This window comes from Musca autumnalis, unplaced genomic scaffold, assembly GCF_047663935.1.
Source record: "Musca autumnalis isolate F117 unplaced genomic scaffold, ASM4766393v1 scaffold_3, whole genome shotgun sequence".
In the NCBI taxonomy this organism is placed as follows: Eukaryota; Metazoa; Arthropoda; class Insecta; order Diptera; family Muscidae; genus Musca; species Musca autumnalis.
The window spans coordinates 174,741,159-174,875,724 of NW_027411866.1; the positions used below are offsets into that span (position 1 = coordinate 174,741,159).

At 35.0% G+C, this 134,566-nt stretch overlaps 25 non-coding genes across 25 annotated transcripts; 13 read left to right on the forward strand and 12 right to left on the reverse strand.

The window, feature by feature from the left end:
• Positions 1–25,507: 25,507 nt before the first annotated feature.
• TRNAA-AGC (transfer RNA alanine (anticodon AGC)) lies at positions 25,508–25,580 on the reverse strand. The gene has a single exon. It is a non-coding gene; the product is annotated as a tRNA-Ala (tRNA).
• A 1,441-nt stretch (positions 25,581–27,021) lies between these two features.
• On the reverse strand, positions 27,022–27,094 carry TRNAA-AGC (transfer RNA alanine (anticodon AGC)). Its single transcript has one exon. It is a non-coding gene; the product is annotated as a tRNA-Ala (tRNA).
• Positions 27,095–29,218: 2,124 nt separating this feature from the next.
• TRNAA-AGC (transfer RNA alanine (anticodon AGC)) lies at positions 29,219–29,291 on the forward strand. Its single transcript has one exon. It is a non-coding gene; the product is annotated as a tRNA-Ala (tRNA).
• A 6,643-nt stretch (positions 29,292–35,934) lies between these two features.
• Positions 35,935–36,007, reverse strand: TRNAA-AGC (transfer RNA alanine (anticodon AGC)). Its single transcript has one exon. It is a non-coding gene; the product is annotated as a tRNA-Ala (tRNA).
• A 29,756-nt stretch (positions 36,008–65,763) lies between these two features.
• Positions 65,764–65,836, forward strand: TRNAA-AGC (transfer RNA alanine (anticodon AGC)). Its single transcript has one exon. It is a non-coding gene; the product is annotated as a tRNA-Ala (tRNA).
• Positions 65,837–67,407: 1,571 nt separating this feature from the next.
• On the forward strand, positions 67,408–67,480 carry TRNAA-AGC (transfer RNA alanine (anticodon AGC)). The gene has a single exon. It is a non-coding gene; the product is annotated as a tRNA-Ala (tRNA).
• Positions 67,481–68,426: 946 nt separating this feature from the next.
• Positions 68,427–68,499, forward strand: TRNAA-AGC (transfer RNA alanine (anticodon AGC)). Its single transcript has one exon. It is a non-coding gene; the product is annotated as a tRNA-Ala (tRNA).
• Positions 68,500–69,440: 941 nt separating this feature from the next.
• On the forward strand, positions 69,441–69,513 carry TRNAV-AAC (transfer RNA valine (anticodon AAC)). The gene has a single exon. It is a non-coding gene; the product is annotated as a tRNA-Val (tRNA).
• A 262-nt stretch (positions 69,514–69,775) lies between these two features.
• TRNAA-AGC (transfer RNA alanine (anticodon AGC)) lies at positions 69,776–69,848 on the forward strand. The gene has a single exon. It is a non-coding gene; the product is annotated as a tRNA-Ala (tRNA).
• Positions 69,849–70,994: 1,146 nt separating this feature from the next.
• On the forward strand, positions 70,995–71,067 carry TRNAV-AAC (transfer RNA valine (anticodon AAC)). Its single transcript has one exon. It is a non-coding gene; the product is annotated as a tRNA-Val (tRNA).
• A 15,652-nt stretch (positions 71,068–86,719) lies between these two features.
• TRNAV-AAC (transfer RNA valine (anticodon AAC)) lies at positions 86,720–86,792 on the forward strand. Its single transcript has one exon. It is a non-coding gene; the product is annotated as a tRNA-Val (tRNA).
• A 2,250-nt stretch (positions 86,793–89,042) lies between these two features.
• On the forward strand, positions 89,043–89,115 carry TRNAV-AAC (transfer RNA valine (anticodon AAC)). The gene has a single exon. It is a non-coding gene; the product is annotated as a tRNA-Val (tRNA).
• A 245-nt stretch (positions 89,116–89,360) lies between these two features.
• Positions 89,361–89,433, reverse strand: TRNAV-AAC (transfer RNA valine (anticodon AAC)). Its single transcript has one exon. It is a non-coding gene; the product is annotated as a tRNA-Val (tRNA).
• Positions 89,434–90,127: 694 nt separating this feature from the next.
• On the forward strand, positions 90,128–90,200 carry TRNAV-AAC (transfer RNA valine (anticodon AAC)). The gene has a single exon. It is a non-coding gene; the product is annotated as a tRNA-Val (tRNA).
• Positions 90,201–92,805: 2,605 nt separating this feature from the next.
• TRNAV-AAC (transfer RNA valine (anticodon AAC)) lies at positions 92,806–92,878 on the reverse strand. The gene has a single exon. It is a non-coding gene; the product is annotated as a tRNA-Val (tRNA).
• A 967-nt stretch (positions 92,879–93,845) lies between these two features.
• TRNAV-AAC (transfer RNA valine (anticodon AAC)) lies at positions 93,846–93,918 on the reverse strand. Its single transcript has one exon. It is a non-coding gene; the product is annotated as a tRNA-Val (tRNA).
• A 471-nt stretch (positions 93,919–94,389) lies between these two features.
• TRNAA-AGC (transfer RNA alanine (anticodon AGC)) lies at positions 94,390–94,462 on the forward strand. The gene has a single exon. It is a non-coding gene; the product is annotated as a tRNA-Ala (tRNA).
• Positions 94,463–99,135: 4,673 nt separating this feature from the next.
• TRNAV-AAC (transfer RNA valine (anticodon AAC)) lies at positions 99,136–99,208 on the forward strand. Its single transcript has one exon. It is a non-coding gene; the product is annotated as a tRNA-Val (tRNA).
• Positions 99,209–99,390: 182 nt separating this feature from the next.
• Positions 99,391–99,463, reverse strand: TRNAA-AGC (transfer RNA alanine (anticodon AGC)). The gene has a single exon. It is a non-coding gene; the product is annotated as a tRNA-Ala (tRNA).
• Positions 99,464–99,734: 271 nt separating this feature from the next.
• On the reverse strand, positions 99,735–99,807 carry TRNAV-AAC (transfer RNA valine (anticodon AAC)). The gene has a single exon. It is a non-coding gene; the product is annotated as a tRNA-Val (tRNA).
• A 1,041-nt stretch (positions 99,808–100,848) lies between these two features.
• Positions 100,849–100,921, reverse strand: TRNAA-AGC (transfer RNA alanine (anticodon AGC)). The gene has a single exon. It is a non-coding gene; the product is annotated as a tRNA-Ala (tRNA).
• A 4,361-nt stretch (positions 100,922–105,282) lies between these two features.
• On the reverse strand, positions 105,283–105,355 carry TRNAA-AGC (transfer RNA alanine (anticodon AGC)). The gene has a single exon. It is a non-coding gene; the product is annotated as a tRNA-Ala (tRNA).
• A 350-nt stretch (positions 105,356–105,705) lies between these two features.
• On the reverse strand, positions 105,706–105,778 carry TRNAV-AAC (transfer RNA valine (anticodon AAC)). Its single transcript has one exon. It is a non-coding gene; the product is annotated as a tRNA-Val (tRNA).
• Positions 105,779–106,059: 281 nt separating this feature from the next.
• Positions 106,060–106,132, reverse strand: TRNAV-AAC (transfer RNA valine (anticodon AAC)). The gene has a single exon. It is a non-coding gene; the product is annotated as a tRNA-Val (tRNA).
• Positions 106,133–114,419: 8,287 nt separating this feature from the next.
• TRNAV-AAC (transfer RNA valine (anticodon AAC)) lies at positions 114,420–114,492 on the forward strand. The gene has a single exon. It is a non-coding gene; the product is annotated as a tRNA-Val (tRNA).
• The last annotated feature ends 20,074 nt before the right edge of the window (positions 114,493–134,566 follow it).

The following is a 134,566-nucleotide window of genomic DNA, read 5'->3' on the forward strand; positions in this document are numbered from 1 at the left end:
CCTGAAACTGACAGTAGCTCAGGGGAGAAACAAGACTTAGCAGTGTACAAATGCCTACAATAATGGGGTCTTACAAGCTTGAGCAGATGTTAAGTCCAGAGCTTCTGTACCTGCGTACAGATTTATAAGAAGTATTGTTGAGAAGGATTTTTGACTGCAAGTTTGGCAGCACATACGGACATCAAACAAACATATTCACGCGATTTCTATAAGAATAGTCTGCGATTGACAAATCCAAGTTCGATGTAGGCGAGAATGTTTTAAAACTACTTCCCAGCTGACTTCCCAAGAACAAGAGGTCGTAGAAGCACTTTGTGTTTTCATCTTTCGAGCCTGGTGTAACGCGCCCAGAACGTTTCTTATTTTGTTTATTTATTTTGTATCAAACGACAACAACTGAGTGTTATAAATTAGAGTGCGGGTTATTGATTTTACAAAACGTATAATTTACAAAACGTTATGTAGATATAATATTGGATGGATTGGGTAAAAATAATCAATAGGTTGAAAAGGATTAGAGACAATAGATTGAGTTTAATACAACAAATAGTGAAAACGAAATTCAGAAATATTTTTTAGGTCAAAAAAAAAAAAAAGACCTAAACCGCATTGAAGATTTATTGAAATACGAAACAAATATCAGATAAAGGAAATAACAAAATCATAAATCATCTGTGGTATCTTAGTCGTGAACTTGTTGGCCTGATCTGATAGTTCAAACCACCGTAAAGAGCCAAATGCGAGAAAAATCATAACAAAGCAAGCAAAAGAAGATGGAAAAAACCAAACTAATAGTACGGCTACACTAGAGTTTTTTTGCCGGGTTAACCCACTTCGATAGGATTTATTTGACGTTTGCGCTATGGAATTGACATTTGAAATCCAAACCCACTGGGTTAATCTGGCTAAGTGTAACCGGGGTATAACAAAAGAACAACTGCCGAAATTTCCAGAAAAAGTCTACCAGGCGTAATTACTTCTTGTTCAAGAGATTAAGCATTAACTCTGAATTTCTTGAAAAACTTGACCGCAGAACATCAATTACCAGGAAGGGTAAAGGATGTTAAACAATTTGAAAGTTGTAAACGACATAGCAGAGCAAGGAGTCGAGTTCATCACCAAGTAGTCATCTTTACCCAGATGTCTCCAAAATCACATTATGTCAGTCCCTTAAATAAAATTAAATATGAACAAAATGTAAAAGACATTTGTTTTCATTCCCAAAAATTGATAATATGGGAAGAAATAAAAAATAATTTAAAAAATTAAGTTACAATGTTTTATTTATAAAAGCACTTAAAACGAGAATATAATTTTTAATGATGGATTCTCTCAAATAAAACGCTGGTGGCCGTTTAATATTGGCCCAATTTTTAATTCAAATGCAAGCGTTTTATTTGAGAGATTTAATCATTAAAATTATTTTCTAGTTTTAAGTGTATTTGTAAATAAAACACTGTAACTTATTTTTTGACTATTTTTTATTTTTAACTTTTCAGCATTTATTTTTTTGATCACTGGGAAACTCGTAACAAAATTATAGCCAATTTAGGCCGAACAAACTTTAAAATACCTGAAATCGTGTTGTACCTTTATATAGAGGCTATACCAAAACCTTGACCTAAGTCCAACATTTTTAGTGAGGAAGTTTCTGTACCATTGGGAACCCCAAATGCCAAGTTATAGTCAATTCGGCCTAAAAATTTAAACAGAATCCTTAAAATACTTTAAATCGGGTGGTACCGCTATATGGGGGCTCTAAGAAAAAAAATGGACCCATATTGGTTTTGGTTTCATATTCATGTATTGTCATCCAAGTCTGAAAAGTGTGCAAAGTTTTAGTTCGATTGGTCAACTACAACTGTGTGGAAAATAAGTTACTAGATTTGATCTAAACAGACAAGTTAAATAAAACACTGTAAAAAGGGCTTTTTCACAATAGACTCCATTTTTACCCTAAGGCGTTTTCAGGACATTGACTTTATTATCTTGAATTCAGTACTACTTAGGTATTTTGTTGTTCGGCAAGAAATATCAAGAAAAGTATGGCATTTAATTTAATGCATAACACGAGCAAATAGCTTTAACCGTTTCATAGATATGGGTCTTTGACGTCGTCAAATAGCCAAAAAATCAAGATTTTCATAATTACGAGGCCCCAATGGCATGTCTTAACATATTCCAATGGTGCTTAAACTTTAACAATCTTAAAATCTAACCAAACTAACAACTTTAGGGGAGTGCCGCATAAAAAATTGGACATCGATGTTTTCCCTTTGTGTTAAAACCAGACTAATGCAACAAATTAAGACAAAGAAAATATTGAATTTTACATAAAATATTTGACAATTTAACAAATTTTATATTTTTGAATAGGTTAATAATAAAAAAATGGTATTACAATAGACATATAACCATATTTTTATATCCACACTGTGGTAAGGGGTCTCAATAGCACAATAATCTGCTAAAAAAGCGACGTTAAACATCCAACTATCCTAAGTTAGGGCACTTTGAAGTTGTTTTGATGATTTTTTCCAACTTTAATTGTCAATTTTACGACTTTTATGACGATTTTCGGCCAAAAACTGTTTGCATATTTTGCATATTTTTTGCATATTCTGCATATTTTTTGCATATTTTGCATATTTTTTGCATATTTTGCATATTTTTTGCATATTTTGCATATTTTTTGCATATTTTGCATATTTTTTGCATATTTTATGCATATTTTGTGCATATGCAAAATAAATACAAATTGAATTTAGATTTCTTTGAAACGAATTTTGGTCAAATCAGAATCTTCGTATTTTTATTAGTAAAAAATATGCAAATATGCAAAATCCGATGTCTACTTATCATCTTCGTTATTTGTTTATACGATACGATAAAAGTTGTTTATTTTTGATGCGTAAATTATATAATACATTATAATATCAGGTCCATTGTTGTAAGTTATTCTGTCAAGTTTCTTCGAGAAACAAAAATAATTATTTTTTTCGTAGTGCTACATTATCCTCTTCTGCCATAAGACTGAACGTATAATACTTAGATTAATTACTATAATCTGGTGTACAGCAATTTATCGGTGGAATTTCTACGTTAAGCAACTGTACACCTGACTCAAGTGAGATAGCTCCACATTGAACAGACTGTTGCAACGGGAAACTAGTACTATCATTCCGTAGTACTTTTTAATCATTTAACAACGCTGTAAGATTCAGATGTAGTTGGACTTGGTTTTCTGCACCTCAGCGGCCATCATATTCTTCCGAATCATGACTAGTAGCCTTACACATATCTAGACAGCGCAATTTTATGCAAACCCTATTTTTGTTCCGATTCATGTCAAATTTTGGGACTGGGCATATTTTTGTCTTCTGATTAAATTGCAATCGTAAAATATGACATATGCAAAATGCACATGCAAAAAATAATATGTGCATATGCAAAATTTATGCATTTTACATATTTTCTTATGCAACAAATATTTCAAAAATAGGTACAAACATGTTTGTGGGTACAATTTTTCTGTTTAAAATTCTCTTCAGACAAGTCAATAAAATAGAGAAATGCATAACCACAGCCTCAACCTTCAAAATACCGAAAATCGGGAAGTATCGTTCTATGGCGGCTATATGAAGGCCTGAACCTAAACCGAAAAATTGTAGGTGGAAAGTTGTTTACCCCCTAGGAAGACTTAATATCAAATTTCAGCCATTTTGGCGGGATATTGAGGCCACAACCTTCAAAATACCGGAAATCGGGAGGTACCGTACTATGGGGGCTATATGAAGACGTGTGCCTATACCGATAAATTTCAGGTGCAAAGTCTTATAACCCAAGGAAGAATAAATACCAAAATTCACCCATTTCGGAGAGATATTGAGGCCACAACCTTCCAAATACCAGAAATCCGGAGGTACCGTTCTATGGGGGCTATATGAAGACGTGTACCTATACCGATAAATTTCAGGTTGAAAGTTTTATACCCCCAAGGAAGACTTAATACCAAATTTCAGCCATGTCGGAGGGATATTGAGGCCACAACCTTCAAAATACCAGAAATCCAGAGGTACCGTTCTATGGGGGCTATATGAAGACATGAAACTATACCGAGAAATTTCAGGTGGAAAATTTTATACCCCTAACGAAGACTTAATACCACATTTCAGCTATTTCGGTGGGATTTTTAGACAACAAATCCTTCTATATATTTTCGCATATAGGTTTGCATATGCTCATTTTACGCAAATATGTAAAAATATGTCAAAATATGCAAAATATGCAAACATTTCTGGGTCTAATTCGTTTTATTTTGTGATAAAACGAGTTTTTGTCTAATCAGATCTCTACGACCATCCTAACCATATATGCATTTGCATAGGATTCCGCTGTCTACAGATCAGGTTCGAAAATGGACTTTATTTGTCCACTCCTTCGGGTACCTCCCACACAAAATCTAGGATAAATTCCCTTGAAGACCTGCTTTCAAATCACTTTAGTTTTTGTAGAAGCAACTTGCATTCGCTGCCTCAATTACGACAGTAAAATTTTTTTTCAGGGGCAAGTCCATACTTCTTGAGAAAACAGCCCGAAAGTTGTAAAAAACCCCTATGGCACCATATGTAGTGGCTGGAGAGTTCGAACCGAATACTGCGTTCATCCACACTTTGGATATTGTAATATTTCTTCGAATATTAGATGAAATTCGAAGGTTGTGCTTATAGGTCTACTCCTTCCGGTAACTCCCCCACAAAAGTTCGAAAATATTCGCTAAAATGGTACGCGTAATTTCTCATAGACGTAGCAACCGATTTGGTCCAAACTTTAGATCTCTAAATATTGTCGAAACTTAGTTTATGTTCAAAATTGGGCCCTATTCCCACCCACACAAATATTCAAAATTTTTGTTTGTCTGTTCTAGGATTCTTTGGACATTTTTTAGGTTTTCCTAGTGGCCCTGTTTTCAGCGATACAATGTTTTTCGTAGGCTAGTCGTCTATCCCGCAAATTTTTGAGCTTTAATCCTATCCATACTTTTGTCGGTTCATACGTCCAAAATTTTGAAAACCTCCCTAAATATTTTTTCTTTTTTTTTTTTGGGAAAAAAGTTTTTCAATCCACGCAGGCTGAGGGTATATCTCTGTCGGCAAAGCCGACTGATACTTTTTTACTTGTTTGATTACACTTGCCTTCATTCTCAATTTCCTTCATCTGCGTTTTCATTCAGTTCACATTATTAATTGGTGCCGCTAACAACTAAATGATGTTGTGAAGAAGCAATCGAGAGTTTTGGTTTATTTTGTAAATTTTAATCGCAAAATGTAATTGCATAGAAAAATATTAATATTTCACTCAAATTTTATTAATTAATGTGAACTAAACAAATTTCGGAAACACATTGATTCTATTTTAAATTAATTTCTTGTAATTTAGAAATGTGGTGTCTTTTTAAAAATAAAGTAAGAGTGCAAAAAAACCCAGGGGGAGAGCGGTTTTGTGAAGCGAGAGTCAAATGGGAGTGCTTCAATAATTATATACATATCTATGTTGTTAGTGTGAATTGTTTTGTTTACTTTCTCAGAGGGAATTGATTTGAGGTAAGTACAAAAGCAAAAAGAATTTTGTTTATTTATTATTTGCTCCAACTATGTGGTACTTTTCTAAATGGAATTTGGTCGGTATTGTAGGTTTTTATACCCTCTAAGGGAGGCTGTATTAGATTAGTCACTATATTGATATAATTTTTTTAAGACCCTATATGTATATAAACTTTCAAGTAACCCTTTTGATACGAAGCCAATTTAAAATTGCACAAATGTATGAAATACAATTAAACTTCCCTATAACGTGTGTAGAGTAAGGGATCGTAAGATCATTACGTTATAACAACCCTGCGGGGAAATAAATTAGTTTAAAATAGTTTATAAGTAGCTTAAAAATAACCACAAGTGGTTATTTTTCGATTATTTTCCATTACGCCAACTAACTACTTTAACATGGGGATGAGCTAGGCAGTGGACAATTGTCCATCTCTGCATTACTTTTAACTAGTTATAAACCAACTATTTTTAACTAATTTATATCTAACTAATTTTTGAATTTTTATAGCCAGTTTAAAAATGTTGTTTTTGACTTAAAGAGAGAGAAAAAAGTATTTTTTTTTTATTTATTATAGCTCTGTTCCTTTACGTGCAAAAATCTTCAAGTTTTACAACTTTTTACTCGAAAAGCGTTCCTTTACTTCAGACACCATACAATTCATATGGAAGCAGATTACAACTTTTGCTACTTTTGCCGGTTTTACCATTTTCAAAAGTAAAGGAACAGACCATATATTTTATTTATTTTTTATTTCTTTTAATTCTCTCTTTTGCTTTAATCTTTGATTTTTTATTTTGACACCAGTTGTTTCTCAGTTATGTTCCCTTGTTGTTCCTCTTTTGGTATGTCGAGTCTATCAAAACTAGCTTGTATAAATTGTATGTTGCATTTATATCGAAATAATTACGAAAGTGTATATGAGAATTATTTGCGTCGAAAACACACTATTGAACATTCAACGTTTTCACAACAACTGGTTAAGCTAAGTTTGAAGAGGAAATTTTTTAACTTTTGTGACGGAGGTATCGGTATATGCTGTTCGATTCGAGGTTGACATTCATTTGGAACAAATTTTAGGATGTACAAAGTTTCGGCCAAATCGGATGATACTCATTTCGTATCTTATCGTGCTCTTCAGTCATATGTGGAGCCTTCAACCATTATTTCGACGCGGCACATACATATTGATCATAACAAAGTTTATATACCCTTGTTAGACTATAGACTGAGGGTATAAAAAGGCATTAACTGGATTGCGGTGCACGAAGGAGAGATATAGCCTATGTTCGAACAAACATTACGATGGTCAAATTTTAGACCAAATCGGTTGATCCGTTCGTGCTCTCCAGTCTGCTAGACAAACGGACGGACATAGGTGATTGTCTGAAACGGATTTCTTCAAACATACTTGGGGTCTAACACAATTTTTTCGATAATCATATTTTAGTCTTATGAAAACGAATATCGTCGCCAAAAATGCCCGAAGACGTAACCCACTACACAAAAAGTTTACAGGAGCAGCAAAAAAACGTTATAAATTGAAGACTAGCCAGATAACCGGATCCGCAACCCATGAAAATTATACACTTCCGTAATCAGCGCATTAAATCGTTCCTCTGCGGCAAAAATCAAAGACTACATTGATCATTAATGCTGCTTAGTTTTCAAAAAACGTGTCAACGACGCAAGTCTTTTGTTTTTTATGGAAATTGAATAGGATAGATATTTTTTTAAACGTAGAATCTTGAAAATTTTCAAGATCATGGATTTTAGCTTATGTATCAGATTCCATCAAAAAACGAATTTCGATTTTCATATGGTTTACGTTTCCAGACATTTCTGGGGACGATATACCATCTTTAAACTAAAGAGGTTATGTAAAAAGTAACGGCTGTAGAGCTAATATTTCATTCAAATATCAAGTTCAATAATGGAATCTATCGATACATTACTTCGGATGCCTCATCCAAAGCTTTAACTATTCTGTGATCACCACCGTTAATAGAAGAAAACAATATCACCTTTACAATGGCAAAGTAGGTGGGCGTCAAAACGGATATGGTCAAAAACGAAGAGGTCGCAAATCCAATCCAAGTTTTAATTTTGGGGCTTTCAGTTGTTCTCTATATATATAAAAGAGCTTAGTGAGTGAGTGACTGACATATCATCGCTAGAGTTGTACAATATAGCTCATTTAGAAGATCTAGTTCAATAGTTCAGCTCTTTTAACTGAACTAGTTCAGTAATCTAGTTCATAGTTCAATATCCAGTTCAATCATTCGGATACACTACCTTGATCCAAAACATATGGCCTGTTCCCGTACTTTATATAGTGGTAAAAGTTATAAAAGTCGTAAACGATTTTCATATAAATTTTGTGTACGGGAACGCAAAATGTGTAAAAGTGGTAAAAATTGTAAAAACTTTTTAGTTCTGGAACAGAGCTATAAACAAACACATCACATTACGAGGGCATAACATAACACAGAAGACGGCGTCACTTTATGCATTTGTGAACGACATGTTGAACTAGATTGTGAATCGTTCGTTCGTTGATCGTTCTTCGTGGATCTTTCGGTTGGCGCTCAGTGAACTCTTGAACTATATTGACTGATCTAGTTCATACACTCTTTTCGATGAATCGTTCAATTGAACTAGTTCGTTCATGAACTATACAACTCAAATCATCGCCCAGACAAAACCGCTGAAGCTAGAAAGCTGAAATTTTGACTGTGGGTTGCTGTCGGTGTGTAGGGGTGAGATAAGGCTGGGTTTTAGGAAATTCGACCTAGAAGGGTACGAAAAGTACTAAAAGGTACTAAATACGGTACCCTTTGTATTAGGCAAACGGGAAGAGCTAGAATTCTGAAATTTGGAATGAGGGTAACTGGTGGAGAGTTAGAAAGATGTACCAAAGGGTTTTTGGAAATTCGACCAACAAGTGTACGAAAAGTACTAAAAGTTACTAAATTTTGCACCAATTGTATATTTTGAACGTTTATAGCTAGAATCTTGAAGTTTGGTATGGGAATCAAGTTTGGGAAGTGGTGTTATTAGAAGGAAATGGTTTTGGTAGTTCGTACTTATGTGTACGAGAAGTACTTACTTACTTACTTAGCTGGCCCATTACAGAACATTTGTTCTATAGGCCGAACTAAGAAGAGATCTCCATTCCTCTCTATTTGTTGCTTTGCACTCTGGAATACCGCGCCTTTTCATCTCAATATCCACTTGTTTGCGCCATCTATTCCTTGGCCTGCCAATTCTGCGTGCACCGCCATGTGGCATGTATTCATACGCCTTTTTAGCGGGTTCATCATCGCTCATTCTTATGATATGGCCTAGCCAACGCAATCGCTGCATCTCGATACGTTTAACAATATTGATGTCGTTGTATAGCAGATACAGCTCGTGGTTCATGCGACGTCGATATTCACCGTCAACGCAGATTGGTCCGTAGATCTTTCGAAGAATTTTTCTCTCAAACACACCAAGCACTGCCATGTCTGCTTGCGCAAGTACCCAGGCTTCGGAGCCATACATCAGCACGGGTAGTATCAGTGTTTTGTAGAGCGTTATTTTTGTTTGACGAGATGTGGCTTTGTTTTTAAACTGCTTACTTAATCCAAAGTAGCATCTGTTGGCCAATACGATTCTTCTTTTTATTTCACAACTGATGTCGTTTGTTGTGTTGACGGAGGTGCCGAGGTAGACGAAGTCTTTTACTACCTCAATATTATAGGAACCAACTTCCACAGTCGGTCCGAGCTCAATGGACGCATTGCGCGTCGACACCATCAACTTGGTCTTCTCACCGTTTACCGCCAGACCCACTTTAGCAGATTCTCCTTCGACCTTTATAAAGGTATCTGTTACTTCTTTTACTGATCGACCCATGATGTCTATATCATCAGCATATGCAAGTAACATGTGACTATTGGTGTAGATTGTGCCACTTCTTTTGACGTTTGCCTCTCGTATAACCTTTTCTAGCAGGATGTTGAAGAGGTCACACGAAAGGCTGTCTCCTTGTCTGAAACCTCTTTTGGTACCAAACTCTTCGGAGAGGTTCTTTCCTATTTTAACTGAGGACCTCGTGTCAGTTAAAGTCATTTTACAAAGCCGGATGAGCTTTGCGGGAATACCAAATTCAGACATGGCTTGGAATACCTTTGAGCGCAGCGGACTGTCGAAGGCTGCTTTATAATCGACAAAGAGGTGGTAGGTGTCGATCTGCATCTCTTGGGTCTTCTCCAGGATTTGCCGCAGGGTAAATATCTGGTCAATGGTGGACTTGCCAGGTCTAAAGCCGCATTGGTATGGTCCAATAATCTCGTTGACCATTGGCTTTAGTCGTTCGCACAATATCCCTGACACGATCTTGTAGGCAATAGGGAGTAGACTTATGCCCCTATAGTTAGAGCATACAGTCTTATCTCCCTTCTTGTGGACGGGGCACAGGATACTCAGGTTCCAATCGTCGGGTACTCGTTCTTCCTGCCAGATGGTGCTAACTAGCTGATGAATACACCTTATCAGCGTGTCGCCTCCGGTTTTGAACAGCTCGGCTGGTAAGCCATCGGCCCCTGCTGCCTTATTATTCTTCAGCCGATTTATTGCTGTCTTTACCTCATCTTGGCTGGGCAGTATACATTCAATACCATCTTCTGGGATTGGGACTGTGGTATCTTCGTCTTCTTCGCTGCTATTGGATACCAACAGATTTGAAAAATGTTCTTTCCATATCCTGAGTATACTATCTGTATCAGTTACCAAATTACCTTGCTGGTCTCTACAGGAGGATGTGCCTGTACCAAAGCCATCAGTTTGATGCTTGACTCTTTGGTAGAATTTTCGGACTTCATTCTGGCTCCTGTACATCTCGATTTTTTCACACTCCCGCTTTTCCATCTCTCTCTTTTTCCTGCGGAAAAGACGTTTCTCCTCTCTCCTTTTCTCCCTGTATCTCTCTCGTGCGCTACGCGTTGCTACGGATTGTAAAGTAGCCTTATATGCCGCATTTTTCTCTTCGGTGGCAGCACGACACTCCTCATCATACCATGGATTCCTTGGTGGAGGTCCCTGGTATCCAAGTATGGATTTTGCGGCTGTTTGCATGGAGTGGGCAATGCTTTGCCATTGCGCTGATATGTTATCGGGATGAGGAGGGCTTTGATTAAGCAATTGGGCTAGTTGAGTGGAATATGCTGTGGCTATCTGTTGTGATTGCAGCTTACCGATGTCTAACTTTCGTGTTGTGTCTGCTCGTACTTTGTTTGCTACGTTTAAGCGGGTGCGTACCTTTGCTGCAACAAGGTAGTGGTCCGAATCAATGTTTGCGCCTCGGAACGATCGTACATCCAACACGCTCGATGAATGTCTTCCATCTATCACAACATGATCAATTTGGTTTCTTGTTTTCTGATCTGGAGACAGCCAGGTGCCCTTATGAATATCGAGATGATTAAATCTGGTACTGCTAACTACCATGTTTTTTGCAGCTGCAAAGTCTATCAGTCTCATACCATTGTCAGATGTTTCACTGTGGAGACTGAATTTCCCGACTGTTGGGCCAAAGATATTCTCCTTTCCAATTTTGGCATTAAAATCGCCTAGAATGATTTTAATGTCATGGGCAGGGCAACGGTCATATGTTTCTTCTAAGCACTCGTAAAATATATCTTTGGTCTGTTCGTCCTTTTCTTCAGTGGGAGCATGAGCGCAAATAAAGCTGATGTTGAAGAATTTAGCTTTTATTCGAATTGCAGCAAGTCTTTCATTCACTGGAGTGAAGCTGGATACAAGATGTTTTAGTCTCCGACTAACTACGAATCCACAACCAAACTCATGCTTTACGTCATGGCAGCTATAATACAGTGCGTCACCTTTAGGTGTTGTTGTGACGCCTTTCCCAATCCATCGTATTTCCTGTATGGCAGTAATATCGGTCTTGTACTTTTCAAGTACGTCTGCCAATGCGAAGACTGCACCTTCTCTATAAAGAGTGCGAACATTCCAGGTGCAGATTCGCAGATCATGGTCCTTAAAACGTTTGCGGGGTTCGTCAACTTTAGAGGGGTTTGTTTTTCTTTTCTTTCGTTTTTTCATAGTAGGCTGTTTTTTCTAGGGGAGGGTTACTAACCCGACGCCCAAACCCAAGTTTTTAACGTTCTTATGGGTGAACGCGCGGCACATGTTAGCTCACTACCTTTAACGGGTGTTAAAGGCAGTTCCCCAGGTGACACCACGGGGAGGTCAGTGTCCACTTGGGATGAAAGAGGGACCAAGATAAATCCTGGGCTTTGCCATGTTAAAACCGGTCAGGACCGTTCCTTGGTATCTTCCATCCCCTACGTCACCCACGAGAAGTACTTAATGGTACTAAATTTGGATTTGGGTGAACGGATAGAGCTGAAAACCTGAAATTTGGAATTTAGATTACCGTTGAAGTGTAGGATTGAGATATGGGGGTAGTCTTGGAAATGCATACATATGTGTACGAAAAGTACTAAATTTGGTACAATTTGGATTTGGCTGAACGGATAGAGCTGGAATCCTGAAATTTGGAATTAAGATTACTAAGGAAGTGTAGGATTGAGGAAGTTTTGGAAATTCGTACTTATGGGTACGGAAAATGGTACTAAATTTGGTACCACTAAATTGTACTTAATTTGGTACAATTTGGATTTGGTTGAACAGATTCGTACTTATGGGTACGGAAAATGGTACTTAATTTGGTACTACTAAAAGGTACTTAATTTGGTTCAATTTGGATTTGGTTGAACAGATAGAACTGCAATCCTGAAATTTTGAATTAAGATTACTATTGGGGTGTAGGATTCAGGAAGTTTTGAAAATTCGTACGTAGAGGGTACGAAAAGTACTAAATGGTACTCAATTGGATTTGGGTGAACAGAAAGAGCTGGAATCCTGAAGTTTATAATTAAGATTACTTATCGAGTGTAGGATTGAGGTAGTTTTGGAAATACGTACATATGCCCTGTAGGAAGTGTGGGGTCATGTGTTGACATGTCGCCACTTTGTCTACTAATATGGTGACAAAGTCAACACTTTGTCACCAGGTTGTCAACTATTGATACCTTTACCTTAAAAAGAAGAAGCATTGTGTATATTGACAGATGATAGCCCAACGAAGCATCCTTTTTTTTAATTTTCTTAATTGTTTGGCGTAAAATGATTTTTGCGGTTGGTGAAAAAAGTGTTTTTGTAAAAATCAATAAAATATCGTGAAAACTTAAAGCATATAATTTAAATAACAAGTATGAGCAAAAGAAAATATAAAAGACCTGTGAAAAATAAACAATTCCATAGCAAAGTACGAATTCTGAGGCGACTAACAACATTTGTGGTGAAATTTCGACAATTAGACATTATGTGGAACCTTTAGAGAAGATTGTGGAGCCTGATGTATATATTGTCCCGTCTCGCTGGAAATGCTGAATGCAACTAAACATAATAATGCATTACAATGCTGAAGAATTAATTGGCAAAAAACGATTGTGAGATTTTTCCAATGTTATACAGCTGTAATAGGCAAGAAAATTTAAGGACATATTTTTTATTTAAGTTTATACATGTTTATTCTTTTCAATTCCTAGATGTTAAATCAACATTCAGCGAATCGCCTGATAAAACGTTAAGTGCAACAGAAGAAGAACTACTTTAAACAGACAAGTCATTGGTGCGACTTGGCCAAGAAAACAAAACGAAAACGTTTTTTATTATTTATATGTTAAAATGTTTAAGCAGCCTTGAAAACATTGTCTTTATTTACTAATTTTTACTTATGTGGAATCTTTGGCTTATACGGCGTTTATATTATAGTTTTTTGCAGGGTTAACCTTCTTTATGAGGATTTATTTGAAGTATACACAATGGAAATGACATTTGAAACCCAGACCCACTGGGTTAACCCGGTTATATGTAAACGGCCTATTAGCCATTTAAAAAGATAAAAATACTGTAATACGCAATTTGTACATTTTTAGCATTTTAAATATTATTTTATTCTTTAATAAAATATAGTATTTAAACAAATGTGTAGTTTCATCTTCTTATTAAACAGACTATATAGCTGTTTTATCTATGAAAAGTTCCAAATAAGCTAAAACGTTTAGTATTGAAAATCTGGTACTATTGACTCACTACCGCCAATGACTCACTACCTCCATTGTCTATACTGACTTACTACCTCCAATGTCTATACTGACTTACTACCACCAATGTCTATACTGACTCACTACCTCCAATGTCAACACATGGTTCCTCAGGAACTACTGACTTACTATTGACATACTAGTTCCATTGTCAGTACTGACTTTCGAATGACACGTTCATACAAAATGTCTATAGGAAATTACATTAGTTGTCTACAGTTTGTCAGTAGTACTGTTGACAATGTCAGTAGTAAGTCAGTATAGATTCACTATTGACATTTCCTACAGGGTGGGTACGGAAAGTACTAAATGGTACTAAATTTGGTACAATTTAGATTTGGGTGAACGGATAGAGCTGGAATCCTGAAATATCAAGTTAAGGTTACTGTTGGAGTGTAGGATTCAGGAAGTTTTGGAAATTCGTACTTATGGGTACGAAAAGTACTAAATTTGGTACAATGTGGAGTTGGTGAACGGGTAGCGCTGGAATCCTTACATTTGAAATTAAGATTGCTGTTGGAGTGTAGGTTTGAGGTTGGGTTTCGAAATTCGAATTTATGAGTACAAAAAGTACTAAATGGTACTAAATTTGGTTCAATTTGGATTTGGGAGAATGGATAGAGATTCCAGCTCCTGAAATTTGGAATTAAGGTTACTGTTGGAGTGTAGGACTGAAATAGTTTTGGATTTTCGTACTTATGGGTACGAAAAGTACTAAATGGTACACAATTTGGGTTTAGGTGAATGGATAGAGCTGGAATCCTGAAATTTGGAATTAGGATTACTGTTAGTCTGCAGGATTTAGTTAGTCTTGGAAATTCGTACTTATGGGTATGGAAAGTACTATATGGTACTAAATTTGGTACAATTTAAATTTAGGTGAATTAAGATTACTCATGGAGTGTAGGATTGAGTTACTTTGGAAGTTTGTACTTTTGGGTACAGCAAGAACTAAATGGTACTAAATTTGGTACAATCTAAATTTAGGTGAACGGATAGAGCTGGAATCCTGAAATTTGGAATTAAGATTACTTATGGAGTGTACGATTGAGGTAGTTTTGGAAATTCGTACTTATGGGTGCGGAAAGTATTAATGGTATTAAATTTGGTACAATTTAAATTTATGTGAACGGATAGAGCTGGATTCCTGAAATTTGGAATTAAGATTACTGTTGCACTGTAGGATTGAGTTAGTCTTAGAAAGTCGTACTTAAGGGTACGGAAAGTACTAAATGGTACTTATGGAGTGTACGATTGAGGTAGTTTTGGAAATTCGTACTTATGGGTGCGGAAATATTAATGGTATTAAATTTCATACAATTTTAATTTAGGTGAACGGAAGCTGGAATCTTGAAATTCGGAATTACTCTTGGAGATACTTATAGAAATTCGCACTTTTATACGAAAAGTATTAATGGTATTATAATTTATTAAATAAATATATGAATTGATGTGGAATTCGGAAATTTTGTATTATAGCCGCTATTGGATGTGGTTGTGGATATACGTATAAGTTATAAGTGTTTGAAAATTACTATATGACACAGAATTTGTTTCAAATCGTTATGGTGTAAAGGGGTAGGGCTGAAATTTTGAAATTCGGTATTAGTATTGGCGTTTTAGAGTGGATATAGAGAGGAAGTTTTGGAATTTCGTACTTATGTATGTATATGAAAAATACTAAACCGCGGTTGGGATATAGTTTTGGATATAAGGAAGTAATTACTGAAATTTATACATATTATAAGTACTAAATTTGGTACCAGTTTGGTGTTGCATGAAGGGATATAAGTGAAATTTTGAATTGTTGTATGAGGGCATGTGTTGGTGTTTAGATAAGGATTTTTTGAAATGCATACAAATTCTGAAATTAAGCTGAGGGCTGGCTGATTTATTAAGAAATACCAAATGTACTAAATGGTATTAAATTTGACGTTGGGTGTAGCAATGAATCTGGAATTGGGTGTACCAATGAAGCGGGAATTTGAAAAGAACAAAATTGCAATAAATTTGAGCTAAGGTCCTGGATTTTAAAAATTATATTGAATAATGTACTATTGTTTTTATGTTAACACGAATGCGGTTTCTAAATAATGCACTGAAATCAGAAGTAGTAAGTTAATTTGAAAAGGTAGATCTATGCGGTTAATGTTTTACAAGAAGGTTTTTACATCCTGAGAAAAAAGGCCTAAAATAAAATAACATCTTTTGAATAAAGGTTTCCTATATTTTGATATCACAAATTCCAAAATTCGATTGGAAAATGTTAATAAAATATTCAAAATACCCATACCCTTCTAATAAAACATGGACTGGAATTTAAAATGTAGGCCGCTGTTGAAGTGTAGGGGTCTTTTTTTGAAATTCGAACAAAACGTGTACGAACAGTACTTAAATGAAATTAAATATCAATTCAAATAGATATTGGTACATCAAAATTTTCAGTGGTCACCATATAAAATATTTTTATTTGTATATTATTACTTTTCCGCATACGAAGTATCGGGCATTTTGCTAGTGAAGAATATCACAGCTTTCCACAAGCAAAGCCTCACACCGTGCTCTTGAACCAACTTTAAATGAAAGGAGCTTACACCTGGAAAGTTTTTGCGGATTCTGAAACAACAATGTTCATAAATGAAAAAAATAAAAAAAGAATCGCCAGAGCGCTTTTTAAATAAATCGCTGTCAAAGTTCACATTTTTAGAGTTATTCAGGTTTTCACGATTTCGCTTGGAAACCGCAAGTACTATCGAAATGGTACTGAAGAAAATGTTGTAGCAGTGAAAATTATCTACAAGATTGGCATGCATGATGTTTAGGTATCTTTAACCATTTCTTTAGATCCATTTTGAAAGGGCTTGCGGTTTCCCAGCAAAATCGTGAAACCCTAGTAAAACCCAAAAAATGTGAACTTTGATCGCGATTTATTTAAAAAGCGCTCCGGTGATTTTTTTTTTTTTTTGATTTTTCTCATCTACCCAGCAAAAATTTGGTAAGCACATGTCATTACTTCTTGCATTACCGGGTAATGAGTGCTCATTACACTCCGCATTATCAGACAGTATATATATAACAGTTTACACATAACTAATTACTTCCTTACTTACTACTTACTTACTAAGTAATGAGTATGGTGGCACAGAGCTAGTGTGTCCGACTACAAATTCTAGAGTTGTGTGTTCAAAGCTCAGCGTCGGCATGGGTGTTTTTTGTTTACAAAATTACAAAAACATGTTGATGCACATGGATGAGTTAAGCCAATCCTTGTTGTTCGTGCGAGTGGCCTAGTGTGTAGTGTGTTTGGCTACAAATCAGAAGTTCGTGTGTTCAAAACTGGTAGGTATCGATTGAAAAGGAAAAAACAAAAAAATGTGTAGTGTTGAATTTGAATATAATTTCACCTCAATTTTTTCTAAAAATAGAACTATGCTTTTTAGCTTCTTTTCGACTACCGGTATGTGGTTAAGTATGTACTTAAAAAAACATATTTAAGGAAGTACTTCCTTCCTACGACATCCCCATGTAAAAATAATGACTTTTACGGTATATTTGTAAGTAGTTACTACTGCCAAATTTTACTGAATAAAGTCATTACTTAGTAATGACTTTTTTTGCTGGGTATGAACATTGTAGTTTTAGAATCCGCAAATCCAGGTGTAAGCTCCTTTCATTTTAACTTGGTTCAGGTTGGTTGGTAGGTTGGTTCTGTCTAGCTAAAATCCTCCAAATACCGAAGATCGGGAGGACCCGTTACGTGGGGGGCTATACTAAAACATGGACCTATGTTGATGGTTTTTGGTGGAGATGTTTTGTGATCACTGGGAAATATAAAATTGCAGGTAGTTCGGTCAAAAAATTTAGCTAACATCCCCAAAATACCGAAAATCGGGAGGTACCGTTATATGGGGGCTATACCAAAACGTGGTCCGGTACGAACTTGACCTGCCTATGGAAAAAAGGTACGCGGGCCCAAAAATATAGCACTTTAGCTCAATTATTGCGGACGCTAGAGTGATTACAACAGACGGTCGATTACAGGACGGACGGACGGAAATGGCTAGATCGTCTTAGAATTTTATCCTGATCAAGAATATGCATACTTTATAGGATCGCAAATAATTAGTTCGATGTGTTACAGACAGAAAAACAAAATTAAAATATACCCTCCATACTATGGTGGAGGGTATAAAGAAAGCGGATGGTCGTAGTCTTTTCCTATCATAGGCAATATTTTCGGTCGCAAAGACCTACTCATTCTTTTTTTCTGATATTTAATATAATTTGATATTTCTCCAATACACAAATACGTGTGTTGGTACAACATTCCACCTTATTAACATTATTTTCATTTTATATACAAATGTTAATATTGCTTTTCTCAAGTACATACATATATAATCTCATGTTGTAGTTTAAATCTTATTAAAAATAATCCCATCCATTTATAATACCATTTACACTGCACCGGCATACTTAGCAATACAATACGTAACGTTTGTTGTAGGAGTCACGACTTTGGTGAAAACTTTTATGAATGGGCATCAAATTTCATTGCACGCAATAACGCTTAAGTTATTAAGTGTTCTTCTCTTCTGTTACGAAATGAATTACAACTAAATTGTTGTTTTGTTGTGGTTGTTTGCAAGTTTTCTTCATTTGTTCATTCATTCTTCATTCTCATTCCACTTCTCACCCCCGCCACAAAACAGGTGAAAATGCTATCAAATGAAATGAATTGACTTGCAACGCATAGTGGAGTAGAGTAAACGTAGCCCAAGTACTTTTTGTTTACTTTGCTCATTGTTAAAAATAAAGAAGAAGAACCTCTAACAACCAACCCGGTCATGGGCTTTGACTCCATTTAAGGGTCTGAAAATTCCAATAATGTTGGTAAGACAATGAACGAGGTTTGTTTTCTAATTTGCACCTATCGTCGATAGAAACTTTTGTTACTGTTGTTGTTGCTTCTTCTACCACTCATTGGCAGCAAATGAAGTCATAAAACTTTTTAATGAAAGCCCAACACAAAAAAGTATACAACAATAACACGGAAATCACAGAATTTTTCAAACTATCAAAAACAATGCGGAACATAAAGTTTACAGACGCAATATAAAAGGTTGAGAGGCCGTGAGGAAGATGCGCTCACGTAATTGAAGGTGGAGGAGGGAGAGTGTTTGATAAGTGTGTTCCTTGGCCGTCTATGGCCAATAAGATCAATATTGCTTCAAACTTCTTTTTTATTTTTTGCAAGACTTAATTGTGATGTTGAATTTTTTAAAGGCGAGCATTTTGTAATGCATTTCAGTTCAATTCCATAAATGTTTGAAGCAAAATTTCGCCATAATGAAGCTAAGTCAAAGCGAAAAAAATCTACTTTGATTATAATATTGAAGTTTTGTGAAGGAGGTACGGGAAAGTGTTGTCTGATATAGTCCATCTTTGGGAGAGAAATTTTATGATGTGTAAATGTTCGACCAATGGCATTCGTTCCATTCGTTATCGTGTCCACTAGTCTTTTTATTTGGCCATCGTAGGATTAGTCAGGAAGCATGGACTTGTGCTTTTGAAACATTATATCGCTGTAAACAAGATCACAGAGAGTATCTTCGGTAAATATTAAAGTGGATTTAAGCGAGGAAGGTACCCGCAAGTTTTACCCGATATATATGTACCTTACTCGAACTTATTGTACATTTGGAAGAAATTTTGTGATATGTAAAGGTTCAGCCAAATCAGATACTCAATTCGTTTCTTTGTATTGTAGCAATAGAGCCCGCTAGGACAATTTGTTGTCATGACTCTAAACTGCACTTTTACGGAAAATCTTACAATTTTGTGGAGGAGTACACTGACATATTATCGTCGGTGTCATGCTTAAGTGTTCCATACGTCATTTTTGACTTTTTGAGATACAGGTGGTTTCTAGGGTTTTTCGGTATGCTCTTTCTGAATTTCTAGTCGGCTTTCTCCTATCTGCTCTAGTTTCCGAGATATCCATGCATCGACGCGAAAGCTTACACTTTTTTCAGTTATGAAATTAATATTTCGAAAATTTACATATTTAAAAACACAATTCAAAAATCAGAACTTGAATTTTCGCTTTAGAAGTATTTAATTTTTTGAGACAAAGATGGATAATTTTTTTGTCACTTTGTTCCATGTGATTTACAATATTTCACATTTGTGTCATAAGTGTGGATATGAAACAAATCGACAAAAATTCTTGTTTTTAAAAAATCTGTATAACTTTTATATTCCAATACATATTCCCCTATATTTTTGCAAATATGTTCTATATACTATTATTAATATTTCAAGCCAAAAATATAAATATTTTCTTTATTCAGCTCCACGCAGTTATTACGCAAAACATTAAAATGCGATTATCTCAAAACGGGCAAATGGCGTATGGAACACTTAAGCATGACACCGACGATATGTCTAGAAGATATATTATATATCTTACGGTATGCAAAGTTGGGAACACCTTCGGAAAATTTTGTTTTTTATGCACTGCGTGGAGGGTATTTTAAGTCAATTCTGGCCTTAAAAGTTTGTAATATATCGAAATATGTATATACGAACAGTATCGAGCAAACCTAAAGCACCCCCTCAGTACATTTTTTTAGAATGACATTTTTTTTAAGAATACAAAGTTGTAATTTTTATTTGTATTTTTGTTTTTATTTATTTCAAATAAGGAATTCAGAATGTAATAAACAAAAGTTAAAATTCAAAAAACATCTTAGGTTGCAAATATAAGCGGACAAATCTAAAGCACCCCCAAAGTTAGGTATAACAAAAAACAATTGAAATAAATATTTTGTTGCGTATCTTTTATTCTGGATGGCACAAGCATATCTATTAGCCATAGAGGATATTCAATTATTAATTATTGCATGCGATATTGCTTCCCAGGCTATTTTTGTGGTTTCAAATAAATCTTCTTTGGTTTTGCAAGTTTTTCGGTTGATTTTTTAGTTAACGATCTCCCAGAAGTCCCAATCGAGAGCTAAGATCAGGGAATTGGGTAAGCCAATAGAGAACTTCTGTCAATTGTTTTGAAATCACTCCTTAACCACTTCAGATACATGTTTAGGTTCGTTATCTTCCTGGAATGTTTATCTAAGTGGTATCTCTTCTTCGGCATAAGGCAACATCGCGCCTTTTAATGCGTTACAATACTTGAAACGATCCATAATTCCATTAATTTTATTTTTGAATTTGTCAAATCTCTTGATCCGAGAAAAAATTCCAGACCATTATGTTCCGCCTCAAGAACATTGTTTAGAGCATTCCTTTGTCTATATGTACATTTAATTTGTCTATGGCAAAGGGTTGCATATGAAGCAATGGCTTTAGGTAAAATAAGTTTTCTGAGGTATATTTGAAGATCTTCTACAACTTATTTAACGACAACGTCAAAATTGTGTGTGGAACCTGAAAATCAAAGTAGGAAATACAATATAAAATCTACCAAGACAAGACATTCTAGACGTAAATCTTATTTATAAAAACTTTATGGATTCATCTGAGGAAAAAAGCTGGAAAAACACCCTCCACTAATATCCGAAACTTAATAAAGATCAATGGGAAAAATACCAATAAAATATGACATTTCGAAATGTATTTTTTCATATCGTGTAAAGTACCCTTACCTATGCATATAACTTACATTTAAAATTAGTGTTCAGTGAAAAACAAATTTGTGTTTTGAATGATGGTTAATGAATGACTTTAATATATTTGATTTCTAAGACGATCCGAAAAAATAAAAAATAACTCATATATAAACAAAACGTAACTCAGTTGCAGTTTGAACACATTTGTATTCTTATCGTCTTAGCGAAACTGTTCATAAAAGGTGGCAATAGCAATATTAAGCATCACAAGTAGTGCAATTGCAAAACGATTGAAGACCAGACTATAAACCGAATTATGGCGGTCTTAAACTCGAGTTGTTTCCGTGCTGTATGAAGGGTTTGATTTTTATTTGTTTTGCAAGATGACCCACGGTGATATATAAAGCTGAGGAAGTCGGTGTTTTAATAAAAAAATGTGCTTTTTTTCTTTTGTGTTGTGGTGAATCTATGTTAACGTTATGTAATGGTGAAATTTCCAAAAATTTTGCACGTTTTTAGTAGTTAGTTATAGTAGTTAGTTCATTAGTAGTATCGATAATTGTCGGTAAAATTAAAATGCTTATAATTTCGATAATTAACGAATTTTTTCGGTAAGTTAACGAAGAATAAAAAGTAGTCGCCAGCCTCTAGCGACACAAACAGTGATGTTTTTAGTCATAATTCTGCTATTTAATTTTACCGGTTTTTGCCGGTAACAGCAAAAATGAGTTACAGAATCCCACTACAGGTTTGTGTACCCTCAAATTACTCGACTTCGAAAATAATTAATACAGTTTTCTAAAAAATGAATTTATATTTTGTATATGATTAAATTCTTAATAATAGTACACAAATATAAACAAAAATACATCATAAGACCTCTGCCCCCTTATTAACTATTTGACAATTTGTCTGTCCGTGTACTCGATAATTTTTAATAATTAGAACAAATGTTTCGAATTTTGATAGTTTCGAAACATTTGTAGTTTGATATGGAGGACATAGGTTACTAATTTTTACAGTAAAACACAAAATTTCCACTTATATTAGTTGGTAGTGCGAGGCTCAATATTTACCACATAGACACGCGGTTTCCTGTAGGGTTAAGCTGAAAACACATACAACGTTTGGGTAAAGTTTTGTGTCGTTTTGGCCGTTTTTACACTGTTGGGCATGATGCCGAAAAATTCAAATTCATTTGAAATATATGCCGGCAAACACATCAACGCCGGACTTTGATGTCGGCGTCGCCCTGTTGTTGTTTTTTTGTCAACGCCCAACGCGAAACTTTACTCAAACGTTGTATGTGCTTTCAGCTTTAATGTAGTGGTAGCGTCCATTTTTACGTTATAGACTCATTCAATCAATTTTGCTGCAAATTAAGTATAGTACACATTGACAAGCAAAACTGACAGTCATCGAGGTCTATTTCGTGAATATCAAAGCCTAACTGAAAAATTTATTTTGTAATATCTAAATAATACCGTATATATTGTATTTAAAAGGTTTTTCGCTAAATAAAAGTTGTTATTTGCAGGAAAAATGTCCTAAAAGTACGTTGGCTGCCATTTTTGATTGATAGTGTGTACTCCCCTTTAAGCGGGGTACACACGATCAGTTTTGACTGTCAGTTTTTTTTGCCTTCAAAAAATACAATACCATAAGATGCGAAGGGAAGGAGGGAGGGAGAGACATATTTGCTTTACGATTGTAGACATTAATTTTGGAGATAAGTCGATTTACGTCAAACTATATCGCGAACGATTCGATTTATGTAGTTCTTTTTGAAAACTAAATACTTGATTTTTAGAAAAAGATAAATAGTAACACTCTTAACTGTCGTAAGTAGGATTACTGGCTTTTATTTTGATAAAAAAAAGTTGTAAATGGGAAATGGAGACATTATATTCTGAATTTTGGTCAATTTATTTATTATCCTGCTTTATACCATGGGGGATTTTCCGCTAACGAAGTAGCGGGCATATGCTAGTATATATATATATATATATATATATATATTCCGTTTGTAACACATCGAAATATTCATCGGAGACCCTATAAAGTATATGTATTCTTGGTCAGGGTAAAATTCTAAGTCGATCTAACCATGTTCGTCTGTCCGTCCGTCTGTTGAAATCAAGATACAGCCCACAATTTTTAAAATAGAGCTTTGTAATTTGATATAGAAGTTTCTATTACTCTTAGGATGATTGGTATTGCAATTTGCAAATGGGCTATATCAGTCCACGCCTTCATATAGCCCCCATAGAACGGTACCACCCGATTTTCGGTATTTTGAAGGTTTTAGCTTCATTATCACACCAAAATGGCTGAAATTTGGTACTTAGTCTTCGTTGGGAGTATAAAACGTTCCCTCAGAATTTTGTCGGTATCGGTCTACGCCTTCATATATCCCCTATAAAACGGTACCTCCCGATTTTCGGTATTTTGAAGGTTGTGGCCTCAATTTTCCACCGAAATGGCTGAAATTTGGTGTATAACCGTTGTTGTGGGTATTCAATTTTCCCCTTTAAATTTGTCGGTATAGGCCCACGCCTTCATGTAGTTCCCATAGAACGGTACCTCCCGATTTTCGGTATTTTGAAGGTTGTGCCCTCAAATTTGGTATTTAGTCTTCCAAGGGCTTATAAAATATTCCAGAAGAGTATTATCGTCTTCCTATATCCCCAAAGAAGCGTACTTCTTAATTTTCGGTATTTTCTTAGTTTTAGCTACATTCTCTTACCGAAATATAGGAAATTTGGTAACTAGTCTTCTTTGAGTCTAAAAATTATCCGCCAGAAATTTGTCGGTATAAATCGACGTTTTGAAATAGCCCCCGTAGAACGGTGCCTCACATTGTTTTACCGAAATTGCTGAAATTTAGTATTAAGTCTTCTTCATACACGAAAGAAACTAATTATTCCATTTTACTTCAATACAACTCGTGGTGGAGGGTATAACAAGTTCGTCCCGAACTTAACGCCGTTCTTACTTGTTTGTATTTAAATTGCTTTGGTCAAAGTGACCAATACTAAAGAAGACCTTCTGAATTGAAACACAAGTGACGTGGAAAAAGATGCTCAGCTATGCCAATTTGTGGAATTTTGTTTACATGTCGGATATATCTGCTTCTGTCAGACGTATTCCAGGGAAAAACTAAGTGAGCTTTAAATCAATACCAAATGTGTTTGTGTTGAGGGACAAATATCGGAGTCATTGATATGCCAATTTTAATAGCTTGATTTTAATGACAAATATCACTATTTCTATGTGGTATGCTGGCTTAAATGTATATCCCAAGTATATATGACTCACCCACTTTTTGTACATTTGAAATCCACATGAAGTATTTTTTTTCTACTTTATTAACTTAATTATACCATTGAAATTGTAAACAAAAAAACAACTATTTAAAAAGAGAATGAAAAAAACTCATTTTGAAATTGTAGAGGTGAAAAATAAATGAACTCCTGTCTTATAGCAAATGTCAGTGTCATGAACATACTAACATCATCTACCATGCATGCAACAACATAACAATCAGTATCAGCAGCAGCAGTCAAACAACAACGTGACGTATTCCTACACCAAAATACATTGTTCTAATGTCAAGTACAAGGAGATACCCAATAGGAAAAAAGAATTCGCAATTATTGTACGAACTGGGTTCACTAAAAAATGATTAAAATATTTACTGATGTTTTAATCAAAATTTAAAATTAAGCTTTATAATGCACAAACTCAAAAACGAAAATGTTAGAAATACCTCAAGTTAGGAGGTGGTGAAGCTGTTGTAAGGTAATACTAAAACTAAGACCTCTGCGTTTATGTTTCAAAAGAAACCCATGCTTCTTACACTTGTGGTTGGAAAATTAACGCATACAGGATTCAGTTAGCAATAAACAACGATTAAATTCTCAGTATTCAAACAGAATTGATTCCTACTTCTATACGAAATCTCTTGTCAACCTATTTAAGCTATCTCGACAAGATTATACTTCAACTTCATCATTTGGTTCTCAGAAACAGGATGATAAATGTACATGTTGTAATATTCCATAGATGTACTGGGGTATGAAGTATAAAGGTAACTGGAGATGCGGGGCATCGATCCCCGTACCTCTCACATGCTAAGCGAGCGCTCTACCATCTGAGCTACATCCCCTGATGTTGAATAATTTTGATAAAGACGGCTTAATTTTGACAATTATTGACCAAATATTACAGTTATAATGTTCAATCTTGGCACGTATCTGCCCACTGCACGTACGGTCGGTCATACTATGCATTTCAATTAACCGCACTCAAACTCTCATTAGTCAATTAAGGTCACATTGCACGCATATCTCGTAAAAAACGTCAAGTGTTTTAAAATCAAATCGTGTTTTTCATTTTAACATCGCACATTTTGAACATTTTAATCTTACTTTTGTTGCATATAATTCACATGTGGGAATTTGTAATAACACTATGCAACACTGAAAATGCAAACCCTAGTAGGGTTTTGTCCTGTCAGATCCAGTTCGGATTTTATGGCCTCATCTAAACCGGGCTAAATCTACACTTTTTTGCATTTATCAGGCCTTTACCTCAGAAACGAATAGGAATTTGGCCTTGCTGTCTTTAGCCATATTGAAACCCTTAACTAGTAGAACTTATTTTTGAAAAAACTACATAAGAAAAACTTCATCTGGGGCATAGAAATCTATAAAATATAGACAAATTTACAAAATTGCTGAAATTCTGGTCGCCTAAACTATTGGAAGTTAAACCAAGTAACCTTTTGCAAAAATCTTCCAAATCAAGTTCTCAAAAATTCCTTAGAACATTCTGAAACTCTAAAATGCTTATTTCATGTTGTTTCAGCGGTATTTTGCATCATATCTTTAACACCACGTATTTCAAACACAGTTCACACCAACAGTTTATTCTCGCATTTCGGATTTCACTATATTATTGATATTTTTATTAAATCTTCGTAGAAAAATGTTCTGAAAACAACGGTATAGAGGCACCTTACAACAATGACATGTTTCGAAGAGTTGTGTATTACATTCCAGGGAATATTTTTCCAAAAGAAAATATTCAGAAAAAATTAACGGTTTTTGAGGCAATAAATGTAGTTATTTCTCCAAATATTTTATTCTTGGCCTTATCCAAAAATTTGCTTCAGAGGTCAGAAGAAGATTCGCATTGGTTTCAGAGATATATCTCTTATATATATATAACCCCGAATTTCTTTAAAAACTCAATATTTAACCATGTTTAGATGGGGCCATAAAATCCGAGCTGGATCTGACACAACAAAAGCCAACTAGATTTTCTTGTCGTTTAGGTCTGTACTTTCAAAAATCCTCAGTTCAAATTGTTTGCACAAGATCACCTTAAAAATGTTGCACAGAGTAATCAAAAAAAAGTAAAACGGATGGTTATAATACAAAATAGATGTTATAACAAAGTGATCGGGAGTAATCTTATTTTAGCTCTTAATATGCAATATTTTAGTTGTTCAGAAGTTTATTTAATAAAGCCTAGTGTGCTTATTGATTCGCCTAAGTTATGCAGGTCCATATAATGGGCGTACTTGTCTTAAGTAAAATGTAGATTGGAGATGCGGGGCATCGATCCCCGTACCTCTCACATGCTAAGCGAGCGCTCTACCATCTGAGCTACATCCCCAGATATTTATAGAAATTTCAGATCGGGGTTTTAGTCAATAGTGAACTCTTTAAATTTAATATAGTTCTTTAAATTTTGAAACTAGGAACGTGACCTTATTTCTTATACAGTGCAATGCATTTTAATTACGTTATCAAAACCAACGCATATACCAACAAATTTACGACCTACTTAAATTAAATATTCAAAGAGGCTTGAGAAACGTAAAGCTTTGTATAATTATTCCATTTTGAAGATTTTTTCTTGTTATACCTTGAGTTTCTTTGCTTATAATTCGCATATGTTAATTCACTTTATTTGAGAAAACTTGAGATAATTTTTTATTATAAACAAGTAAGAGAGGGCTATAGTCCGATGGGGCCGACCACGTGATTCCCTACAGCACATCCTCTGGGGACTGTTTTCCACGGAATATTTGTTATATAATTGCGATACGTTATGTTATTTAAACTATATTAAATTAGAAAAATTTCGATTTGAAATGTCTATAAACATCTGGGGAAGTATATCAGATGGTAGAGCGTTCGCTTAGCATGTGAAACTCAAGGTATATAATGAAAAAATCTTCAAAATGGAATAATTATACAAAACGTCACGTTTCTCAAGCCTCTTTGAATATTTAATCTAAGTAGATCGTAGATTTGTTGGTATATGCGTTGTACTTGATAACGTAATTAAAATGTATTGCACTGTATTAGAAATAAAGTCACGTTCCAAGTTTCAAAATTTAAACTATATTAAATTTAAAGATTTCACTACTGACTAAAACCCCGATTTGAAATTTCTACAAATATCGGGGATGTAGCTCAGATGGTAGAGCGCTCGCTTAGCATGTGAGAGGTACGGGGATCGATGCCCCGCATCTCCAATCAAAATTTTGTCTATAACATGTTGAATTTTAAACCCTCTATATATTGTCAGATTAATATACATAAATCCAGTTTGAACGATATCGAATAATATCAAGTTATGAATTGCTAAGAAACGTTACATAAACTACCAAGATTATATAATGCAATTTATGCTCTGTTCCAGAACCTGCAAAAAGCTACTAATTTTTACAACGATAACATTTTTTCCTTTACGTTATCGAAAATTAGTAGATTCTTGCAGTACAGGAACAGAGCATTATGCATGAATTTCGTAAGTATATTCTGTTGCAGATTCCGGTTCCAGATGTTGTGGGTAAATTGTCAAAAATCATTTTTAACATGGAAGAAGGGCTTCGCTGTATGTATCTGTTTATTAGAAAAAATTATCATTAAATTTTCTCAAATAAAATGAATAAATTAACATATGCGAATTATAAGCAACGAAACTCTACACCGTGAGAAAAACTCTTTATGATTAACCCATAAACATAGAATTGTACAAAAACGCATGTTTCTCAAGCCTCTTTGAATATGTTAGTAAGGTTTTTTTTGGGAACCGTAATTAAAATGCACTACACTGCAATACAAAAAATAAAGTCACGTGTACAATATAGTCAAAGTGTATAATATAAGGTTTAGGAAGTTATAATTGAATAATGCTCGTAGTGAAACTTTTTATTTATATGGGGATGTAGCTCAGATGGTAGAGCGCTCGCTTAGCATGTGAGAGGTACGGGGATCGATGCCCCGCATCTCCAATCTACGTTTTACTTAAGACAAATACACCCATTTTATGGACTTGCATAACTTACGCGAATCAATAAACACACTAGGCTTCATTAAATAAACTTCTGAACAACTAAAATATCGCATATTAAGAGCTAAAATAAGATCACTCCTGAATGAAATTCTTTGTAATAACATCTATTTTGTATAATAGCCATCCTTTGTGCTTTTTTGGATTATTACAAATTCGCATACGTGAATTATATGCAACAAAACTAATGTTCAAAACAAATGTTAACATAAATGAAAAACACGATTTGACTTTAATACACTTAACGATTTTTATAAGATATGCGTGCAATGTGACCTTTATTGACTAATGAGAGTTTGAATGGGGTTAATTGCATAGTATGACCGACCGTACGTGCAGCGGGCTAGTTACGTGCCAAGGTTGCACATTATAGCTGTAATATTTGGTCAATAATTGACAAACTTAAGCCGTCTTTATCAAAACTACTAAATATCAGGGGATGTAGCTCAGATGGTAGAGCGCTCGCTTAGCATGTGAGAGGTACGGGGATCGATGCCCCGCATCTCCAGTTATCGTTTTTAACTCTCATTAACCACCCACAAAAAGAAGTTTACTATAATAATTAATAATAATTAAATGCAAAAATGCGGAACTTTTGGAAAGGGATGGATCAACTCTATCCATTTTGGAACTAGATCAAAGTTTTGGATCCTTTCGATATTTATCACTTCTACCAGTCATATTGGTTGATTATCGTAGTATTTCTAGCGATTTCGTGCTATTATGCCAGGAAGTATTGACTTTCCTACGAAAATCGTTGTATCGTTGTAAACGGCACCGCCCAAAGTACCTCCCTCCAACAGCCTTAATAATGCTCTCATCTAAAATTTGTAACTGTTGCGAATGAGGTACTTGAAACAGTTGTCTGGTATAGATCTTCTTTAAACTTAATGTACATTTGGAAGAAATATTACGACTTGCATTATTTCATCCAAATAGGACACTACTTTTAGGTTATCGTGTTCATCAGTCAAGTTAGTTGGTGCCATCATTATCTCCGAAACAATGGACTTGGCCACAAAAATATAGCATGGTGAACCACAAGGACACTCAACCGGGTTTGTAGTAAGCAATATCCCTTAAATGTTGATAACGCCTGTTAACGTTTTAAGGATTATAGTCGGTGAATTCCACCCGGGAAAGTTCGAACTCCTTAACAAGAGCGTACACCATACAAGAAATCAAATGGATTGAGAAATTATCACAACAACACCTAAAGGTGACGCACTTCATTATAGCTGCCATAAGGCACAACTCGAGTTTGGCTGTGCATTTGTAGGAAAAACATTTGGTCTTCAGTTTTATAGCGGAGGATGAAACATTATTTACAATTCGGATTACGGCTAGATTCCTCATCATAAATCTAGATGATTTTAATTTGAAAATTGAAAAGGAGAAAATCTATGTTCCAACGCACTGTGGTCCCAGCCCGCGACAAAAATACAAAAATCGATGTCTATAAATTGTGATTATAACTATATAAATCTATCGTAGACACATCAAATTTTAGTATTCCGGCTTTCTTTTTACAATTTCTAACGGTACTTGCTAAAGCAGCATCACAGAAGTGAGCATTTCCATATGAAGACACTGAGACATTGATATTTCCATTAACGTAGTGACAAGTTACAAGTGATATCACAAAAAAGTGTTGTGTAAAATGACTATAGTAAGAAATAGAAAATAAAGTTAATGGTATTGTTATAGTTTTTAATTGATAACATCATAAACTTGTATCTTTATTTTGTAGTAAAATTTATCTCTTTTGAAATGTATTTTTGTGAGCGTTTTTTATTTAATATTGTGAAAAGAAATAGACTTTTAGTACCTTGGATCCTCGGGGATCCTCACGTTATTTTTATTTAAATGTTCGTGGAAGTGTCCAGAATTAGAAAAAAATTGTCTCGTCTGCCGAAAGTTGCCGAGCGGTATTCAGTTTTCATTATACTGGGTATACTCGGAGTTTTGTGAATGTTTAGTATAGGACTTTTGGGTGTTTTCTATCAATCGGTGTTGTTGTTTTACATTGTCTTTCGATCTTATTTTATAAAAAATGATGTTTTTAGGATTACAGTATGAATGTGTGTTTTCACATTTGTATGTTTTTGATATATGGTGTTCAAAGACTTTGTCAATGCCAGCATGGGACGGACGGTATTCGAAGAAATTATAGCAAACCTTCAGGTGGATGTTGCGGGATATGATTTTTCTAAGTTGTCAGATCGTATACACTGTCTCTGCAAAGGAATCTGGATACCGAACAACAAAACAAAAAAATTGAAAAACATCATGCAAATTGGCCTTCTTTTAAAGACATCATTATCTGCCGTTGAAAGTAAAAACGCGGAAGGCCTGCCGTAGATTTAGGCTCCAAACAGAACACACAAATTGGCTAGCTGGACCACCTGTGTGGTCTTGTTTACAGTTGATATATCCTGGTACATTTTTGGACGATTCGGGAACTCTCCTAATTGAGATATCCTGTAGCTAGTGTTTATTGTAAGAGATGCCAACCCATCCTCGCGAACTAAAAAGCTCATAAAACATCCTGTTCCCTGTTTGAGACCTATAAGACATTATTTACATCTAATATAATCTGGTACGCCCTTGGTCCATATGTTAACCCACCTAGTAAGAATATTCTGTGCCTAATATTGTTGATATTTGTTGTCAGTTAATAAATTATAAAATTCATAAAATGTCAAGATTTTTACAAAAGTTTTTGTAGAAAATTTAGGCCAAATATTTAAATATGCTAAATATCGGGAGTAAACATGATATAGGACTATACCAAAATGTGGGCATATATTGATGAATTTTGGCAAGAATGTTTGATACAGATTATAAACTCGAAATGTCAAATTGCAGCAAATTGCAGTTGAAAAATATGGCCAAAATCGTGATATTATAAAAAAAAAAAACGGGAGGTACGTCTATATGGGGGATATACCAAAACATGGACCTCTATCGGCCATCGACCTACGCAAGAGGTTTAATACCACCAAAGAACAAAAATGATCAAATTACAGCGAATTCACTTTGAAAATATAAACAAAATCTTGAAATTAATAAAAAACTGGAAGTCCGTTATGAGGAGTCTATAGCTAAAAATGGACCAATGCTGACGATTTTTGGGGAAAATTATCTTCTAGTCACTACGAGTTTACGGTAAAATTGTCAGATCGATATCTTGATTAGAAATATTTTTGTCGCTCTCCCCCATACACGCTAAACCACAGTGCAACGGTTGGAAAATCCAGCCTCTTCATCAACTTTCACGGTTACAGGCCTCCAAAGGTTTGAGGCTTTGATGTAAAAAGGGCCATTTAGTCAGGACCATATCTACCAAACCGTTAGAAAATTTCAGTTTATCTCAGAGGCAAAGTTGTAGCTCTTGTCTTAAAGAACAAAAATTGCGAACACATACATATAATCCATCAAACTTCATCTCAAAGGTCAAAATCGACATGATTAAATTTCTTTTAAAATTGTTCTCAAGTTTTGTTATACAGCTATCAAACCGATCAAATATGAAGCAAAGAAGCAACAACAAAAATGTACCTCAGATCTCAATAAATATCTTTCTAGAACATACGAACTATGTATAGACGATTCTTAAAGGTCAAAATAGCAAAGCAAATGGGATTTTTATCCTGTTTTCTCTGGTTCTGGTCCACAGATACTAAACCGTTCAATATTCAAGGAAACAGCCAACAACAATAATGTAGCAAAGGCATCGGTAAAAAACTTTCTGGAACATGCGAAATGTCTATGAATGGTTCTTAATGGTAAAAATAGCAAAACACTTCTGAAAATATTAAATTTTTAAACTTTTTCTCCGATTCTGGTCCACAGATACCGAATCGCCCAAAAATTAAGGATACCGTCAACCACAAAAATGAACCTAAGATTTCAATAAACAACTTTTTAGAACATATGAAGATTCAGGAATGATTCTTAGGGCTGAAATTCAGGAACAATTAAATTATTTTTAACATTCCCCCTGCTCAGGTTTGGAAATAACAAACTGTTAAAAACTCAAGGAAATTTGAAAGGTTTGTTATTTACGGACCTGAACAGGAAAAAATTATCTAAAATAATCGAATTTTGAGCTTGAAGAATCGTACCTAGAATCTTCATTTGTTCTAGAAACTTGTTTGTCGAAATCTAAGGTACATTTTTGTTGTTGACTGTATCCTTAATTTTTGAGCGTTTGCGTATCTTTGGACCAGAGTCGGAGAAAAAAGTATAAAAATTGGATATTTTCAAAAAGCCTCAAACCTATGGAGGCTTATAACCGCAAAAGTTGACGTGTCCTCTCTTTTTTGGTCTTCTATCACTCTGCAGTGTCAGAGTATGGTTAATAATTTACGTGTTGCACAGTGTAATGAAACTAAACCATCTGAGCTTTAAAATGTGGCATTTATGGTAAAATATCAGAGTTATTGCAAAAGGCGCTAATCTATCACAATTTTAATATTTGGAAGTTTTTACTTTAATGACAAATTCCTCAGCTTCCATTTGGTGTATTAAAGGCATGTAAAATGCTAATCAAGAAGACCAGCAAAACTTTCAATCAGTACCAAGTAGATGACGATAGTACCCAGTAGAAAGTGCCTTTAAGACAACATGAATGAATGGTGCACGACATTTCCAATTCGTTCTCGACTCTTTGCAGACAGCCCATTGGGATCCTTGACGACATTTTCACACAAGTGTCCCAGTATTCATGCAAGACAACATGAGCGACAGGGTAAGCGAAGTTGTCGTCGACGACAATTTAGATGACTAAAATCCCCGTATTTCGTCGACGACTGTTTCACCGACCCTGTCTTGCTACTAGTCATCGATGACCCAACTAAAGACAATTTCGTTTATGTTGTCGTGTGTCAAATTTTTATTTAATTATAAAATATATAATTTTTGCAAAATAAATTAGTTAACTAATTAATAATACTTAGCTCCCGTATGTTCTGCAATCCACCATTTTCTTCCAGCTTTACCACGTCTTACAAGTCTTACCCCAGCCGACCTCCTTTTATTTTTGGTTTCTGCAAAAAGAAATGATTTTAAATGAATATTGTGAATCTCTCCTAAATGTTCTAAAATCTTACCAGTACCACAGGCGTTGTCGCTGGAATTTTCAATGTTCTTCAACCTTAGTGCACCTATTCAAAAAATAACTATAATTAATTTTAAAGTATTTAATTCTATTTATTCTAACTTACCGTTTTCTACATAAATCAGGTTGTATAAATAAAAATTGTTTAATCAGTAACGCGGTTTCCGAATTTTGTGACTTTCTAATTTTACATTTATTACAAATTAATATCTGAATAAAAATGTGTGCAATTGTTTCAAAGCACACTTTCGAGCATTTTTCGGTTTGTTGCCAAGACACAATGCAAGACATGGTCATGCAAGTTGTCGTACATGACAATTTCATAGATTTATTCAACAAATCGTCGAAGAAAATGTCATAAACGATACGATTTTCTCTTGGGTAGTTAAATATAAAATTAAATATTATTTATTTTGGTTCAGTTCGCCTTAAGTCATTTGGTATAAAAACCAGATAGGTGAAAACTTTAGTATATCCCTAAAAGAAATGTTTACGAGTGAAAAGCTTCCCAATAGAAAGTGTCTTTAAGACAACATTGATGAATCGTACACGACATTTCCGATTCGTTCAAGACTCCTTGCAGACAGCCCTTTGGGATCGTTGACGACTTGTTCACACAAGTGTCCCAGCATTCATGCACGACAACTTGGGCGACAGGGTAAGTGAAGCTGTCGTCGACGACGACTTCGAAGACAAAAACCCTACTTTTATTTAACGATCCTTTTGCAGACACTATCTTGTAATTTGTCACCAACGACTCTTCTAAAGATAATTTTATTTACAAACATAAATATGTTTTTAACATTTTTTATTTTATTAACATACAAAATATGACATTAATGTACATATAAAAATATACTACATAATTTAATAGCATTTCCGCGGCAGTGTTGTCTATAATCCAGAACGGCCCAAGACTCCATTTAACAACAACTCCTTTTTAGGCAAGTTGATGTATTAATATATGTATGTCATTTATACACTTACCTTTAATTGTTTCCACAATCGCGTTCCACTATAATAGACTTCAAACAAAAAATTCTAATTCTATGTTTATTGCTTCATTCTATGTTAGAGAAACACACAAAATCATTATTTTAAAGGTCATATCGACACCTCCAAATAATAGTATGCTAAGTCTAAAAAGTGAGTTTTGCAGGAGAAGCTCTCAAAGTGTGGAAATTTTTTGAACTTCAGTACTATGCTAAGTCAATATTTGTTTATAACTTCTGTTCGGATTGACCGATCATTACCAAAATTTGACAGAATTTAAGTTAAAGGACGTTCGACACCTCCAAATAATAGTTTGCTAATTCTGAACAGTGAGTTTTGCAGGACAAGCTCTAAAAGTTTGGAAATTTCTTTGACCTTCAGTACTATGCTAAGTAAATATTTGTTTATAACTTCTGTTCGGATTGTCCGATTATTACCAAAATTTGACAGAATTTAAGTTAAAGGACTTTAAATATAAAAATGTAAAGAACTTGAAAACATGCTAAGTCGACTTAGCATACTATTGTGTGGAGGCGTCGATATGTACTATGTCCGTCATATTATTTATCTCTTACCTTCAGCTGTTAAGAAAAATGTCCCGAATTTTTAATTCAAACTGCAATGTTTGACCGATTTCAGTCGTATTAAAATATTAACAATTCCTAGATATGTGTACAATTATTTCATAGCATATTTTGTTTGATTATTTTTCTTTTTTTCTGGTGACACATTGCAAGAAATTGTCATGCATCGTGTCGTGCACGACAATTTCGGAAATTTCATCAACGAATCATCGACGAAAATGTCATCGAAGACTCGATTTTCTATTGGGTTATGCACAGGGTAGTGGTGTGTGTAGCGAATCACATGGTTGGTCCCGTCCCAACTATAGGCCTTTGGATAACATGATATTAATTATTTAATGTCAGTTCAAAAGTTGGCCCTATATTAATTAATCTGATATGGGGTTACGACGAGTCATTAATCAATCTGATATGGGGTTACGGGTCATCCTTGTTATAGACAAAATTTGGGTTGGAGATGCGGGGCATCGATCCCCGTACCTCTCACATGCTAAGCGAGCGCTCTACCATCTGAGCTACATCCCCAGATACATCAGGTTGTTTAAAAACATAATATATTTAATTTCATATGTTGAATATAAACTATTTTGAATAATGGCACGTAGCTGTATAACATGTACTGCAATATAATGCATTTTAATCGACCTTCTCAAAAAGTTACCAACAATTTTAAGGCCACCTTGAATTAATTTCATTTTAATTAAAATGTTTATTTGAGTTCACTATTTAAGTTCACCTTAAGAGTTCAGTCATCTTATAAGTTTGTTAGGTTATACTTTGTATTCATACCCTACACCACAATATGAGATGGTAATATAAGTTTGCATTTTCCCACTAGTTTTAAGGGGAGTACACACCATCAGTCAAAACAGGCAGTCAACGTACTTTTAGAACAATTTTCTGCAAAAAAAAAAGACTTTTGTTTAGCTACAAATTTTTGAAATACAATAAGTAAATTTTTATTTAGAGATTAGGAAACTAAAAATTCAGATAGACTTTGACATTAACAAAATAGACCTCGATGACTGTCAGTTTTGTTGGTCGGTGTGGTATAGCCCCCATATAACGGTACCTCCCGATTTTCGGTACTTCGAAGATTTTAGCTAAAATTTTTAATTGAACCAGCTGTAATTTGACATTTAAGGCCCTTAGGTGTCACAACACTGCACCACCAAAAGCTGTCAACATAGGTCCAGGTTTAAGTACAGCCCCCATATAACGGTACCTCCCGATTTTCGGTATTTTGGAGATTTTAGTTACAATTTGTAAGTGTACTAGCTGTAATTTGACATTTGATGTTCTCAGTGGTCACGACACTTCTCCAATACAAATCGTCAATTAAGGTCCATGTTTTTTGTATAGCCTCCATCTAAGGGTTCCCCTTCGGTATTTTGAGCATTTTAGCTATATATTTTGATTTTTAACAGAACAAGTTGTCATTTTACATTTACGGTTCCTAGGGGTCACAACACTACTCCACTAAAAACTGTCAACATATGTCCATGTTTAGGTATAGCCCCCATCTAACGGTACCTCCCGATTTTCGGTATTTTGGGGATTTTAGCGACAATTTTTAAATGTACTAGCTGTAATTTGACATTTAATGTTCTCAGTGGTCACCAAACTTCTCCACTAAAATTCGTCAACATAGGTCCAGGTTAAGGTACAGCCCCCATATAACGGTACCTCCCGATTTTCGGTATTTTGGGATTTTAGCTATATATTTTGACCGAACTACCTGTTATTCCATGTTTGGGATTCCCAGTGGTCAAAAAACTACTTAACTAAAAATTTTAAAGATAGGTCCAGGTTTTGGAACAGCCCCCATATAACGGTACCACCCGATTTTCGGTATTTTGAACATTTTAGCTGCAATTTTTAAATGTACTAGCTGTAATTTGCATTTGATGTTCTCAGTGATCACGAAACTTCTCCACCAAAAATCGTCAATATAGGTCCATGTTTTTGTTTAGCCCCCACTAAAAATCGTCAATATAGGTCCATGTTTTGGTATAGCCCTCATATAATGGTACCTTACGAATTTTGAGAATTTTAGATACAATTTTTAACCGAACTAGCTGTAATTTGACATTTGAGGTTCCCTGTGGTCATGAAACTTAGCACCTAAAATCGAACCTGCTGTAATTTGATAATTGAATTTTCAGTGGTCACGAAACTTCTTCACTAAAAATAGTCAACATAGGTCCATGTTTTGGTGTAGCTCCCATATAACGGTACCGCCTGAATTTCGGTATTTTGAGGGTCTTAGCTACATTGTTTGAAGGAACTACCCGAAATTTGACTTTTGAGGTTCCCTGCTGTAATAAAACTTTTCTACAAAAAAATTGTAAAGATATTTAGACAATTTGATATAGCCTTTTTCACCTGACTGAACACATTTTTAGATTAGATTAGATAATTTATTCATTTGGGGTATACACGGTCGAAAAATGTTTCCACCTAATATTTTCAAAGGAAATTCCATTTTAATTAAGAGTAGTTTACGGTGGAGGGTATAAAAAGTTCGACCCGGCAGAACTTAACGGTTTTTACTTGTTTTATTTTCATACGACAAGAAAGAGGGAAATCCCTTCCGAATTTCCTAAGGATTTTCTTTAGCTTTCGGACCCAATTTTGAACGAAGTTCCGAAGTTTCGGTCCGAAAACATGTCAACCACTCCAAATAACTTTCTTATAGAATTCGGATCCGAAAGCGGAAGCATCATCAGAGTTTCGGACCGATTTCGGTCCGTTTTCTGACAGTTTGGTTAGTTGGGTAGTTTCATTTCACGAAATCCGCACTAGCTACACTAGAGTATATTAAAAAACGTTCCTACTAGGCATTAAGACTGTTATCGTAAATGTGTAAGTGTTTCGTAAGTGATGTTAAGACGTACGTTTGATTGCAAAACAAAAACGCACACACTTACTACACGTACGCCAATATTATCCTTGTTCTTCATCTTTTGTTATTTCGGACTGATATTCTCCATTCTCTGGCTTTCTACCACTTCTTTTGTTCAAACAGTGATATACGTACAACAAGTATGTATGTGAAACAATCGCAAATTGTTGTAACAGTGACAGTGGCAATGTCTTTTACTTAAAGCGTAACGTGTGTAATGGCATTTTTATGTTGCATCACGTAGTGGTCATAAGTCATGTTTAGAAATGTCTGCAACACAAGTCAAATCAAGGAAATTGTATACACAAGTCACCACCGCCAAGTACAAGTGGCTGGTTGGTTGGTTGTCTCTTTGGTGATGGCTTCCACACACGCATCCACATACATACCCTTACCCACTTGTGAACATCGGCGTATCTGTCAGTATATAAAGCATATAGGGAATCTCAAGAACAGAAACAACAATTGAATTTGAGCGCAAAAAAGTAATAGTGAATTTTTTTATTTACCATTTTCCAATAATTCTTTATTTTCAACTCAACCATTCTCTTCTGTTTCATCCATCATCAACACAAATGTTGACTTTTACTCCCTTCCGAAGTAAATTTGTTTTCTTTCAAATATTTAACGTTTTGTGAAAATGTTGTTAGACGATTTGTTAAGTTAATACGTGCCGCTGCTGAAATTGTGATATGGAGGTATGTGAAGTTTTCCTTTCATTCTTAATTTCGTAACGAGGCCAACATCTTTTAAGATATAGCCGTTAGCATTATTAAAGAACAACGAACTGGACCGCTCACAAAGAATAAGTATAAAAGTTTTCCAAAAAAAAAAAAAAACAATTTTAGTAAATAGTCCAGTCAAAATAGACATTGAAATAGCTAAAATTCCCACAAAGCAGAATTTTGGTTGCGACCTAGGGCTTGCCATTAGAAGCAATGTCATAAAAGTCCCCATCGCACACATGGGCAAAAACAGTTATTCGAGGTCAAAGGTCAAAATTTGGGTTGATTGGTTTGATTTTTTAGGTTTTCGGATTTTTTCTTGAAAATGGTGGGTTTTATCAAAAATTCAGTAGAACAAATATTGTAGACAGATGGAACAGTTCTTGAAATATAGCGGTTCTAAAAACACATCATTTATATGCACTTATAAGGGAAATACGCACATATTCAGGTGAAACGGTTAAAATAACCGGAGTAACCGGGTCTGTCCCCCAACAAATATATGCGAAAATGGAGCGAAATAATACCTATCTTTAAAAAATCCAAGAAAAGAGGAGCGTGTTTAGTAGAGTTATTCAATGATAGAGGCATTTTATGCAAAAATTGCCCATTTAACCCACATGTGTAATCGAAAGCCCAATGGGAGGGACACAAAAAGGTAGGGTTTGTTGCGCTGATTTCGGAAATATATAATTTTCATGGGCGGCGGATTCGGTTCGCCAAGTAATAGGAGTGGTGGATCTAACGATCTGGACGAAAGAGGAGATCCGGATGAGTTTGAGTTAATGTTGTATTATGTTGCTACTGATGGTCTACTGGCTATGTTACAAAGAATAGAAATAAAATTAAACTAAAAAGCGTTTAGAGGTTTCTCACTTAAAATTTTTAATGGGATGGGTATAATAAACAGTGAGCCTAACTAGTCCACTGAAAGATCTAATCAACACTGTCTACACGAATAAAATCCATAATCAGCCATCTATTACAAGCGCGGAGTTTTCGTAACTTTCGGGTTGTTATATTGGAAGTTATGGCGAATAAAATTAGGCACGGTGCTTTTGAAACAAATTTAAATGGAAGGTGCTTGCACCTGGAAAGTTTTTGCAGATTCTGAAACTACAATGTTCATAGATGAGAAAAATCAAAAAAACAAAAAAATCGCCGGAGCGCTTTGTAAATAAATTGCGAATTCGTGTTGACATTTTTAGGGGTTTTTTAGGCTTTTGGGATTTTCCTTGGAAACCGCATGTCCTATCAAAATGGGAATAAAGAAAATGTTGTGGCTATCAAAATTCTCTACAAGAGTGACCTTTACGTTGTTCTCGTAGGTTTTAAAATTTTTGATATATAGAAGTTCAAATTGGGACAATTCAAATGGAGACAAGTCTCCTTATTAAACAAGGTTATGACTGCAATTTCCCAACTTAAACCGTTTCCAAACAAAATCGCAAAAACCTAAACAACCCCTAAAAATGTCAACTTGAATCGCGATTTATTTAAAAAGCGCTACAGCGATTTTTTTTGTTTTTTGATTTTTCTCATCTATGAACATTATATTTCAGACTAGCAAATGCCCGCTACTTCGTATGCGGAAAGGGAACAAAATATATATAAACAATATTTAATACGGGAATGGTGTATACTGGAGATTCTGTTGTACTAAGACCTATTTTTATTACCAATATTTTTTTCGATTGTAGTCAGAATTTACAAAAAAATCTGAAGTATCGCATCCCTACACAACTACCATATTTTTTATTTCGACTTTCCAAAACTACGTATCATATTGCAAATTTCAGATTTGACTCCTGGTTTTAACCCTTCACTAACACAGCATTCCCTTCCAGTACGAATTTCCAAACACTAAACTTTATCTCACGCCTTCACAACAACAATCACGCACATTTACAATGCAAGGTTCTAGCTTTAGCGGTTTCGCCCAGAACCCGAATAGGTCCGTTAAATTTTCGGCATTTATAATGGCCATAAAAATCCAAAATGACCATAAAAATCCACGTTTTCGTATATCCCCATATCCCCTCTCGACTTAGTGTATTTTAAAAGATTGCTTCCTTATATTCAACATATATCCTAACCCCAATTCACTTTTCCAGCTTTATCTGTTCTCCTGAAACCCATTATAGTACTATTTAGTACTTTTTGTATAAATAAGTACGAATTTTCAAAACCTCCTCCCTACCTCCACTCTAAACACCAATTGCTAATCTAGTACCGAATTTCAAAATTCCAGTTCTACCCTTTACAAAGTCACAAATTGTACAAAATTCTCTACCATATAGCAAGTACCAAATTTTGTACCATTTAGCACTTTTCGTACACGATTTTCCAAAATGTACTTTCATATCTCAGCTCTATCCGTTCACCTAACCCCAATTTATAGCCAATGTAGTTCCATTTAGCACTTTTCCATAAGTATGAATTTCCAAAACTACCTCAATCCTCACTCCAACAGTAATCTGTTCACGCAAATACAGCGAATTCCGTACCAGTTAGTACTGCTTCGTTCACATTAGTACCATTTTCCAATGCTTCCTCCATATCTCAATTCTATATTCTAACAGTAATCTTAATTCCAAATTTCAGGATTCCAGCTCTTCAAATCCAAATCATACTAAACTCACTACCATTTAGTACTTTTCGACCTTTGGTACATCTTTCTTACTCTTAATCAGTGACCCCCATTCCAAATTTCAGGATACCGGCCCTATTCCTTAACCCATATCTAAATTGTACTATATTTAGTACTATTTAGTACTTTTCGTATAAGTTTAGTTCGAATTCCAAAAACCTTTCATTTTTACTCTTCAACAGTGATTCTCATTCCAAATTTCAGGATTCCAGATCTATCCGTTCACCCAAATCCAAATTGTACTAAATTTAGTATCATTTGGTACTTTTCGTGCACTTATAGCTCGAATTTCTAAAAACCTTTCTTTGTTACTCTCCATTAGTGACCCTCATTACAAATTTCAGGATTCAAGCTCAATCCGTTCACCCAAATCCAAATTGTACTAAATTTAGTACCATTTAGAACTTTTCGTGCACTTATAGTTCGAATTTACAAAAACCTTTCTTTGTTACTCTCCACCACTGACCCTAATTTCAAATTTCAGGATTCCAGCTCTATCCGTTCATCCAAATCCAAATTGTACAAAATTTAGTACCATTTAGTACTTTTCGTACCCTTATAGTTCGAGTTTACAAAAACCTTCATTGTTACTCTTCATCAGTGACACTCATTCCAAATGTCTGTATTCCAGTTCAATCCGTTCACCCAAATCAAAATTGTACTAAATTTAGTACCATTTAGTACTTTTCGTATCCTTATAGTTCGAATTTCCAAAAACCCTTCATTGTTACTCTTCATCAGTGACCCTCATTCCAAATGTTTGTATTCCCGCTCTATCCGTTCACCCAAACCCAAATTGTACTAAATTTAGTACCATTTAGTACTTTTCGTGCACTTATAGTTCGAATTTCTAAAAACCTTTCTTTGTTACTCTCCATCAGCGACCCTCATTACAAATTACAGGATTCCAGCTCAGATCCAAATTGTACTAAATTTAGTACCATTTATTACTTTTCGTACACTTATAGTTCTAATTCCAAAAACCTTTCATTTTTACTCTTCATTAGTGATCCTCATTCCAAATTACAGGATTCCAGCTCTATCCGTTCACCCAAATCCAATTTGTACTAAATTTAGTACCATTTAGTACTTTTACCCTTATAGTTCGAATTTAAAAAACCTTTCATTGTTACTCTTCATCGGTAACCCCCATTACAAATGTCTGTATTCCAGCTCTATCCATTCACCCAAATCCAAATTGTACTAAATTTAGTACCATTTAGTACTATTCGTGCACTTATAGTTCGAATTTCCAAAAAGTTTTCTTCGTTACTCTCCACAATTGACCGTAATTTCAAATTTCAGGATTCCAGCTCCATCCGTTCACACAAATCCAAATTGTACTAAATTTAGTACCATTTAGTAATTTTCGTACACATAAGTACGAATTTCCAAAATCACCCTCATGTCTCAATCATACACTTCAACAGTAATCTTAATTCCAAATTTCAGGATTCCAGTTCTATCCGTTCACCCAAATATAATTTGTACTAAATTTAGTATCATTTAGTACTTTTAGTACATATTAGTACGATTTTCCAAAACATTTAATTACATCAATACCACTTCCCAACCTTGATTTCCATACCAAATTCCATGATTTTAGCTATATCCGTTCAAAATATACAATTGGTACTAAATTTTGTAAATTTTAGTACTTTTCGTACACTTAGAGGTCGAATTTCCAAAAACCCTTTGTTACATCTTTCTAGCTCTCCATCAGTTACCCTCATTCCAAATTTCAGAATTCTAGCTCTTCCCGTTTGCCTAATACAAAGGGTACCATATTTAGTACCTTTTAGTACTTTTCGTACACTTCTAGGTCGAATTTCCAAAAACCCAGCCTTATCTCACCCCTACACACCAACAGCAACCTACACCCAAAATTTCAACTTTCTAGCTTCAGCGGTTTCGTCTGGGCGCTGATGAATCAGTCAGTCAATCAGTCAGTCAGTCACTCACCTCACTACTCTTTTATATATATAGATTCTGCAAAATCTTCCCAGGTGTAAGCACCTTCCATTTAAATTTGCTTCAAGAGCACCGTGTAGGTATAGACCACAAAGTATGTTGTCTTTGTGTTGTAAAAAAAGACTGGACTTGACTGCATTTTTATATGCCTTTAATACTTAGACATTTTGGGATCCATATCTCGGGAAGTGTTGGCTTCTTCAACATAATATGAAATATTAAAATTTCAACATGATATTAACATGAACTGGATGTAGATAAGTTATCTGAAGGAATGGACCGATAGAGTCCATCTTTGCACTACATCTAAGTTTGGGAGTAAATCCTTTACACCGAAGCACACAGAAAATAATTTGGTGTGTCTAAATATAACTTTTTGTTCAACAAATGTATAAAAAAGTTTCATTTCGCTCACAAGCCATTTAGTTGATCAGGATAGGATTTTTAAAGTTTTCGGACCATTATGTCAGGAAGCACTGACTTGTCACAAAAAAATTGAACTTTTTATACCCTCAGCATTTATGCTGACGAGGGTACATACACTTTCATATGGGCAAAATGTGCCTCATCGAAATAATGGTTTTAGACCCCAAGTATGTTTGGACGAAATGTGTTTCAGACAATTTGGCATCGATTTAGCAATGTCCGTCCTTCTGTCTGGCTGGCTTGTGAGCACGATAACTCTCGAACGGATGAACCAATTTGGTCCAAAATTTGGCAATTTTTTTTCCAAAATTAGTTTAAGTTCGAAGATGGGTTATATCGGTTCACTCCTTCCGGTACCTCCCCACAAAAGTTCGGAAATGTTCGGAAAATTTGTGCGCACGATAACTCTTGAAGGAAGTAAACGATTTGGTCCATACTTTGCTCATCGTGAAATTTCTACCAGACTTAGATGAGGTTGCAATATGGACTCAATCGGTCCATTCCTTCGGGTACCTCCCACACAAAATTTCGGAAAAGTTCAGTTTAGGACCTGTTCACGAATCGCTTTGATTTTTGTTGTATCAACTTGCATTCACTGCCCCCCTTATAACGGTATAAGCTTCTTCAGGGGCAAGTCCATACTTCCTGAGAAAATAGCCTGAAAGTTACAAAAAAGCCCGTGTGTAGTGGTTGGAGTGCAAGATAACTCTCGACCGGATCTGCCGATTCGGTCCACAATTTGGTCTTTGTAATATTTTGTGCAAACTTAGTTTAAGTTCGAAGATAAGCCGTATCGGTCCACTCTTTCAGGTACCTCCCCCACAAAAGTTCAAAAATGTTCGGAAAAATTGTGCACACGATAACCCTTGATGGGAGTGACCGATTTGGTCCATACTTTACACATCCTAATATATCTACCAGATATAGATCAAGTTAGAATATGGACTATATTTGTCCACTCCTTCGGGTACCTCCCACATAAAATTTTGAATAAATTCACTTTAAAACCTGCTCTCGAATCACTTTGATTTTTGTTTAAGCAACTTGCATTCGCTGCCTCCATTACGGCGGTAAACATTTTTTCAGGGGCAAGTCCATACTTCTTGAGAAACAGCCCGAAAGCTGTAAAAAACCCTTATGGCACAATATGTAGTGGCTGGAGGGCTCGAACCGAATATATTACCGAATATAGCTATATTATGTTTTTCGCAGACTAGTGTGATAAGAAAGCCCTATGTATCGATATAACCGCAAATTTTTGAGATTTAATCCTATCCATACTTTTGTCGGTGCATACGGCCAAAGTTTTGAAAACACCCCTAAATACATGTTTTTTTTTTTTTTTTTTTTGGGAAAAAAAGTATTTCTATCCACACAGGCTGAGGGTATATCTCTGTCGGCAAAGCCGAGTGATACTTATTAACTTGTTTATACATTTTTGTCTTATTTGGGTCATTATCTACGATTGTTTTTAATTAATTTCATTAATCGAGCTAACACGACCTGGGGAGTTTGTATTGAATAAAGTGAATTCTAACGCTTGGTTTACATTCGGCGTCGTTTCGTGATTTCGAAGGCGTTTCGTGATTTCGCGCGGAATCAAGCTAAATTTATCATGATTTCGCATACAAAATGAAATCATCTCATTTCGTGATTTCAGCGAAATCAACATCGAAATCACAGTACACATGACCCTGGTTTTGCCTAAAAAAGTACCAAAAGTTGCAACACTTTTCACGTATCATAATAAATAAGGTAGATGGTCAATTGCTGCAACAAAAAATGTTAGTATAAAAATTTGTAAACAATGTGACAAAATTATTAAATTACTTTGTTACAATCATGGCAGAACTACCTGGTAGTGGTATCACATCAGCTGATCGAATATGAAAAGTCAAATCCCTTAATAAAAAAAAATTATTTTTGTTGTAATTTCCCCATCAACATAAAGAAAGTTTTTACATAACATATTCAAAATTTTACGATGCCACTACCTGGGTAATTGTTCATGGTTACAATGCTATTTTTTATTGTGTTCCCGTACTTTTTTAATGGCAATGTTAGAAAAAAGAGCGAATTGTCAAAAATTGCTTCCTCATACAAATTTCTTAAAAAATTCGGGAACGGAAAAATGACGGAAATTGCAGAAACTCCTGCATAAATGTCAAAATCAACGTATCAGCTATCATATTAGATGCCAATGAAAATACTTGCTGCTAGTTTCAACTATGCCAAAATTGTATGGCAGAAAACAGGAGAAGAAGGTGTTATTCGGCGCTATTTTTGTTTAAAGAGAAGTGCAAGTCTTGCTAGATTTCGGAGTACGGGGACGCATTTTTAGCACTAAACGGGAAAACTACTGCATAAGAACAAGAATAATGTATTTGGAAACATAATGAACACGAATAATCCCATTTATTGGTTCTGAGCACAACTTTTATCTATCAAAATTTATTATTATGATGTTTCAACGATAAAATCATTTTTTTATTTTTCATTTGTTAGAATTAATACAATATATAGATAATTTTACTATAATTTTCCAAATAAAGTTGTAAAGTTCTATATTTTTATATTTTTGATGATTAATTCAATTTACAACAACTTGTGAAAATTCATGTTCGATCAGCTGCGCATATGCCTCTACCTTGATCATTGTGATATGTTTGAAATCAACAAAAAATGAGTGTGAACACCGGGGTGTATTTCAGGATTTCGTGAAATCCAGTGGATTTTGGAGCGCTAGTGTAAACTTGGCATAACCAAACAAACAATATGTTACGATCATTTCGCTCGTTAATACTCGTATTCAGCTCATCAGGCATACCGGATGTGAATAGCTAGAAGACAAAGGCGATTTTGATGACTTCTATTTATACTGACATTATTGCAAATATTTTGTGTGGAGTTTCGCTAGAATTCACGTTTTCAATACAAACTCCTCAGGACATGTTAGCTCGCTTAATGGAATTAATAAAAAAATTATATCGTTGCAATCAGGACCAAAATTACTGACTTCGTTGAAAATCTCAACCCGATCCTCAAACAACTCCTCTGTCACATTTATTTTCAGACTGAGTCACACATTCAACATTTCATTGAAATCGGACATACATATGTAGCTTGAAATCGACCGAACGCAATAGCGTTCTTCTATGGCTAAAAATTATATTCCCCAATTTTCAGCTGAATCGGATAATAAATGCGACCTGTACGTTGCGAACGAACGAACGGACATGCATAAATCTATCTCATTTCCTTATTCATGTTACATACAAATGCACAAAGACAGTGTGGTGTAGGGTATAAAAATGTAAAGCAGCAGAAAAATTCTTCTAATACGTCCCAGACTATTTCGCCGAAATACTCCGCCCTCTAATAATCAAAATGTGGGGAATTGGAATTATCACGTCAGACTTGAAAGAAATCCATATAATAAAAGTACTTAGGAAAGGGAACGTAAAACTTTGCAGTCACTGGAGAAGCATAGCCGTAACAGGAGCTCGAAATGTATCCCCTCCATTTATTTCGTCAAACAAGAAAAATGCATGCAATAAATGGATAACATAATAGGTCTGTCTGTTACGCTAAAACTTGTAACAATTTGTACCAATTGTTGCTGGAAGTCGTCTGTTAACCCAAACCAGCAAAAGAGAGCGAATCTAGACAGACATTTTGACAGTTCTTTTAGTGAGCGTTTGCAAATTCTTGCTGGACAAATTTCTTCTAGCAAGCACTAGCAAACTCTTCTTCTTCTTCCTGAAAACAATCAGCTATTTTTAATTCTTCGGCGATTTATGTTTGTGAAAATGAAAAAAAAAATATTGTGGAAATAGCAAGCTTAATTGTATTCCCAGCAAAATTTGAAGGAAGGGGTTCCATGCGATGACGTGATTTCATGGCATCTTTTGCATTAGTTCAAACGAAGACGTGAAAGATCCGATCTTTTCATCAGCATTTGAACCCATGCAAAGGAAGTCGTGAACGATCCGATCTGAAAAATTCCTTTTTGGGTCATTTTCTTTTTCATTTTAAATAAAATACAACATTTTTGCTTCCTTTGGTTCCTTTTTTGGCGATCAAATTGTTCTGTTTGGCAAGCCAGCTGATTGCTTGCTGGTTTCTGCTGGAAAGGTGTCTGTTTACTTTTTACAAATTTCTTGCAAAAGAGAATAAAAACTTCTTACTCTCTGAGAAAGTTCTTGCTGGGAAAGTAACCAGACAGACCTAATTATACTCCCTCGAATATTCGAACCACTAGACAAATGCTGTCGCAAAAAGAACAAGCTGGGTTCAGACCTAATTGAGCAATGAAACGAGTTCTTCGACGCAGTAAATAGAAATAAAATCTGAGAGGCCCTTAAGAACAAATACAAAATAAATTTTATACAAGCTCAATTAACAAATTCAACGATGCGAGATTTTCACAACAGCAAATTTAACGAAGCACAAAAATTAAATATCCAATTAATTTTCACACGATAAAAATAACGCAGTGAAAATTCTCTACAAGACTGACCTTCTCGATATATTTGTAACCGTTTCTGAGATATAGAAGTTGAAATTACACTGACTCATTATAAAACAATGCCATTTTCACAGCTACAGTTTTTTCTATAGCCTCATTTTGATAGAACTTGCCGTTTTCAATCCAAATCGTTAAAACCTAAAAAAAGTCCTTAAAAATGTGACACTTGACCTCAATTTGTTTTGTTTTTTAATTTTTCTCATCTATGAACATTGCTGTTTCAGAATCCGCAAAAACTAACCAGGTGTAAGCGGTGTTAAGGTTAGTTAAGGCGCACCGTGCATGACATTGTTTTATAAGGAGGCTATACAGTAGGCCGGGGCGATTTGTATGGAATGAAAAAATGTTAACGGGCGCCTGGAGTTTCTGATTCTGGGGGATTGTACTAAGCAGACCATATGTCAAAAGTGAAAATCGAGCCCCCGTATTTTGACTTGCAGTTTTTTATACAGGTTTTTTGAATATTTTGGCATATAACAGCCAAACCATTGAGATTTTCGGTCCAACACAACGACAAAAAATTGCAGCCAAGACAATAATTAAGAACTCTCTAGTACATCTCAAAGGCATTGGAGTGCTCCTTCAGGCAGTTTTGGCTTTGAGAATGGGTACATTTTTCGGAAAATATATATAAAAGACACTGTGCTACAAAATTGAAATCAAAGTCAGTGGGCGGAAAATTCCTTTTGGAGATGAAAGCCCTTGGTGAGTGTACTAAGAACTCAAAAGGAAAATTTCACCGTAGGTCAAGTTTTTGAGATATCGCGTGATTCATGGATTGATTTTGGCCCCTTAATTTGTGAGAAAATAGCTTCTTTTATTTGTCTTTATAAACCCGAGAATTTTATGTTTATATTTATTGTACCTATTGGACAAGAGAACGAATTCGCGAAAATTACGGACTGTTTTTAATGACTTTGCCTCTGATAATCTCCTTTTCAATAAATATATATTCAAGCAAAGCAAATTTTAATTTTTAACAAGTGAGCCACTTGTTTTGTTTTTTGATTTTTTCTCTTCTATGAACATTCTTGTTTCAGAATCCGCAAAAACCTACCAAATGTAAGCACCTTTCATTAAAATTTAGTTCAGGCGCACCGTGTTCTGTGTGTATGTTGTCAATGTCAAATAGTTTTCAACACTGCAATATACTTCAAAACAAATTTAAAACCTTTTGCTAAAGATCAACAAACCAAGAATAAATATTTATTACAAAAATCTATAAGATTCACAAAACTTGTCTTGTCACCTTGGTGGCATGATGGTGTTATTACTTCCTTTTAATTTTACAAATTTCTTCTTCTCTTCCCTTTAAAACTGTGTTCATGGTCATCTATCACCAAAGGATATTGTGAGTAAAAAAGTTACATTGGATAAATATTTACCGTACATGTTGGTAATAAAAATATTTTTCTACTAAGCCTCAAAACAGGATTTGTTAGTACTGTAAATGAAAAAATAAAGAAACTTTCTCTACAACATCTGAAGAAAACTGAAACAATAAAGCAGTCGAACACGCACGCCTACAAGTTTATTATTAAACACGCACACTAAGGGTATAGGAGTAGTGGAAGTTACAGAATTGTATACCGAGTTCATCTTTTCCATAAACGCCTCCATCATAATCCTTGTTTGAAAAGTGTTACATTGTGGGTCTGTGTGTGATTGTTTATTTGTGTTGTGGGTTAATCGTTAATATTTCCTACTGCTGCAATGGACACTGAAACAGAAAAATGTTTGATTTATGTTTTATGGTTGGTCTGTGTGTGAGTGTAGGTCAATTTCATGCCTACTCCTACACTGCCATTTGACATTGCTTTCATAAACTAAGGCTATGTGGATAGTCGCAACAAATTTAACCGACATATATTTTGTAGGCAATCAGGCGTGACCAAAGTATAAGAAGAACAAGAGGAGAATAGTAAATATAACTCTCAAGATTTACAACTAATAATTCTTACAATACAAAACTTTTGCCTCCATCTACTACCTCTTTCCCTATGGTTACAAAGGTGGATGTATGATTTGTTTATTGTGGTAGTTTTAGTTTAAGCCCTCTGTTGCAACATTATGGTATTAAAATAAAATATTGTTATCTGTAAATTAAATACACAGATACGTAGATCATATTTTATTTAATGTTCTCTTGTATAGTTTGAATTTAAGATTCAGGTTTCAGTTGCTGGAAAAAAATACATAATCACACAAGCCCCTTTTCTGAATTTTCTGCGAACATGACATGACCTAACCAACGTATTAATTTTATAGCCGATACAGCTCGTGTTTCCTACGACGTCGATATTCGCAGTCAACGCAGATGGGTCCGTAGATCTTTCGAAAAATTTCCATTTCAAACGCACCAACCACTGCCTCTTCTGCTGGTGCAAGTACCCAAGCTGCAGAACCATGCATTATCACGGGTAGTATTGATGTTTCGTAAAGTGTTATGTTTGTCTGAATAGATGTGGATTTGTTTTGTTCGGTGCATGAAATTTCGAAAACATACGATCGCGGTGCTTTAAAAAACGTTTATAAGATGGATCCAGGTGATGAATCATCGAACTATACGTATGAACACGAAAAATACCAGCAATCGCCAGAAGATGAAGTAAAAACGTTCAAAAACCATGCTTTGGAGGTGTTTCAATCAAGCCACTATAAACAATCTAACACATGGTCGTATGTTAAACTGCCCAGTTTACTCTTAGACTGTCAAACTTTCCGAAAAAATGTCAAATGACGCCTGGCGACACTGCGTGTGACTAGGCCAGAAGGTTTTTAAGTGGCCCTCGTACCATCAAATTGGTTTATTTCCGTTTACTGCCCACTATAACAGATTCTCTTTCGACTTTTTGAAATTTATCAGTTACTTCACATATTCTACATCTGTTGTCGGCATAAGCAAGTAATATATGAGGCGCTCAGCGCCAAAACGGCCTAACCCACATTTTCAAAAAAATCAAACTGACTATGCTGGACGAACCGGAACCTTTTGTAATATATACTTAAAAAATCCCCAAGTGCATAGGTTAACCCTATGTTATTCTACATGCCGTAAGCTGTTTTTCCTTTACTGAAAGTTTGAAAAAATGTGGACGCCAAAATGGCCTAAGCCACATAGGCAAAATCGAATACTGGAAATAAAAAAATGCGTGTGGGTTATGCCAAAAACGCATGTTATATTTTAGTCAGGAGTATATTTGAAAAATAATATAAAAATAAATTTTCGAGAATAATTTGTAAGTAAAAACTAAAGGTTATGTAAGGTTATAATGTGGTGGCCAAAACCGTAACATAAGAATGAACACTATTTGCACATACATGGTCAACAATTCGGCCTTCTCAGTGGAACGGATAGACCACAAATTTTTAGTGTCTGGCCATTCATGGCTACCATGCGATCAAGATGTTGGTTTCATTGAAAAGGAAATAAATATTATAAGGGCATTTTTGCGCCTGATGATTGGGATCGTGAAATCCTCAAGGCAAAAAGGGAACCATGTCACTTGGTAAAGAAGACGACAGATGAAATAAAAAGCATATCCTCATTTGAGAAACTAGTATCAAACAGAAAAATCTCCGAAGACAAGACTTCAAAAGTTGAATGGCTTAAGATTCAGTGCCTTGGATTCCAAAATGCGAAGCCATTTATAATTCAATACAAATATTCAAATAACATATATGTTTTATTTCAAGAAGTTAATATCCCAAAAAGGAACTCCAGCAAGTACGTAAATTTTGAATTGGAACTGCTTTATCCGGGAGGAAGATTCATTAAAGCTGTAAAGTTTAAGGATTTACAGAAACTCAAAGGGTAAATCATGAATTTTATAATAATTTAAAAACAAATTCGAGAGCCGAAGATGAAGATATCCAGGAAGAAGACCAATAATTTTTATTAATATGTATCAATTGAAAAGCTCAAGTTATTTTTATTATTCATCTGCATAACTTTTGTTTTAATAAATGGAGACAAAATGGCCTAACCCTCAGTTCCTATCAATATATTTTTTTTAAATGGATGCCAAAACGGCCTAAGCCACATTAATTTTTTATTAACTGATTAAAACAGTCTTTATCTATGTAAACTAATACCTAATGATTAACCTAAAACAAATATTACAACTAATATGTATTTATGATTTATAAAAGAATTATAAAAATATTTTAAAAACTTGTTTTCTTTCAACTTCGTTTTTCTCAGAACCATTTCTATGTGGGTTAGGCCGTTTTGGCGCTGAGCGCCTCATATGTATGGTTATTTCTGTATAGTGTGACATTTCTTTTATCACACGAAAGGCTGCTGCCTTCTTGTCTGAAACCTTTCTTGGTAGAGGTTTTGGAGAGGTTGCTCCATATTTTATAGAATATCTTTCTAATAATCGGACTGCCGAGGGCAAAAAATATGGTAGGGGACGACCTGCATGTCAACTGTTTTCTACAGTTTTTGCATTAAGATAATATGGTGTCCGATCTAAAGCCCCACAATTATTTCTTTAACCATCGGCTCTAGTATTTCACACAATTTTCCAAGCATTATCTTACAAGTAATAGCGAGATGCCTTTATATCATCCTAACCAGCGGTATAATATAATAATAATTGTTTCGCAAACATCCCAGACGGGACAAGGGAGACTTCTCTCATATCAATGAGTCCATCCCGATTCATCTTAGCTCAATAATATGGGACCTACTGTTTATCGCCGAATCTTAACGGCGCACAGTGTTGCCGCTTCCATACAAAAGTGGACAAAAATAGAAGGAGTTGACCTAGGTTGATGAATTTTTGCACAAGTACTTATAAGGGCATAGGAATGAAAAATTTCAACTTTGGTCCATATCAGTTGAGATTTGGATATAGCCCCCATATATATCTTTCCCCGATTATGCTATAACTCGGTCAATTTTGATCGAATAGCTTTCAAATTTAATATGTAATATTTGCATAGGCCCCTGATTAGTTTCACCGATTTTCATAAGAATCGGTTCAGATTCCCATATATATCTTTCCCAGATTTTGCTATAAATAGCACAATTTTTGATTAGTAGCCTCCAAATTTAACATGGGATGTTTCCTCAGGCCAATGTTAAGTTTTACTGTTGACCTAGGTTGATGAATTTATACACAAGTACCTATGAGGGCACAGGAAAAATTACATATTAAATTTGAAGGCTATTCGATCAAAATCGAACAAGTTGTAGCAAAATCGGGAAAAGATATATATGGGGGCTATATAAAATCTGAACCGATATATCTCAGAAGGTTGCAGGGATGGGCAGAATGTTTTTACACATATCGCTTCGGAAGAGATGTCCAATTAACGGAAATCAAGAGCCAAGGTAACAATAGGTGGCAATCAAAAGATATACTCTACCAAATATTAAGAATTTATATTTTTTATCAATTTTAAATTTTTAATTCTTGATAACGGTACTTGGTCCATATGCAGTTGATGTCAACTTTTTGTACTAAAATTGTATATTTATAGCCCACCCATCAAATCCTCATCCAAAACTTTTAATATCGACACCTCCAAATAACAGTTTGCTAATTCTGAAAAGCGAATTTTGCACGACAAGCTCTAAAAGTTTGGAAATTTCTTTGACCTTCAGTACTATGCTAAGTAAATATTTATTTATAACTTCTGTTCGGATTGTCCGATCATTACCAAAATTTGACAAAATTTAAGTTAAAGGACGTTAAATATAAAAATGTAAAGAACTTGAAAACATGCTAAGTCGACTTAGCATACTATTGTTTGGAGGCGTCGATATTATCAACACACTTTTCAGAAAATATTATGTTAAATGTCGTCTATGGGTCGATTCCATATTGCGACGCGAGTCATGTCGCGTCGCCAATCGCCTCTGCGAAAAAATTTAAAAATTGTACTACGTAAAGCGATAGAAAATAATCGTCGATAACAAGTTATCGGTGATGTAGCGGAGCGTTTTTTGTTTTGACTGAAAATCAGAAAAAAATATCAGAGCAAGTCGTACACAAAAGTTATAGTTTTCTAAAATGATAAGCTCAGTGGAACTATTTTTTGATGATAGTGAAGAAAATATAGTTAACGTAGCATCTATTAGGCGACACTTCGAGATAAATCGAATCCTTTAGAATTGTCATCAGTATTGTGAGTATGTTTGGTTTCCATCATTCATCAAAATAATTGTTAATTTTTTAGGTTTAAAGCCTATTTTCGGCTTCCAAAAGACGCTGTTATTTATATAGTAGAGGCAATAAAAATGACTTAAAAAACCCACAGCTCTACAGCCACTCCTTAAAGTGTGTGCTGCTTTAAGATTTTTTGCAGAAGGAAGCTTTCAAAAATCCCATGGCAATAACTTTAACCTCGGGATGGCTCAGCCCACATTGTCAAAGGTATTAAGTGAAGTTCTGGAGTTAATAGAGGAAAAACTGTGTAAAATTTGGATTGTTTCCAAATTAACAGAAGAGGAAAAGCGTAAAAATAAAAACTTTTTTTATTCAAAAACAAATATCCCGTGCGTTGTCGGATGCATTGACGGAACACACGTACATATAATGGGACCAAAGGAAGATGTTCGCAATTTATGGTAACATGGGGCGCCTTCGCCACGTTTTTGTTCAAAATGTTCTCATACCGACACCGTTAAAGTTTTTTCAAATATTATTTTTGGTACAAATATTAGCATATCTTGACTATAAGTTTTGATATATAAATGGTTATAATTTTGTTTTTAAAATATTATTTTTGAGCATTTACATGTGTAAAAAGTGGCGAAGCCTCCCCACCCATGGGGCAGCTTCGCCATCGATATTGAACATTCTCAAACGGACTCTAAAACTGTAATTTACCATACTTATTCCTTAAATATCAACATTATGCAAAAACGGAACATGTTTTGTATTGAATAATCAAAAATTATTTTTATATTCACAAAAAGTAGCCGATCCTAGCAGCCGTTTGTTGGTCGCCGATGTTACATCAAATTTCGTAGCTGAGACGACGAGACCAGAAACGTGATTAACTTCGTCGAGCCAAGCTTAGTGACCCCGGAGATTGGTGAGCACAAGTGGAACACGCGGCGAGACTATTTGGAGAGTTTTCAACATTGGATCCGGACTTAGAGAATTTTAGACAGCAGTTAAGACACTATTGAAGATAGGACCTCAACGAAGTATATTACGACTTTAGATATCTTCCCATCGAGGAGGAACCACCAACATTTACAATGGATAATGTTACAAATGCCATTAGGAACGCTAAATCACCGAAAGTATTAGGACCTGAGGGTATAAATATGTTAATATTGAAACAGGTGGATGAGCCAGGAGTTGAGTATTACACGAAAGATCATAATTTCTCGCTAGCCTCCTGCATCTTCCCAAAAGTGTGGAAAATTAACTGGATGCCATATTAGTCGAGGACTCAACCGGAACAAGCGTTACCATAGGACAGTGTTGTTGGTGCTCGACTCGGCGCTGATTAAGGACATCGAGTAGTCTACCCCTGATCAAATTTGAAACGGTGGACAATAGGGTGGTTTTAAAAGGTTCGAGTAGCTATGATATTCATGTGGGTTCTTTGTAATTATATTTAAATTGGCCATAGAATTGTAAACTGGCTTCAATTGCAAAGTAAATAATATAATAAATAAAATAAATAATAAATAATAATAAAAATCGATGTCGGATTTTTTTATGTTTAGTTTTGTTAGATTTTAAGATTGCCAAATATTGATTACAATCGGAATATGTTAACACGTGCCACTGGGGCCTCAAGATTTTTAGGATTACTTGTTTAGCCACAGAAATGAACTGGTAAAAATTAAAATTCACCTTCGGCTTCTTACAATTTACAATGGAAACTTTGAGGCTCCAGTGGCACGTACCCAAACTTTGGCAATCTCAAAATCTAACAAAAGGAAACACTTTACGGTTGTGCCGCATAAAAAATCCGACATCGCGCAGTGGATCCACCCATTGCCCAAAAATAAAAAATGAATGTCAAAATTTTGGTACAACATCTGACAACTCTGACAGCTATGACATGGACCTTTTTAGAAATATATTAGTTTTTGTTTCATTCGAACGCGATCTTCTTAAAAATAGCTTCAAAAGTCGGAACATTTGACTAATATTTTTTGTTGTGGATTTTGAAGGAGGAGGTAATAGCTTTATTTTCATTAAAAAATAGTGTTTTAGCGTGTTGTGGAATTCTAGTTAGCTGCATATTTTCTTAGCGTATTTTGCAATGTAATACTTAAATATGACCTAAGGTTTTAGTCACCTCGGGAATAATTTTCCAAGGTAGGTCATGTGTTTAAAATTATTCAGTATTAAAATCAGCTGCCATATAGTGCCAGACTATAAATGGTAGGTCGCTGACTAAAGCTGCCCTAGAATAGGGTTTCTATGGATATAGTAGCGTATAACTCTGTTATCTGATCACATACATTAACATAATTAGCATCAGTGGCAAGATGAAGAAATCTTCTTCCAAATTTGTCTTACGTTTGGTGGCACGTTCCTTGCAGGAAGAACGCTATAAGATCCATTTAAAAAATTTCACCAATTTTCTGACACAAATGTTGAATTTTTTAATCCGCTAAATTGGTTGGATTTTATGTTGTTTTGGAGATTGTTTTGTTTCCCCAAGCCTATTTTTGCATCATAAGATAATCGGGACCTTTGTTCATGTCATTTTGTATTAACAGCATAAAACAATTCTTACCGTATACCCCCTCCAGAGGGGAAAGGCGGGAGAATGTTACGCTCGTGGTTTCTTAAAACACTCTTCGCAGCAGCACAAAGCTGTAACCGGCGCATTGGCTTGATTTTTACACTCTAACTAATTTTGGTCACTTTCTCCATACAAGTGGATCCACTGTGCATCGATCTGTTCCCTTTGAGTTCTAGTGGACAATCAATGATATGTGTGGACACCAGTCCGACGTGGACTGGTGGAACAGGAAGTCGAAGACCCATAGACTGAACAAGAAAGTTCCCCAAAGTGGGTGATATCTTCGAAACTGTTTAACCTCAGCGTTTAATCGCTATGTATTATGATCATTGCACGACGTTGACATCAGATACTCTCCCTAATGTTACTCGATCTTACTAGCATTTTGCGTGCAAGGAATATGCTAGTATACGCTACTAAATCTGGATAGCGGAGATGAACCCAGATTTGAATGTCCTGGTCGATGGTAATAAAACCAACCACTTTCTACCTCAAGATTCTAGTGGTAATATACGACAGCATGTTCACGTCATCCGCGCATGCCACAGCTACTTGTGACAAGCTGAGATGTGGGGTGCAAACAAAAAAAAAACCTAGCTGACCACATATAACGCAATATGTCTGTCTGTGGAAAGCTACTCCGTGAACATCGCGGACCACACTGGCCTTGACGATTTTGACCTTGAAGATGAAGTTGAATGGATTTTATGTGTTCACAATTAATATTCTTTAGGACGTGAGCTACAACCTTGCCTCCACGAGTAACCCCAAATTCACAGCGGTTTATAAGATATGTGCCTGACAATATGATCCCTTTTTACATCAAAGCCTCAGGTTTTTGGGGGCCCATAACCGCGAAAGTTGAAGTGATAGGTAAAAATGCCGAACACGTGTCTTCTTATTTTTGGTCTTCTATCACGCTGTGGTGTCAGAATGTGGTTAATAAACCTTGACTCAAAAAATGACACACAGTGTAAGCGTAAAAATCTACTTTTACAACAGTTGCAGTGGAATTTGTTTTCAATTTCAACACACTTCATATTTTTATTTTATTTCGCTCTCTGCTGGATTTGATCATGTGAAGTTCTAATTTGTAGCCGAACACACTTTGCCATGCGTAGGTACATTACGGGTTGTTTAAACGCTTACATGTGCACCACCATATGTTTTTTTTAACAAAAAAAACTCGCGTGCCGACGGTGAGCGTTGAACAAACAACCCTAGGATTTAAAGTCGGACACACACGCTCTGTGCCACTGTACTTATTACTTAGTAAGTAGTGATGTAAGTAGTTTTAACTTGTTACATTACTTTGTAATGGGTTACATAATGACTAAGGGATTCGAATTTTTGCTGAGTAAGCATCATTCAAAAAACATAATAAGCATTTATTTACAGACTGTTGTACAGAAAATACTATTCTGATTTACTGCGCGACTGCCCCATATATGTATGTTTATACATAACATACCAGTATTCTTATAGGGTTTTTGGCTGTAATTTAAAAAAAAAAAATGAAAAACTTTGATTCTTCTTGTGGATTATTTTTATTTGGGCTTTTAATTTTTTTACATCAAGTCGAGAATATGATGTCAGATAAATGGCCGCCGCACAGTTTTTTCCTGGTCAAAATTCTGTAACTTTTGAACGGATAGAGATATATTCATAATTCTTTTTTTGTTAGACAGATAACACAATCAGCTTTCAGACGAATTATAAGCGGTCAAGTTCTGGTAGTTGTAGAGAAATTCAAGGTCAAAGTTAAACTTTTAAGTTTTTTCATCAAAATAAGAGAGTTTTTTTTTGGTTTTTATATCTTTCTATGCATTAAAGATGGTCAAACACCAACAAATAAACCAAATAATAACAAAAAAAAACTAAAAAAAAAATCGAAAAAATGTCGAAAAAAATTTTTTCAAAAATTTGTAAAAAAAAAATTTACAAAAAAAATTAAATTTTTTCAAAAATTAAAAAAAATCTCCTTGGGTTTTAATAAAACTTATATAACTCGTATAAAAACTCATATACTCAAAAAAGTTGTAATTTGTGTCAAAAAACTGTAATTCATATGGAAACAGTATAGAAAAACACACATTTTTACCCATGTAATTTCAATAAATTGAAAAAAGTGTTAAACGGACGGAACGGGACGGGAACGAAAGTATACATGGGCTAGAAGAGGAGACTTTCGGACATCTTTTTGTGAAAACAGAACTTTGTTCCATGTTGTTCCACAAAAGTTCTAGTCCGCTAAATTTGGAATTTCATAAAATTTAGTACTCGAGAAAAAATAAAATCGATCATGTTGTGTAAACGCTACGGTAATTTACTAAAACGATTTTTAAAGGCCACAATCCTACCTACCTTACAAAAAAACAATAAACACAATAACTGTTATAGTTTCAGAGAAATAGCATCGTCTTTCTTCGTCAGAAATTTGCAAAGATTACGTATTTCCCAAAAATGGGGAAAATGCTCGTCTTTAGGGGCACGCCACGCCTACACCTTCCAATATTTGGGCCTAATTTTTTGGTTTCCTTAGTTTCAATATATTTACTATCGAATCCAATATAGAAATTAAATATCTTTGAGAAAACAAAATTTTGATTTTTGGCCACGAAAATCGATTCCTGAACCATTGTGCGCCGCCACAGTTTGTTGTCATTTTAGCCCTTTTTATGGCATTTTCCATCACTTTAGCCAAAACTTCCGGCGATAGGTCCTCACATTCTTGACAGATATTGTCTTTAAGAGCCGAAAGAGTCTGAGGCTTGTTGACATAAACGCATGACTTCAAAAAGCCCCGCAAAAAGAAGTCTGGAGCGGTCAAATCAGGAAATTCACGTTGTGCCAAAGTCACCGACCGATTATTGGTCCAATAAATAGTCACCAATATTCCGCGTTCTGGAGCAGTGTAGCGTAACATTGCTTATAAACGTGTATTTCGCATGTGTTTACTACACAAATGTCAAAACAGAACTGACATTAGGGGCCAATCGCACAATTTATAGCATTTTCTGATAGGAGGATTACTTTTGCGGCACCTCGTATATTGTTTTCTATGAACCTAATCTTCGGGGGATTATTTACCCCATGGCTTTAACCAAGGTTTAGCCATTCTAAAGGTTGAGCGTATTATGCAGAGCTTATTTTTCCACTAGTTTAACGGTATTAGACGTACCTCTCCCAGTGCCCTGAGAGTAGGTCACTGTCAACTAGAAATGGAACAACAAAATCCTCGATATATTTTATAGCCAATCCGATCTTTTGTTTGGTATTAAGCTACTATCCTTTCGGTTGTATCTCTAAATGTACATATATTTCCTTATATATCAATTTCACTTCATCAAAAATTCGCAGCTTCAAAATGCTAAATATTTATTCTGTGAGTCGTAAATGCCTATCTTTGTCTTGAATTTTAACCCATTTTTGCATTGCTTTACATGCCCTAGAAAATAGCGTGTAATAAATTCGTTCTCTATGTTATCATCCTCCAAACACTGTATTACAATTTATAGAGTATATGTATTTATTTGTTGTTATACTGCGTATTAAATAGACAGTAAATATTTTGCTTGCACGATGGTCATAACATCGTCCACGCCCAACAATTTTATGTCCTTCTATGATTTACGCAATTTCAAGTGATGGTATGTGTGTGTGTGTTTGCTGTGAGTGAAACTCATATTCATAAATTGTATTTAGCACACTAAAAGACTTTGTAGGTGGAAACCGAGGTGGAACCCCCATAAACCACCGGCACACAGACAGAATGCTGTTAAATGCAGTCGATTAGGAGGGGTTATAAAACACATTTTCCACCATCGAAGACGTAGATTCAATCAAAAGAAAGGAGTGTTTATTTATTTCAATTTGCCACGTCCCCCCGTAGGCCATACATGTGGAATAAAGTATCTGTTTTCAATTTATTTTATTGTCCACCTCCCTCTAAACAGAAATACAAACAACAATCCCTAGGAACACCCAACACCGCTTTCGTTAATCAAGCGTTTTGTTACATTAAACTCCGTCCCTTTCTTATAAAACACATACACACAACTCTTATCAGTTGAGATTGATCCATTTTAATTTTCTGTGTTTTCTTGCAACCGCTTCTTCTTCTTGTTCTTTTTTATTACACTTTCATTTCATATCTTAAATTACCTTAGGCTGTTTCTCCGTTATTATTTTGTCAAGTTATTGTGTGTTCCTGTCGAGATTAATGTTTTCCGATAAGACACTTCTTTATGACCAGATAATAGTTCAACTTTGACCCTTGCGGCCATTCCGAGTTCACTTAAGTGTGAATTTTCCTTACTCATTAGTTAATTAATATTCCTAATAATGATTGCCATCCTTGGTCTAGCTACTAATGAATTGGTGTTTTCCTTTCGTTTTCTTAATGTAAAAATTCTTTGATGATGATGATGAGTATTTGAAGATAAGTTTTTTGTGTTTTAATGGAAATGTAAACGTCAAGTTATCTTATGGAATTGAACATATTCGCATGTCGACAACAGATTTTTTTCGTAATTTTTGTTATCAATACACAGGCTATCTGTATGTTTTGTAGACGACCCTTTTAATTAACTTAATTTCATTAAAGTTCTTTTAAGTCATATTACATGAGAATATTACTGATTTATCTGAGATTTTGTTCTAACTACAGACAGTGAGTACCCGTAGCCTATTATAGAGAAAAGTACTTAATTTTGATATGGACCTGGCTCTAACTCCGGGTTTTAGAAATGTGACTTGTTCAATAGGTTGTAACCACAAAGCTACTGGAGTTAGTTCAGTATGTTTGGCTGGGCAACTGAAAAGATGCAGTGTATCGAGCGGGCCTATACCGCATGCTGAGAAGACGTTTTGCATGGTGTCTCTACATCCCCTAAAGGAATTTAGATGGCTGAACCATTCCAAACGCTGTTGAGCCAAAAATACGCTGGTATTTCGTAGCAACTGACGTTCTTTCGTTGTCATAGGTTGGCGATCTACTCCGAGAACCGCATTCACACGATATGGTACCTGCGACTATATCTGATTGAATGCATTTAACGTTGGACCTTTTTCTCCATTGATGTCCAGCAGAGAAAAAGCACCATTACTTCCCATGGCACACGTGCTTACCCTGCAAACATTTGGAAGATTGTTGGACGATTTTTTGATCAGATTATTTTTTTGTTTAATTTCTCTCAAAAACGGTAAGACTTAGCAAAAGCCGACTAAAGTAAAAGTTGTAGATATAATAATTGTCTACACACATGTGTTAAGTATTTCCATAAGCATTTAAACGATATCCACTTTGCAGTAATCGGTTCAGTAGAACCGGTTCTAACCTAGCTTTTAAATCTGGCTTTTCAGGTCGAATAAACGGCGAACCGGATCCGCCGCCCATGAACATTATATTTTTCCGTAATCAGCGCAGCAAACCCTACCTTCGTACAAAACTTAAAAAATATTGGAGAGTTTTCGTTGGGGTCGTTCCCGTTGGGCATTCGATTACACATGTGGGTTATATGGGCTATTTTTGCATAAAATGACTCTAACATGGAATAACTCTACTAAACACGCTCCGATTTTGTTGGAAATTTTTTAAAAGATAGGTATAATTTCGCTCTTCATTGAAACATATATTTTTGGGTAGGAAAGACCCGGTTACTTCGGTTATTTTAGCCGGTTCGTCTGAATATGTGCATATTTCCCTTATATGTGCATAAAAATTATGTGTTTTTTAGAACAGCTATATCTCAAGAATGTTTCCTTCTAGGAAAAAAATATAAGAACAATCTTGTAGATAATTCTTCTGACTACAAAATTTACTTTAGTCACTTTTTGATTAGATCAACCGTTTTAAAAAAATAAATACAAAAACCTAAAAAACCCTTAAAAGTTGACCTTTGACCCCGAATAACTTTCGAAGCAAAAACAAAGTCAATATTTGCTCTGTTCCTTTACGTGACTGAGGTTACCATTCCTTACCATTTTTAACCTGCAAAGCATTCCTTTACTTTAAAAAGCATACAATTTATATGAGAGCAGTTTACCACTTTTACCATTTTTTGCCACTGTTACCATTTTTTAAAGTAAAGGAACAGACCAGTTACCATCCCTATAGGGACTCACGCTGATTTAAAGTTAACTTAAAAGTAGCTTTTTTGAAAACATAAGTGACTTTTTATCGATTATTTTCCCTTATGCCTACTGACTACTTTTACAAGGCGATGAGCGCCTAAGTAGTCAGTATTGTCCATCGCTAGATTACTTTTCGACTGATTATAAACCAACTTTTTTTCCCTATTTGTAGTCAGTTTAAATAATAATGTGAAAAAATGTTGTTATTGCGTTTTTTTTTTTAACTTTGCCTTTTCATGTTCTCTCTCTCTATCCCTCTCTGTTATGTTTTGTTAGAGAGAAGCAGTGGCAAATTTGTATACTTCATTTGTGTTCCTTTTTATTCCAGAACAATATGTACGAATATGTTCAGTCCATCAAGCCTGTCCTCTATTATTGGATGCTGCATTTATACGAAAAATGTTAAGAAAAAGCAAATGTAAATTATTTATACATTTGTGCCTTATTTTTCGACAAACACAAATAATTTGCAGAAGGTACATGTTTTTTGTTTTCAGAGTGGTTGATCTCTAGATAACTTTTCAACCAATTTAAAGTTAGTTGAAAAGTAGTGCAGAAATCGACAAATGTCGAAATTTGTTTGTGTTCAAAGTGGTTGATCTCCAGATGACTTTTCAACCACTTTATAGCCAGTCTAAAAATAATCGATTTATTGTCAAACATTTTATCAACTGCTTGATAAAAGTCCGACAGGAATGAAAAGCAAAGTTTAGGTGTTTTTCGTTCGCATTCATTTTCTTTCGACATAGTGAAACAGACCCTTAAAACATCATACATAGTGAATAATGTAGGGTATCAACATGACTTGGTTATTTATCTCTTGGCACAAACGTCGCGTTGGGGGATGTAGCTCAGAGCGCTCGCTTAGCATGTGAGAGGTACGGGGATCGTTGCCCCGTATCTCCAGTTGTTCTTTTGTATTTTTTTTAACTAAATTTGTAATAATATTTCAAGGGAAATAATTATGTATATCGTCACCATAAATGCCCGAAGACGTAGCCCAAAAAAGCAATACTTTACAGGAGAAGCAAAAAACGTTATAAAATTTGTGGAATATAATTCTTATGAGGGCGAATATTCGGGATATTATCAATCCTATACGAATGGGAGTAATAAATGAAACCAAAACAGCGGCAACGCTTGGTTTTGGGATCCGTCATTACAACAAAATCTGCAATATTATACCATTTTCCGAAATGTCATTTCTTGAATAGGATCGTTGTTTCAGATCCCATCAAAAAACGAATTTCGATTTGCGTGTGGGTTTCGTCTTCGGGCATTTTTGGTGGCGACATGTAATACATTTTTTTTAATTCGATGGATTGTTTTACAAGTATAGAAACAATAACAATGAAAACATATTAATAAAATGGACAACAGGTAGTGGTTTCACACTCGCTGTTCGAATATGAAGTGTCAAATCCCTTTGTAACAAAACTATTTTTGTTGTAATTTCCCCAACAACATAAAGGAAATTTTGACATAACATATTCAAAATTTCTCATAACACTACCTGTTAAATTTGGCTTGGATCACACTGAACGTGTCATTGAATCACAATATGTACTGCATAATTAAAATGCAGATTAAAGCACTTAGTGCAGTACGTAATTTACGTGACTCACATACATATGTATGTATATGTACGTCCATATCGTAATTTAATTTTACCTGTTAATTCATTTTTTCTTAATGTTGTTTAGTTTTTCAAAGTTTAAATTTGTGAACGGGGATGTAGCTCAGATGGTAGAGCGCTCGCTTAGCATGTGAGAGGTACGGGGATCGATGCCCCCCCCGCATCTCCAGTAGAAGTTTTACTTGTGAAGACTAATTTCCAAAAAAATATATACATAAAAACGTTTTGTAACAAATAAGTCCATTAAAATAAAATTGCCAAACAAGTGTTGGTCAAAAGAGGAAGGGGGTATATAAGGAAGATATTTACCTTTGACACCACAGATGTGCGTTTGAATACACTTACTTAAAATACTGAGCTCCAGTCCCATAAGGGGGGTTTATATACACATATATCTATGTATATAACAAGAGACATTCGCTTCGTTTGTGGATTTTTATTAAACATTACTTATTTTAATGCCCCCGCTAACTCAATGCAGTGCGTGCGTGTGAAAAATTAGCATATTTAAAATTGATTGAAGTGGACTAAGAATATTTTGTAACTCATAGTTTTCAGTTGATACTTTTATAACGGGGGATGTAGCTCAGATGGTAGAGCGCTCGCTTAGCATGTGAGAGGTACGGGGATCGATGCCCCGCATCTCCAAATCAAATTTTGTTAAAATAATTACAAATAAAAAGTCGCATAAAATTTTAAATGTTAATAAAAAATAAAGAGCTTAATATAGGTTAATGGAAAAATTGCACGTTTACAGAAAAATCGTGCCGATTTTCTTCTTAGGGAATTTCGTTCCGTATTCGGAGCGAATATCGGAAATAATTGTCTCTTTTGAAAAATACCAATGTTTTTCTTCAGACTTCGATACAAATTCGGAGAAATATATGGGAAACAAATTTCCTATCCCCAAAGCAAACCGTCACTATGCCGGTATAGTATACCGTTGTTGTTGGTGGCCACCACTGCATTAGAAGTAACATCCTTAAAGTCAGGGTCAAAGGTCATTTTTTGGTGACCTTATTCAGTTTTTTTTTGAATTTTTTAGAAAACGCAAAACCTATCAGATATCGTCCAAAGTAAAAGTTGTAGGCTTAAAAATAGTCTTCAAGAATGGTATTTATGACTTTTCAATAGGAGTCACCGTTCAAACGATATCCACTTTCGGTTGAGTAGAACCGGGTCTAGCCTTTCGGGTTCCGCCACCCATGGAAATTATACATTTCCATAATCAGCGCTAAACACCCTAACCTTTTGACAAAAATTCAAACAAAAAATAGAGAGTTTTCTTTGGGGTCGTTCCCGTTGGGATTTCGATTACACATGTGGGTTAAATGTCCTATTTTGCATACAATGACGATGTCGGTACGATTGGTTTGCTGGGTAGTTATTACGTAAATTATTTTGTGCATTTCATTAAAATTACATTCGTCTTCTATTTCTTTGCATTTTTACCAAATGTATGTTTTACCAAATCATGTTTCAGATAATTACATGAGTTTTCATCAGGGGATGTAGCTCCGATGGTAGAGCGCTCGCTTAGCATGTGAGAGGTACGGGGATCGATGCCCCGCATCTCCAAATAAAATTTTACTTAAATAATGTCACATACAATGCTAAAGTCGCTTGTTAAAAATTATGTATGTATGTATGTATGTATATGTGGAGGGGTGTGGTGGGGGTCGGCTTTTAAAATTGAAAACATAAAGTCAAACTGATAAATCTACATATGAATTATTGCAGCATATTCGTAATTTACAAAAGAAAGATGTAATAATCAAGATTATATGAAACTTGGTTCCAAACGATCTGTTTCAAGATCATCGACATGCTAAAGGTAATTCATAATTAAAATGCATCGAAAACTTGATATCTCGTCTCCCCACAAATCAGTGATACAGCGGCGATAAATTAATAACTTTGAAACTAATGGAGGTACAATATTGCTGAAATTTTAAAATAAGCTGTGTATATCTGTCGGTAACATTGGACATTTTCGGGTCAAGTTTTGGCATGTTTTGGTAGTATCTGCTTTCATTCATTATTGGGGTCTTGGCTACACGGTTTCGATCATTATGCATCGTATTCAAATTCATACTAAATAGTTAATTTATTACGTGAGTAGCATTTTTTATCACTTTTGCTGTGAAATGCATTTTAAAAATGTTTTTTGTTTCATAATAATATTAGTTTTTTAAGTATGTGTCTAGTTTTTTTAACGGGGGGATGTAGCTCAGATGGTAGAGCGCTCGCTTAGCATGTGAGAGGTACGGGGATCGATGCCCCGCATCTCCAAATATGATTTTGTTTATATACGAGAAGCAAACGGTTTAATATTAAAAGAGTGAAACTTTGGCGAGCTTCGTAAACGCAACGTGCTGCGTCATGTGACATCGTCTTGGCTTCATGAATGCAGTATGTCTTTTAAAACACAACTTCTCGAGTTCATACTCGTAAATATAACGCGACAGTATTTGCCAAATTTGTGCAGTTTTGCCATTTGTGTTGCGCTGCAATTGGAAATTTGTTTCCAACATATCGATCCGAATTCGCACCGACATCGGAGGAAAACATTGGTGTATTCAAAGGGAAATTCACTGCCGACATTCTCTTCGAAATCTGAACGAATTCCCCTAGGAAAAATCGTATAGAAATCGAAACGAAATCTGAACAATAAATTTATTTTCAAATAACCGAATTTTCCTGAAAGTAAACAAAGTAAAGCAATGTGTGTTCATAAATGCAGTAAAATAACATGTATGTATGTTTGTGTGACAATGTTAGTGTTGCCACACATGTTTACTTTGTCTTCACATCAGATTGTGAAAATTTGCAATGTAAATGTTGCGTTTATGAAGAGTCAGCGTTGGTCTCCTGATTGATTACATTGATTATAAATGTAATCAAATACCCACAAGGCCGAATGTGGGTAAATGACCTTCAAGCGAATATGTATTGGTGCGTGAATCGGCCCCCTTATTTATATTTCGTAACTCTCATATGCGAATTATAAGAACGAAACATTAATTTCAATAGGGCAATTTACCAACTTAGTACAAAAGTCATGTTAGTTAGGTGGAATTGAGAATTTTTTAATTTAATACTACTTTATTAGAATGCATACAAACCAGTTAGTTAATATTTCATTACAATATGTACGTGAATGTCTTTTTTTTAAATTTAGTACTGAACATGCTCAACAATAACTCAGAAAAATAATTTTCAAGAAATTTCTGCATCAGGGGATGTAGCTCAGATGGTAGAGCGCTCGCTTAGCATGTGAGAGGTACGGGGATCGATGCCCCGCATCTCCAACTATTGTCTTTTTCTTTTGGTCCTTTGATACAAAATTACCATGGTGCATTAATAAGATGAACCTGAAAAAACAAACACAACACTATTTTGACTGAAATTACTTCAAGCAGTCATAACTTTTGTTTACATTTTCATACGATTAATTCACAATAATAATGAATTAGACAGATTGGGTGAAATCAGCTGGGATTATCGTTTCACCTTATGTATTGCATCAGGATGGTAACCTAATGCTTAAGTAAATATTGTCAGTTGTAATGGAAACCGTGCATTCTAAAAATTACAGAATTTTACGCTCATTTAGTGCAATATTAAGAAAGATACTGACAATTAAATTGTTCATTTTCAATACTACTAGCAATCATTTTTTGAAATAACTGCAACTCAATATACATATACATATGTACATTAATATACGTCAATTTCCAACTAAACTATAATTGTTCCACAAACATCTCAGGCGGGAGAAGGAAGACTTCTTTCATATCAATGAGTGCAACCCGATTCATATTAAGCTTAATGATACGGGACCTACAGTTTATCGCCGAGTCCGAACGGCGTGTCCTAAGACACCACTTGTAGAGAAGTTTTACATGGCTGAAATACTCAGGAAATGTCGCCAACATTACTGAACAATTCTGAAAAAAATTAAAATACCAATATCAATATAAACTGTAATGTGTTCCATACCACATACATACATCTATTGAAACTTCAAATGCTTTTTCTATAAAGAGCTGTATGCTATGTTTTGTACACAACAACATAAACTGGTTCATACAAATTAAATAATGACAAATAGTTTTGTCCAATATTCCCCAAATAAATGACCCTGGCATTAAAATAATATAACATTAATCAGTTTGTTCCATAAAATTCAGTATTTTCTGCGCGCAACTTAATACATTGATATTCAGTTTGACCCCATTTTATTCCACAAGTTTCCGTGGTGTAGTGGTTATCACATCCGCCTAACACGCGGAAGGCCCCCGGTTCAATCCCGGGCGGAAACAGAAGAAATCAATTTTTATTTAATTTCTCAAAATACAATAAAAATATTTGTAATTAAAAAAAAGTTGAAAAGCTATATCTATCTTTGGGGCAAAAAAAAAGATTTGGAAATAAGGGGATTTTGCAGTAACAGATAGCTTCTCAACAGCAATATTTGGGCAAATATTTTTGTGATATTTTTTGTGGTGATAATCACACTTAAACGTTCAAATAATTTTAAATGCTGTACATGTGTGTACGTTTATTTTTACGTAATTTGTATCTGGGGATGTAGCTCAGATGGTAGAGCGCTCGCTTAGCATGTGAGAGGTACGGGGATCGATGCCCCGCATCTCCAACTGTGTTTTTGTTTTAATTGATGCAAGCACCGATTATTTGAACAAAGCTGTCATTCAAAACTGAAAATGTGTACCCAATTTTAGTTTTATACACAAGCAAGCCACGTTAGCGCAAGCAACAGAAATGCCTATGGACGCGTGCATAGGAATTTTTGTTTAGTTTCTCTGCTGGCGACCAATGACCTATAGTTTGTTTTTTATACACCCTAGGCTGGTTTTAACTCAAAGGGAAAAAATTGATTTCGAATTTTTTATGCCGTTGTTAGTGTTTAGTTTTGTTAGATTTTAAGATTGCCAAAGTTTGAGCACAATCGGAATATGTTAACACGTGCCACCAAGGGCCTCAAAGTTTCCATTGTAATTTGTATGGGGCCAAAGTTGAATTTTCACGAAATTGCTCTAGAGGACGCAATTATAAGTTCATTGTTGTGACGAAAAAACAATATCTACACAAATATATGATGATCGGTTAACTCGTGCCCCCTGACCGATCTTTATTTCCTTAGTACTTTGTCTAGGCGAATTTTCATAATTATTTTTAATTTCATAAATTTTTGTAAAATTCGTTTTTTAGCCACAACTTGTAAATTTTTTATAGATTGCAAGATATTTTTGGCCTGTAGAGCGATTTCCTGATAATTCGACTTTGGCCAAAGTTTCGCACCGATAGGGTCCATCTTCGAACTTAAACAAAGTTCGGAAACAATATTACGAAAGCTAAATTTTGTTACCTAAAGGAGTGGACCATTAGGGCTCATCTCAAAATTAGACTAAGTTTGGACTAGATATTACGATGGCGAAATTTTGGACCGAATCGGCAGATCCATTCGAGAGTTACCTTGCGCTCCACCCACTATACACGTTGTCATAGGGGTGTTTTGCACCATCCAGGCTATTTATTCAGGAAGTATGGGATTGCCCCTGATGAAACTTGTACCGTCGCAACAAAAATCAGAGCCGGTCCTAAACTGAAATTTTCCGAAAATTAGTGTGGGAGGTACCCGAAGGAGTATAATAAATTATTAATATTATTAATTAGAATGTTTAGTTTAAGTGAAATAATTGTCTTTAGTTTTTATTCACACATATGTAGATACACCGCTATAAGTGCCAGAAGTAATATTGATCTCATCGAAGAACCATATGTTTCCGTGGTGTAGTGGTTATCACATCCGCCTAACACGCGGAAGGCCCCCGGTTCAATCCCGGGCGGAAACAGTATGAGATTTTTTAAAAAAGACAAGTTAAAAAGTATCAGTCGGCTTTGCCGACAGATATATACGCTCGGCCTATGTGAATTAAAACTTTCATCTACGGACAGTTAGAATGTTTTTAGGGTCTTTTCAGAATTTTGTGGCCCTTTTTGGACATTTGAACTTGCCGACAAAATATGTATTAGGATTAAAGTTAAAAAGTTCTGCGGAGGAGGTACTTGAAAGAATGGACCAATATAGTCCCTTATGGAAGTGGATCTAATTTTTGGAGTCATATCTTTTCGATAGATATTGCGCCCACTAGTCATTCCAGTGGGTTCATCGTATAACTTTTGGACCAGTATGCCAGAAAGCATGGATTTGCCCACGAAAACATAAACAGGAGCACAAGGAACATGATCGGTATACATTTCTAAAGGATCTTGAACAGACCCTAGACAGAAATTAGACACAAATGTTGAACTTTTGTGGGAAAGGACCGATATGGGCCATTTAAGAAGTTAAACTAAATTTGGACAAAATATTAGGAGATTCAAAGTTTGCAAAGGCAATAGATATCGTGCATACCATTTTAGTGACATTTTTAAATATTGAGGGGAAGTACCGGAAGTTGTGGACCGGCATTGCCCATCTTCGAACTGAAACTAAGTTTGGCAAAATATGACGAAGGCCAAATTTTGGACCAGCCACTACATATGGTGCCATAGGGGTTTTTTACACCTTTCTAGCTGTTTTCCCAAGAAGTATGGACTTGCGTCTGAAAAAACTTTTACACGCAGAGAAAAAATATTTTTCGCTTTTGTTGGAACAAAAATATATGTTTTGGTTCCAAAAATGTATTTGTTTTGTTCAAACATTGTAATCCAAATCCAAAAATACCATCTTTTGTTCCAAACATAGAAAACAAAAACAACTTTCGAATTTCCGCAATATTGTAAAAATCGTTAACAATACCGATTGTAGGAACTATGATAATCTAATTTTGTTTACAAAAAGTATTGTCAACCCAGAAAATCAGCCCAGAAATTTTTGATTTGAGTGTATATACTTCTCATATACACTTTTCACATAACTTGGATATAAATGTCGCGTATAATATTGCAATCATTGATTAACACAATACATGGTTTGCTGCATTGGCTAACAACAAAGACTAACAAAAAGCCACAAGAACCCACCACAACATAAGGAATAATTAAACACCATAACAAACATGAAAATGAAAGAAGAATGAAACAAAACAGAAACAAATAAAAACAAGAGTCTCACAAGTACATACCCAGCAAACCAATCGTACCGATATCGTAACGAAATCGGACCAAAATTCGGACGTTACGTCCGATATCTGATCCGAAATCGTAACGATATCTTAACGAAAGTTGTATGAAGTGGTTGACATAATTTCGGAACGAAATGTCGGAGCGAAATCGGACCGATTTCGGTCAGAATTCGCAACGAAATCGGAAGAAAATCCTTGGGAAATTCGTAATGCGAATTTTTTCCTCCGAATTTTCGTACAGATTTCTGAACGATTTCGGAATAATGTCGTATGAAAATCGGAGGTACCTTCCGAACTTTCGTTAAGATTTCTGAACGATTTTGGAATAATTTCGTATGATTATCGAAGAAAAAAAATTTCTCTGATGCCTCTTTTTTATTGATAAATTTTCTTTGTTATGTTTTTTATTAGAAGATTATAATTTCAAAGATATCTAATGATTTTCACTGTTGTTATCATTTTGTAGTTATAGTAGAACAATGTAAACTTTGTGTACGAATATGTTGAGTCTATCAGCACTAGCTTCCCAGCAAACCAAATGTCGGATGTCCGACATATCGAAACAATTTCGGAAGCAAAATCGTTCAGATTTCGTATCGATTTCTATACGATTTTTGATTGTTCAGATTTCGTTACGATTTCGGAAAAAATGTCGGAATAAATTTCCCTTCGAATTTGCTAATGTTTTTCTTCCGATTTCGTTACGAATTCGGATCGATATGTCGGAAAAAAATTTCCCTTCGCACAACAACCACCTTTTGTATATATCTAACAAGCAACATTTTGGTTTGTTGTCGAAAAACAAAATGGTTTGTTATAAAATTCGCATATACATTTTTTAAATATTTTAAATATAAATGCAACATATAATAATTGAAACTAGTGCTGATAGACTCAACATATTCGTACACAAAGTTTACATTGTTCTACTATAACTACAAAATGATAACAACAGTGAAAATCATTAGATATCTTTGAAATTATAATCTTCCAATAAAAAACATAACAAAGAAAATTTATCAATAAAAAAGAGGCATCAGAGAAAAATTTTTTCCTTCGATAATCATACGAAATTATTCCAAAAGTGTTCAGAAATCTTTACGAAAGTTCGGAAGGTACCTCCGATTTTCATACGACATTATTCCGAAATCGTTCAGAAATCTGTACGAAAATTCGGAGGAAGAAATTCGAATTCCGAATTTCCCAAGGATTTTCTTCCGATTTCGTTGCGAATTCTGACCGAAATCGATCCGATTTCGCTCCGACATTTCGTTCCGAAATTATGTCAACCACTTCATACAACTTTCGTTAAGATATCGTTACGATTTCGGATCAGATATCGGACGTAACGTCCGAAATTTGTTCCGATTTCGTTACGATATCGGTACGATTGGTTTGCTGGGTTGAATTATTATATGTTGCATTTATATTTAACATATTTAAAAAATGTATATGCGAATTTTATAACCAACAATTTTGTTTTTCGACAACAAACTAAAATGATGCTTGTTGGATATATACAAAAGGTGGTTGTTGTGCGAAGGTAAATTTGTTTCCGACATATCGATCCGAATTCGTAACGAAATCGGAAGAAAAACCTTAGCATATTCGAAGGGAAATTTACTTCCGACATTTTCTCCGAAATCGGAACGAAATCTGAACGAATTCCCCTACGAAAAATCGTGTAGAAATCGATACGAAATCTGAACGATTTTGCTTCCGAATTTGTTCCGATATGTCGGACATCCGACATTTGGTTTGCTGGGTACACACAAAAACAAAGGTAAAGGCAGCATGTCATACAAACACACCACAACTCACCAAAATTGTTTTTTCAACACGGCATCGAATAGCGAGAGAAGAGAAACAAATTTTCGAAGAAAAGAGAGAAATATTGTTCAGTTGACACAAACTATTTTTGGATTTACAATACTACATGAGGAATCCAACAATATGTTAACAATACATATTTTGCTCTTGGAATATTGTTGGATCAAACATATTTTTTTCTCTGCGTGTACCGTCGTAAAAGAGACAGCGAATGCAAGTTGCTTCAACAAAAATCAGGTCTTGAAGTGAACTTATCCGAAATTTTGTGTGGGAGGTACCCGAACCTGACCTATATTTGGTAGATATATTAGGATATGTAACAATTGTGCCGAACATTTTTGAACTTTTGTGGGGAAGGTACCAGAAGGAGTGGACTGATATGGTTTATCTTCGAACTTAAACTAAGTTTGGACAAAATATTACGAAGGCCAATTTTTGGACCGAATCGGCAGATTGCTTCGAGAGTTAACTTGCTCCACATGGTGTCATAGGGTTTTTTTGCACCTTTCAAGCTGTTTTCTCGTGAAGTATGGACTTGTCCCTCATTTAACTTGTGCTGTCGTATGGAGGGATTCGAATAGAAGCTGTTACAATAATAATCAAAGCGATTCGAGAGCAGGCCCTAAACCAGCGTCGCCCATAATATTTCCATCAATACTAAAGCATGTGTGTATGCATAGGTGAAAAAACCAACAACCACATGATGTTCATCGTTTGTTTATGTACACGTACACTGTACGTGAGAGAGAGAAGCAAATGCAAAAACAACTCAGTGGGCGCCCTGTCTTTGCAAAGAATCGCGTCCCTGCCCTAAACTGAACTTTTCCGAAATTTTGAGTGATATGTACCCGAAGGAGTGGACCGATAGAGTCCACCTTGGAACCTTATCTATGTCTGGCTAATAATATGGCTAAATTAACTCCAAATTGTCCGAAACGGATTTCGTCTAAATCCATTATTTCGGTGAGGCACATTTTGCGATTTTCATAATTTTATGTAGGATTCGTTTTTTGCCACAACAATGAACTGGTAAAAAATGTTCATAGATATGGTAAAATCCAATCAAGCTTCGGATTTTCATGAAAATGCACCTTTGGCCACAAAGTACATTTCTTATTGAGGCGTGTTTTGCCAATATCCAATTTCTAGGAAAATATTAAAGAAATCCGCAAATGTCTAAAAATTTCAGAAAAAAAAAACAGAAATCAGAACCCTCGGAAAAAAATCTTAGCTGGGTAAGTTGTTTGCGACTGCTTATCTCATTTTCAGCTATCCAATATAGGTACATTTATATCTACTGAGTATTCCACCTTCCTCAACCAGGCGACGCACACTGGTCGAAACCACTGATCTAGCGGCGCGAAATTAATAACTTGCAAACGTATTAAGATACGTCACTGAAATTTGGCACAAACTCAGCTTGTAACTGTGGGTAATAATAGGCCAAATATGAACAATATCGGCTGATGTTTTGGTATAGCCCCCATATAACGGTACCTTAAGATTTTCGGTATTTTGAGGATTTAAGCCACAATTTCGTAGCAAATTACCTGTAATTTGGTACTTAGGGTTCCTAGTGGTCAAAAAATAATTTCACCAAAAACTATGGACATAGGTGCACGTTTTGATATAGCCCCCATGTAACCATACCTCCCAATTTAAGGTATTTTGAATATCATGACCACAGTTTTAAACCGACTTGGCTGTAATATTGCATTCCGTGTTCTCACTGCGTATAAAATCTTCTTACAAAACATTTTCAACACGGATTTATGTTTCGATATAGCCCCTTTTATGGTACCCCCGATTCGATGAATTTTTACTTGTTATCCCATATTTAATAACATATTTAGCTATAATATGGTATTATAGTGTATCCGAGGGTAGAAATCCTCCTTGCAAACATTTCTCAAGATAGGTCCATATTTTGATTTAGCTCCCATACAAATGCACAGCTAAATTTGTATTAATTTCATGCAAAATCCCTTTTTTTAAAAGTGCAGTCATCAAAAGATTTGCAAATATTTGCAGCCCAAATGTGGTTATTCCGTATCCAGAGAGTCCAATTTCTTTCCCTAAAAAATAATCGAACCTAAGTTCGGCTAAGTTTACAAGATGCACTCTATGGAACAAGCGCGTACAACCCATAAAAACACAAAAAAAATTGAATTCTTTGAAAATGTATAGCTATATAACTAAGTACCTCCAGACCCCAAACTAATTTTTATAATTTAGATCTCACCCTCTGCTATCAATTGAATATAAATCTTGTCCAGTTTCATTACGAATGCATTTAACATTTAAACAAATATGAAGTTAATTTTTTTGCAATAAATTTTTAAAATCTGATGCAACAAAAACTCTTGCTATTGATAGTGAATAACTGAGTGAATATTTACAACAACAAAAATTAAAAAACAAAATCTTTGTCTGCGAAGTGTCTGTAATCGATACAATGGAAAATATTTTGCACTTTTATAGTTCGATTTTTTGACTTTTGCGCCGCTAGATCAGTGGTTTCGACCAGTGTGCGACGCTTGCGATGGTACTCAGCCATGCTTCGCTAAGTGTCAAAGTTCTTCGATGCTAGTTTCCTCTTCTAATCTGGGAAAAAAACTCATTTCCTTAAAATAATATAATTTAAACAATATCGACAATATGCCAATTACTTCAGCTAGAAAAGTTACTTCGATTTACTTTCTTCAATAGTAACACATAATTAAATATTAATAATTTACTTTATGCTCAATTAAATAAATACCTACGAAATGTTGAAGCAAGTACTAAATTTGTTAACTCTAATCTCTTTAGTGTAAACAGAATTTTAAGTCAATATTTGAACATGCAAATTTACTTCTTGCACAACAGGACACAGCATGCAGACGAGGTCAGAGATCACAGTGTTTTAAAATGTACAAATTTTCAAATTTCTATGAAATAAATGGACAATTCCACACATTTGGAATGGAATTAAAAAGTAAGGATCAACTTCAGTATCAAGGTTTAACGATAACGTTTAATGCCTCTATTAATTTTAAAACAAATTTAATTTTCATTCAATCAACACTTTTATAGATACTGTACTGTGAACGGACTTAAAAATCAATTACCTGTACTCCATCACTGGAATAATTACTACTTCATCAGTATAGTATCCAGCATGGCCGAGACCTCATCTTATCGTCTAGTACTACCTACATTCAAAGTTTGTATTATGAATGAATAAAATGAATGAACAAACAAACGATACCGAACGGACAATGCCATGAATAAAAGAAGTACAAAGCCAACAGATATTCATACATACATACCTACAAACACCAACACAAGAGTAGATGTTGATATTAAACGTTACCTTTTGGAAAAAGGGGTTCAAGTACATCCATACCTATGTATATATTACGTACAATTCTTCTCTTGTATGGTCCCACATGTATCCTTAACTTGGGTAAACGTTTTCCTCCTTGTCTTCTTGCTGGTTTGGTGTGTAGCTGTAAATGATAGTTATACCTGTTACTCATGTTGTGTATGCTTATCACTGATAGGTTTCTTTGTGAACTGATATCACAAAATAAACAAACAAGCGACAATGAAAAGGGAAAACAAAAACCATAATGCCAACACAAACTAAGTAGAAAGTTTACATTTATGTACAATATTTACGTGGCTGGTAGGAGCAAGGGAAGCGATATTGCACCTGAAGAGGAACCATGATACACACTGATCAACTACTCCCATATGAACCATAAACTGTTTTGTAAAGTTAGCTTTTACATACAAGCGTACATGCACTTGCATTAAGGCAATTTTCAGCAAAAGTTTTAAAGGACACATGCAACAAAAATGTCGACAGTGGACTATCTGACCAGTTTCTAAACAAAGGAAAATTTTATTTACTTTTAACTGAAAAACTAAAATTGCAAATATGTATATGACTGTACATATGTATATAAGGTTATACATACACACATACATCTTGATGTGCATACAGTATTTCGGGATTCAATAACAATATTTGCACGTCCTTTTCTATTTTCTGTAAAAGGTTTTCAAATCCAACCTTTACTTTCACTATTGTGCAACTTTCGATAAGATGCATGAGTATGTTAATTCCTCAACCTTAATTGGCTACATCAATATGGAATTGAGAGTGGGGTGAGTGGCTCTAACTGGACAATTGAACGGATACAGGGAATCACGTGTTGTAACCCCGGAGTGCTGATATGCCGATAAAATTGTTATACCCTCCAACATATGGAGGGTATAATTAAATTTGTCATTCCGTTTGTAACACATCGAAATATTCGTCGGAGACCCTATAAAGTATATATATTATTGATCAGCATAAAATTCTATGTCGATTTGACCATGTCCGTCTGTCCGTCCGTCCGTCTGTCTGTCTGTTGAAATCAAGATACAGCTCGCAATTTTAAAGATAGAGAGTCAAAATTTGGTACAGAAGTTTTTATTACTTGCAGGATGGTTGGTATAGAAAATGGGATATATCGGTCCACGTTTTGATATAGCCCCCATAGAACGGTACCTCCCGATTTTCGGTATTTTTAAGGTTTTAGCTTCATTATCCTACCAAAATGGCTGAAATTTGGTACTTAGTCTACGTTGGTGGTATAAAACTTTCCCCCAGAACTTTGTCGGTATCGGTCCATGCCTTCATATAGCCCCCATAGAACGGTACCTCCCGATTTTCGGTATTTTGAAGGGTTTAGCTTCATTATCCTACCAAAATGGCTGAAATTTGGTACTTAGTCTTCTTTAGGGGTATAAAACTTTCCCTCAGAATTTTGTCCGTATCGGTCCACACCATCATATAGCCCCCATAGAACGGTACCTCCCGATTTTCGGTATTTTAAAGGGTTTAGCTTCATTATCCTACCAAAATGGCTGAAATTTGGTACTTAGTCTTCTTTAGGGGTACAAAACTTTCCCTCAGAATTTTGTCGGTATCTGTCCACACCTTCATATAGCCCCCATAGAACGGTACCTCCCGATTTTCGGTATTTTGAAGGGTTTAGCTTCATTATCCTACCAAAATGGCTGAAATTTGGTACGTAGTCTTCTTTAGGGGTATAAAACTTTCCCTCAGAATTTTGTCGGTATCGGTCCACACCTTCATATAGCCCCCATAGAACGGTACCTCCCGATTTTCGGTATTTTGAAGGGTTTAGCTTCATTATCCTACCAAAATGGCTGAAATTTGGTACTTAGTCTACGTTGGTGGTATAAAACTTTCCCCCAGAACTTTGTCGGTATCGGTCCATGCCTTCATATAGCCCCCATAGAACGGTACTTCCCGATTTTCGGTATTTTAAACGTTGCACAGTGGATCCACTTGTATGGAGAAAGTGGCCAAAAATATTTAGAGTGTAAAAATCAAGCTAATGCGCCGATTACATCTTTGTGCTGCTGCGGAGAGTGTTTTAAGAAACCACGAGCGTAACATTCTCCCCCCTTTCCCCTCAGGAGGTGGTATACGGTAAGAATTGTTTTATGCTGTTAATACAAAATGACATGAACAAAGGTCCCGATCATCTTATTATGCAAAAATAGGCTTGGGGAAACAAAGCAATCTCCAAATCAACATAAAATCCAACCAATTTAGCGGATTAAAAAAATCAACATTTTTGTCTAAAAATTGGTAACATTTTTAATATAGATCTTATAGCGTTCTTCCTGGAAGGCATGTACCGCCAACGTAAGGCAGATTTGGAAGAAGATTTTTTCATCTTGCCACTGATGCCAATTATGTTAATGTACGTGGTCAGATAACAGAATTATACGCTAATATATCCATAGAAACCCTATTCCAGGGCAGCTTTAGTCAGCAACCCACCATTTATAGTCTGGCACTAGGTGGCAGCTGATTTTAATACTGAACAATGTTAAACCCTTGAACTACTTTGGAAAATTATTCCCGAGGTGGGCACTGGTGGGCATTATGACTAAAACCTTAGGTCAAATTTAAGTGTATGATCGAATTGGCATTACAAAATACACTAAGAAAACATGCAGCTAACTAGAATTCCACAACACGCTAAAACACTATGTTTTAATGAAAATGAAGCTATTACCTCCTCCTTCAAAATCCACTATAATATTTTGCTATACGTATTGGTTTCGCGATATTTTGAATATATTTACTTGCACTTAAAATATAGGTTGTACTCACAACAAAAAATATTAGTCAAATGTTCCGACTTTTGAAGCTATTCTTAAGAAGTTCGCGTTCGAATGAAACAAAAATTAGTATATTTTTAAAAAGGTCCATGTCATAGCTGTCAGTGTTGCCAGATGTTGTAACAAAATTTCGACATTAATTTTTTATTTTTGGCCAATGGGTGGATCCACTGTGCGTTGTGGCCTCAATATTCCACCGAAATGACTGAAATTTGATATTTAGTCTTCAATGTGATATAAAACTGTTCGCCAGAAATATGTCTGTACAGGTCCACGCTTTCATATTGCCCCATTTCTGACTAACATTCGTTGGTATAGGTCCACGTTTCGATATAGCCCCCATAGAACGGTACCTCCCGATTTTCGTAATACTGAAGATTGTGACATCAATATCCAAAGGAAATGGCTGAAGGAAATTTGGTATTTAGTCTAATTTAACCTAAAAACTTTCCGTCAGAAATTTGTCGGTATAGATCGACGTTTTGAAATAGCCCCCATAGAATGGTGCCTCACATTGTTTTACCGAAATTTCTGAAATTTAGTATTAAGCCTTCTTTATACAAGAAAGGAAACTAATTATTCCATTTTACTCTAATACAACTTGTGGTGGAGGGTATAACAAGTTCGGCCCAGCCGAACTTAACGCCGTTCTTACTTGTTGTATCTAGATTAGACTAAATGGTACTAAAATTGGTACAATTTGGATTTGGGTGAATGGCTAGAGCGGGAATCCTTAAATTTGGAATTATCGTTTCTGTTAAGGTGTAGGGTACTTCCCCAGAGTGTAGGGTTGAAATATGAAGTTTTGGAAATTCGTACTTATTGGTACGAAAAGTGCTAATTGGTAATAAATTTGGATTTGGGTGGTCGAATAGAGCTGGAATCCTGAAATTTGGAAATATGATTATTGTTGGGATGTAGGATAGAGGTCGTTTTAGAAATTCGTACTTATGGGTACGAAAAGTACTAAATGGTACCAAATTTGTTACAATTTGGATTCAAGTAGTCGGATAGAGCTGGATTGAGATACCGTTGTGTACTAAATTGTACGAAATAAATGGAAATAAATGTGGAACTTATTGATATTTTCTAAAATATAGACGGGAATTTTGAATTTTTGGTTTATGGTCAGCGTTGGTGTGTAGGATTGAGATATGGACGTTTTCATAGAAATACGAGCCATTATACGAAAAGTAGTAAATGGTATAAATTTCATGTAGAAATGTAGCTGTACAAATTGGTATTAGGGTCATTGTTGGTTTATAGAAATTGATGTCATTTTGAAAACATGTACTATGAAAATCCCTAAATGGTTGAATTAGAATTCGGTACAAATTTTTGTTGAGTAAAGTGGTTGAGCTGGAATTTTGAAATTAATTGTGGGTATTTAGCGAACGGATAAAACAATAAATCTGAAATTTAAAATGTGGGTTGCTGTTGATGTGTAGGAATGAGATAGGCTGATTTTTTTTGGAAATTCGAACTAATGGGATACGAGCTGCACTTAAATGAAATTAGCTAAAATAAGTATCAGTACAAACAAGTAAAACAGTATCAGTCCTTTGCCGACAAAGATGTACCCTCAGCCTGTTTATATTGAAAAAAAAAAATCCCAAAAAACGTTTGTATGTATTTAGGGTGTTTTAAAAATTTTGGGCGGAACCGACAAAAAAAGTTGATTATGATTAAAGATCAAAAGTTTTGCGGAGGATATATGTACTTAAAGGAATGGATCGACATTGACCATTATGGAAATGGATCTGCAGCCACTACATATGGTGCCATAGGGTTTTTTTTACACCCGTCGGGTTGTTGGAATGGACTTGCCGCTGAAAAAACGTTTAACATCGTAATTGATGCAGCGAATGCAAGTTGCTTTAACAAAAATCAAAGTGATTCGATAGCAGGTCTTAAAGTGAACTTTTCCGAAATTTTGTGTGGGAGGTACCGGATGGAGTGGACAAATATAGTCCATATTCGAACATGATATATATCTGGTATATATGTATATAAGGATGTGTAAAGTATGGACCAAATCGGCCACTCCCTTCAAGAGTTATAGTGCGTACAATTTTTCCGAAAATGTTTGAGCTTTTGTGGGGGAGGTACCTGAAGGAGTGGACCGATATTGCTTATCTGTGAACTTAAACTAAGTTTGGAAACAATATTAAGAAGGCCAAATTTTGAACGGCATATCCGTTCGAGAATTATCTTGCGCTCCAAGCACAACACACGGTGTCATGGGGGTTTTTGCTACTTTTAGGCTATTTTCTCAGGAAGTATGGACTTGCCCCTGATGAAACTTATAGCGTCGTATGGGGGCAGTGAATACAAGTTGCTACAACAAAAATCAAAGCGATTCAAGAGCAGGCCCTAAACTGAACTTTTCCGAAATTTTGTGTGGGAGGTATCCGAATGAGTTTACCGATTGAGTCCATATTGGAACCTTATCTAAGTCTGGTAGAAATTTCACGATGTGCAAAGTATGGACCAAATCGGCCACTCCCTTCAAGAGTTATCGTGCGCACAAATTGTCCAAACATTTCCGAACTTTTTTGGGGGAGGTACCGGAAGGAATGGGCCGATATAATCCATCTTCGAGCTTAAACTAAGTTTGGACAAAATATTACGAAAGCTTAATTTTGGACTGAATCGGTTGATCCGTTCGAGAGTTATCGTGCGCTCCAACCACTACACACGGTGTCATAGGGGGTTTTTGTAACTTCCAGGCTATTTTCTCAGGAAGTATGGAATTGGACCTGATGAAACTTATAGCGTCGTATGGGGGCAGTGAATACAAGTTGCTACAACAAAAATCAAAGCGATTCAAGAGCAGGTCCTAAACTAAACTTTTCCGAAATTTTGTGTGGGAGGTACCCGAAGGAGTTTACCGATTGAGTCCATATTGGAACCTCATCTAAGTCTGGTAGAAATTTCACGATGTGCAAAGTATGGACCAAATCGGGTTCTCCCTTCAAGAGTTATCGTGCGAACAAATTTTCCGAACATTTCTGAACTTTTGTGGGGGAGGTACCGGAAGGAGTGGACCGATATAACCCATCTTCGAACTTGCAGCAAAAGCTCAATGTTTGGCGTTGTTATGTATATTTTATGAATTTTGAAGGAGGTGGGGTACCTTCCCCACGCATTTCTTTTAAACGCTATATGTAAAAGCCAAACTTATGATTATATCGGTTTCAACATACATTTTGGGAGGCAATAGGGTTGTGTGTTCGTGTACTCGGGGGCCTATTGTTTTATAATCACTATATTTGCTAAACTTATGAGTGCTTCGGCTTGCAAATTAATTTTCAAGGCAACGGTGGTTGAGCTTCCGATCAAGAAAGACGATATATTTACAAATTCCGATAAATGGTGAGGTTCAGCGGTCCATCAGCCATCAGTCTCAATAAGCGGGAGAATTCTACTTAACAATTTTTTTTAACTTTTATAATTAGATAGCTTTGGGATAAAGGCAGGGGACATGGACGATAATAAATCCTAAAGTCAGAAAAAATCCGACAGTCCGTGAGAGAAATGAAAGGTTACAGACAAAATCTGTTGGTAAAATTAAAATCCTCCTCGGTTTGATAATGGAACGAAGAAGTGAGGTAGAAAATACCTATTTTTGAAGTGTAAAGCATAAAGTTCATAAAAAGTTGTCATTAAAACTCATTACGACTGGTCAGCAACGCGGAACGGCATCTGCTAGTTATAAAGGGTGATCCAACTAGAGGTACTTTTTTCAATAGCCTTTTTTTGACTGATCACGTATGAATCGTGTCATGGTTATTATAACCTACACCACTATGTGGTAAGGGGTATTTTGTCTTTGTGTATTTGTATGTAACATACCAAAGGAAACGAAATAGACCCATAGTTCCTTTTGGGGATATACATATAATCACTTTCTGAGTCGATTTATGCATGTCCGTCTGTCTGTCCATGTATTTTTGTTCGCAACGTACAGGTCGCATTTTTTGTCCGATTCAGCTGAAAATTGGGGACTACAATTTTTTTAGCCATAGCAAGTACGCTATTGCTTTTGGTGAAAATCGGTTCAGATTTGGATATAGCTCCCATATATATCTTCGCCCGATTTCACGTATTTGCTGCACCAAACTCGCTATATACGTCCAATTTTGATGAAATTTTGAATGTGTGACTGAATTCAGTCTAGAAATAAATGTGCCAAATTATATCGAATTCGGTTCAGATTTGGATATAGCACCCATACATATATATTTTCGGCCGATTTCACGTATTTTCTGTACCAAACACGCTATATATTTCCGATTTCGATGAAATTTGGAATGTGTGACTGAATTCCGTCTAGAAATAAGTGTGCCAATTTATATAGAAATCGGTTCAGATTTGGATATAGCTCCCATATATATTTTCGGCCGATTTCACGTATTTTCTGTACCAAACACGCTATATATTTCCGATTTCGATGAAATTTGGAATGTGTGACTGAATTCAGTCTAGAAATAAATGTGCCAAATTATATCGAAATCGGTTCATATTTGGATATACCTCCCATATATATGTTCGCCCGATTTCACGTATTTGCTGCAACAAACACGCTATATACGTCAGATTTTGATGAAATTTGGATTGTTTGACTGAATTCGCTCTAGAAATAAGTGTGCCAAATTATATAGAAATAGGTTCTGATTTGGATATAGCTCTCATATATATTTTCGGCCGATTTCACTTATTTTCTGTACCAAACACGCTATATATTTCCGATTTCGATGAAATTTGGAATGTGTGACTGAATTCAGTCTAGAAATAAATGTGCCAAATTATATCGAAATCGGTTCATATTTGGATATACCTCCCATATATATGTTCGCCCGATTTCACGTATTTGCTGCAACAAACACGCTATATACGTCAGATTTTGATGAAATTTGGATTGTTTGACTGAATTCGCTCTAGAAATAAGTGTGCCAAATTATATAGAAATAGGTTCTGATTTGGATATAGCTCTCATATATATTTTCGGCCGATTTCACTTATTTTCTGTACCAAACACGCTATATATTTCCGATTTCGATGAAATTTGGAATGTGTGACTGAATTCAGTCTAGAAATAAATGTGCCAAATTATATCGAAATCGGTTCAGATTTGGATATAGCATATATTTACGGCCGATTTCGCGTATTTGCTGCTCCAAACAAGCTATATAAGTCCGATTTCAATGATATTTGGAATGTGTGACTGAATTCAGTCTGGAAATAAATGTGCCAAATTATATAAAAATCGGTTAAGATCTGGATATACATATTCACAGTGGTGTAGGGTATCATATAGTCGGCCCCGCCCGACTTTGATCCTTTCCTTACTGGTTTTTGTTTAGTATTGCTTGGCATTTTACAGTGGAAAGACTTACAGTTGAACAATTGTTCAATTTTATTACGAAAATTCGCTTTCTTTGAGGAACGTGCTTCGAACCAAATTTTTTCAGAGCTGAGGCCCATTTCTGTCTTAATAGGTATGTGAACAAGGAAAAAAGGATTCAAGAGGTGTCACTTCATCCAGAAAAAACAACGGTTCGTGTGGTTAGTCCGCTGGTAGAACCATCAGCCCATATTTCTTCAAAAATTGATGTCGGTGAGAACGTAACCTTCAATGGTGACCATGATAGCCGAATATTTGATGCTTGAAAATGAAGCTCGTGATCTCGGCTACATTTTGGTTCCAACAAGGCGACGCTATTTCCCCACATGACCTCAATCAATGGATTTATAGAGAGAATACTTCGATGAGCAGACAATTTCAGGTTTTTTGACTGTGTATTGGCCATCAAGATCGTGTGATATCACACCGTTAGACTTTTTCCTGTGGAGATATGTAAAGTCTAAAGTGTATGCGGACAACCCAGCTTCAATTCAGGTTTTGGTGCAAAAAATTACTCGTGTCATTCGTCAGTTACCAGCCCAAAATGTTCGAACAATTCAGCGAAAATTGGACTCTACGAACAGACCGTCTAAGACGTAGACGCGGCCAACATTTGATTGATATAAACTAAACTAAATAAATGCCAAGGAATGTTCTTTCAAATGATAATAAATATTTCCCATTCAATTAGAATTTTCTGTGTCTCGAAAAGACTCGACAATTTTTTCAGTTTTTAAATGTTTTTGTTAGTGGCGCCACAATTAGGCAATAATGCATTTATTCGTGCTACAGGAAATAATTTTGAGAGAAAAGTCGAAAAGTCAACGTCCTAATACCCATCTCTAATTACAGCCAATGCTCCTTTCCCAAAGAAAGAATTTTCAAAATTATACTTGCCATTAATTTATTCATCATAATTTATAAGTTTTTCTGTGCAAACTGTATGTTTCCGTGGTGTAGTGGTTATCACATCCGCCTAACACGCGGAAGGCCCCCGGTTCAATCCCGGGCGGAAACAGTAAAGTTTATTTTTATTGATTTATTTAAATAACAATTATACATAAAATATCGGCTGACTTCATAAATGCAGTATTTACATTGCAAAAAATGACAATATCATAAAAAGATGAAGTAAATATGTGTGGCAACACTGACATTGTCAAAAAAGAGACGTATCATTTTGCTGCATTCATGAACGCACACATTGCTTTACTTTTTGTAAAATTCCGTTTTTTGAAAATAAATTTATTATATTGAATAATTACCACAAATCCGCCATTTCTAATAGTTTCTTATGTATTTTTCCTGTCTTCTTTGCAAATGTCAGTTGGAAACACTGCACAAATTCGGCAATTGCTGCGCAGTGTGATGTGTCGCGTGACATTTATGAAGTCGCGACGATTTCAATAAAAAGACATGCTGCATTTATGAAGTCGCGACGATGTCATTTGACGCATCATACTGCATTTATGAATTCAGCCATCCTTTAAATCGCACTTCTTAATAATTATGTGGTTTCATTGTTGTGTTTGTTCTGAACCATTCCAAAATAAGTGTGTTTCTATTCACGGTGCTCAAGATTCAAGATATATTTATTGAGACTTATATAATGTTTGAACAGTTACAATTAGCATGTGACAAGGAAATCTTAAAACAATTTTGTATTATTTTAATTAATGTGTAAAGGCATGAGCTACTTGCTTTTGTGATAAGTTATAACAATTATTGTGGTGTAAATTGAAATTCAATGCTTGCTCCCGACATTTTTGCTCTTGAAGCAACTTTAAATGGACGGTGCTTACACGTGGGAAATTTTTGTGGATTTTGAAACTACAATGTTCATAGATAAGAAAAAACTCAAAAATCGACGGAGCGCTTTTTAAATAAATCGCGATTCAAGTTGACATTTTTAGGGTTTTTTTAGGTTTTCACAATTTTGCTTAGAAACCGCAAGTCCTATCAAAATGGGACTAAAGCATAGTACACACGGTCCAACAAAACTGACAGTCATCGAGGTCTATTTCGTTAATATCAAAGTCGAGCTGAATAATTACTTTCCTAATCACTAAATGTTTTTATTTGCCAGAAAATTGCCGTAAAAGTACGTTAACTGCCAGTTTTGTTGGACCGTGTGTACTATGCTTAAAGAAAATTATGTAGCTATGAAAATTCTCTACAAGACTGACCTTAATAATAATTTCATAGGTTTTACCGTTATTGAGATATAAAAGTTCAAATTGGGACATTGCATTGACTGTATCGCTACCTTATAGAACAAGCTCATACATGGTGCGCCGTAACTAACTTTAAGTGAAAACCGCTAACACCTAGGAAGTTTTTGCGGATTTTGAAGCAGCAATGTTCATAGGTGAGAAAAATCCAAAAACAAGAAAAAATCGCTGAAGGGATTTTTAAAAAAATCGCGGTCAAATTCACATTTTTGGTTTATTTTAGGTTTTCGCGATTTTGCTTGGAAACCACATGTCTTATCGAAATGGGGCTAAAAAAAATGTTGTAGCTGCGAGAATTCTCCCATTATCCCTTAATTTAATTTAAGTTAAATAAACCACTTTTAGGCCCTGGTTAGGGACCTAGGTGGTCTCGTTTACTATAAATATTGTCTGGTACTTTTTTATTCTATCTGGCAACCCTCCTGATCGAGTTCTGCTTTAGGTAATATTTTTTGTAATTGATGCCAGTTCATCATGGTGAACCAAAAAGTCAAAAAACGCCCTAGTTTTCAGATACTTCCGGTTTGAGACCTTTAGGACATTGTTTACATGTAATATGCTCTGGTAACCCCTTGACCCATATTGTAACCAATTAGTAGGGATATTCTATACCTAATATTGCTGATACTTGTTCGTAGTTAATCTTTATTAAAAATGCAATTCATAAAATGTCATGATTTTTAAGTATTTTCCGAAAACATTGGGTATTTCGGAACCTTCACTATATTTTGAAAAAATTATTTGACACCTTGCATTAATGTTAATTATTAGTATTGTTTAACTATGTGAGTTAATTTTTTATTTATACATTCAGTCTGGACTTATACAAGTCGACCAAATAATTTTTGCCAAAACTCGCCTTTTTTATCACAATTTGTTGTCATTTTCACTGATTAATGCATGAAAAGTGTTCGTTTTTTAGTGTGAAAACACATTTTCTTCTGCCTATATCCAAAATATACAGAATTTGTTGATTCCATTTAAAAAACGAAGGAGGAGTTTATCAGTAATAAAAACACTTTCTTTGGACACTGTACGTTTCCGTGGTGTAGTGGTTATCACATCCGCCTAACACGCGGAAGGCCCCCGGTTCAATCCCGGGCGGAAACAGTAAAAATGTTTTTTTTTAAGTTCAACATCAGAGTTTACAATTTTTTTAATTTGGAACTTACAGATTCACTGGAGCACTTATTTTTTATAAAAGATATTAGACCCTTAAATTATTTGCAAGAAAATGTTCAAAGGTTCAGCATCTTCGAATATGCTAAAATAAATACTACAACAAAATATTGTATTTTAATGTATTTGTTGTACCTCGCACATCCATTTTATTAATAGAACAAAAATATTTACGCTGTTTCCGCCCGGGATTGAACCGGGGGCCTTCCGCGTGTTAGGCGGATGTGATAACCACTACACCACGGAAACGTATAAAATGCTTGGTGTCTAAAAATATAACGGAATATTTAATTATATTTATTTTTATGCTGATATTGCTGGCACAGTAGCAACACAAATCCCAACTATCAAAAATATGCATTCATTTTATTAAGCAGCAATGAACAAAAAATCAATGTCATTTTGGTGTGTGACAATTCAACTTTCATTTTTTTAGGCAATGGCATTGGCACGCTTCTCAAGGTATTGTTGTTATTGTAAAATCGTGTGTATTGTTTGTCCATCGAACTATAGCCGGTTTCTTCGTTGCGCATACTGGTAGATAATAAAAGAAAACAACTAAATAAACTCGATAATGATACTGACGTATTTAGGTACTTGAATAGTGATAACAATAAAAATATTTTAAAGATAATAGTAATCAGATCTTATGTATTTAAACAAATACAAAATCATTTTAATATATTCTTTATCTCCAAAGAACTATAAATATTAACATGACGTCTTAAAAAAAGAGGAAGGTAAAGTGTTTTTCAATACAATTTTATTAAAAAAAATTAAACAAATGATATTTGAATACATATTACATTTCACACCGATTCCAAACGGGATTGAACTTGGGCCCATTGTGGACAAAAATTGTACAAGAAAACTATATTATAAATAGTGTGAGCAGTATTTCTCAGTATTTAAGAGGGTCATATATATAACTCGTGAATCATAGGTTTCCGTGGTGTAGTGGTTATCACATCCGCCTAACACGCGGAAGGCCCCCGGTTCAATCCCGGGCGGAAACAATGGGAAATATTTTAATACAAAATAATAATCTATGGTTCAATCCCGGGCGGGGAAACCAATGCGAACAAATTATTGCTACTCCAGTCTAAAAATGTAGCTAAAATCTTCAAAATACCTGAAATCGGGCGGCACCGTTATATGGGCTCTAGAACACAACATGGAGCTTTTTTGCCCATTATTTTTGGTGCACGCAGAGAAAAAAATATGATTGATCCAACAATATTCGAAGAGCAAAATATGTATTGTAAAGATATTGTTAGATTCCGCGTGTAGTATTGTGAGTCCAACAATCGTTTTTGTTAATTACAACACTTGTTTTTGTCATATGCAACAATAGCTGTTGTCACATCCAACAATAGTTGTTGTCTGCTGGATAATATTATTCTCTTTTCTTCGACAATTTTATTCTCTTCTTCCGGTGCTCGATGCCGTTGTGAAAAAATTTTGGTGAGTTTTGTTTGTATGAGTTCCCCTTATCTTTGTTTTTAATTTTGATATTCTTGTTTTTATTTGTTTCTTCTTTCTTATGCTCCTTTGTGTTTTAATAGTTGAGTTACACCACGATCTGAGAAGTGTTTTTGGTCGTAATTTGTGTTTTCTTTTCATATTTGTTGTGGTTTTAATGTATTCCTTCTGTTTGGTTAAGTGCTTGGAGGGGATGAGCGCAATGGAGTAGTTATGTTTCTTCATACAATTTGTTTTCTTTTTACTTAGACCTGGCAAAACCTGGCCATGCGTAGAGTTTGACAATTCTCATAATATTATACGGAAAGTGTATAAGAGACAGGTTTTCTGGGCTGACAATAGTTTTTGTAAAAATTCTGGATTATGATAGTTCCTACCATAGGTATTGTCAATGATTTTTACAATATTGGGGAATTTCGCAAGCTGTTTTTGTTTTGTATGTTTGGAGCAAAAGATGGTATTTTTGGATTTGCAATTGTAATGCTTGAACAAAACAAATGAATTGTTGGAACAAAAATAGATATTGTTGTTACAACAAAACCGAAAAATATGTTTTCTCTGATTGTGGAGAAGTTTTTTTTTTATCACTGTGGGGTTCCCAGTGCCACAATACAGGCAGTTCGGGCAAAAAATGTAGTGAACTCGTAGATAATATGTACCTAAAATCGGAAGGTACCGTTATATAGGGACTATGCCAAATCATGGACCGATACAGTCCACCTTCGAACTTGACCTGTCCGCATACAAAATTTATCACAGACCGACGAATGGACGGAAATACAAAAAAAAAAAACAAAATAGTTATCTACTTTTCAACCGACCTCATTGGTTTTTTCTAGAATTGTGCCAATCTCATTCAATTGAACGATCCGGTTCACTATCTCTTTCAATGAGTCCGGTAGTTTGTATGAAAAAACTGCGTGTACTTTATTTTACACGTTGGTTTGTATGACGTTACTCAAACGTTTTCGAAAGAGGTCAATGAACAATAAACGAGATTGGCCAACTCTACACGCAGAGAAAAAAAATATGTTTGATCCAACAATATTCCAAGAGCAAAATATGTATTGTTAACATATTGTTGGATTCCTTATGTAGTATTGTGAATCCAACAATCGTTTTTTTTAAATCCAAAAATAGTTTGTGTCAACTGAACAATATTTCTCTCTTTTCATCGAAAACTTTTTTCTCTTCGATGCCGTGTTGAAAAAACAATTTTGGTGAGTTGTGGTGTTTGTATGACATGCTGCCTTTATCTTTGTTTTTGTGTGTATGTGTACCAACAATGAGATTCTTGTTTTTATTTGTTTCTGTTTTGTTTCATTCTTGTTCTTTATTTCATTCTTCTTTCCTTTTCATGTTTGTTATGGTGTTTAATTATTATTTATGTTGTGGTGGCTGCTTGTGGCTTTTTGTTTGTCTTTGTTGTCAGCTAAAGTAGCAAACCATGTATTGCGTCCATCAATGCTCGTAATATTATACACGATATTTATATCAAAATTGTGTGGAAAGTGTATATGAGAAGTATATACAATCAAATAAAAAAAATTAGTATCTGGATTTCAGGGCTGACAATATGTTTTGTAAAAAATTTAGATTATGATTGTTCCTACAATCGGTATTGTTAACGATTTTTACAATATTGCGGAAATCCGAAAGTTGTTTTTGTTTTCTATGTTCGGAACAAAAGATGGTATTTTTGGATTTGGATTACAATGTTTGTACAAAACAAACACATTTTTGGAACCAAAACAAATATTTTTGTTCCAACAAAACCGAAAAATATTTTTTCTCTGCGTGTATTTTTCCTATTATTGAAAGCTAACTAACTTTCCCTTTTGGTAAAAAAAATTATACTGTTAGGCATTTTCTAAGCAGGCTACAGTACGAGGAAAAGCATTTCATGTTTTTAAAGCGCTTTTTTCACACTTCTTTTTTTACCGATTAAAAAATTACACACACACATGTGTATTATGTCCAAATATGAAAATATTAAAATATGCTGCGGAATTGCTTTTTTGATCTAATGTGATGAGTTTTATCTTTTATTCTCATTCTGTAATAAAATCAACCACATAGATACTAACCTAATATCGGGAACGGAGAGCAGTTTTCAAAAAAAAAAAAAAATATTATCACTGTTTCCGCCCGGGATTGAACCGGGGGCCTTCCGCGTGTTAGGCGGATGTGATAACCACTACACCACGGAAACATACAGTCTGTCGTTAAAATATTTTCAAAACACATTTATTTGCAAATTTCTTCAATGCAACTAAAGCTGTATTATTAAAGACACGACCACTATTATTTGTTGCTCTAAAATTATATATTCATATGAAGATGTGGAACATCGATTCCCATACCTCTCTCATTATAAACCATCGCTCTACTACATCGGCTTTTGAAAAATAAAGCTAGAATTTTATTAAAATACAAATATTTAAAAAACAATCAATTTACATATATCGCGTGCACATGAGATCTGCACTGTATTGTGCATCGTGACTGGATGATATGAGAACTTTGTTGAGATTTGAATGGATTGATCACGAAATTCTGACTTACGAAGTTTGTCAGTGTTGCAGACCGAAGAAATCAATATATGTATAGTTGCCAATATCGGGGTTATTCCGTTTAATAAGCGCCCATCAAACCAAATGTCGGATGTCCGACAAATCTGAACAATTTCGGAAGAAAAATTGTTTAGATTTCGTTCCGATTTCTATACGATTTTTCGAAGAGGAATTCGTTTAGATTTCGTTCCTTATTCTGAGCGAATGTCGGAAGTAAATTTCCCTTCGAATATACCAATGTTTTTCTTCCGATTTCGGAGCAAAATATCGGAAACAAATCGGTCTTCGCACAACAACAACCACCGTCATTGCCGGTATGCCGTATCTGTTTGTATGTATCTACCCAGCAAACCAAATGTCGGATGTTTGACACATCTGTACAATTTCGCAAGCAAAATCTTTCAGATTTTTTACGATTTTTCGGACCGAAATCCATCAGATTTCGCACCGACATTTTTTTCTGAAATTGTCAGGCATTTCAAACAACTTTCGTTAAGAAGATATCGTTACGATTTTGGAATCTACATCGGACGTAGCGTAAGATTGGTTTCCTGGGCGGGTACTAACGATTTAAAATTGTGTGTTGAATCAAAAATGCGCTATTACTGTTTCCGCCCGGGATTGAACCGGGGGCCTTCCGCGTGTTAGGCGGATGTGATAACCACTACACCACGGAAACATATACATATGTGTGTATATATAATTAGCCTCGGTAAATTGTGGCCACAATAAATACAAGTCTCTGGATTTGAAGTCATTTTTCGAAGTTATATTGCAAAAGACATTGATAAAATTGATTTATTTCGGTTTTCTATGGCTAAAAACTATTTAGATATAATCAGTACAAATCAAATTGTTATTTTGCGTTTACAAATTGAAAATTATCTGTTAATTAGTAAAACTTCAAAAAGAGTTTTATACTTTTATCTATAACATGACATTCTTCAGTCTAAGGGAGTATTTTATAGCATGTATTAGTATTTTGAAAATAAATGTGTTAAAATTCACAGTATATTGCAGAGCTCATGTGTACATGACAAATTAGAAATAATTGTGCATATTGTCACCATAAATGCCCGAAGTCGTATCTCCAAAAAAGTCAACATTCGTATACTTTAATTTCACTTTAAATGGTTTTTAATGTATACAAGGGGATGTAGCTCAGATGGTAGAGCGCTCGCTTAGCATGTGAGAGGTACGGGGATCGATGCCCCGCATCTCCAAATATCATTTTGGAGAAAGAGAAAGTTACCTACATCGCCGCATATCATATATACAGTCTGTCGCAAAAGTTAGTATACACCGTTGAAATCAAAATGTATTAGGGATAAATATCACTATAACTTATTGAAAACAACAAACAATTAGTTTTATTTGATAGGCAAGAAGGTTGTCTTCCGTAATAAGAATTAAAAGTGCGCAATATTTGCATACATTAGCAAATGCGCGGTTCGAATCCAAAAAAGGCCAAAATTTATGTCGCAAAAGTTAGTATACAACGGAGAATCCCCGTGGAACTGTTTAAAAAATTCTTGATATTTTTGAACAAAATGAAAGTAAATCTGTACTTAAAATCATAAAGAGTATATTAATTGGTTTTAATGGCAGGTATAGTACTTATAGTGACAAGTCCAAAGTATACTGGATCTTAAAATCCACAAAAATTTATCATCTACAAATACAACAACTGTAGCGACAAAATTCCGGGTGTTATGTCCTGTTTATGAATTTTAAAGCCATCAAATGATCAGAAACGCTCTAAAGTTTCAATATGGGGTGATCTTGATCGAGTTTCGACTTGTCCTTTTTGAAAAAAACGGGAATTTCTTGAAGGAAACCCATACTTTTGATGCCGTTGTCATTTTGAAACATGTAATAATCCTTATTCCTTACACATAATGACTTTACTTTTCGGTTAATTTTCTCACAAATGATGTCCCTTTTCACATTGCTACCAAAAATAAATAGTAGGAGAACCTCAAGTTCTGGTGTAAGCCCTACAGTGATACTCCACCACCACAGTAGGATATGATAGCTAATTTAAAATTTTAATACAGAGCTTTCTCTGCTGTTATAACGCATGGATTGTGCAAAAACATTCTGAAAAGCTGTGTTCGCTTCACTTAGGACCAAAATACAACTAAATGGATCAGTTAGAAGTAGTTCATTAGACATTAGTACTACATTAGACACTACACGCAGAAGAATTTATGTTAGAAATATGTTTGGATCCAAACAAATATATGTTTGGGACCGGTTGCAAACAAATTAATGTTTGGATCCAAACATAATATGTTTGGGTCCAAACAAATATATGTTTGCAACATTTTGTAACATATCTCAATTTGATATGTTTGGGTACCAACATATTTTTTATGTTAGAACATTTTTTTCATGGGTGGAGAGAGGATGTTTGTCAACGAGAGTAATAACAGTGCTCTCGCGGCTGTGGATTGCTGTTTTATAATGAAGAGTTGTGTGTATTGTATAATAGAAGACGTAGAAGCGAAGAAGGGGGCTTTGGTGGCGTGTATGCGACAAACTCGTGTGTTTCTTGTTTTGTTGTTGTTAACCAACTTAGGAGGAGAAGAAGAAAAGAAGAAATTATATGAATTATATTTTATTTCTTTCTTCAGTGTTTTAGATGCCTTTGTAGAGTCAAGACGGTAAAGTGAGTGAATAAATCAGCGTTTTGTGTTTTCTTAAAGAAATTGTGCTTTTTAGTGAATTAAATGCCCAATACATTTTATAATTGAATCGGAAAGTTGAATGGAATTATTTTATTGGACAAGGAAGAAATCGCATTTAATATTGGTAATTACATACATACATACTTATGTATACATATTTGAAATATGGCATATCCATATTTATTTATTACATTACATAATCATTTGATTCTAGATGCCGATTCCCCGCTGATGATTTCAACTATGAGGACAATTTGTTTTATTTCACAACTAAGGAGAAGCGTTCAACTACGTTTCTATATATTTTTTCTTTTTAAAAGTGTGACTATTTACAAATTATTTCAATCAGTTTTTCTTTTATTAAATTGTGTTATGTATTTCTTTGGAATTTTGTATGTACCTATGTGTTTGTTGTTCTTTTGCCTTCCAATAAACAACCTCAACATTTGTGTGTATACTATAGAGATAGCCAGTGAGTTCTTACTGAGAGCAAGTGAGCACACATTTTAAAGTGTTTTACATTGAATTTTACGCTCCCTTGCTCTTAGTAAGCGCTCACTGGTGCATGCGTTTGTTTTTTTTTGTGCCTTTTGGGTTAGTATTTTTTTTGCATCCAAACATATAAAATGTTTGCACCCAAACATAAAATCTGCATAAAGGATTCTCGATACTTTGTATACCGCGATAAAGTATACGAACAATTGAAAGGGATGCCAATGGGTTCTCCAATTTCTCCCATTATAGCCGACATAGTGATGGAGAAGCTACTTGACGACACAATGGAAAAGCTAACAATAAAACCAAGATTCCTAACAAAATATGTCGATGACATATTTTGTATAACAAAAACGGATGAGGTTCAAAACACATTAGAGACTCTAAACAAGTACAATAATCAGTTGCGTTTCACCATGGAGTGTGAGTACAATAACAAATTACCATACCTGGATTCTTTAGTACTTAGACAAGGTAATAAACTTATACTAGACTGGTATCAAAAACCCACATCGTCGGGAAGATTAATCAACTTCAACTCCAAACATCCACGGGGAATTAAAATAAATACTGCAACCAACTTTATCCACAGAGTTTTAAACATTAGCGACAAACAATTTCATACCGAAAATATAACTAAAATCAGAAATATTTTAAAAATGAATGATTTCCCCAATAAAACAGTGAAAGATCTTATCAACCAAGTTCGATTCAAAAAGGATAATAAAGAGCAAAAACCCCCTAAGATATATAAACGCGCGACATATGTTCCAGGTTTTTCAGAAAGATTTTCTCACTCTAATCTTTATAACAAAGAACACCTTCAGCTGGCACTAAAAAGTACAAATACGAATAACAACTTTTTTAGTCGTACGAAGTCCAAAGTTCCACCAGAAGACAAGTCTAACGTCGTTTACAAAGTGAAATGCAATGGTGACGGGTCCGACATATGCCATAAGGTATATGTTGGGACAACAAAATCAAAGCTTAAAACTAGGTTAAGTGCACATAAGTCGGACCAGAAAGCAAAAAAACAGACCTATGGAACAAAAAACTGCACTTGCCGCCCATTGTGCTATTACAGGACACACTCCTAACTTCAAAAATGTGGACATTTTAACACAAGAAAATAACTACAAGCGAAGATTTATGCTAGAAATGCTCCACATAATAAATGTTCCGGCAGAAAATCGGATGAATTACAAGACAGACACAGACCACTGTGCGCAAATCTACAGAAACTTGATAGAAAAACATCAAAAACTTTAGTTGGAAAGTATTTGTGAAAATATGAGGAAGTAATTTTTTAGTGATCACAAAATAAAACAAATGTAATTATTGTGATGAAAACAAATTCTTTGTTAATGTTTTTATATAAAAATGTAATTTGTTCTTTTTAAAGATTAAATCCCTGATGATGGTTGTCGGAGATGACCGAAATATCGGAAAATAAAAATAATATTAAAAACAAAATAAAATGTTTTTAATTTGCTGACCTCAAGCCAAACCAAAACTTAGAGAAAATTCCACCCAAACATAAAATTGTTTGCACCCAAACATAAATATCTTTGCACCCAAACATATATATGTTTGCACCCAAACATATATTTGTTTCCACCCAAACATATATTTGTTTGCAGACCCAAACATATATTATGTTTGGGACTGTTGCAAACATATATATGTTTGCTGCAAAATATGTTTGGGACATATGTTAGAGAGGCCGATTTTTTTTGCGTGTAGGGACACGAGAAGAATGTCCGATACTGCTAAAAGGCCGGTAGGACAGTATAACTGTAGGGCTTACAAAGGACCTTGAGGTTCTCCTACTATTTACTTTTGGTATTTGAATATGAAAAGGGGCAACATTTGTGAGAAAATTAACTCAAAAGGAAAGTCCTTATGTGTAAGGATTAAGTATTATTACATGTTTCAAAAGGACAATGGCCTCAAAAATATGGGTTTCCTTCAAGATATTCCCGTTTTTCAAACAGGACAAGTCGAAACACGATCGAGATCACCCCATATTGAAACTTTAGAGCTTTTTTGAGCATTTCATGGCTTTAGGATTCATAAACAGGACATAACACTCGGAATTTTGTCGGTACAGTTGTTGTATTTGTAGATGACCATTTTTTGTGGATTTTACGATCCAGTGTACGTTGGACATGTCGCTATAAGTACTATAACTGCCATTAAAACCAATTAATATACTCTTTATGATCTTATGTACAGATTTAGTTTCATTTTGTTCAAAAATTTCAAGAATTTTTTACACAGTTCCACGAGGTTTCTCCGTTGTATACTAAATTTTGCGACATTTTGGTCTTTTTGGGATTCGAACCGCACATTTGCTAATGTATGCAAATATTGCGCACTTTTAATTCTTATTACGGAAGACAACCTTCTTGTCAATCAAATAAAACTAATTGTTTGTTGTTTTCAATAAGTTATAGTAATATTTATCCCTAATACATATTGGTTTCAACGGTGTATACTAACTTTTGCGACAGACTGTAAGTACATGAAACTTTAGTTGCATTGGCGACTGACTTATTAAAGTTTTTAAGTCCTACCAAAATTTTTACAATTTTGTGAAGCTGATGTTTTTATAATGGGGGAATATCAATAATTACTTTATGCCTTAGATATCTTAACAATGTATATTTTAGAAAGGATTTTTTTGAAAACAATTTTAAGACAAACTGTATGTTTCCGTGGTGTAGTGGTTATCACATCCGCCTAACACGCGGAAGGCCCCCGGTTCAATCCCGGGCGGAAACAGTAATAATAAACGTTTTTTATTTATGCTTGTTTTCAGTAAGCACACACTGCAGGTCGCTGGAGCAAATATTTGCCAAATGTGACTCTCTTACCTGTAGATAAGTGGCAAGCAAATGCATCTTAAGACTGATTTATATGACGGGAAACGATGTAGATAATTTGAATTGCTCTAAAAGTATATTTGGAGATGCGGGGCATCGATCCCCGTACCTCTCACATGCTAAGCGAGCGCTCTACCATCTGAGCTACATCCCCTTATAAAAAACAGAATCCATTTAATCGATCTACGAATTGTCACGTACCCATGAGCTCTGTGCATCGGTACTCGATTGTAACGAGAATAGCATTTCCCATATAATTGGATTTACAACTTTTTGTTAAGAATTGTAAAACATATGCCAAATTTTACTATCGTTTACCTGTGTTACGTTACAGAAGATAGAGCTTTCAATGTCCTGGACATTCCGCCATTTAAGCAATTACTAAACATTCAAAATAGTGTGTAAATAAAAAATTGTATTATTACTGTTTCCGCCCGGGATTGAACCGGGGGCCTTCCGCGTGTTAGGCGGATGTGATAACCACTACACCACGGAAACATACAGTGTATCTTTAAAATATTTTCAAATAATGTATTTGTATAATCGAAGCGAACGAAATGTCGCATCTGAACAATTTCGACAATTTCGGAAGCAAAATCGTTCGGATTTCGTTCCGATTTCCATACGATTTTTCGTATGGGTATTCGATCAGATTTCGTTCCGCATTCTAAGCGAGCGAATGTCGCAAGGAAATTTTCATTTCGAATATGCCAATGTATTTTTTCGTTTTCGGTGCGTCACTGTGTGTACTGTGTGTATGTATCAAACAAATAGCAACAAGGGTTTGGTTTCATTTTAGTTTGTTGTCGTAGAACTAAGTGGTTGGTTAAAAAATTCGCATACAAAATTTTTAAATATTTTAGATATAAATGTACCATATAATAATTCAAGCTAGTGCTAATAGACTCAACTTATTCGTACACAAAGTTTACATTGTTCTACAGTAACTATGAAATGATAACCAGCAGTGAAAGTCATAGGAAACGTTTTGAAATTACAATTTTCCAATAAAAAAACATAAAAAAGAAAAATTAGTCAATAATAGAAAAGCCTTGGGGAAAACTTAATTTCCTTCGATATTCATACGACATTATTTCGAACTCGGAAGGTACATCCAATTTTCATACGTCATTATTCCGAAATCGTTCAGAAATCTGTACGAAGATTCGGAAGCAAAAACTCCCAAGGACTTTTTTCGATATCGTTCCGAAAATGGACCGACATCGATCCGATCCACTTCATACAACTGTCGTTAAGATATCGCTAAGATTTTGGATTCGACATCGAACATAACGTCCGAATATCGTACCAATTTCGATACGATGTCGGTGCTATTGGTTTGCTGGAATGTTACAATTTTGAATTTAGAAAATTCCACTTTCATTACGATGAACCTCATTCACAAAAACCGTATCGATTTGAATCGATTTAAACACAAGAAAGCTTTATTAATATCATTCTGTCAGACAATGCAACTGAAGTTGCAATTATATGATAAAAGCTGATGTTGGTAATTTTTTCATGCTCTAAAAGGATATTTGGAGATGCGGGGCATCGATCCCCGTACCTCTCACATGCTAAGCGAGCGCTCTACCATCTGAGCTACATCCCCTTGTATGTAACAAAAAGTATTATTATAAAATTAACGTATCCAAACCGTATTCAAATAAAATTACTTCTAATTTGTCACGTACGCATGAGCTCTACATAATACTTTGCTCTGCAATATACTCCGATTTGCACTGCTTTACATTTTTAAATGTATACAAATACATATCGCTCATTTACTCAAAGAGTGACACATCTCGAAAAATCAAGTTTCGAGAAAAACGCGTTTTAAGTTTTAGATTAAAATTTTACTTCCCAACTTAAAAAAATTATTACACTAAAACTAAAATAACTACTTGGACCATATTTTGCAACCAGATAGACAGATATCAGTGCTAAATTTCTGTGCATGATCAAGCATGATTTAAAGTGTTTTAGCGTTTCATAAACTTAAAAATCGTTTGTGTTGAATTATGCGAAACTCGTAGTAAATGAGCTGTAACTCGTCGAGTTTTAGAGATATCAGAATGAAAATTTGACACAAAATAAAGTAGAAATCGTAGAAAAAATAGAAATTGCTAACTCAGAAAACACATTTTTCGAGTTATGTCACTCTTTGAGTAAATGAGCGATATGCTAGTCAAGTCAACATTCCCTGCAAACAATTTTGGAAATTTTCAATCGCCTAATGATAATCTGGGATTCGCGGGGATGATCAATTCAATCGCGAAAGAGTTCACTTGAAGATCTTCTGTGAATCCCCGATATAAATTAACTGTGTCCAGGAAGCGAATCGAGGTAGAATCATATGGAAGATCTTTAGAAGATTAAAATATAAAGAAAAAAGTAAAAAAGATAAGTCTATAAGGATGAGAGATTTATTTTTCATTCTTCTTTGGTTTTTTTTTGTGTTACATTTACTGTCGTTGAGTTTTATGCCAAGTTTAAACTTGCGCTCCAAAATCCACTGGATTTCACGAAATCCTGAAATACACCCCGGTGTTTACACTTATTTTTTGTTGATTTTAAACATATCACAATGATCAAGGTAGATGCATATGCGCAGCTGAGCGAACATGAATATTCAAAACAAGTTGTTGTAAATTGAATTAATCATCAAAAACATACGACAACATAGAAAACGACTCCGAATGTGAACCAAGCATTATCCCTTCTGGTTGTTTTCTTTTTTGCTTTGTTAACAAAGTTCCGTTGTCACAGAATGATGCCGGAGATTGTCCTCTTGTAGCCCATATATGGTTTGTACACGTGCCGTTGCGTCCGCTTAACGCTTTTTAAATTTTTTAAATTACCTGGGTAAAAATGTGTGTTTTTTCCATACCGTTTCCCATATGAGTTATAGATTTTCCACATAAAAGGTAATTTTTTTAAATATATGATTTCTTTTAAGAGTTATAAGAGTTTTATGAAAAACCCTATTCCTTTCCAATTTTGGAAAAAATCTTATATTTTAAAAACAAAAACAATTTATCCAATTTTTTTTGTTTTTAATTTTTTGTATTTTTATTGTTTTTTTATTGGGGTTTGACCTTTTTTAAATAGTTAGAACATATAAAAAAACTCAATAATACTCGTGTTTTGATGCAAAATATGAAAAACTCAAATTTTTAACTTTGGCCTTGAAATCCTCTGCTACCGCTGGAACCGAATTTGGTGATATTTAATGTGTCGGAAAGTGTTATCTGTCGAACAAATTATGAAAATATCTCTATCCGTTCAAAAGTTACAGAGTTTTGACTCAGGGTTTCGGAGTCGGAGTCTACAAGTCGGAGTCGAGCAATTTTGCTGGAGTCGGAGTCTGAGTCGAAAAAAATAACTCTACTCCGACTCCGGGCAAATTTTTTCTACATTATATAAATATAACATTAAATTCTCAAAAAAAAAAAAAAACGTTATTAACATATTTCGGTACATTCCGTATTAGTTATTAACTATGTATGAAATTCGGATGGTTACTGTGTTATGACTTTTTTACAACCCCTTATACCTGTATAATATTTTGATGCGATTTACATAAGATTAGATATAATCTTAATTATTAGGAGATTCGATAAAAATCTAGTAAATATGTACATCAAAATCTAGTAATTCATCGAACGATTTAATTCTTCAAATTGTGTTTGCCCGTTTATGACCAAAAACTTCAGTTCTAAGCCAAAAATTTAAAATTTGAATCTTTCTTTCCATTATTTTCGTAAAATCTAATATTTTTTACACAATCGGTCGATGAAGGACTAACCTTTGTTGTCCTTGATAAGCCCACAAAAATATTTTTTTATATCACTGTGCAACACTGAAAATGCAAACAACTTATAGTGAGCATTTTCTGAAAGTACATATTAAGACTGCAAAACCCCTAGTTGGGTTTCGTGTTTTTAGATCGGGTTGGGATTTTATGGCCACATCTATACCGGGCTAAAACTACACTTTTTTCAATTGATCCGTACTTTATCTCCGAAACTAATAAGAATTTTGCTTTGCGGTCTTCAGCAATATTGTAGTCCTAAAGTAGTAGAACTTATATGTCAAACAGACGAACTACGAAAAACCGCATATAGCGCATCAAAATTCATAAAATATAGGAAAGATTACATAATTTCTGAAATTATGGTCAATAACTGCCAAACTATTGAGAGTTGAACCAAGTAGCCTTTCGCAAAAATTTTCCAAATAATGTCCTCAGCAATTCTTTAGAACATTCTGAAACTGTAAAACGCTTATTTCATGTTGTTTAGCCGGTATTTCATATCATACTTTCTACAAAACATATTTGAAGCAACGTTCACACAGGCTGTGTATTGTCATATTTAAAATTTTAAAGTATTGTTGATATATTTATCAAATTGTCGTTGAAAAATATTATAGAAACAACGCGATAGAGGAATTTTACAACAATGATATGTACTGAAGAGTTGTGTATTACATTCCAGCGAATATTTTTCCCAAAGACAACATTAAGAAAAATTTGACGATTTTGGAGTTACGCTGCGAAATATACACAAATCACGGAAATTTGAGATATATTATAAAATTTGATGCAATAAATGAGGTTATTCATGTTCATTATGTTTCCAAATACATCTTCTTGTTCTTATCTACAAGTTTGCTGCGGATGTCATGGAAAGATTCGTATTGGTTTCAAAGATATAGCTCCGATTTTCTTTAAAAAGTCAATATTTAGCCATGTTTAGATAGGGCCATAAAATCCGAACCCGATCAAACAAAACAAAACCCAAAGAGGGTTTTTGTCTATTGCGTCTGAACTTTCATAAAAACCGCATTTGAAATTGTTTGCACAAAATTACCTTGAAAATGCTGCACAGTGTATTCCAACGAATGTTTTCTAAAGAATATTTTAGGAAAAACCAACAAATTAGCCTATATGGGATCAAATATAGGAAAAAGTTAAAAATTTGTGCACGTTTTATTAACTTTTAGTGGTATTGGAATTTACCCTCGGAGTCGGCACGGAGTCGGAGCCGGAGTCGTGAAAAAATATGGACTGGAGTCGGAGTCGAGCTGAAAATACCTCGACTCCGAAACCCTGGTTTTGACCAGGAAAAAAAAACGATTCTGAACCACTGTGCGCCGTTGGGAATCACAGAAGATTGATCTGAGCAAACAATCTTCCACAATTTTGAGAAATGTGTTGTTATTAAAAAATGTATAAAACTATGTTAAAGATTTGTTAATGAACAAATTATTTACAACCTGTAAACATAAGATCAAGAGTAGGACGTAGTTGTTGTTTTCGCTTTGCGAATATGTTACATTTTGTTTGTAAATGAAGGTAATATAATGTGATATTACTCTATTATTACTACAAGGGTTGAAATAATGCCACTGAAGTGTTTTTCTATTTTCTCCCAAGTTATTATATCTCTTAAAACTTAATAAATGTACATAAACAAATGTAATGCTTAAGTTGAAAAATTGTAATTAATTGATCTCTTAAATATATAACTATTATATTATTGTAAATAAGTATGTTAATATTCCACAATAAAAATACACGAAAAAAAAAGTGTAGTTCACACGAGCCATCAAATGTTGTACACATCGTGTGACCCTAAAAATTTGTTTCTATGACATTGATGTGCTAACTCATATTTAATTTTTCATAACCATTCGGTTATGTATTTTCGCATGTAGTTGAGAAATAAATTGTTGGAAGAAAACAATAAAAAACAACAAAGAAAATGCAAAATGTGAAATTAAATGCGAAATAGTGTTTGTTGCTGTGAACGCAAAAACTAAAAGTCGTATGGACTTTGGCAAACATAAAGGATATCGTATGAATAAAATAAGCAACAGGACATACGACATTGATGGTTCGTCTGAACTAACCTTAAGTGGAGTTTATGAAATACAAATATTATTGTCTATCGTTAAAAAAAACGTATTTGGAGATGCGGGGCATCGATCCCCGTACCTCTCACATGCTAAGCGAGCGCTCTACCATCTGAGCTACATCCCCTTAATAACCAGACAATGTTAACTTGTATAATAAAATAAATAAAAAATAAACAAAATTAAACATAAACATTTTATCCTTTCACATTATCCGATTACCACCGTTTTCCATATGCTTTATTCTTTAAAACTTGATCAAAGGTACATAAATTGGACGTGTTACGTTAAGTTTTGTGCTTCTTCGTATACTAGGGGCATGAAAAAATAGAGTTGTAGTGTTATACGGTGACAATATCAAAAAATTTGTTATATGCACACATAACGTTTACTATTTAACTAATCCTTAGTTGCTTCTCTGTCCAATAAATAATTTATGCTAAGCCGAAAAAGTTTTATTTATTGCAGCATAAAGCATGTTTCCGCCCGGGATTGAACCGGGGGCCTTCCGCGTGTTAGGCGGATGTGATAACCACTACACCACGGAAACTTACAATGAAATAATTTGGATGTCCCCAAAATATCGCCATATATGTATATATACACTCGATTGAATGCAACAAAATACATTTTTAAAGTTGATTTTGCTTGGACAATTTTGTATTTTTCGTAGTAAAGGGCATTTTAAATTTAGATATCATTTAATGAAGTATAAATTTACCTGTTTTATAAATGATTAAAAACCTTGGATACATGACTTTTCTTTCAAAACTGTTGTTCTATTTTTAATATAAAATTAAGAGAGAAAAAACAATAGGAAAAAAGCAGAAATGTTTCCGCCCGGGATTGAACCGGGGGCCTTCCGCGTGTTAGGCGGATGTGATAACCACTACACCACGGAAACAGTTGAGTTTTCCATTAATAAATGTGTTTAAAATTAGCATATTTATAAGGATTAACATTAACTTTATATTCTATAATTTGTTAATAAGTTCTAAAGCATCTACGTGGTGCGATGGTCACTCAGAAGACTAACAATTTGAAGGTCGTCGGTTCAATACCCGTCGGCTGTGTAAGCACACGTTGGAAAACATATCAAGCCCGCTCGCGTGTATTCATATATGAGAAAACAAAAAAACGAACTATTGCAGATTATGGACAAGAACACAATATAAATAAAACACCATCGTACAATACAAAAAATAAGTTGTATAAAAATCGACATATTTTGAAAGAGGGGCGAAAGATGTTTTTAGAGACTTGTGTGTTGGGGTTTTGAAAAAGCTTACGTCGGGCGGTAATCTAATAGAATACCCCAACGCCAATATTTTTTCCTTTCTTGTACTATTTTAGAAATATTCGGTGTTAGATTCCCGACAATCCTTCCATTTTATGTAAATATTACTGGCACAAAATTACAAAATTACTAAAATTACATTTCGGTGAACATTTCTGTGGAAAGCGCTACCCTTCTAACGCCTCTTCGAGACTTAGTGGTGTAGGGTATAAAACACTAATGTGGTAATCGTAACACGTCAAATTTCAAAAATAGTTTGTACAAATCGAATTCTGTAGTGTAGTTGTATGGGAAGGTGCAGAAACTTGTGGACTTTTTCCTTAATAAAAAACTCGTATAAATGATTCGTTATTTAATATTAAGTGTTAAATTTATAACACGAGAAACGTTTACGATACCATACAATGCAATTTCAATTATTATTTTAATTATTTATTTAAATTTTGGACATAATTTTTAACATCAATTTAAGCCCAGATGAAAGTAACGAGTACAGTTTATAGATAACAACAAAATATCTTAAGAGACCTAAAAAAAATGTGCCTATTAAACGTTCAAATGGAAATTGGTGTAGATCAAACAGGGATTAAGCTGAAGCGTTTAAAGACCACTTGGAGAATTCCTTTACGCCTTTTGATTTATGTAGTCCACAACAAAATAAGTTAATTTCCGGTTTTTTGGATGTTCCATGCCAAATGAGTCGCCCTATTAAACATTTTACGTTTAGTGAAGTTTGTAAGGAAATTGAAAATCTAAAGAAAAAACACCAGGGTCTGACTTAATTGATCACAAAGCTATAAGATTGCTTCCAAAGAAGAGTTTGGTGTTCCTAACAATAATTTATAATTCTATTATGAGGCTGTCCCATCTTCCAGTGCAATGGAAATGTGCTAAAATAATTATGATACCTAAATCAGGAAACCCTGTTTTCATCGTATAGGCCGATAAGTTTATTGTCCATATTTTCTAAACTGTTCGAAAAATATACATATATATAAATCTAATAATAATATAAATGTTATACCAGATCATCAGTTTTGATTCAGAGAAAATCATGGGACACCTGATTTGGTTTTACGAAATCCTAGAAACAAATGAAGTTTATTTACATTTGCTTTTTGCGTAATTTGTTTACATATACACACGCACACAATCACACAGACACGATAATTCCCTGCAAGCAAAAACTATCGCGGAAGTGACTTAGGCGTGTCGCCCTGGGCGATGAAAACAGTCGCGGCGATAGTCGCAGAAGCTGAAGTGACCTCCGTTGTGAAGAAATGAACCACGCCGGCGTGTCGTCCTGGAAGTCACTCCAGCGACACTTCTTGAAGATCATTTCCGCTATAGTTCTAGAAATTAAAAAATATATTTTCTTTATTTTTTTCATATTTATTTTTATTTAAATTCTTTTATTTTTTTAATTTTTATTTTTTTTTTTTATTTTTATTTATTTTTTATTTCTCTTCCCTTTTAGAGAAAAATTATACTTTGCAAATTCCGCCTACATTAATTTTGTCATTTTAAAAATGTGATGTTTTGTTGCCTGACTTGGGAAGCGAACCCGGACCTTAAAAGTGCAAAGCGAGTATGCTTACCACTGCACCACCGTCTCACATAATCAGCAGATAAAAAAATTTTCTATATGTGTTCAAATGTGTTGAATCAATAAATAAATGTAAACAATTGTCTTGGAAGTCACTCAGAAGTCACCCCGAAGTGTCGGCATACGCGATAAAACGTAATCACAATAAGGCTATAGAAATTGTTTGTGAAATTCACCAACGATCTTCCTTGGCGTGTCTCCGGAGTGACCTCTTAGGCGAGGGAGTGCGAAACTCACTTCCAATTGCTGGCAGGGTTCCCTGCCCTGCTCGCTTAAGAGGTCACTCCGGAGACACGCCAAGGAAGATCGTTGGTGAATTACACAAACAATTTCTATAGCCTTATTGTGATTACGTTTTATCGCGTATGCCGACACTTCGGAGTGACTTCCAAGGCGATTGTTTACATTTATTTAATGATTTAACACATTTGAACAAATATAGAACATTTTCTATCTGATGATTATATGAGGCGGTGGGGCAGTGGTAAGCATACTCGCTTTGCACTCAGAAGGTCCGGTTTCGCTTGCCAAGTCAGGCAACAAAACATCACATTTTAAAATGACAAAAGTAATGTAGGCGGAAATTGCAAAGAATAATTTTTCTAAAAGAGAAGAAAAATAAAAAAAATAAACAACAAAAAATTAAAAAAAAAAATCAAATAAAAACAAGTAAGAAAAGTCTATAGTCGGACAGAGCCGACCATGGGATACCCTATACCACTATCCCTGAACCATCGCTCTCCACGGAATTTCTTTTCAATGATTGTGAAAATTTAATTATCAAATATCAGAGATGTAATGTACTTATGACCAAAATCAAAAAGTTATCGACATTTTTGTAGCAGGAAAGGAAAATTTAGTTCACACAAACTAAAATGTAATGAAACCCACTTATGTAGTACTACTACTTCCGTTGTTTAACCGCTACGTTATTGAAATTTTTACCAATTTCACACAAAAGTTTCAGTCCATTGAATTCGCTAAGTATTATCTGATCTTCACGTTGATTTGTACGCTTCTTCTTCATCATAAACTCAAACTTTGTTTAAAATTTTGCGGGTTATTATTTTGACCTACAGAGCCGCTACAAAATTGGTTAAAATTTTGTTTTTGGTCCATTTCATCCCCTGAACATTTCACGATCATCACCAAAAACTAATCATTTCTATTCTGGCCCGAACCCAACCTCCTTAAAAAATTCGTTACAATCGGTCCATAATTGCGGCCTTAAGCTTGTTTGCAATTTTTAATGGACGGACGCACATCGCTAAATCGCTTTATATCGTCGAGATATGACGAATATTTCGTGGTGTTACATAAACTTTTGGAGGGACAATGTAGCATGGGATAAAAATGTGGTTCTCTACACAGAACCCATTATATATTAGGCATTAGGCCCGTTATCTAGCAAACACTTTATTGCAATTTACATCAGAGGAAAGGTCAGTAGTTTTTTCCCATATGTAGGCTACTTTGCGAAATATATGTATATGTCCTCAAGGAATTAAAATATCGACCAAAATTTAAATTTTTATATTTTTCATACAACTGTAATGGTCCATTTGACCCGCTAAAGAATATCAGATCATCATTCAAAATTGTAGGCATCTTTTTCGACCCATACTCTTACCCGGTGCAAAATTTCGTGACTATTGATGTATAATTGCGACTTCTAGCGAGTTTATTATTACACTACAAACAAATAACGGAATATATTAGGCTGTAACTCTGTTATCTGATCATGCCCACCAACATAATTGGCATCAATTGAAAGGTCAAGCAATCCACTTTCAAGTTTATCTCACTTGTCCGGAATGTCACTTCCAGGAATTAAGATATAAGCTGTATATTAAAAATTTTCACAATTTTCACACAAAAGTTTTGGTTCATTTAACCCTCTAAATATTATCCGACGCCATCTCAAGTTGCAAGCTTCTTCTTTGTCATATACTCTTACCTTATTTAAAATTACGCGTTGATCGGACTATTATTGAGACCTACAGAGCCGCTACAAAATTGGATAAATATTATGTTTTTGGTCCATTTCATCCGCTAAATATTTAACGATCATCACCAATAAGAATAGGGATCTATTCTGATCTGAACCCGACCTCCACACAAAATTTCGTGACGATCGGTCCATAATTGCGGCCTGGAGCGTGTTTACAATTTATAATGGACAGACGGACGGACGGACGGACGGACAGACACACATCTCAAAATCGCTTTATCTCGTCGAGATATGAAGATTGGTATACCACATTGGGGGTCTCCGACGAATATTTCGCGGTGTTACATGAATTTTTACCAAAACAAACTTATAATACCCTTTTCCACATTGTGGTATAGGGTATAATAAATAGAAAAAAATATTTTTTTTAATTTCTAAAACTATCGCGGAAATGATCTTCTAGAAGTGTCGCTGGAGTGACTTCCAAGACGACACACCGGCGTGGTTCATTTCTTCACAACGGAGGTCACTTCAGGGTGACTTCTGCGACTATCGCCGCGACTGTTTTCATCGCCCTGGCCCTGGCAGGGTTTTAATTAGAACAGGAATTACACAACACAAATGTTTGTCAACTGATTTGACTTAATTCAAAAACAAAAAACATAATTTTTGCAAGTTATTTTAACCATTTATTTTACTTTTCTCATTGTTTAAGTATTTTTGTTTTTCTCTATCATACAACAACAACATAAAACAGTAGCATTTTTCGGTAGTTTATGACAAAAAAGCAGGGTTGCGTATAATAGTATGGTGTTTTATTTATCATCATTTATTTATCTCAGAAACTAGTAAGAATTTTGCTTTGCGGTCTTCAGCAATATTGTAGTCCTAAAGTAGCGAAACTTATTTGTCAGACAGACGGACTACGAAAAAACGCATAAAGCGCATCAAAATTGATAAAATATAGGAAAGATTACATAATTTCTGGAATTATGGTCAGTAACTGCCAAACTAGCCTTTAACAAACCAAGTAGCCTTTAACAAAAATTTTCCACATAATGTCCTCAGCAATTCTTCAGAACATTCTGAAACTGTAAAACACTTATTTCATGTTGTTTAGGCGGTATTTCATATCATACCTTCTACAAAACATATTTCAAACAACGTTCACACAGGCTGTTTTCTCTCATATTTAAATTTCAATGTATTGTTGATATATTTATCAAACTGTCGTTGAAAATATGATAGAAACAAAGCGATAGAGTAATTTTACAACGATGATATGTTCTGAAGAGTTGTGTATTACATTCCAGCGAGCATTTTCCCCAAAGATAACATTAAGAAAAATTTGACGGTTATGGAGATACGCTGCGAAATATATACAAATCACAGAAATTTTAGATATATTATAGAATTTCAGGCAATAAATGAGGTTATTCGTGTTCATTTTGTTTCCAAATACATCATTCTTGTTCTTATCTACAAGTTTGCTGCGGATGTCATGGAAAGATTCGTATTGGTTTCAAACATATAGCCCCGATTTTCTTTAAAAAGTCAATATTTAGCCATGTTTAGATAGGGCCATAAAATCCGAACCCGATCAGACAAAACAAAATCCAAAGAGGGTTTTTGTCTATTGCGTCTGTACTTTCATAAAACCCACATTTGAAATTGTTTGCACAAAGTTACCTTGAAAATGTTGCACAGTGATATATAATCTGAAATTAAAATTGTAATATGTATTTATTGTTAAATCCACAATTCTGTTATATTATAGTAATTATTAAATTTTGCTGAATAGTTTGCAAATAAAAAGAATAAATAAAACAAGTAAAAAGTCGTTAAGTTCGGCCGGGCCGAACTTTTTATACCCTCCACCATAAAATAGTCTTAAATAAAATGGAATAATTAGGGTCCTTTCACAATTTAAGGTGGAACAACTTTTCGACAATGGATAGAATCCTACTGCCTCCCACTATTGCTTAAATTACACTGTGAACACAAATGTTGGGGCAGAGATAATTCCTTTGGAGATGAAAGCCCTTGGTGACAGAAAAACCCCGAAGGACAGATGCACCGTGAGTCGAATTTCCGCGTTATGGCGTGATGAAGTTTTGGCAAGAGACCCTGTAAGCCATCATGAATTAGCATTATATCTTTGTTTGTTGTTTTTGTAGAGCACTTAAGCAACAGTGAACAAAGATATAACGCTAATTCCTGATGGCTCACAGGGTCTATAACAAAAATTTCATCACGCCATAACGCGGAAGTTCGACTCACGGCGGATCTGTCCTTCGGGGTTCATAATATACTCACCAAGGTCTTTTTTCCCGAAGAGGAATTTTCCGTGCCCCAGACTTTCACCTCCATTTTGTTGCACAGTGTTATCTAATCTAATCTAAAAAAATGTGTTCAGCTAGGTGAAAGGTACCACCAACGGGGCAATATCAAAGAGTCAACCTATCTTTAAATTTTTTGGCGGAAAAGTTTTATAGCTGCAGGGAACTTCAAGATTCAAATTGAGGGTAGTTTCATCAAAACAATGTAGACCCTCAAAAATGGACCCATGTTGACGAATTTTAGTGAAGAAATTTCGTGACCACTGAAAATTCCCGAAAATCGGGAGGTACTGTTATAATGGGGATATACCAAAACATAGCTCTATATTGACGATTATTTTTTGAATAGACAAAATTGTAGCTAAAATTCTCAAAATACCGATCATTACAGCTAGTACGGTTAAAAATTGCAGCTAAAATTCTCAAAATTCCGAAAATCGGGAGATACCGTTATATGGGGGCTATACCAAAACATGGACCTATGTGGACGATATTCCTTTTGAGATGTTTTATGACCACTGAGAACTTTAGATGTCAAATTACAGCTAGTTCGGTTAAAAATTGCAGCTAAAATTCTCAAAATACCGAAAATCGGGAGGTACTGTTATATGGGGGATATTCCAAAATATGGATCTATATTGACGATTATTTTTGAATAGACAAAATTGTAGCTAAAATTCTCAAAATACCGAGCATTACAGCTAGTTCGGTCAAAAATTGCAGCTAAAATTCTCAAAATACCGAACATCGGGAGATACCGTTATATGGGGCTATACCAAAACATGGAACTATGTGGACGATGTTCTTTTTGAGATGTTTTATGACCACTGAGAACTTCAAATGTCAAATTACAGCTAGTTCGGTTAAAAATTGCAGCTAAAATTCTCAAAATACCGAAAATCGGGAGATACGGTTATATGGGGGCTATACCAAAACATGGACCTATGTTGACGATGTTTGGTGGAGATGTTTCATAACCACTGAGAACCTCAAATGGCAAATTACAGCTAGATCGGTTAAAAATTGTAGCTAAAATTCTCAAAATACCGAAAATCGGGAGGTACCGATATATGGGGGCTATACCAAAACATGGACCTATGTTGACGATGTTTCGTGGAGATGTTTCATGACCACTGAGAACCTCAAGTGTCAAATTACAGCTAATTCGGTTAAAAATTGTAACTAAAATGCTCAAAATACCGAAAATCGGGAGGTACGGTTATAAGGGGGCCATACCAAAACATGACCTATGATGACGATGTTTGGTGGAGATGTTTCATGACCACTGAGAACCTCAAATGTCAAATTGCAGATAGTTCGGTCACAAATTGTGGCTAAAATTCTCAAAATACCGAAAATCGGGAGGTACCGTTATATGGGGGCTATACCAAAACATGGACCTATGTTGACGATGTTTCGTGGAGATATTATGCGACCACTGAGAACCTCAAATGGCAAATTACAGCTAGTTCGGTTAAAAATTGTAGCTAAAATTCTCAAAATACCGAAAATCGGGAGGTACCGATATATGGGGGCTATACCAAAACATGGGCCTATGCCCATATCCTTTGGGATATAAGTTTGTTGATCACTAGGAACCCTAAGTGCCAAATTATAGCTAATTCGGTCTGCAAATGTGGTGAAGAACGTCAAAATACCTCAAATCCGGAGGTACCGTTATATGGGGGCTTTACCAAAGAGTGGACCGATATAGCCCATCTTCGAACTTGACCTGCCTACGGAAAAAAGACCCTCGGGTGCAAAATTTCAGCACTCTATCTCAATTATTGCGGACGCTAGAGTGATTACAACAGACGGACAGACGGACAGACGGACATAGCTAGATCGTCTTAGAATTTTATCCTGATCAAGAATATATATACTTTATAGGGTCGCAAATGATTAGTTCGATGTGTTACAAACGGAATGACAAACTTAATATACCCTCCATACTATGGTGGAGGGTATAAAAATTTGCATCAACATATTTCCATATAAGTTTCCGTGGTGTAGTGGTTATCACATCCGCCTAACACGCGGAAGGCCCCCGGTTCAATCCCGGGCGGAAACATACTTTATGCCGAATAACTATAAACGGCTCACATTCACCTTTCTGCGAATTTGTATTATGTTTCGCTGTTGGTAGTACAGGCGAATAATAAAACATTCTTCCGAATCCTGATCACGCGATTGTTACTGAAATTTTTGATTATTTTGTATAGAATTCTCATATACACTTTCTACATAACTTTGATATAAACCCTGCAAACATTTCCTATCGCGTAAGAATAATTAGCGATTCTCCTAAAAGATCAATTATTAGTCGCAGGCGATATCGCCTAAAAATCTTCCGCGAATTTCCCAACCTAAAGTAAGTGTTTATGCAAAGCGAATCGCGACCAAGATTCGCTGACGAATCATATTCTTTGTTTTTTGTTTCTTTCATTTGTTGTCTTTGATTTTACCCTTTTTATTTTCTTTTCTGATTTGTTATAATATTTAATTATTCCTCCTTATTGTGTTGTAGTGGTTTTATACTGGTTCCATTCCATTCATTTCACTTGGCAAAACCCGCACATGTGTTTTGTTTGTCAATATGTACTCATAATATTATACGTGCCATTTATATCAAGTTATGTAGAATGTGTATATGAGAATTATATGGAACCAAATCAAACAACAGCGAAACAATAGCATAAGATTCGTCGTAGCGACTCAAAATAAACAATAATTTTAGAGAATCGTCAACGAATGGCAAATTAAACGCGTTGGTGAATTTTTTATAAAAATTCGCTAAAAGATCGCCGGAATATTGAGATCAAAAAATCGTCCAACCATCTTCCAAATGTTTTCAGGGAAATGTCACATAAAATCCTAGCAAAATGTTCGATGCCAAAGATGCCATTCAATAATGGGTGCAAGTGATCTGGCATGTCATCTTTTTAGCATCTTCATCGATGAATTTTATATGAGCGTGAACCCCAAAAGACGCTATTAATTTTTGGATCCAAAGCATGTTATTTACACCAATGGTTTGACATGTCATTTTCGCCAATGCTTTGGCATGTAATTTCCACTAATGCTTTGGCATGCAATGATATGATCATTACGACGAGAGTTTTAACAGCGTTGGTTGTGATTTCAAGTATCCGACAACATCATTCGAGTTACCGACAAAAATCGGTAAAATTAATACGCAAAATTATGAATGAAAAGTTCAAATAAAAGTTGACAACACTCTTACTATCGGTAGAACTTTACGACTACTTTTTGTTCGTCGCTAACTTACCGAAAAACATCGGTAATTACCGAAATTATAAGCATTTTAATTTTACCGACAATTGTCGGTAACTCAAAAAATTAGTTAGAGAATCGCACTACAGGCCAATCATGAATAAAAATTCCGTGCGGAATTGTTGTTCTCTTTCCCCAATTTCGCAATTTTTAATTTCCATATTTGTGTCCAAAAAGGGAATACTCGTATTTTTGTCGATTCGGCGGAAATATTTCGTAATTAAGTGATTCTAGTAAATAGTTTTCAAGGGTTTAAAAGAATTTCACTTTTTAAAATTATTTTCCGTGCGGAAAATTCCTAGGGAAATATTCATGATTGCCCTGAACAAATCAAAAAAGAAAAAAGGGGTAAAACTCTACGACAAAAAAAATAAATACACAAAGAAGAATGCAAGAGAGATTTCCTTTAGATTTCCTTTGTTCTAAAGATCTTCCATATGATTCGTCTTCTACTCGTGGTAGCGATTCGCTTTGAATAAACACTTACTTTAGCCTAAAGTCATTTGGTTGATAATATGCGAAAGATGTTTAGGCGCGCTCTTCCGCTATTTCGTTGATCTTCCTGGAGACGAATTGCCCTCACGTGATAGAAAATGTTTGCAGGGATAGGAAAAATACGTATCCACAATGTACAGGTAATATAGTCAATGTACTTACGAACAAAAGGATTTCCTGGAGATGCGGGGCATCGATCCCCGTACCTCTCACATGCTAAGCGAGCGCTCTATCATCTGAGCTACATCCCCTGATAAAAAAACTTACAAAGTCGCTGTTAAAATTTGTTTTTGTTTTTTATTGGAGCGTTGTGCGTTGTATAACAATTACATAAAAAGTTTTCAATCAAATCACGTATTGAACTGCAATAAAAATAGGTATGCATTTTAATTATATCGACTAATGCGTATTTTGTACAATAAAAGTTGTAGGAGTTAAACCTACATATGTCTAAAGTTTACTATAACTAGTAAAATATGTAAACACACTGAGGCAGAAGCTCGCATGCGTTCTTTCAGCTAACGTTACTATCTCCATACACATAACTTTTCTAATTATTAAGCTTGCACTAATTGTTAAAACATCTTCAAGATCGGCTGACTAGAACTCCAATTTTAAAATAAAATGATTTTATTTGCCACCAAATTGTATGGGCTCAAAAATATTTGCCATATTTAACTTTAACATAACATTCAATATGACGACAGCTGAGGTTAGTCAATAACAATTAACTTTCTTTACCAAATTCATTCGTGTGCCCGTGTGTTTTTCCATTTGACACCAGTTAACATATGCAAAGGTATACTACATATCTAGAAGAAGAAACTTTCCCATAATCTTATAGATTGTGTTAAAGTATCCTTACATATATGTATGTAGTTCAAACATATCTTCTCCAAAAGGTTATGGGAATATTATGTATCCTTTAGGGTCACTTTTGTTCCATTTTCAAAAGAGATAAATACGATAGCACTTGTAAAACTTCATGTACATACACATGTAGAGTACAGGTCCCTTTTTGAAAGTATGTACATTCCTTCACAGTTCGCTAAGAACATTAGAAATTTGTGAAACGCATTAAAGCAAACTCATAATGGTCATGATAGTGCAAATGGTCGTTGTCGTTGCAGAAGTTGGCAAAAATGTTTAGTAGGTCCCAAGGTTCCACTAAAGTTTCATAGTTTTTCTATTTGTCCCTTTTTGTTGGTTGTCATGAACATTTTATCTTCTTTATGGAAAACAATTTTAGTTTTTCTTAGCTTGGCTAAGGAGTATTGAAGGTGATATTCTTTGCTATTTCTAGTTTTTTTCGTTTATGAAGTTATTGGCATCATTATTGAAATTATGCTGTTGTTAGCAGAAAAACAAAATATTTGCAATGTTTTTTAGTACTCTCCGTTGTGTGTGAGATGTTATTCTACTAATGATTATGTGCCATGTGCCCTACACTAATATCTATCAGAGTTCGGCAGGGATGGAAAAATTATGGTGTTCGGAAGAAATGCATGGTGTACAAATCGCAGTAGTGAATGATTTGCTCATTACTTAGTGGTGGGTACATACCACAAAATCTATAAACACTAACAATTCGCTTAGTGCCGCGGGAGACAAGTTGCAAGCTGACACGGCGATAGCTGTGGTAGGCAATGGATGGGCAAATATACATTGTAAAAGAATTAGTTATTGATAAGTCTTCTCCTTAGCTTTCTTTGGGTCCACAAAACTTTTTTCCAGAATTTTTTCAGTACAGATTCAGGTTTTGAAATAGACCCAAAAGAACGGCACCGCACAGCCGGTTTTCGGTATCGTCAAGTTTTTAGCTTCATTCCCAGCAAAAATTCGGATCCGTTAGTCATTATGTAAACCATTACAAAGTAATGTAAACAAAAATAACTACTTATATTACTCCTTACTAAGTTACGAGTACGATGGCACAGAACGTGTATGTCTGACTACGAGTCCGAGGGTTGTGTTTTCAACGCTCATGGTAGGCCGGGTACTTTTTGTTAAACCATTAATGTTCGTACTCGTAACATTTTGTTTTCGGCTACAAAACAGAAGGTCGTGTGTTCAAATCCAGCAAAGATCAAAAAAAAAATAAAAATATGAAGTGCCTTGAAATTGAAAACAAATTCGACCTCAACTATTCTAAAAATAGAAAATATTTGTTTTTATCTTATAGCTTATTTCTCAGCTTCCAATGGCCATAGAATAACTAGTTATTCTAGTGGTCACAGAATAACTTGTAATTCATTGCGAAATGCCCTTGTTAAAATAATGGGTTAGTAGGGGGTTTTGCACGTAGTTACGACTACCAAGAACTAATATGAAAACTCATTATTTAGTAAGGATTTTTTTGCTGGGTTATCACACCGAAATGGCTGAAATTTGGTTTTTTCCTTGGAGCTACAAAACTTTCTCCCAGAAATTTGTCAGTTCAAGTCCGCGTTTTGGTATAGCCTCCATAGAATGATACCGCCCTATTGTCGGTATATATACCATAACTACTGTGAGGTACCTGTACACTATGAAAAAACTACATCACGGACGAAAATATGTAAAAATTCTTGAAATATTTTTTTCTGGCGTCAATTTAGTATTCAATGTTTTTTGGGCTACAAAACTTTCCCCAGAAATTTTTTAGTACTGCTTCATGTTTCGATGTAGCTCGCAAAGAACGCTACAGGCTCACGTTTTGAATAGTATAATTGTAATTTAGTCTTCTTTAGAGCTACAAAACTCTTTCCTAGAATTTTGTCAGAACGGTACAGCCCGACTATCGGTATCGTCATTTGGTATTTAGTCGTCCTTGGAGCTACAAAACTTTCTCCCAGAAATTTGTCAGTACAGGTCCACGTTTTGATATAACCCCCACAGAACGGTACCTCCAGATTTTCGGTATTTTAAAAGTTTCAGCCTCCTTATCACACCGAAATGACTGAAAATTTGTATTTAGTCTTCTTTGGGACTACAAAACATTCCCACAGAAAGTTGTCAGTACATGTACATTTATTGATACAGGTAAAAGGGTACCGCCGATTTTCAGTATTTTCCAGGTTTTACCTTCTTTATCACACCGAATTGGCTAAGATTTAGTATTTAGTCTTCTTCCTACAGATAATTGCGGGTATAGATGCAAGTTTTAATATAGCCCCATATAAAAGGTACATCCGATTTTCAGCTTTTTTTGAGGGTTTTAGCTTATTTTTCAAACAAAAATAGAAGTAATTCTTTATATAAATGGCACCATTGAGGTCAGAAAATTTCACAGAAAAAAACAAGTGAGCAAAGGCTATAGTCGGGACGGGGCCGACCATGTGATACCCTACACCACTACCCCTGTGCATAAGCATTTCAGTGGTAAACATTTCTTTTAGGGAATATAATCCGACTACCACCAAAGATAATATGCCTCTTTCGCTCTGGGACCCCCATAAGCAACCAAAATTTCGTGACCATCCGATCAAAATTACGACCTGTAGGTTGATTGCAAAAAATGGAAGAATTGGATGCATTACTGACTATTGTGGTATCTCCCTTGTTTGACCACCTTCGCCCACCTGCTTTACTCCAATGTAAAGGTAGTATTTTCTTCTTCCATTGACAGGCTTTGTCGTTGGAATACCCCTACTAGAAGCCGATATATTCACAAAGAATAAAGCTTTGAATTTGTCTCCAAATGAGTTTTTCCCCATTCCGACCCCTAAATATTATCCGACTATCACCAAAATCAATAGGCTTCTTCCTCTGTGGGGCCCCCATCTACCCCCAAAAATTTCGTCACTGTACGATCAAAATTCCAACTTGTAGCGTTATTACAAAAAATTGAAAAATTGGGTATATTACTGAATTTGGAAATATCTCGGTTTGCTCACTTACGCCAACATACTTTCCATCAATATAAACGATATCTTTTCTTCTTCCATTGACGGGTATTCCTTTTGGAATACTTCAACCAGAAGCGGAGATATTTGCATAAGAAAAAAACGTTGACTTTTCTCCACATAAGCTTTCCGCTTATTCCGACTCCTGAATATTATCCGACCATCACCAAACTAAATAGGCTTCTCCTCTGTTGGACCCGTATCAACTCGTGACGATCCGATCAAAATTGCGACCTGTAGCGTGATTACAAACAAATCGGAAAATGGGATGCATTACCGACTATTGCCATATCTCTGTTGTTTGAGCAGCTACGACAACCTACTTGACATCGTTGTAAAGGTGATATTTTCTACTTTCCTTGCCAGGTTTCGCTTTTGATATACCTCTTAAAGATGCAGAGATATTGGCTTTGAAACGTAGACCTTTTCTCCAAATAAGTTTTTGCCCATTCCGACCCCTGAATATTATCCGACCATCATAAAAATCAGTAGGCTTTTTCCTCTGTGGGACCCCCAAAAATTTCGTGACGATCCGATCAAAATTGCGACCTGTAGCGTGATTACAAAAAAATCGGAAAATGGGATACATTATCGACTATTGCCATATCTCTGTTATTTGACCATCTACGACAACCTACTTTACATCGTTGTAAAGGTGATATTTTCTACTTTCCTTGTCAGGGTTTGCTTAAGATATACCTCTTAAAGAAACAGAGATATTGGCTTTGAAATAAAATGTTGACTTTTCTCCAAATAAGTGTTTGCCCATTCCGACCCCTAAATATTATCCGACCATCACCAAAATCAATAGGCTTCTTCACCTGTGAGACCCCCATTAACCCTCAAATTTTCGTGACGATTCGATCAAAATTGCGACCTGTAGTGTGATTTCCAAAAAAATAGAAAAATGAGATGTATTACCGACTATTGCGATATCTCCATTATTTGGTTACCTACGCCGACCTAGTTTGCATCATTGTAAAGACGGAATCTTCTACTTTCATAGTCAGGCTTTGCTTTTGGAAAGTTTTCAACCAAAGCTGTGATATTCGTCATTATAATTAAAATAGCAAGAATGAAAATTTGGGTTTTATTTGCGACTATTGTAATATCTTCGTTGTTTGATCACCTACGAGAACTTACTTTACATCATTGGAAAGGTGATATTTTCTACTTTTATCGTCAGGTCTTGCTTTTGGTATACCCCATATAGAAGCTGAGATATTCGCCTTGGAAAAAAACGTTGTCTTTTTATCCACATAAGTTTTTTCCCCATTCCGACCCCTGAATATTATCCGACCATCACCAAAATTAATAGGCTTCTCCCCCCCCCCCCCCCCCGGGACCCTCATCAAAACCCAAAATTTCGTGACGATCCGATCAAAATTGCGACCTGTAGCGTGATTACAAGGTTTAGATGTACAGACGGACAGACGGACGGACACACATAGCCAGATCGACTCAACTCGTCGAGACATTCATTTTGGTATATATATAAGTATGGGTCTACGACCATTATTTCGATGCGTTACAAACTTTTTGGCCAAAACCAACTTATAATACCCTCCCCACATAGTGGTGTAGGGTATAAAAAATGTGTCAATATGGGTCAATGTTTTGGTATAGCCCCCATATAAAGGTACAGTCAGATTTGGGGGTTTTCGAATATTTTATGCATATATTGCAACTAAACTGGCTCAAATTGTGTATTGTGCATTTTGAAGGGATTGAAAATATTCCTATCAAACATCATCTTTATATATTCTCGTTTTCAAAAATAGGGAAAATGTGTACTTTTTAAATTAATTTTTAATATGTTTCTAAACTTCCTTTCCCACAAATATATTTTTCTAAGATTCAGATATCTACCTGAAGAATGGAATCGTCCATTCTAAAATGGCCATTTTTGATGCGTAAAAATATTATAATCTCAAAAACAAGTGAGCCATGGCTATAGTCGGGTCGGGACCGACTATGTGATACCCTACACCACTACTCCCGTGCATAAGCTTTTCACTGGTAAAATTCAAAATATTAAAATTGGGATAGCTTAGCGCCTTTGCTCTGAATGTCTTCATTAAAACAGGTCAATTTTGTTGAAACGCATTTAAGTACATCGTCAGTACAACTTAAATAAAAAATTCAAAAGTGGGATGTACGCCAACCATCAACAGGCTTCTTTCTCTGTGAGACCCCCATCAACCCAAACATTTCTCGAGGATCCGATCAAAATTCCGCCCTGTATTGTGATTGCACAAAAAATGAAAAAAAGGGATGCATTACCGACTATTGCGATATCTCTGTTGTTTGACCACCTATGACAACCTACTTCACATCGTTGTAAAGGTGCTATTTTCTACTTTTCTTGCCAGGTTTTGCTTTTGATATACCTCTTACAGAAGAGAGATATTCGCTTTGAAATAAAACGTTGGCATTTTCTCCAAATAAGTTTTTTTTTTTCAAATTCCCAACCCTGAATAATATGCGACCATTACCAAACTCAGTAGATTTTTTCCTCTGTGGGACCCCCATTAACACCCAAAATTTCGTGACGATCCAATCAAAATTGCGACATGTAGCGTGATTACAAAATAATTAAAAATGGGATGTATTACCAACCTGCTTTACATCATTGTAAAGGTAGGATTTTCTACTTTCATAGTCAGACTTTGCTTTTGGAAGGTCCTCAACCAAAGCTGTGATATTCGTCATTATGAAAAGTTGTGTTCTATTAGCGGCTATTGAAATATCTTCGTTATTTGACCACCTACGACAACATACGTTACAACGTTGCAACTGTGATATTTCTACTTTCGTTAGCAGGTTTTGTTTTTGATATAGCCCTTATAGAAGCGGAGATATTCGCTTTGAAATAAAACGTTGACTTTTTCTCCAAATAACTTTTTTGCCCATTCCGACCCCTGAATATTATCCGACCATCACCAAAATCAATAGACTTCTTCCTCTGTAGGACCCCCAATAACCACCAAAATTTCGTGACGATCCCATTAAAATTGCGACCTGTAGCGTGATTACAAAAAAATGGAAAAATGGGATGTATTACCGACTATTGCGATATATCCGTTTTTTGGTCACCTACGCCAACCTACTTTGCATCATTGTAAAGATGGGATTTTCTACTTTCATAGCCAGGCTTTTCTTTTAGAAGGTCCCCAACCAAAGGTGTGATATCCGTCATTATTATTAAAATCGCAAAAATGAAAAGTTGGGTTCTATTAGCGACTATTGCGATGTCTTCGTGGTGTGACCACCTACGGCAACCTACGTTACATCGTTTCAAAGGTGATATTTTCTACTTTTATTGCAAAGTTTTGCTTTTTGCATACCCTTATAGACGCTGAGATATTTGCTTTGGAATAAAATGTAGACTTTTTCTCCCAATAATTTTTTTGCTCATTCCTACCCCTAAATATTATCCGACCATCACCAAAATCAATAGGCTTCTTTCCCTTCGGGACCCTTCATCAACACCCAAAATTTCGCGACGATCCGATCAAAATTGCGACCTGTAGCGTGATTTCCAAAAAATCGAAAAATGGGATGTATTACCGACTATTGCAATATCTCCGTTATTTGGTTACCTACTCTGACCTAGTTTGCATCATTGTAAAGATGGGATCTTCTATTTTCATAGTAAGGCTTTGCTTTTGAAAAGTCCTCAGCCAAAGCTGTGATATTCGTCATTATAATTAAAATCGCAAGAATGAAAATTTGGGTTTTATTTGCGACTATTGTAATATCTTCGTTGTTTGATCATCTACGAGAACTTACTTTACATCATTGGAAAGGTGATATTTTCTACTTTTATTGTCAGGTCTTGCTTTTCGTATACCCCATATAGAAGCTGAGATATTCGCTTTGGAAAAAAAACGTTGTCTTTTTATCCACATAAGTTTTTTGCCCATTCCGACCCCTGAATATTATCCGACCATCACCAAAATTAATAGGCTTCTTCCCCTCCGGGACTCTCATCAACACCAAAAATTTCGTGACGATCCGATCAAAATTGCGACCTGTAACGTGATTACAAGGTTTAGATGGACAGACGGACAGACGGACGGATGGACGGACGGACACACATAGCCAGATCGCTCGTCGAGACATTCATTTTGGTATATATAAGTATGGGTCTACGACCATTATTTCGATGCGTTACAAACTTTTTGGCCAAAATCAACTTATAATACCCTCCCCACATAGTGGTGTAAGGTATAAAAATTTAATTTTTTATGGTGCTCTTCAAATGATTAAAAATTCTTTAGCTTTATCACAGTGTAACTGTAGAAGTAAACAATATATGATCATGAAATTTTTGGTTAAAGACTTAGAATTTTGTACAATATTACAAAAACCGAATTTAATTTTTTTAATTAATCTCAAATTTTTGCGATTTCACCCCTTATGCATAATTTCATATAAATCATTATATATAGTAACTATAACATAATGGTGGACCTGCACACATTGTCATATGTAGGGTGAACATAGACATTAAACCAAAACACGACATACTGTACAACAATAAGAGGGAAAATGAAGACAAAAACCCCAAAATGCAAAAATTTCGGATTCTAAATGTGTAAACTCCACACAGGTTCATATTTTGATATATGCCTCACACTTCCCGGGTTTACGTATATTAAAGGTTGTACACTAGAGCGACCCCTCGGCGTACGATTACCCGTACCCCCTGACCGATCTCTATGGACAATTATTGGTAATTTGGGCCTTATAATAACTAATAATAAAATCCGCGCGGATGTTCATAAATTTTTGTAGTATTCGTTTTTTAGCCATAATAATGAACTGGTAGTTCCTCCACCATACTATGGAGGGCATAATTAAATTTGTCATTCCGTTTGTAACACATCGAAATATTCATCGGAGACCCTATAAATTATATATACTCTTGATCAGGGTAAAATTCTAAGTCGATACAACCAAGATACAGCTGGCAATTTTTAAGATAGAGCTTTGTAATTTGGTATGGAGATTTCTATTACTCCTACGATGTTTGGTATTGCAAATGGGTTATATCGGTCCACGTTTTGATATAGCCCCCATATCACGCTACCACCCGATTTTCGGTATTTTCACCGAAATGAATGAAATTTGGTATTTAGTCTTCGCTGGGGCTATTCAACTTTCCCTTCTAAATTTGTCGGTATAGGTCCACGCCTTCATATAGCCCCATAGAAAGGTATATTCCAATTTTCGATATTTTGAAGGTTGTGGCCTCAACATTGCACCGAAATGGCTTATATTTGGTATTTAACCCATTAGTGCATAGCGTCCGTTTAATCGGACGTTTTTATTCGTTGGGGGTTCAAAATTTTCCACCTGAAATTTTTAGGTATAGGTCCACGCCTTCATATTGCCCTTATAGAACGGTACATTCCGATTTTCGATATTTTGATGGCTTGTGACCACATCCTTCAAAATATCGAAAATTGGAATGTATGTACGTTTCTATGGGGCTATATGAAGGCGTGGACCTATACCGACAAATTTAGAAGGGAAAGTTGAATAGCCCCAACGAAGACTAAATACCAAATTTCATTCAGCCACCGAAATGGCTGAAATTTGGTATTAATATACATATACATATGTGGTTATAATATACATATTCTACAAGAGAATTATCAGTATAAGCCTACGTCTGCCTATATCCCCCAAAGAAGCGTACCTCTTGATTTTCGTTATTTTGAAGGTTTTAGCTACATTATCTTACAGAAACACCGGAAGTTTAGTATTTAGTCTATAACAAGTTTCTGAAAATTCGCTTTTGGCCCCCATACAAAGTACTATGGAAATAAAGATCGGTGAGGCACGGGTTATCGTTAACCGAAGATCGCTAGGTTGGTACTGGTGTATATACATACATATAAGGTTTTTGGATCAAATGGAAAAATGTAGGAGTTCCAAAATAAACAAGTAAAAAAGTGTCAGTCGGCATTGTCGACAGATATATACCCTCAGACAGTGTGAAGCGAAATGTATTTAAGGTCTCTTTAGAATTTTGTGGCCCTTTTTGAACATTTGAACTTGCCGACAAAAATGTGGATTAGGAATTAACTACACTAAGACACAAATGTTGAACTTTTGTAGGGCAGGTACTCTTAGGGAGGTCCGATATGGGCCATTATAGAAGTTAAACTAAATTTTGATAATATATTAGGAGATCCAAAGTTTGGACCAAATTGGTTGCCCCATTCAAGTGATATCGTCCTAGCATTTTAGTGACATTTTTAAACATTGTGGACCGGTATTGCCCATGAAACTAAGTTTGGACATAATATGACGAACACCAAATGTTTGACCAAATCGGTTCGAGAGTTATCGTGCTCTCCGACCGCCACATATGGTGCCATAGGGTTTTTTTACACCTTTCGGGCTGTTTCCCCAAGAAATATGGACTTGCCCCTGAAAAAACTATTACCGTCGTAATGGAGGTAGCGAATGCAAATCGCTTCAACAAAAATAAAAGTGATTCGAGAGCAGGTCTTAAAGTGAACTTATCTGAAATTTTGTGTGAGAGGTACCAGAAGGAGTAGACAAATATAGTCCATATTCGAACCTGATCTATATCTGGTAGATATATTAGGATGTGCAAAGTATAGATTACATCGGTCCCTCCTTTCAAGAGTTATCGTGCGCAAAATTTTTCGGAAAAATTTTGAAGTTTTGTGGGGGAGGTACCTGAAGGAGTGGACCGATATAGCCCATCTTCGATTATAAACTATGTTTTGATAAAATATTACGAAGGCCAAATTTTGGATCGAATCGACAGATCCGTTATCTTGCGCTCCAACCAATACACAAGGTGTCATAGGGCCTTTTTGCACCTTTCCGGCCATTTTCTCAGGAAGTATGGACTTGCCCCTGATGAAACTTATACTGTTATATAGGGGAAAGTGAATACAAGTTGCTACAACAAAAATCAAAGCGATTCGAGGGCAGGACCTAAACTGAACTTATCCGAAATTTTGTGTGGGAGGTACCCGAAGGTTTGAGTCGATTGAGTCCATATTGGAACCTCATCTAAGTCTGGTAGAAGTTTCACGATGTGGAAAGTATGGACCAAATAGGTTACTCCCTTCAAGAGTTAGCGTGCCCACAAATTTTCCGAACATTTTGGAACTTTTGTGGGGGAGGTACCGGAAGGAGCGGGCCGATACAGCTCATCTTCGAACTTAAACTAAGTTTGGACAAAATATTACGAAAGCCAAAATTTGAACCGAATCGGTTCATCCATTCGAGAGTTATCGTGCGCTCCAGCCAGACAGACAGACAGAAGGACGGACATTGCTAAATCCACTCCAAATTGTCTGAAACACATTTCGTCCAAATATACTTGGGGTCTAAAACCATTACTTCGATGAGGCACATTTTGCCCGTGTGAAAGTGTATATACCCTTTCTAGCCTAAAAGCTGAGGGTATAAAAACAAATTTGTTTTTTTTTTTTTGTCATTCTATTGTACACACATTGTCCAAATGGAGTGACTGTAACATGGTATTTTGGATTTTGAATGGGTAGAAAATATTAATGTCTGATTCCAATTGAACCTTGTTTAAAATAAAAGTGATATTCTTCAGGTAGCATATTCCACTTCAATTAGGAATAATTCTTGGCTTTCCACTCTTCTACATACTCGTATATTGGGGGAAATTAGAGCGATTTTTTTAGTTTTGGCCCCAGAACGAACTAACCTATTCACCGAATAGACGACGGAAACCTGTTTTTTAGTATCAGGACAATATTCCCCACTTGGAACTGCCGAGGATTTTTATGGTTATATCCCTAATATGTACATACATATGTATGTACATATATATTTCTAGCCAACTACATCATATTGTAGTAGTTCGCTAGTTGTTGTCTTCCATTTACCCAACAATATGTGTATGTATCTTCCTGGTAGTTGTTGTGTACGTGTTATTATAGAAAAGTATTTTCTTTATGAATTCACAATTGGTTTTCGGAAACTATTGATATCTTTTGGAAGTCATTCATAACCTCATTTTTGTATCAAAGAAACTTTCTTCACCCCAACCAAGAACATTGTGTTTATGTTGCAAATGAATTTATTATTGTATTGCTTCGAAGAATTATCAATTTCCTCAAACATCTACTTGTACGTAGATACATAAATATCCTTTTTATTCCAAGTCCCCCTCTTTTTGTGTACAAACATTGACTTAACGAAAGCAATTTATGCATAGAAGATAATTAAATGTGTATGTTGTTGTCTGTAAATTCGAACTTGAAACAAAGACATTTTCTTGGAAGTTAAGTTATGATTTTCATATTCCTGCAGTGAGCGTAGAAAAAGAATAAAGTTTGCTATTAAATGTGTTGTAGGGAATAAACGGAAGAAACATTGATGAAGAACATTTTAATAGTACTCTGCAACAGTTTGCTTTTCTTCAGCAAGAAAAAAGAAAGTTTGCTAATGATGAAATAAACAAAATGTGTATTTGTTTAATTATAAAGCCAGAGAAAACTTTAACCAACAACTTTTTCTTCTTCTTGGAATGTGTTAACATCTGTTATTACAATAATCATAAACTGTTATCATTATATCCTTTGATATAAATGTTATATGTATAAGTTTTACGTGTTAAGAAACTTTAATGAAATGTAAATAGGATAAGTGCACCAATAGTCGGCACTTTAAGGATTGTGTTATCTTCAGTCTTATGTCCTTCCGATTCTAAACGTCCAATCAAATTGAATTTAAGTTGTTATGACTCGTAATTTTGCGTAGTTTTAGATTATATAAACAACTTTTTTAATTATTTCTGTTCAATATGCAAAAATTACAATATTAGTGAAATACTGCTTTTTCACGAGTAGTCGGAACCATTTCCCAATCGCGGCATGAGATGTTCCAATAGTCGCCATGTTATATTTAAATAAACCAAAAATGCATGCTTTAAATTTTTTCTTAAATATTTGTAAGGACAATAGTTCATGCATTCGTTATTAATACATTTCTAGTTTATTAGCGTAAGTGCTCCCAAGTCCGGCATGTAGCAGTAGTCGGCATCTTTTGTATATGAACACAAATAACTATAAATTACAACAACAAAATATGAAAATGATTTTAAATATGCTTCAATAATATTGTCATCTAACTTTGTGTAAAATTTCATTGAGCTTAGACCATTTATTATATCGGAAGTTAACTTTTTGTTAGTGAGTATTTTTCACCACAAACGAAAATGCATGTCGCTTAAAAAAATTAGTGGAGACGTCAACATAAAAATGTCTGTAATTATATTAAAATGAACAAATTTTCAATAAAATTTTTGTTGTGATGGTAGATAATATTCAAAAGAACACATTACAAAAAGAAATTATTAAAAAATTATTGTAATTCAGCCGACTTTAAGGAAAACAAAAAGTGAAGTTCGCCAGAAGTCGGCAAGGGGTGAAAAAATTGCAAAAATATGTTAAATAAATACTTCAAAGACTAATTAAAAAGAATAACTTCTAAAAAATGAGTTTTTATTCGATTTTAGGCTATATTAGGCCTAGTAAAACACTATTTTACTAAGTTCGCATTTTTATCAACTTTTATAAGAAATAATTCAAAATTTGTTTATTTCATCGAAAAGTAGAAAAAATCTCGAAGCAAATAAGCTTTAGTTCATAGCAATCGGAAAAATTTACTCGGAATGGTGAATGATTGAAGTAAAGCAAATCCTTAAAGTGCCGACTATTGGTGCACTTACCCTATATACATTTCTATTGATTGTCCTTCAAAAAGTAAGTAAATTCAACAAGTAAAAATGTGTTAAGTTCGGCCGTGCCGAACTTTTTATACCCTCCATCATAAAATATTCTGAAGTAAAGCGGAATATTTATTTTATTTCCTGTCCACAATTTTAGGAGGAGATATTCCGTGACCACTTATACCTAAATAAGGTAAAAAAATCATAAAAAATGTATTCAATCTGTCGGGAACCTTATATGGGGCTAAATCAAAGTATGGACCTAAGTTTTTGGTGGAGAAGTTTGTGACCACTGGGAAACTCAAATGTCGAATTGCAGATACTTGGATCAAAAATTGTAGCTAAAACCCAAAAATCGGGAGATAACGTTATATGGGGGCTCTATCAGTTTTCGACAGTTTTTCGAATTACAGATAGTTGGGTCAAAAATACCGAAAATGGGGAGGCACCGTTATATGGGGGCTATACCAAAACATGGACCTATATTGACAGTTTTTGGTTGAGATGTTTTGTGACCACTGGGAACCTCAAACGGCAGATTACAGGTAGTTCGGTCGCAAAATGTAGCTGCAATCCTCAAAATACCGAAAACGTAGACCTCTGCTTACAGTTTTAGAAGCTGATATTTTGTTATGACTAGGAACCTCAACCGTCAAATTACAGGTAGTTCGGTGAAAATTTTTAGCTAAAATCCTCAAAATACCAAAAATCTGGAGGTACCGTTATAGGGGGGCTATACTAAAACATGAACCTATGTTGACAGTTTTAGGTGGAGATGTTTTGTGATTACTAGGAACCTCAACTCTCAAATTACAGGTAGTCAAAAATTGTAGCTAAAATCTTCAAAATACCGAAAATCGGGAGGAACCGTTATATGGGGTCTATACCAAAACATCGACCTATGTTGACTGTGTTTAGTGGAGATATTTTGTGACCACTAGGAACCGCAAACCTGAAATTACAGGTAGTTTGGTCAAAAAAATGTAGCTAAAATCCCCAGAATACCGAAAATCGGGAGGTAACGTTATATGGGGGCTATATCAAAAAGTGGTCCGATATAGGCCATTCGAACTTGACCTGCCTATGGAAAAAAATACACTCGGGTGCAAAAATATTGCGCTCTAGCTCAATTATTGCGAACGCTAGAGTGATTACAACAGACACGTACTTTTTTGTGTGAAGCGGGTAACAGAATTCGGAACGTTTTGTCGAGGGAAACGGAGTGCTCCGGCGCCCAACCAAAACTGGGATATTCGTCATCACAATTCAAATCGTTTGTTTTACCAGTTTTACCAGTAATCGATTTGCTGAAATGCAGATGTTGATAATTCTGATATATATCTTTATTTACATTTATTTAATAATTGTTTTTCTGAAATTGTACATTTTATATGAAAATATACTTTTGTTTTTCTTACTAAAAAATAAAATAATATCCAAAATAAATAAAATTTAAACTATGTATTTAAACCTGTTTTACTTAAAAATATTAATTTTGATTAGGTAAAACATTTAGCATACCCTTAGGATCAACATTTTAATATTTTGCCAATGTAAATTCATATGAAATAACATTGATACTTTGCGCCTAAGAGTATCCGCAGAATATTTGGTGTATTAGACTTACTTTCAAGAATGGGTTGGTAACACTGCCAAAAACATCCGCATAGCGCCATCTATTGAAACACATGATCCAAATCATGCCATTTATTTTTTGAACCATGAATTTTTCAAAATTTACATGCCTTTAAATTTTTTTAAAATCTTATTTTTAGCCAAAATTTTCAATTAAATCGATTGTTTTTCCCTTGTTCTATAATAAAGAAGACCCTTAAATACGATAATGGTATACAAGTCGGTCTCTTTTAGATTTTGAAGATTTGAAAAATAAATAACTAACAAAATTAATCATAGAACAAGAACAATTCCGTTGGCTTATATCGATGGTTGTGTATAGCTAGTACCGCTCCTGATTCATACGACAAGAATATTAGCCATAAGTCCATATTTATATTAGGCAATTTTCCTTGCGGCAATTGTCAGTTTGTCGGTTAGAGAGGGTGTTGAGAGGCAAAGGGTTACCATATACCTCACCTCTCTCGCCTTCAAACTGACAATTGCCGCAAGGAAAATTGCCTTATATAAATATGGACTTAGCCCATATTGTTTTCCATTTTTTTGGTTTTTATACCCTCAGCATTTATGTATGTATGAAAGTGTATATACCCTCGATATACACTTTCATACGGGCAAAATGTGCCTCATCGAAACAATCATTTTAGACCTCAAGTATGTTTGGACGGAATGTGTTTCAGACAATTTGGAGTTGATTAAGCCATGTCCGTCCATCTGTCTGTCTGTCTGGCTGGACCGATAACGATAACCCTCGAACGGATCAACCGATTCGGTCCAAGATTTGGCGTTCGTAATATTTTGTCCAAACTTAGTTTAAGCTCGAAGATGGGTTATATCGGTCCACTCCTTTCGGTACCTCCCCCACAAAAGTTCGGAAATGTTCGGAAAATTTTTACGTAAGATAACTCTTGAAGAGAGTTACCGATTTGGTCCATACTTTGAAATGTCTACCAGACTTAGATGAGTTTCCAATATGGACTCAATCGGTCTACTCCTTCAGGTACCTCCCAGACAAAATTTGGGATAAGTTCAGTTTAGGACCTGCTCTCGAATCGCTTTGGTTTTTGTTTTAGCAACTTGTATTCACTGGCCTCTATACTACGGTAAAAGTTTCATCAGGGGCAAGTCCACACTTCCTGAGAAAATAGCCCCAAAGTTGCAAAATAAACCTATGACACCGTGTGAGGTGTGGAGCGCAAGATAATAATCGAACGGACCTGCCGATTCGGTCCAAAATTTGGCCTTAGTAATATTTTGTCCAAACATAGTTTAAAGTTCAAAAATGTTCGGAAAAATTGTTCGTACGGTAACTCTTGAAGGGAGTGGCCGAATTGGTCCATACTTTATGCATCCTAATATATCTACCAGATATAGATCAGGTTCAAATATGGGCTATATTTGTCCACTCCATCCGGTACCTCCCACACAAATTTTCGGATAAGTTCACTTTAAGACCTGCAATCGAATCACGTTGATTTTTGTTGAAGCAACTTGCATTCGCTGCCTCAATTACCATGGTAAAGGTTTTTTCATGGGCAAGTCCATACTTCTTGAGCAAACAGCCCGAAGGGTGTAAAAACCCCCTATGGCACCATATGTAGTGACTGGAGATCCACTTCCATAATGGTCAATGTCGATCCATTCCTTTAAGTGTCTCCTCCGCAAAACTTTTGATCTTTAATCCTAATCAACATTTTTGTCGGTTCATAAATCCAAAATTTTTAAAACCCCCCTAAATACATACGTTATTAGGAAAAAAATTGTTTCAATATACACAGGCTGAGGGTATATGGTAATATTCAAAAAAGATTTTCAATCGTTGAAGTTGAGGTTCACCATTTAATAAGTCGCGAACTGTTAATATATTTTATAAAATATGAATATATTTATATTAATTGAAGTATTTTAGCCACGATTTAATAATATGGACCATAACAAATAATTTTCATGGAAGCTGCGTTGGTGGTAATATAAAAAAATGGGAAAAATGTGTTGAAGTAAACATGTTTTTTGTGTTCTTTTTTGATTTCTGGCCAAACCACTCAAAATTCGAACCTGTGCTCAAAAAAAAGAACTAAACAATATCCCTTGGGCAACATGGTTCTAGTGTATGACTTTTGGATATATACACTGCATCCCCCTAAAATCGATGCTGACATTTTGAAGTTTTGATTTCAGTGTTTTTCGAATTTTTCTTATAATTAGAGGGTGCAACTAGATAATAATCCAAACTACTTTATAGCATTGTAGAACTCGCGATTCCACGTCGTTCGATGTATATCTCATGAGTGTGCTCCGTACAGCTTCCTAGTAATAGGAGTCCAAAGGCGAAAATTTGGTGCGTAAATTTTCTGAAAAAAACCTATTTTTTGGCTTTAAAATTTACAACTGTCGTACAGGTACCCCTGAATCCCGCGTGATTTTAGTTTTTTTACGTGCCGGATCTAATGAGCTCTTCCGCGGTCGCATCCATCCACTAAAACGCCGGATATAGATACCTTGAAAGTAGGAAAATCTGCAAAAATATATTTTGACAATTCCGCGAATTGATCCACGATTTCCTTTGATTATTTTTGCATAAATGTAATCCTTTATACGCGATTATAATATTTGCCAAAAACGTGTGTCACAAATTACAAAGATTCAGGAATAATATACCTATTTATCCCAAAATAGAATGCGGTGGCACATCCGCAGTTCTTGACGAATCTGTCTAAAATAATTTATATTGACGTATTTTTAATAGGGGGACATTGAAATCGGATGCACCTTATAACCATATGCACATCGCGTAATTTTTGCCCACTTGAAGGTTTTTTGAATAACATCTCTTGATGACCTCTGAGGGATCTGCTTAATAATTCGTATAATTATTTAATCATCCCCTGCAGTAAATGTTGTTGTCCTTGCATATCCTTCCCATCTTATGGCGAATTTAGTTCTTTTTACGCGGTATACAGCTCTGTTTAAGATATTGTGATGTTCCTATTCTTCTTTTGGACCTCGTTGGATCCATCATTTTCAAAAATTACCATTTTAGCAAAGCATTGATAAAAATTTCTGGTCATAATTTAAGT